General features: G+C 43.1%; 5 protein-coding genes across 10 annotated transcripts in view; 3 read left to right on the top strand and 2 right to left on the bottom strand.

The window, feature by feature from the left end:
• Positions 1-25,693, bottom strand: part of klhl21 (kelch-like family member 21) — a 33,728-nt gene extending 8,035 nt beyond the window's left edge. Inside the window, exons 1-2 of one of the 3 annotated variants that reach the window (XM_080215062.1) lie at positions 25,585-25,693; positions 2,591-3,645 (exon numbers count right to left, since the gene is read on the bottom strand). In XM_080215062.1, the coding sequence (XP_080071188.1) occupies positions 2,591-3,617 (1,027 nt within the window). In that variant the 5' untranslated portion in view covers positions 3,618-3,645; positions 25,585-25,693. Of the gene's footprint in view, positions 1-2,590; positions 3,646-3,740; positions 5,827-24,689; positions 24,806-25,584 lie in introns of those variants that run through there. The other 2 variants (XM_080215064.1, XM_080215063.1) reach the window with 2 other exon arrangements.
• A 279-nt stretch (positions 25,694-25,972) lies between these two features.
• Positions 25,973-41,302, top strand: phf13 (PHD finger protein 13). Of its 2 annotated transcripts, none has more exons than XM_080215226.1 (5): positions 25,973-26,154; positions 26,821-26,858; positions 29,684-29,785; positions 34,820-35,510; positions 38,051-41,302. In XM_080215226.1, exons 1-5 carry the CDS (start codon positions 26,097-26,099, stop codon positions 38,275-38,277), a joined length of 1,116 nt encoding a protein of 371 aa, XP_080071352.1. In that variant the 5' UTR covers positions 25,973-26,096; the 3' UTR covers positions 38,278-41,302. The 2 variants fall into 2 exon arrangements, with proteins under 2 accessions (XP_080071352.1, XP_080071353.1); XM_080215227.1 differs by lacking the exon at positions 25,973-26,154 and adding an exon at positions 26,381-26,405.
• Positions 41,303-45,997: 4,695 nt separating this feature from the next.
• Positions 45,998-56,613, top strand: LOC145360222 (THAP domain-containing protein 3-like). 3 transcript variants are annotated; one of them, XM_080215271.1, is made up of 4 exons: positions 45,998-46,094; positions 50,016-50,208; positions 51,096-51,173; positions 54,581-56,613. In XM_080215271.1, the coding sequence occupies exons 1-4, from the start codon at positions 46,069-46,071 to the stop codon at positions 54,899-54,901; spliced, it is 618 nt and encodes a 205-aa protein (XP_080071397.1). In that variant the 5' UTR covers positions 45,998-46,068; the 3' UTR covers positions 54,902-56,613. The 3 variants fall into 3 exon arrangements, with proteins under 3 accessions (XP_080071397.1, XP_080071396.1, XP_080071398.1); XM_080215270.1 differs by lacking the exon at positions 45,998-46,094 and adding an exon at positions 46,103-46,354; XM_080215272.1 differs by lacking the exon at positions 45,998-46,094 and adding an exon at positions 46,316-46,396.
• Positions 56,614-73,371: 16,758 nt separating this feature from the next.
• On the top strand, positions 73,372-83,171 carry LOC145360026 (uncharacterized). The gene is made up of 3 exons (XM_080214924.1): positions 73,372-73,552; positions 74,934-75,040; positions 82,980-83,171. Exons 1-3 carry the CDS (start codon positions 73,372-73,374, stop codon positions 83,169-83,171), a joined length of 480 nt encoding a protein of 159 aa, XP_080071050.1.
• A 7,553-nt stretch (positions 83,172-90,724) lies between these two features.
• LOC145360101 (dnaJ homolog subfamily C member 11) lies at positions 90,725-135,092 on the bottom strand. The gene is made up of 16 exons (XM_080215060.1): positions 134,968-135,092; positions 114,168-114,297; positions 112,665-112,738; positions 111,094-111,195; positions 109,708-109,833; positions 108,260-108,382; positions 106,837-106,910; positions 104,877-105,066; positions 102,912-102,997; positions 101,959-102,075; positions 99,879-100,034; positions 98,129-98,198; positions 95,371-95,428; positions 94,375-94,517; positions 92,144-92,273; positions 90,725-91,133 (listed from the first exon to the last, which is right to left on the bottom strand). The coding sequence occupies exons 1-16, from the start codon at positions 135,037-135,039 to the stop codon at positions 91,108-91,110; spliced, it is 1,677 nt and encodes a 558-aa protein (XP_080071186.1). The 5' UTR covers positions 135,040-135,092; the 3' UTR covers positions 90,725-91,107.
• Between the last annotated feature and the right edge of the window lie 9,087 nt (positions 135,093-144,179).

Genomic DNA, 144,179 nt, shown 5'->3' with positions numbered 1-144,179 from the left:
TATAAAATGCCCTCAACCTCGACCATCTTGTTTATAAAACGCAACAAGAACTGCAGGCATTGGGTCTGAAAGATAACTGGCAGCAGAAACTCTGGCCGAGACCAGGCCAGCCAACTCAGCAGAGAGCTCGAACCTACTCAGGGCCAGGTATGCTCCTCTGGCAAGCTCCAGCAATAGAACATTGCACTTGCTCCTCAGAGAGCAGCAATTCTCCACATGGGGTCTGTTTACTAGAGTGGAGCTGCATCCCAAGCCCAGGGTGGCCAAGACTAGACACAACAGAGGATCGGTCCCTCAAGGATCGTAGCATCCTCAGGAGCCAGTACTAAAAACAGACCCAGACTGGGATTCTAGCCCACTAAACCCCAAAATAGACCCAAGCTGGGGTGCATAGCCCACTAAAGCCCCAATACAATTACAATCATGGAGAGATTTTTTAAACCTCGAAAATATCACTGACATACAGTCCCACTGTAGCTGCTGGTTAAAAATAAATTCTCAATAACAAGGATTTCACGCAGTAAAAATAACCGCGTGTCCAGAGCATGTTGACATGATCTATATGGAGAGTGAGCATGGAGACAGCAAGGACAGAAATAGGACAGCATTTCCCAATGTCATCATGCGTCAAGGTTCTATGATTTGAGAGCAAAATCTGGGACAGTCCAAACTTCCTCAGAGCCATTCTGAGCTATACTGTTGGTTGAGCTATACTGTCAGTTGGTGAACTTAAAACCCATGTGCAAGTGTTCTGCCTAACTATCTCATATACCCAGAAAAAATATATATTTTTAATGTTGTAGTCCAGTTAGTTCATCACCCATGTTGGGCAAGTTGTCCTTAGAGGAAATTTTAAAACAAAACAAGATCAACATGTTGATCTCCACATAACAACTCAATGGAAATCAACATGGGGTTTGGTTTGGCTGTGGCTGCACGCGGTTGTGAACCTAAAGCTCTCTCTCACGACGAGCAGTTTAACTGCTAAGGGCAAGGAATGGGCAATGGGCAATAAATGCTAGCAACACCCACACTCTTACCCTTAAAAATTACTGTAGATTTTTTAAAAATTTTATTTTTATTTCAAATCACGTTTTGTGTTCACAGTTATGTTCACTTCATTTGCTCTGTGAAGTTTAGATGCAAGTCTTTATTTAAATCAAAGAGATATCAGTGACAGTTAACATTCCAACAAGGGAAGTAATAGAGGCATCTTTCAGGCCAATGGAGCAAAGTGTTGTGAGAACATCTTTTATACAATGCCTAGCTTTGCGTTGTATGAAAAACTTAATTATTAGCAATAATTGCTTTGCAAACAAGTTGCACGTATAAACTGTTAATCTTCAATATCTTGGCCTATGGATGAATGGACTAGAATGCTTTGAACATGCAAATTTTCAAGAATACTTGCATGTATTTGTCTTTTTTAACAGATTGACTCATGGACCAGCTGTTCCTCAATGGGTAGCACTTTTGTCTCAGAGTCAAAAGGCCCAATCCAAGGCCTTGAACATACACTTCAATGCTAGTGGATCAGTTTTCAGATGAAAGATCAAATTGAACCGATTGCCTTTGCAGAGATTTCCCATCAGTTTGTAAGAAGAGTGGAGAGTCCTTTCTTGTTTTGTATTCTCTTGAATGAGAAGCGATCCGATCGAAATATTTAGAATGATCAAGGGATTCTATAGGGTAGATAGAGACAGTCAATTTCCTACTGTGACGGAATCCAGGGGAACCTTCAACATCTTACAGCAGAGGACGACGACATGGGCCCATTTCTGACTTTTTGGAAGACCTACTGAATATCCCACTTCCCTGATCCCCATTTAAAAAGAGATGGCACTACCTGGGAGGGGATTTTCACAGTAAAATAATTGCAGTGTTAACATAAGCCTACTTGTGACACTATAAATAAACTTTAAATTAGTGGGGTGGAGGGGGAAGGAGGACCCCCCACCCCCCATAAGCCTATTCCTGTCCAAGTTGACCATTAACAGATTCAGGCAGCGAGTTGTCTGGCCTGGCTGTCTGTCCTTCTAACTGCAACTATTTATGCATCCAGGCAGCGTTCACTGGCATGCTTCAGGTCTTCAGTGAGCAGCAGACTCTGCGGGAGCTAGGTAAATCACAAATAAATACAATATCCCTTTTTTTTTAACCTCCTTTTAAAATATAGAGATACCATGGCTGCAATGGGTTGAAGAGCCTTCTCTGTGCACGATCTTTGTTGGAGCAGCATGGTGGCACAGTGATTAGCACTGCTGCTTCAGAGCATCAGGGACCTGGGTTCCAGTCCTGCGAGTTTCCTCCAGGTGCTCCGGTTTCCCCTCAGTCCGAAAGAAGTGTTGGTCGTGCTAAATTTTCCCTCAGTGTACCCGAACTGGCACCAGAGTGTGGTGACTAGGGGATTTCCACAGTAAGTTCATTGCAGTGTTAATGTTGGCTACTTGTGACACGGATAAATAAATCTATTGGACTTTAACCCTGGTGTGGTGAGACTTATTACCGTGCCCAATCCAGTCCAAAATCGGCATCTCCACGTCAATAATGAATATAACAATTCATAACTAATAAATAGTAACCTTCTTACCGGTGACATAGATGTCGTTGCCGAAGGCGGTGATGCTGTAGCCTCCGGCCAGCTGCTCGGGGAACTCGGCCAGGTAGCGCCACTGGCCGCTCTGCGGGTTGAAGCAGTCCACGGTGACCAGCTCGTCGCAGTCCTTGTCGCAGCCGCCCACCACCACCAGGATCTCGGCCAGGCCGGTGGAGGGCCGGGCCCGCATCCGCTCGCACGGGTAGTCGTGGCGGTCGTACTCGGAGGACTGGAAGGCGCGGGCCTGGTGGATGAGCTGGCGGCAGCGGGGGAAGTAGGACACCAGCGGCTCGCTCTCCACGTAGGCCAGCAGGTAGAAGCGGCGGATGAAGGGCAGGCGGATGTGCTCGAAGAGCTCGGGCCAGAGGCGGAGGCGCCGCTTGGGGTCGGCCTTGACCCAGCGCAGCGCCAGCTGGTAGGCCGCCTCCTCCTTGTCGACGTGCAGCCGGTCGTCGGACAGGTACTCGAGCAGCCGGCGCTGCGGCAGCGCCTCGAAGTCCTCGTGGGCGGACAGCTCGACGATGTGGCGCAGGACGAAGCGCTTGGCCTTCTCGGCCAGGCCGCGGCAGGCGTAGGCCTCGGCGAACTCCTGGATATCCAGGCAGTTGGCCACGTCCAGCTGCCGCTCCAGGTAGGCGCAGCACGCCTCCTTGACCGAGGGGAACTGGAAGAGGTCGGCGGCGCGGGCCAGCGGCTCCACGTTGGCCTGGGTGACCGTCACCTGGCCGCTGTAGCAGAAGTCCAGCAGCAGGCCCAGGATGGCGGGCCGCACCCCGTGCAGCTCCACCCGCTCAGCCTGGCTCTCCCGCAGCCGGCCCGCGAACATGGCCCTGAAGTAATGGCTGGCGGCCGCCAGCACAGTCCGGTGGCACGGAAAGTCCTGCCCGCCCGCCGACAGCGTCATGTCGAAGAACTTGCCCTCCGCCCGCAGCTCGCTGATGCCCTGCAGGATGTGCAGAGCGTGGCCGGGGTCGGAGAAAGGCAGCACCGAGGCTTGGGTCAGCGTGCTAGGCCTGTCCATTCCTTCAGAGCGCTGGAGATCAAACCATCTGCAAGCAGAAAGTGTCAGAGATTATTACAGGCATGAGGGGGCCACTCCGGCAGCTTTTATAACCCAGTCATCCACCCAGCAGGTTATATTTACCAGCAGCTGCAGCACGCAAATCATCCTCTTGACAACTGCCTTGAATGGATTAAAACTTGGCTGGCTGCAACCTCTCAACAACCCAATACTCTCAGCTCAGTCATGCAGACACAGTCACAGCACCAACCTATGCCCTTTTCCTCACCAGAACCACCAACCAGTATGGACCCTTAAGGACTGAATGGCCGCTTGCTGTCCTGTCAAAATCCGTGTTACTTCCCCCCCCCATCTCCCTACTTTTGTTAAAAGTGCCACCCTGGCATCACACCCTTGCTATCAGACTGGTGGAGTTCCATCCCACTCCAGAAACTCAAGTACATAATTAAGGCTGACAGTACCAAGGTTATCTGTTTTAAAATTTATTTACCAGTGGACTTGCATTAAAACTGTAACGAAATTGTGAAAATTCCCTAGTCACCACATATTTATGCACCTAATTCCAACATGCCTACAGGTCAGTAAATGTTAAAAGTGGCATTTTGTTTCTTGGGAAAGCAAGGGAGCAGTGGGATAACACACATCACGAAGCAAGTGGGATGGAGCCTGTGCACTGAGGTAGCACTTTCCACCTCCAATTAACCTTCAAAATCATCCTTCTAGACCAGTGGCCTTACCTTGGTTTCAGTTAAAAAAAATAACAATTTTGTTTCCATCAGAGGCTGAAACTATTTGTGTTGGAAACACTGTTTTAAAAAAAGTCAGAATTTTTCTCCCAGAGTTGATAGCCGTAATTTTACCACCCCATTCACCACAGGAATCAAAGCAGGCAAGGGATGAACTATGGAAAGGTCTGTTGACCTCAGGCATGATTGTACGGTTTTGGGACGAGCAAGGCTGTAAAATCCCTCCCCAAATACTAGGGGCCATGCACTTGGGGTAAAAAGGGGAAAATTCAAAGGAGATGTGAGGAGCAAGTTTTTTTTTGTACAGACTGGTAGATGTTGGAATGAGATGCTAGGAATGGTGGTGCAGGCAGGTACAATAAGGGGTTTTAGATAAGCATATGAATATGCATGAAATAGAGGGATATGGACCAAGGGCAGGCAGAAGGGATTAGTTTAATTTAGTGTTGTGTTTGGCACGACACTGTGGGCCGATGGGCCTGTTCCTGTGTTGTCCTGTTCTATGCTCTATACTCCAGGACCTGTTTGTGTACACTGAGGGAGAATTTAGCACGGCCAATGCATCAATAGCACATCTTTTGGACAGTGGGAGGGATGGGCGATTTTTCAAACAATTGATTAAACCAAGGCTTCATTTGCTCTCAACTGGATTTAAAACATCTCATGTCAATGTTTCGAAGTAGAGCAGGGAAATAAACCCCTTTGGCTATAAGAGTAGGTCAGAGGCTGAGATTTCTGTGATAAGTAACTCACCTCTAGAGTCTGCAAAGCCTGTCCACTATCTACAAGACACAAACCAGAAGTGTGATGGAATACTGTCCACTTTTCTGGATGAGTGCAGCTCCAACAACAAAGCTCAACACTGTCCAGGACAAAGCAGCCCGCTTGATCAACAACCCCATCCTTAAAGCACTTACGCTCTACCACAAACGTACAGTGGCAGCAGTGTGCACTACATCAAAAGGTGCAGTGCAGCAACTCACCAAGCTTCCTTCAACAACAGCTTGCAAACTTGCAGCCTCTGCCACCTAAAAGGGCAAGGGCAGCAGACACATGGGAACATAAGCACCTGCAAATTCCCTTCCAAGCCACACACCATCCTAAGGAATTATATTGCTGTTCCTTCACTGCCAATGGGCAGTGAACTCCCAATGGGCAGTGAACTCCCTAACAGAACCATGCACCTGTACCACATGGATTGCAGTGGTTCAGGAAGGCGTCTCACTGCAATCACCTTCTTAAGGGCTATAAGGGATGGAGCAACAAATTCTGGCCAGTGACCATCATCTTGTGAAAAAAATAAAATGTCTTGATCAATATTTAACCATCAATAAACATTACCAAAACAAATTTTCTGGTCATCATCATTACATAACTTCGATGCTGGCATTCACACATTACAACAGCTTCACTCAAAGGGTGGTGAATCTCTGGAATTCTCTGCCCGTTGAGGTGGTGGAGGCTGCCTCGCTAAATATTTTTAAGACGCGGGTTGATGGGTTTTTGATAAGCGAGGGGATTAAGGGTTATGGGGAGAGGGCGGGAATGTGGAACTGAGCCACGACAGATCAGCCATGATCTTACTGAATGGCGGAGCAGGCTCGAAGGGCTGGATGGCCTACTCCTGCTCCTATTTCTTATGTTCATTGCTTGTAAAGCATTTTGGGATGTTCCAAGATCATGAAAGATGGTATACAAATGCAAATCTTTCTTTTGTGTAAATAATGTTCTTATTGGAGATGGAACAAAGGCAACAAACACTCGCATTGCAAGCACCAGCATAGGCAGCTCAATCTGACAGTCACCATATAAGCACATGCCACCTCCTTAATCTCCACCTTCCATGCCCAAGACCAGGATGCTAGGAGAACTTGGATAGAGGCACACAATCTTTTGAAGCCTATCTACTGCAAAAAGAAGGCAGAGACTTGGTTTCAAAGCTTATCCCAAAAGATGGCACTTCCAACAATGCATCACTTGGATTGCTCCAGAGAGTTCACCAGATTGTGTGTCCAAATCTTGAGGGTGGAGCACAAATAGAAAACATTCCAAGCCAGAAATGAGTATTACCACAGAGCAAAGTTACCTCCACAGAAGTGTAGAAATTTACCTCTCAGAGCATAATCACTCTCCCCAAAAGGCTCTATAAAACAGACTGCTCCAAGAAACTGTCCTGCATACAACATGAATTAATTTTCCAGGCTACTTTTGTCAATTTGATTTGTCCAATCTACATGTAGATAACAGTCATCTATAATTATTGTGGTACTTTTTAAAAAGTCCCATTATTTGTATACCCTGTCCTATAATGTAACGACTGTTAGGGCCTATAATCTAGTCCCACAAGTTACCTCTTAGCTTTCCTGTTTCTTACCTTTATCCAAACTGATTCAACATCTTGCTCTTTCAAGCCAAGGGCATCTCTCACTAGTGCATCAATGACATCCTTAAATAACAGAGCTGTCCCCCTACCTTTCCAAAATGTCAAATAACCTTCAAAGTTCAGGCCCCAGTCTGGTCATTCTGCAATTGTGTTTCTGTAATGGCTATCAGGTCATATAAATGTATTTTTCTCTGTACCAATAATTGATCCATTTTGCTACGAATGCTTTGCACATTGAGATACAGAATCTTTAACTCTCTTTACAATTTTTGCAAAGTCTGGCCTTATCTGCCACTGTTAAGCTTGTACATTTTGTCCCTTTCTTCACAGTCTGGTTATTGCTTAAAAAAAGACATGCTGTCAAAGCTTTTTATATTTCATTCATCAGGACAATTTGCAAGGATACCAAATTGTAAAGGAAACAGTTTACACTGCACAAGAGTTATTGATTGGCACATGGACCCTAATTGATAGGGGCACAGCCATGAAGAATGCACCAGTTAACTAACAATTGACAGCTAACCGCCAAACTTTGTTTAAAGTCAGATCAAAAAGGTTGACTTTAATTGGTCAAGGCATTTATCGTGCGCTAATTAATTAAATATTTAATTAATAGACGTTGAAGACATGAGTTTTATTATTTTTAGTAAATCTTACTACTACTAATGAAACTTTACAACAACTGATACATTTCAAGAGTTTTGAAAGATAGAAGAGCCAAATACCCACCAACCACTTAACCTTTTCCCTGCCTCCCTTGCTCATCAAATTCCTAATTTCACACTCTGTGACTAGTTGCACTCAGTGATAAGCTGCTGTCTTCCCGTTTGCTTATTATATTTTCTATGTGCTGTCTCTGGTCTCAGTATCCATTTACTTTGGGGTGCTGAGGATTACACTCCACAGTCTAGCATTGTATAAATTTAGGTGTAATATTGGACCATTGGCACTCAATGTAAAATATCCAATTACACTTCTTTTTGGAAAGTAGTCTCACAACAGCAGGTTAAAGTCCAATAGGTTTATTTGGTAGCACCAGCTTTCAGAGTGCTCCATAAGCTCCTGATACCAAATAAACCTGTTGGACTTTAACCTGCTGTTGTGACTCTACTTACTGTGTCTACTTCAGTCCAACACGGCAATTCCACATTTTTTTTTTAGAAAACAGTTGCCTTGGTTGCATTTTATCAGTTTCTCCAATGAACAAAGAACAAAAAATTACAGCATAGGAACAACCTATGGCCCTCCAAGCCTGCACTGACCATGCTGCCCGTCCGAACTAAAACCCCCTACTCATATGGGACTATAGCCCTCTATTCTCATTCTATTCATGTATTTGTCCACATGTCCCTTAAAGTCACCATATCTGCCTCCGCTACCTCCCTCAGCAGTGAGTTCCAAGTACCCACCACCTCTGTGTAACAAAAAAACTTGCACCAGAGTGATTGATTGGTAAATGGACTCCAATTGGTAAAGGCACAGCCATGAAGAATGCACCTCTATGAAGAACGTACCTCTGATCCCTGCACAGCCGACTATTTAAGGTTTTGATCCCTGTTCTGCACTAAATTAGCTGATCCGAGTATCCAAGCTCACCAAGGTTGCAGAATTTGATTATGTAAACCTTGTGTCTCTCTACCATGAGGCAGAAAATAATCAACTGCAAGATGGCAGCCAATCTCCAGCCAAGGGAGAGATGCTCAAAGAGAGAACAGATCGGAAATTAAACTTTGCAGTAACATGCACTCGTGCCTTGTGTTATTTCATCACAAAGCAGAATTTCTGGGCCAACAAGTGATTGCAGAAGCATTATGTGGATTCAAAATGCCACCAGGTTAGGCGAATTGGCCATGCTAAATTCTCCCTCAGTATGCACGAACAGTGTGGCAACTAGAGGATTTTTACAGTAACTTCATTGCAGTGTTAATGTAAGCCATTTGTGACTAATAAATAAACTTTGACTTTACAGATGCTACCAGAGTAGCTGAGTTTTTCCAGCACTTTGTTTTTATTTCATATTACAAATGATTAATTTATTTTGCTGAGTATTATCAATGGCCCTTCAGTGTTGTTCCTCTGATCCATACAGTCAATTATTCAAGGTTTTGATTCCTATTCTGGCCTAAATTAGCTGTTCTGAGTCAGAATAACAGTGGGTAGGAGGGGAGATACAACTAGCCTCAGCACCTATCTGCCAGAGTAAATTCTAAAACTTCAGCCAAAGTTGCTGTACCTGATCACTCTGCAGTGCCCCTGGGGACACTGGATGAGGATAGGATCGGATTCACAGGCAATGGTCTGTTCCCAAAGACAAATCATTTAGATTTACACACAATGAATGGTTGCTTGTGTGACGGGCTAAAAGTTGATTGGTACCAAGGAACCATACTTGAGCAAAGCGTTAAGACTAGGGAGTGGAGAAGAAAACGGCAGAAAGAGTGCAACAAACTTGTCATTTTGCCAAATCTAAAAGTTGGATCCTTCATTAAACAAGCTGGCAACTGGTATTTAAAAACCTTCACCAGTGTGATAGTGAAAAATTTAAAAGTAAAATGGCAACCCTCCCATTCCCTCTTTAAAATGGGTTTTGAGCTTACTCAGATCTTACATAGACCTCAGCTATGAGTCATTCTGATGTCACCAGGGATATGGTTTCAGAGAGAAAAACTAAACATTTGTAATCACCAACACTCCAAAGCTATAACAAATCTGACGACTCACCATAGGACTCACTGACAGGAATAACCTACTTAGCTTCTGCGAAGGGAGTGCTACGAGTATAAATTTGACACCAGGCCACACAGGGAGACATGTGACCAAAAGCTTGAAACAAAGAGTTTAAAGGGGAGCCTTAAAGTAGGAGAGAGAGAGGCAGAGAGCTTCAAGGAGGACATTCTGAAGCACCCAGTTCAGACAACTGAAGGCTCTGTTGTCCAATGGTGGAGAAATAAAAACAAGGGATTTGCATGAAGCCAGAACTGGAAGAACACAGGGATTGCAGAGCATTGTTCAAGGTTACAACGATAGGGAGGGGTAAGGGATGGACTGGATCATGACAGAAATGGGTAAATTCATCACCTTGTGTGGGGCAGAACTGTGCAGACCAAGAGATCTTTAATTTGACTGTTAGTTGGTGCTGAGTTAACCCAAGTTACCCTGGGCAGCTGTTGGGATATTGTCATTGTTCTGAATGCCCCTGTGCTTGTTGGGTTTGGGGGGGCGGGGGATGGTTAAAAGTCATCCAGAGTTCCCTCTCAATCATTGTCTAGTGACTCAACTTTAGCAGAGGGTATGGTGGGGCATATCTGTGAAGATCTCCAATATCCACCAGCACTTGGAATATAAACAGTTTGTTTACTCTTGCCAGCATCTTTCAGATCCTCAGGACATCCTAAAGCATTTACAGTCAATGATGTACTCGTGAACTGTAGTCCCTATTGCAAAAAAGTAGCAAAGGACTGAGATAACCCCAGCATATGTCAGTGCCTTCATGTCGAAAGGGAATAAAAAAAATCAAAAATATTCCACACATGCAATGAAACGTAGCTGCTGAACTAGATGGGTGGGAACATAGCGGAATTCTAAATGATGGTTCCAGCCTGGACTCTTAGTGATGTAAATGCCACAAAAATGTTGCAAGTTGGCATGCATATCAGGGAGGTTCTCCAAAAAGGGAGCCCAACAGCAGCAGAGGGAATGAAACAGAAGTGAGAAGTTATTAAAAGACAACAAGTCATTTTTCAGATTGTAATTGCTGCACCATTGACAAGCATGGTCTCATTTGCCTAGATCCCAAGATCTGGAATTCTCTTCTTAAAACACTTCCTTTCCCCTCCAATTTCTTTGCTCAATCTTTTGGCAGCTGTCCGATGTTTCTGTGAAGTGCCTTGCCCTCTTACCTCTACGATAGAGATGCTACATACATTGATGTATGTTCATTGTGTTTTCAAGCGAGTTTATATAAATGGCACAAGCACAAAAAGTGAAAAAATCCTCACTTATCCCACTTAATGTTCTTGCTCCAGACGGACAGAGAATGTTCTTCAGAAATCTGTGTAGTTGCCGTGTAAATTCCTGTCGCTAGGCGGCGCCAGACATTGCAGTACCGCATACTAGCCACTTGATGGCACCACACGCGGCTACACAGCGTCATCTACTGGCTGACGTCTCGTGCTCAATGTGCCTTTCAGTTGCTTATTCCGCCTGTACAGAATGGCTCACACTACAAAATAATTTATTGTGTTTATAAAAAGCCAGCCACACAGAATGGCAGCATGCGTTCATTTGGCCCATCGTGTCTGCACTAGCCCTCCAAACAATAATGACTTGGTGCCATTTCCTCATATCCCTGCACATTGCTTCTCTTCAAATAATCATCTAATGCCCTCACAGCACCTAGCTGCGTGTCGTCTGCAAACTTGGAAATGTTACATTTTGATCCGCACATCCAAATCATTGCTATATATTGTGAACAGCTGGGACCCAGGTACTGACCCTTGTGGTACCCCACTAGTCACAGTCAGCCAGTGAAAATAATGCTTTTACTCTGCTGGTTAACCAATCCTTAATCCATGTCAGTACATTACCTCCTATCCCATGTGCTTCACTTTTGCTAACCAACTCCAGGAGACTTTATCAAAAGCCTTCTGAAAATCCAAATATAATATATCCACCAACTCTCCTTTATCAATTCAGTTTTTGATATCTGCAAAAAACTCCAACAGGTTCACCAAATATGATGTCATAAATTCATGTTGATTCTGTCCAATCAGGTCATTATTATCCAAGTGCCCATTTAGCATATATTTTATTTTTCCTAAAAATGATTAGTTCCCCATTTTCTCTTTCCCTCCATTTCAAATAATGGAATGACATTTGCTACCTTCCAATCTTAGGAACTATTCCAGAATCAATAGAATTTTGGAAGATGATCAATATATCCACTATCTCCAAAGCTACCTCTTTCAACACTATGGGGTGTAGTATATCAGATCTTGGGGGCTTATCAGTTTCCAATCTTATTAATTTCTCCAAATATAACCTTCTTAACAATACTAAATTTAAGAACATAAGAACATAAGAAATAGGAGCAGGAGTAGGCCATCTAGCCCTTCGAGCCTGCCCCGCCATTCAATAAGATCATGGCTGATCTGTTGTGGCTCAGTTCCACTTTCCTGCCCTCTCCCCATAACCCTTAATCCCCTCTCTTATCAAGAACCCATCAACCCGCTTCTTAAAAATATTTAGCGAGGCAGCCTCCACCACTTCAACGGGCAGAGAATTCCAGAGATTCACCACCCTTTGAGTGAAGAAGTTCCTCCTCAACTCCGTTCTAAACCGCCTCCCCTTTATCTTGAGGCTGTGCCCCCTAGTCCTACTGTCTTTTTTGAGCGGGAAGAGTCTCTCCACCTCTATCCTATCCATCCCATTTTCCCTATTCCCTTGGATCTCTAATTCTGGAAGACTTCTTGCATCTTCTAAAGTTAGAGATTAGAGATCATGTCCTTTGTGAAAACATTCACAAAGTAATTATTTAGCCTCTCGGCCATTTAAGAAATGTACTTATACCATGTTTCTTGTGAGGGGTAGGCTTAAAATTCAGTGCTGTTTTATATAGTGCCAATTTGACTGAAAAACAGGCAGCTCACATGCCAAGAATGCAGGCTAATGTTTGATTTTAGCTAGGGATGCTTTTTCTAAAAAAAAAATTTAAAAGTGTCACAAGTAGGCTTACATTAACACTGCAATGACATTACTGTGAAAATCCCCTAGCCGGCACAATCCAGCACCCGTTCGGATATGTTGAGGGAGAATTTAGCACAGTCATTGCACCTAACCAGCATGTCTTTCAGACTGTGGAAGGAAGCTGGAGCACCTGGAAGAAATCCACGCAGACGTGGGGAGAACATACAGACTCTGCACAGTGACCTGAGGCCAGAATTGTACCTGGGTCCTTGATGCTGTGAGGCAGCAGTGCTAACCACTGTGACACCATACTGCTTTTAAATCTGAGGCAATGCACTTGTTCATTTGGTTTTTCCCCAGAGTTTTCGGAGTATGGTTTTGATTAGGTTGATTGACAGGGTCATGTGCTTAAGGGGAGGAGCTAGGCTCACAGGGAAGAGGCAGTAGTTCCTGCTGGGTTCTGAAATACGCAAGGGGTATCACTCTCTCTCTCTCTCTAATATATATATATGGCTGCTGTTTGGGATCTGCTAGGAGAAGTGGGCCCTTTTCACTGTCTCTCTCCAGAGGTATTCCGAAAGCTCGAGGACTGGCAGCTCAAGCATATAGCCTGTGTGTTGCTAACTGATTTGGAAGAGGAGTTTAAAGAGGAATATTACTGGAATTAGAACTAAGAGATAGATTAACAGTTAAGAATTGTATCCTATCATGCTTATGTATTTCAGTTTAATAAAGTTTAATTTGTTACAGTTAAACAGTTAAATAAAGTTTGTTTTGATAAAAGCTTCCTTGTGTGTCAATAGAATCACACCTGGAGTGAAAAACCTTATCCTGACACTAATGCCAAAATTGAAAAACTGTTGGGGTTTAGTTAGCTTCATTACATGTTTTGAGGTTTCTGATCTAATATCTTACATTCCCCATTATAATATCTCTTGACTGCCTGTAATGGACCCATGTTTATCTTAGCCAAAATGTTTCCTTTTTAGCATGTCAATAGAAGCTTTTACAATTCATTTATATAACTTTTGCTATTTTACATTCCTATTCCATTCTTTCTTGGTCCTTTGTTGTATTCTAAAATGCTCTCAATCGTCATGTTCACTACTATTTCTGGCAATCTTAAACAATCTTTAATTTCCCTTTTACTCACAGTTGACTACTTCTTTTTAGGTTTTTGTGCCTTGAAGGAATGGGTAGTTGCTATAAACAATGTAATAATTATTTAAAGACTATCCAATGTCTTTGTATAGTCGTATTTTTAATGCATTTTCCTAAGTTAGCCAATTTGCTCCTTAATAATTTATTTTGTTTAAATTTGACTTCAAACTACCTTACTTTCACACATTTACCTTTATATTGTATAAAATAATTATATAAAAATCATTCACCTTCTTGTAGATTCCAGCCAATGCAGCTGGTGACACTTTTTGCAGTTGTGTTTGCCTAGGACATACAGTGTACCCATGACTTCCTACGTACTGCAGGATGTACATTCCACTTGACCATGACTTAATACTTACTTATTACAATTAGAATAAGTGTAATAACTTAGCAGTTATTTAACAATCAGCTTCTTCCTTGTACAGAAGAGCCAATTGCTGGAGGCTGAAAAAGGTAAAAGGAGCACCTCACTCACAGAACACCCAGCTTGACACTTTATACACTCAAAGCTGCACTCAGTGCAGACCAAGCAGTGTCAAGGGCATCCCTGTTTTTAAACTTCCAGATGCATCAGCTGTCAGCGCAGGTCCATTCTCCATTTGCTCCTCACTAGCTTGTCCCCTTGTGCTGTCCCAGTGTCCTTTATCTTCATTTTCTGCAGTGTTCATTAGTTCATGTACATCTATGAGGAGTCTTCTTATTAATCCACTTTCAAGGCTATATAGCTCTTACCACAAAGGGGTGATATCTAAAGCTTTTACTCTCAGTACCCTACACAATCTGTAGAAATTGCCTGCACAGAGCGAGATGTACTTGGAAACACATTATTGGAGGAGAGAAGAGTTGTACAAAGTAACTTGGCTGATCCATATTGAATTAATATTGTTCGGTTGGCTCCTAACTTGCTTGGTCCTAACCATTAGTTGATATAGGGTCAAAAGAAACAACAGTACAATGTAAACCCCTTCACTGTATTATCCATTATGTGCAAGCACCATTGTAAGGACAAACTGGGTCTGACAAATCATAGCTAACTTCTGCATAGCAAAAATGACCTCCACACAGACCTTCTACATAAGATAATGGCTGGGATTCTCTGATCTCATTCACTCTGCACTGCTGCCAGCAAGAAAGGAGAATTTGGTGTGCAGGCAAAATTCCATTCACTGCAGCAGGACTAGAGAATCCTAGCCCTGGGCATGGTTGAAGAATTCTACCCAACATCTCTAGTTTGGATGCGAGAAATTCGTCTTTCACTGTGTTCTACATAAATTGGGTCCACCATACGAACTGAACCCCAAGTGGCAAACATTCATGATATTCCAGAATTTTATTTCTTAATCTACTCTTAGAATGTGAGCATTGATTGTATTTATTGCACATCTTTAGTCTTCCTGGAAGGTTTGACATAATTGTCCACTTTAGATTTAGGAGTCTTACAGGCAGACTGGTAAAGATGGCACCTTTCCTAAAGAATAATAGTGAACCCATTGAGGATTTATGTCAATCTGGCAGTTTCATGTCAATTCTACAGAGACCAATTGTTTTATTTGTAGATGTTAAAGATTGAATTCAATTTCTCATGTGCCATGGTGGGATCTGAACTCACGTTCCCTTAATTGCTAGTTCATGACTCTGGTTTGCTCGGTGACTGACATAAACACAACACTACCATATTGCTACAGTTCCTGATTTCAGGTGTGACATGAAGGAAAACACAATGATAAATACCCCTATTCCCAACTCTTAATGCATCTCCCAGCAGCTGGTTATAATTCAGTTGGTACAGTGAGAATGCATGCGGGCACGAAGACAGATACATCAAATAAAGAGGACAAGAAGCAAATGCCAGAAATACATACCGTCAGTATCTGTGAAGGGTGCGTACTTGTCACAAATGTCACAACATGTCTTTTTTTAAAATCACTGATCCTGCGTGTGCTCCCATTAACTTGTTTTTGTAACAGGGCTGGTGTCAGCTTGACTCAATGGATATTTTCACCTCTGGATCAGGTTACAGGGTTAGATAACCCCCATCCTCATACCCTCAGGCTCATAGTCCTTTGACAATCTGCCACTCCTGTGATGACACAGTGCCTTTAGGAAATGTATTTTAATTATGTTCCTGTCCAGGATGTTTCTAGCAGGCCCCAGAAATTGACAGCACTGTGATATCTGGGACTGGTGTCCTTTGTTGCTGCTGAGGCAGTACAATTGATATCATGTTGATTTTAATCTGGCCTAATGCAGTGTTCTGGGGTTTTATGGTCCTTTGGGGATTGGTGAGTGGAGCTTGATTGACAAGTCAGTTGATGCTCCCAGGGTCAGTACCTTTCCCCCCGCAACAGAAAATTACAAGTTTTAGTTTCATTTTCTCAGTTGCTGTTAGAAGTTGGTGGAACAAGACAGTGTGTCTGCTTCTCTCTCTTCTCCTGAGGCTTTCTGAAAGATCTGGAACCAGGAAACCTCAGAGAATTGATCCAACATTCAAAAGACCAATTCACAACAAGTGTTAAAAATCTGAAAACCCGGCATCATGTGAGCATACTTGTTTCTGTGCCAAGTCTGAAGAGAAGTGTGTGTCTGTAGTATGGTGTTTGACTTTGAACAATAAAGATGCTAGCTGTTATGGTTTATATTGTGTTATGTTTAAATCTTGTAATTGGTAAAAGTTACGCTCATTCTTTTTTTTATTATATTTTAACAGTGTTCTTAAACAAACTTTGTTTGATAAAAGCTTCCAATGCCAAAAATCAAAATGTGAGATTTAGGTTTTAGTCTAACTTCAAAGCACACCTTGGAGTTTCTCGCCTGGGTCTTAACATTCCTCAGTGTTGCAGAGATGCTGAGACATTAAACATTAAATCTTTTTTGACATGGATGTTCAAGATTGGTGATCTTGTAAATTTGCTATTAACAGAGGGGCTTGGGCTGAGTGACATGGAGGTGTGGGGAAGGATAGTTAGCTCGCAGCTGAATGTTTTGGGTTAATGACCATTTAACTAGTGTCATCTATTGACTCAGGATGGAAATGATACTCCTACAAATGCAGTCCCCATCAGATGCTGCTGATTCCCAACCATTAGATCAGAGCCTGGTGCAGCATTCTTCTTTCTCTCCAGTGTCTTGGCCACATTTTGCCCTCAATCACCATAACAACAGATTAGACATTCATTGCTGTTGGTGGGTGCGTGTTGGCACAGAACTAACATTTACCTATACAAGTCACCATGTTCCAAAAAGTGATTAATTCTGATACAAATGCGGGCAGAGTTTATGCCAGTGGTGAAATGAACAGAATGCACAGAACATCGTTCTGCTGCTCCAGGAGGTGCTTGCTGAAATATCTCGCAAACTCATCAGCCTAAACCTGAACATAAAATCTCCCACGATTCTACGCAACCAAGCAGCATGATCGATCACAATCAATTGATGAGAGAATCATAGCAACACTCCAACATCACCAGGGACTGGGATTGCCAAGAAATGGGCCATCCTTCAACTGACTGGTTTAATGCTCTTCTTAAATGGGCTTGAACCAACCACTTTGATCGGCCCTTAGTTTACAATACCTGTGACCAATGGTAAACGGAATGACACAGGCACATCCTGCTGTGTTGTCATTGATGAAATTTAGCCCAATTTAAACTGAGTTTAAAGAAGTAACAGCAGCAGAATTGAGTGGGTTAGTTGTCTGTGATTCAAGTTATCACAGGTGCCACACAGCCGAGAATCTGGGCTCAATTTGTAGAAACATGCTATTTCAATTACGACGTGGACAGTTTCAGGGAAGTGGATGGACTTTTGAACCAATGTGAAACATCTTGGATACTCCAGTGCAAAACATGCAACTCATTTAAGCTCAATGCAGCACAGTCTTTATTTAATTCTGCCCAGAATGTTATCTGGGAAGAAGTCATACAGAAACTTGACCCCTTGAAGTATTTATTTCCTACTTAACTCATGCTGTGTGACTGCAGCTACACCAAGCACTGAACTAATGGTTGGAAATCAGCAGCATCTGATGGGGACTGCATTTGTAGGAGTATCATTTCCATCCTCTGAGTCAATAGATGACACTAGTTAAATGGTCATTAACCCAAAACATTCAGCTGCGAGCTAACTGTCCTTCCCCACCCCTCCATGTCACTCAGCCCAAGCCCCTCTGTTAACGACAAACTTACAAAGGGGCTCTGAACACCAGCACACAAAAAAACTCTCAAGATCACAGCCTATTGCTAGGAGACTGGTGTATAACACCAGACAAAGAATTTACTGCGCCACATGGTGTCAGTCACAGAGTGACTGGCTTCAGTCTAAAACCTAAACCCTTCACCCCCACAATTCTTTTATTGACAAAGCTTCCCCTGATCCCTCTTCTTTCTAATTTCAATCCCTCCACCCACCACCACATTCTACAACTTCTTCTTTGCATTCTTGCTATATTAAAATCAGCATTTGTCACATTTTTCTTCTCTAACTCATTGTTTCCTGGGACTTCAGAACTGCAGACCTCCTCACTTCCCTTAGTCTCTTTAAGCTTTAAATGCTCAGCACCACAGTCACTGCTCAGTTTACTTTCCCAACTTGCTGCAGTCCTGGGCTTCAACCTTGACCCAAGATTCTCAATATTAAAATAGTTTATCAAGCAATGCAAGATACATGCCTGCCTTGTGGTTGGTTCCAGTGCAAAGATCCACAGGATTGATTCAGGAAGGAGCAAACAGGGAATTGACTGTAAATGCAGAACCGCTTTCAAACAAGAATTGTAGTTGACAGAGTTTCTGACTGAGAACAGCCTGTCAGGTTTACATAGATAGCCACTGTAAAGCAAAAAGACAGCGTTGGTGTGCACATTTAATCCAAGCACATGAGGAAGTGACAGCTTCTGACATCCAGTGTCACTGGCGGATGTGGTTTACATTACCCCAAAGCTGAAACTGCAACACACATCACATCAGCCCTTTACTCTGAATCAATAATTCCTACGAAAACCTTTGGGGCATTTAGTTGCGCTGAAGGCCTTACAGAAATTCAAGTTGTTGTTGCATTTCCAAACGTAGAAAGGAAGCAAAATAAACGAACCAAGGAACACATTAACACCTGTGCACAAGTACCTTATTCATTCCCTTTGGGTATATTTGAAAGAGGCTTTTCTGAGACTCATCTGGTTCTGCATTGCCATGATGTGGAGATGCTGGTGTTGGACTGGGGTAAACAAAGTAAGAAGTCTCACAACACCAGGTTAAAGTCTAACAGGTTTATTTGGTAATAAAAGCCACTAGCTTTCTGGCTAGTGGACAAACCCCAAAAGCTAGTAGCTTTTACTACCAAATAAACCTGTTGGACTTTAACCTGGTGTTGTGAGACTTCTTACTCAGCATTGCCAAGCACAGAAGGAAGGTCTTCCTCTACGCTGAGTTAGTATTATAACAGTAGTTCAGCACTCCTGGGTTAAGGGGAGGAAATCAGACATGGCTCCTACGCACTACGTAGTGACCCCAGTTGCATAGTGTTTTTAATATATCAGGTGAAGACAAGATCAAGATCCTCGAATACTCACACACCATGATGGAACAGCTCTACTCACACTCAGAGTAAGGTGCAAAATAATGAACAGTAACTGAAATCATACCCCAGTGTTAAATACACACGTAATAACATGCCCACCTGTTAGAACACACAGCAAGGCACTCAGATGTATGCAGTAACACATGCACAGAGATAGATAGATATACACAGATAAACAGGCAGATAAATGTGTGTGTTATTTTATATACAGAGTATGATACCAAATGTGTTTTACACAGGACTAACTGAATTATATAGACTTGGGTTGTGATCGCTAACTTTCTATCTCTTTAAGACCAATTCCAAATAGGCATCACCAGGAAATCATAAGCATTGTGGTGTGCCAAGGTCAGAGGACACCTGCAGTTCCTTATAGATTTCAGGCAGCAAAATATTGTAGAAAATGGTTTTATTAGTCAGGCATGTTGAATACCAGGTACAAGACTGAAATATCATACATGGTGCCACAATGGTTAGCAGTGCTGCCTTACAACACCAGGGACCCAGGTTCGATTCCCGGCTTGGATCATTGTCTGTGTAGAGTCTGCATGGGTTTTCTCTGGGTGCTCCAGTTTCCTCCCACACGCCAAAGATGTGTGGGTTATGTTGATTGGCCATGCTAAATTGCCTCTTAGTGTCAGGGGAACTAGCTACAGTAGCTGTGTGGGGTTATGGGATTATGGCCTGGGTGGGATTGTGGTCGATGCAGACATGATGGGCCGAATGGCCTCTTCTGCACGGAAGGATTCTATGATTTGAATAACTCTGTCACTCAAAACAATTAGAAATTGAAACCCTGTCGACCATTTGATCCTTGGTCTTGCATCATAGGTTCATTGAATATTGTGCTGCTTGGTACCATTACGGGAGTGGTGAGCTGTCAGCTGGGATTTCTTCTATCCCTGTTTTCTGATGTTTGCAGTTGAAGCTGCCAAGAGATAGATGCACTTGGAGCTTTGCAAATTGGTTGTTCAGCAATTTTCAGCCAAGGCACAGAGATTTTCATCACCTCAGGGTTGTCAGCCATGCTTGTAAGTGCCTTGGCCTGAAGCTCTCAAATTCCTTGCTAAACATTTCTGCCTCATTTTCTTTTAAGACACTATTTCTTTGACTACTGGTATTTGCCTTCATATCAGATTTTATCTGATAATTGCCCTGAGACACTTTGCTAAGTTAAAGGCACTATATAAACACAAGTTGTGGTTATATTGGCTGGCCATTTGGTCACAAGTGGCATCACAGCCAACAATCCTGACCTCACCCAGCAGTGCCCCTCCCAGATACTCGCCTGATAGTCAGAAGGTGCAGAAATGCAAACTGATTTTCCTGCCCCTTAAAATAAGGGTATTGAGGCCAATTATTGCCCACCCCACCAACTACTGCCCCAAATTAGAGCACTTAAATACAGCAGACTGGGTGCCAAACCTAGAATTTTCTGGGTGGAATTTATTGTAGGTGATGTGGGTTCAGCCCACCGGTGAGAACTCATGTCACTTCTCCAAGGGCTTCCAATTGGTATACATGTACTATCAGGCATTTAAGTGGACAGTGTCAAGCCTCCCACAGAATTAACTCCCCAAAAGCTGCCAGCCAATCAGACATCTCCAGCAGGGACCATTGCTGGATCCCTGGAGACAGGTGAGTGTTGACTGGTCGGAGGTTGCGGGGGGGGCGGGGGGGGGGGGGGGAGGTGTTTCATTAAAGAATGGGGTTGGTTCTCCTCTTCCCAATATGGAGTTCCTTGATTGGATGCTAAGTGCCTTTGAAGCCCCCCCATGCCAAGAGGCAGCTGGTAGAACTAACAGAATTTTCTGGGCAGCTTTCTGAAGGCACTACTTGTGTTTGTCAGAATCTCAGAGACACCACTAATTCCTGCTGAGCTAAGGGATAATGGCCTTGAAGTGGCTCAATAATGAACTTGATTAGCCAGCAGACAGGTTTGCCACATTTCCTGCTGACTAACTGGGGATTGCTTTCCCCTGGCAGGAAAGGGCTGGAAGGCTCACCCCTGATTATGTGGCTCCATCCAGCCTGTTCTGGTGGGCTCCATAAAATCCAGCCCTGGTCTTTTGAAAAACAAATTAAATCTGAGGATCTGGGTGTTATTGACAAGGCTAGAATGTCTTGCCTTCCCTTGACAAGTGGGTGATTGGGTTTCTTCTTGAACTGCTGTAATATTGCTCAGTACCAAATCCCCATCATGCAATTACCCACTGTGCCATCAGTGAAACTGACAGCTTGCGCTTTTCATTGAGCAACCACTGGTGAAGGTCACTAACCCAAGAGACAATATATAAATAAATAACCAAATATATTCTCATTGACTGAAGGGTTGTGTGTGGGTCCATCATTACAAAATTAATAACAGCATATCTCATCTGATTTGCATAACACACACATCTGTGAGAAACTCTCTTTGGAGTGAAGGAAGGGCAAAGACCAGGCTCAGAATTGCAAACAGATTTGCTCTCCAACTGCAACAGAAACACTTTTCTGCTTTTAGGGTGCCTAGTTATTACCATTTAATGCATTTCTTTTTGTGCCTGTTCTAACAGACTGACTGGAAGCAACGACTGTACTGCATCACCACTCAGACAATGCAGTCATTAGCTTCCGGTTGCAGGAAGTGTGTGCATGTAGATGCAGCTCAAGGTAGATCATTAAACATTTATAGTATACATTAGCTGATCTCCCGTGGCATTGTTCATAGGGATGTTAGATGCCTGGTGGAGGGCCAAATCTTTTCTTTTGACTTCCAAGGAGCTACAAAATACCAAAGCCAACAGTTTTTTTAGCTGCTCCTCCAAACATCAACCAATCTTGCCTGCTGGTTATGCTCCAACTGAATTCACAGAAGGAACTCAAGCCAAAGAAACCCACTGAGCACCATCCATCTCCATGGCAACATGACAGACATGGTCTGTTCCCAGATGGAAATGCAAATGAACTCTCTTTTAATTCCAAAGACTATTCCTAATTCCCGATGTATCCTATAATTAAAAAGTTAAACCTAGGAAACTGTGTACACACTGCATAGAGGGCACTTGTCACTGGCTATCTCCTTTCCTCAGCTATGTCTACACCAGGGTACCCAAGGACAGTGTCTGCTGCTATATTCGAAGCCTTCCTTGATTGGTGAGGCCAAAGTGTGACAAACTCCAAATAATCTAATGATTTAACTTGATAGTTTTCCTTCATTTTTAAAAAAATTAATATTTTGATTTTATAGTTTATGTTCTTTGAAAAACGGAATACTTTTTGTTAATTTGATTAAATGACTTGTCATCCTCACCAACGATCCAAAAAGTGTAGCGGACACTTGCAACTTTGGAAGTTTCAGGTTAATTACCGTTGTAATATTATTGTAAAGAGGATTGTTCTTAAAAAACAACATTCTGCTAAAATACAACTATGTGCTTCTTTAAAACAGCACATGATGAAATGTTCACATTGGGTGAGTTTATGCAGAAGTTAATTTTGGAGACAGCAGATATTGTGGCTCCAGTTTTTTTTCCTGTTGCTAGGAGTGTATTTCTGTATATTCTAAATGAGTGATTTTATTGCATTAAGTTACATATCCCAAAGTAACAAAAATCTTTATTAGGCACTGAATGATAACCATCCAAGTTGCAGACCCGTGGAACATTTTTAAAAAAAATTATATAATATCTGCAGTGAAAGATTAACTTAATGTTGCAAATGTCTAGTTTATAATTTATGTTTTAGAATATGGCTTTCAATTTTAGCAATTAAAATTCTTAACTGCAGAAATCAAGCTCATCTGGTTGAGAAATGAATAAAAGCAACCCTGAATTAGATACAATTAAAATAAGCTTGGAGTTTATTACACTAAAGGTTGGGGCATGTTGACTTAAGAGGTCATAAGAACATAAGAAATAGGAGCAGGAGTAGGCCATCTAGCCCCTCGAGCCTGCCCTGCCATTCAATAAGATCATGGCTGATCTGTCGTGGCTCAGTTCCACTTTCCCGCCTTCTCCCCATAACCCTTAATCCCCTTGCCTATCAAAAACCTATCTACCCACGTCTTAAATATATTTAGCGAGGCAGCCTCCACTACTTCAACGGGCAGAGATTCACCACCCTTTGAGTGAAGAAGTTCCTCCTCAACTCTGTTGAGGTCAACAGCAAGATAGACAAGATCATGAACAGAAGGTGGGCTGATCTAACAAAGAACAGTAGTTTACAGTTTGTCCAGTAAAGGATAAGTCATTCATGTGGTTTCCCAGAATTAAGGATAGCTTTGGAATTAAAAGCCAGTTCATTTACATTTCTGCCTGGGAACAGGCCGCTGATGGGTGGAGTTCTTTGACTTTAGTTCTCTCTGTGAATTCAGTTAGAACATAACCAGCAGGCAAAGTTGGTTGATGTTTGGAAAAGCAGCTAAGGAACTGTGTTAGCTTTGGGTTGTATATAATTTGTAGCTCATTGGAAGTCAAGAGAAAAGGCCAGGCCCTACACCTGAAGTAGAGGAAATACTAAATCCATCATTCATGAGTGGAGCTAGTATTCAGTATGTTAAGGGGGAAAGAGTACAGGCAGATATGTTTAGTTGAAAGCTAAAGGAAGGAAGGAATCTACGGTTATACTCAATAAAAGGCAGTTGTAATCTTGTTGCATTTCTGGAAGTAATCAGCTTGCTTGTAGCTTAAAACCACAGAACTCTATTGGAGTAAAAAATGTTAAAATAAGTGTTAAGTCACTCCACAGAAGTCAGAGGGAGGCTCATGTTTGAACTTTGGAATCCAGAGGTCAGTAAATAAATTAGATTCTGTCAAAAAGTTAATGGAAGGACCCCCATGAAATCTTGTAACTTGGCAAATAGCTGGAACATGGAAGAAAGATCACAGTGAATTCCAGTGGGCTGTGATACATCTTTTAAATTGGTCCCAAGAAAAGGAAATGAACGTTAAAGGTTTTATAAAGATAATTATTGGGAGAGCTGGAACACAAGTCTTTGAGCTTTAGTGTTAATAGTGCTTAACTTGCCAACTTATTTTGATGTATAATAACGTACTTTTTTAACAAAAATTTAATCTTGTGGTGTAGTTATGTCAGTTAATTGCTGGTTGTTTGGATTTCTTCAATAAATGTTAACCTCCCCCAACCAGTTCATAACGTCAGATGAAAAATGGCAGAATCATTTTCATAATGAATGGCCCCAAGAATAAACTCATGAAAATGTGTAATGAAGGACAACCACAAAAGAAACTATAAAAGGTTACTGGCCAAAAGGCCATTCGGTCTGTCAATTTTTTTGGTAAAACAATTAAACTAAATTGAATCAACTGAGGGACAAAAACATTCTGTTAATCGTCCTGGCAAAACGATTAAACGAGGGATAAATCAGTAAATGTTGTTACTTGGCCTGTCAAATCTGTGCTGCAACATACGAAATCGATTCTATAATTCTAACTAATCCCGCTTTAAGCCCCCTCGGATACTCAACACCAGACATTTCTCGAGTTATCCACTAAAAGCGACATCTTTGCATTCAGTTAGTACCTTCAAACGTGGAAAATAGCTCAAGTTGCTTGAACGATGTCTGCCTCATAAAATGAAAGCTCAAAAGCATTCCATGTTCCAACAACCGTAAAGAAAATTTCCAACATCCTCCTCATTCACTTCAACGCGATAGATGGATACAAACCTACTAAATCCGTCGCTTAAATCTCAAGCCTGTATCACTTATTCTAGACACCAACTGGACACCTTGATTAGATTGCAGCCTGTAAACTGCCTGCTAGCTATCCGGTATTCTATATATAAACCCCACCAAAATTCCACGCAACCGTCGAATCGCGATAAGAACGATTTTGAAAAATAATAATCATTTGGTACGCCTAATTTCATTTGGGAAAAATGTTTTATACCTTACACGGTTATAAACAATCCGCACGGAGCGCTGTGGCGCCTAACCACAAAGCATCTACTTTCACAAAGATTTGGTTAATTAAAAGCCTAAAATAGTCCCCCGTTTGTTTGCGGGAGAGTGAAAACTGATGACGTGGTCCCCACACAGGCTGAAACTCCCTCTGCCAGTCTCCCCCCGCACGTGTAGTCTAGAGAGCAGGCCCACTGAAAACCCTTTGTCATTGCAAAGGGAGTGACCCTTTAGAGAAAGATATATAACACCGAGAACAAGCTCTCGTTATTAAGTAACAAGGGGGGAGAAACATGTAACAGAATCATACACTGAAATTCCCCAGTTAAGCCTCCGCTACGAAGCTGGAGGCGCTGGCTGGAGAGACGGTGCAACTGATATGGGTCTGTTTCCTGAAGCTGTCTTGTATCTGTCTCCCCTCCCCTCCCCTCCCCACCCCACCGGCCCTTGGAATAAGAGAGGGAGGGTCTGGGAGGGAGAGGGAAACAAACTTGCAACAGAATCAGCTACACTCACCGGGAAATCAACTTACAACAGCCACCCCTCCGACCTCGCCATCTCCCTCCGTGCACTTTCGAAGTGAATTTGGAAGATAAGGGTGGATAAAAAAACTTCTTGCAAATTCCTGCTTGCAACTATTTCAGGGGGTTGGGTTGGGCACAAACACACCCAGCGGGAGAGGTAGAGAGGACACTTTGGATTGATCTAAAACCATTAATTAGACAACAATAAAGAAGAGGGCATTTACAGGATGGCAAAAAACATATATTAATCATTACGTGTGTGTGTGCAAGTGAAGTTGTTCTTTGATAAAATGCTGTGTTAAGAAGATTAATCCATGTCCCACCCCCAAGGCTGCGAAGCTGATGGAAGGGACCTCATTTACATGAAGATTAAGGGTTGACATCAGGATTTTGTTACATTGTATCATTCGGCGGGGGAAAAGGGATCAATTTATTTTTTTAAAATTATTTCCTTTCTGAAAACCGATTGAAATCTGGAGGAATACCGTTACAGCCAAGCCTCGGATGTGGGAGAACCTTTTATCCCGAATGACAAATCGTGTCACCCGAGAATCTTTCCAAGGTGGGCTCCGGATCCCTGCATTTTCTCTCTTTCTCTCTCCCTCTGCTTTTTAAATGCTACGTTTAAACGATTGGTAACTTTCTTTCTCTTTCTTCGAAAGAGCATCAATTCGGATCAATTGCAGGCAAAGATCAGAATGAACGGGCGTGTTTTTTTTATTAATTGGGGAATTTTTTTCCCTTTTCACAATTAACTCGGCACCTTTCGTGTTAATTTTTCGGATGGAGAGAAAAAGAGGTGGCAACATCGGTGTGGAGTATTATTTCCAGGCGGGGAAACACTTTTTCCTCCCTCCTCTGTGTTGAAGCCGGGAGGTTTTTGCTTTACCATTCTTCTGCCTATCTCTCCCCCAACCCCCACTCTCTCCGCCAGTCTGGTCTCAGACTGATCAGCCTTGCCAAATAAACATTAAAAAGCTCCCAAACCGACTCCACTCCCGTCTCCCATCGAGGCCATCCTCGTACATTTACGGGGGGGAGAGAATTAAAAAGGAGGGTGGGGGGAGATATTTGGGGTAACTTCTAAGTTTGACCTGCCCTCTTTATTCTCCACGGTGATTTCCCCCGACCCCCTGAACTCCTCCACCTAGCCCTCGGCGTTTTCCCCCTCCCCCCAATCTCTTTGGGAGTGTAAAAACTCTAATGAATTTTCTCTTTTCCTTTATAGACATGGATTCTGCATCGCCTTCAACTTTAGACTCGGAGGTAATTCTATAATAATTTTGAACGGTGGGCTGGACCCAGGATTTGGGAATGATGTTTGATTTTTTTTGGGGGGTGGGGGGAGAAATCTGTCTTTAGAATGCTGGTTAATTTCATTCGACAGTCGTGTGGATTTCATGCCTACAGGTTTCATGCCTACAGCTCCGTTGCGCCATCTTGTCAATTTACTATATTAATAATATATTTAAAAACCCTTTATTATTATTATCTGAACAGATTAAGGTTTTTGTGTAAAGCTGTATCCCGCCTCCTTGCCGTGCTTCCATCTGAAGTTGTGGATTTATTGTTGGGGATTGGGGGGGCGGGGGGGGGGGGACATTTCCCTTTTAAATCAGAGCTGTCCTGTTTTATAAATTCCCTCCCCTCCAAGTGTCTGCTGCCTGTCTGTTCCTCCGAGATCGCCAATCCCGGTGTGTGTGTGTTTTTTAATGATGAATATTCGCCATCTTGCCTCTGACCCGTCCCTTTTTCCTCCTGTCCTTCCCTCCTTTTCTCAAAGTAATTCCATTCTCCTACTTTAATGGTCCCGCACCGTCCTGTCTCTGCCCCCACCCCCGGGCTCTGATCCCCCGCCTGGATTTTACTAATCCAAAAATGTCCCTCCTATTTAAAAAAAAACACCCAAGACAAATCTTCCTCCATTCGATGTGTGTGTGTCCCCTCTTCCCCTGAGGCGCCCTCTTAGTTTATGTCCAAATGAAAAGGTTCACCTGATAGTGAATTGTATTAAACATAATACAAGGAATGAATCGGTCCCTTTGTTAAGTGGTGTCATTTGTACAAATGTTGTGATTGTGGGTGGAGGGACTCCCCTGTTGGCATGTGGATTCCCTGCCAGAGAGGTAGAAAGCTCAGCATTATAACAGCAATGCCGCCCAGGTTTGGGGAGAAGTGTTGGATTAAGATTGATACAATCGGGAAGCCACAGCAGTCCTGGTGTAAATATATACATATATATGTTTTTTTCTCTGATCTGCAGGACTGTGTTTATTGTTGGGGTTGAGCTGTTTTAAAATACGTGACATTTTTCACATGGAGATATGCTTTGGAGTACAACTTGTCTGACCTGCTTCATTGCTGAGCTATGGGGGGAGGGGTTAGGTGGCAAGAGGTTAACTCTTCCATATCGTCCACCTTCAGAATTTTCCTGAATTTGTACCACCACCCCCCCCGCCACTTGCTTCAATGCCATCATGTGGGGCAGCATGGTGGCACAGTGGTTAGCACTGCTGTCTCACAGCTCCAGGAACCCGGGTTCAATTCCCAGCTTGGGTCACTGTGTGTATGGGGACTGCACGTTCTCCCCATGTCTGCGTGGGTTTCCTCCAGGTGCTCTGGTTTCCTCCCGTAGTCCAAAGATGTGCGGTTAGGTTGGTTGGCCATACTAAATTGCCCTTTAGTGTTCTGGGATGTGTAGGTCAGAGGGATTAGTGGGGTTACGGGGATAGGGCCTGGGTGGGATTGTTGGTGCAGACTTGATGGGCTGAATGGTCTCCTGCACTGTAGAGATTCTATGATTTCTAGCATGACTGCAGAGCAGTTTATTAGACACCCCAGGGTGATACATTAATAGAATGGAGTGTAATAATTATGGACAGTGGATGCCTGGAGTTTAATTGGGCTTTTGATCTTCCTGGGGACAGGTCCTGTAGTCTTGGGGGGGAGAGGTTCAGGCTGTTGTATGCCTCCTGTACCGCACTGTACATTTGAAGGCAAATCACAATGTCTTTTTTGTTTTGTATTATTTCACAAAAAATCATTGATTGTCAAATTAGTTTTTTTATAAGGTGTTGATGAAAGATGTTGTCCAGATCTTTGCAAACTTAAACTATATAACGTAATACGGATGCATATTATTCCAGTTCTCACTGTGATACCTGTGCTCTGCAATGTCAGTGCGTAAAGGGCAGGAAATATCATTAGTCTTAAGATATAAGTTGAGAGTCACTGCTTAAATTGCTGTCTCAGCATAAGTGACAGACCCCTGAATCCACAAGAACAGGATCCAGTATTAGACAGCAACAACTTGCATTTAACATAGTAAAGCAGCTTCGCAGGAGCATTTTCAGTTCACTTACAGTGACTGATAGTGTCCCACCAATACTGTATTCCTGTATTACTTAGCTGAAAACAACATAAAAATTTCACTCGCCATGGGGCAGCACGATGGTACAGTGGTTAGCACTGCTGCCTCACCGCACCAGAGGCCTGGATTCAATTCTCGGCTTAGGTCACTATCTGTGTGGAATCTGCATGTTCTCCCCATGTCTGCCTGGGTTTCCTCTGGGTGCTCCGGTTTCATCCAAAAGATGTGCTGGCTGTGCTAAATTTGCCCTCAGTGTACCCAAATAGGCACTGGACTGTGGTGACTCGGGGATTTTCACAGTAATTTCATTGCATTGTTAATGTAAGCCTACTTGCAACACCAATAATAAACTTTAATAAATAAATAAGGAAATCTTGGGAATGACACAAAACAAGAGTCCCTCCTCGCTTTCAGTCATACTATCCCAGTAAATCACTATTTTTATAGATAATGGCGGAAACCATAGCTGATTTTGGACAAGACTTCGTTCAGATGTTGGAAGTTTGACGTATTAGTGTTGTGAAGTAACTTAAGCAAAACATGTAGCCTCATACATAGGTATAATCTCATGCACTGTCCCCCTTCAGCGATTAAAGGAAGAAAACAAATGGAAAAATGTTATATAGTAGTGTTAACACACCTGACTGCCAATACAGAGCCAGTACTGATTGGACAGATTAATTTCTAACCTTGTATCTTTCTCTCTCTCCCTTCTTCCCAGGACTACACTCCAACAGATAAGAGGTGCAGGACAGTGGAAGATTTTAACAAATTCTGTACTTTTGTCTTGGTTTATGCTGGATACATCCCCTACCCTCAAGAAGTGAGTTGAGTTTTCTAAAGACACAGTCTCGATACTAGGGGTCAAATTGTCTCTTTCTGCGGGAAATGATTTTATTGAATTAGTTGACCTCAGCTGGGATGGGAATAGGGGCAGAGCAGTTGGCCTTAATGCCTTTGAGGTGGGGAGAATCTGGCTATGGTTCTTGCTCCTGATTACTGGAAGGTAACTAGATGCTGAATGGATGCTTTCCCGTGTGGGAAAGACTAGTCCGAGGGGACACAGTTTAAAAATAAAAGTCTCCCATCTAAGACAAATATGCGGAGAATTTTTTCTCCGAGGGTCATTAGTCTGTGGAATTCTCTTCCCCAAAGAGCAGTGAAGGCAGGGTTGTTGAATATTTTTAAGGCTGACTCAGGTAAATTCTGGATTGACAAGGGAGTCAGAGTGTAGGGAACAGACAGGAAAGTAGAAGCCATAATCTGATAAACCTTGATCTTGTCAAATGCCAGAGCAGGCTTGATGGGTCAAATAATCTACTCCTGCACCTACTATCACAGAATACTACAGTGCAGAAGACGCCCTTCAGCCCATCGAGTCTGCACCAACGTATGAAAGGCCCTGACCTGTCCACTTAATCCCACTTGCCAGCACTTGGCCAATAGCCTTGAACATTATGGCTTGCCAAGTACTCATCCAGGCACTATTTAAAGGATGTGAAGCATCCTGCCTCCACTACCCTCCCAGGCAGTGCATTCCAGACCGTCACCACCCTCTGGGTAATAAGGTTTTTCCTCAAATCCCCCTAAACCTTCCATCCCTCACTTTTTTAATTTCTGTCCTCTCGTAACTGACCCTTCAACTTAGGAGAACAGCTGCTCCCTATCCATACCCCTCATAATCTTGAACGCCTCAATCAGGTTGCCCCTCAGTCTTTTCTGCTCCAGAGAAAATATCTCCAAGCCTATCCAACCTCTCTTTATAACGTAAATGTTCTATCCCAGGCAACGTCCTGGTGAATTTCTTCTGCACCTCCTTCCGTGTGTTCACGTCCCTTTTATAAAGTAATGACCAGAACTGCACACACTACTCCAACTGTGACCTCACCAAAGTTCTACGCAATTCCATCATGGGCTCTCTGCTTTTGTAATCTATAGCCCAATTGATAAAGGTAAGTGTGCCATATGCCTTTTTCACCACCCTATTAACCTGCCTTTCCACCTTCAGAGATCTATAGACAAACACACCAAGGTTCCTTTGTTCTTCGGAATTTCTCAGTGTCAGACCTTTCATAGTATACATCCTAGTCAAATTACTCCTTCCAAAGTGCATCACCTCACACTTTTCAGGGATAAATTCCATCTGCCACTTACCCGCCCATTTGAGCATCTCATCTATATCTTCCTGTAACCCAAGACACTCAACCTCACTGTTAACCACCCGGCCAATCTTTGTGTCATCAGCAAATTTACTGATCCTACCCCTCACATAGTCACCTATGTCATTTAAATGAGGAACAATAGGGGGCCCAGCACAGATCTCTCTGGTACGCAACTGGTCAGTGGCCTCCAGTCACTATAGCAGCAGTCTGTCACCACCCTTTGTCTCCTACCGCTAAGCCAATTATGAATCCACCTCATGAAATCATCCTGTGTCCCACGTGCATTAGCCTTCTTAATAAGTTCCCTTTGTCAAAGGCTTTGCTGAAATCCATGTAAATTACATCAACTGCTCTACCCTTGTCCACACACTTGGTTACATGCTCAAAAAATTCAATCGAATTTGTTAGGCATGATCTCCCTCTGACAAAACCATGCTGACTATCCCTGATCAAACCTTGCCTCTCCAAATGGAGATAGTTTCTCTCCTTCAGAATCTTCTCCAGTAGTTTAGCACAGACATGATAGTCACTGCTTTGTAGTTCCCTTTCTTAAATAGTGGGACCATATTAGCTGTTCTCCAGTCTCTGGCACCTCCCCAGTGAATACAGTAAGAAGTCTCACAACACTAGATTAAAGTCTAACAGATTTATTTGGTAGCACAAGCCACAAGCTTTAGGAGTTCTGCTCCTTCAACAGGTAAGTGGAAGTTCTGTTCACAAACAGGGCATATAAAGACACAAACTCAATTTACAAAATAATGTATGGAATGCGAGTCTTTACAGATAATCAAGTCTTAAAGGCACAGATAATGTGAGTGGAGAGAGGGTTAAGCACAGGTTAAAGAGATGTGTATTGTCTCCAGCTAGTCAGTGAGATTTTGCAAGCCCAGGCAATTCGTGGGAGTTACTATCTGACTTGGTGTTGTGAGAACTTCTCACTGTGTTTACCCCAGTCCAACAGCAGCATTCCCACATCATGACCTCCCCTGTGGCCAGGGAGGAACTAAAAATTTGGATCAGAGCCCTTGCAATTTCCTCCCTTGCCTCCCACAATAGGCTGGGACACAATTCATCCAGACCTGAAGATTTGTACACTTTTAAACCTGCCAATATCTCCAATGCCTCCAATTTTCTCTCACAGTCTCTCTCCCCGAGTTCCATAACGAACTACTCATTCTCATGGGTGAAGACAAATGTGAAATATTCATTTAACACCCGACCAATGTCCTCTGCCTCCACCCACAGATTTCCTCCTTGGTCTGTAATGAGCCCTACTCTTTCCCTGATTATCCTCTTTCATTGATTATTCTTCTAGAATATTTTAGAATTTTCCCTACTTTTGCTAGTCAGAGCTTTCTCATGTACTCATATTTGCTTTACTAATTGATTTCTTAATCTCCATCCTGCATTTTCTGTGCTCCACTAATGCCTCTGCAGACTTACTCCCCTTATACTTGAGGCAGCACAGTGGTTAGCACTGCTGCCTCACAGTGCCTGGATTCAATGCCAGCCTCGGGTCACTCTGTGTGGAGTTTGCACATTCTCCCCGTGTCTGTGTGGATTTCCTCCCATAGTCCAAAGATGTTGACTGGTCATGCTAAATTGACCCTAATGTCAGGGTAAATATGTAGGGTTACGGGAATAGGATTTGGGTTGGATTGTGGTGGGTGCAGACTCGATGGGCCGAATGGCCTCCTTCTGCATTGCAGGGATTCTGTGATGCTTATTAAAAGCCTCTCTTTTCCTTCTCATTGTACCCTGAATGCCTCTGGTTATCCATGGTTCTCTGAGTTTGTCACACCTTCCTCTTCCCCTAGAGAGAACACGTTGAGCCTGTACCCTTCCCATTTCATCTTTGAACATCCCCCACTGCTCTGCTGTAGATTTCCCCACAGATAACTTTTTCCAGTCTACCCTGGCCAGATCCTGCCTAATTTTGTCGAAATCTCACCCCAATCCAAAATCTTCTTCCACGACATGTCAATTTGTCATACCATGTATGTATGTAACCATGCACTTCACATGAAGATGAAATAAGCTGACTGAGACTATATTCAGCTTTTTGTCAGTCACTGTCTGGAGATAAGGGCTGCTTGATTGAGATCATAGAATCCATATAATGCAGAAGGAGGCCATTCAGCTCATTCAACCTGTACCAACAACAATCCTACCCAGGCCCTATCCCTGTAACCCCACATATTTGCCCTCCAAATCCCCCTGACTCTAAGGGACAATTCAATTTAATGGTCAATCCACCTAACCTGCACATCTTTGGAGTGTGGAAGGAAACCGGAGCATCCAGAGGAAACCCACGCAGATACAGGGAGAATGTGCAGACTCCACTCAGACAATCACCTATGGCTGGAATTGAACCTGGTCTCTCGTGCTATGAGGCAGCAGTACTAATCACTGTGCCATCATGCTTCCCGATATCAGAGAGGAGTTGGTATTTACAAAATGCATGAGTCCAAGCCTACAAGAGAGAAAAGGATGCTGACAAAGGGACGAGAAGTCAGTATCCTTAAACATGAGCATAATAAATTGTTAAAAAACTTGACTGATTTTGTTGCAGCCTAGAGGAGATTGGTGCATAAGAGAATGATAACGTGGAGTGGGAGGAGGGGAGAGGATTCTGTGACTGTTGCCAGGTGAAAATGAACCTGGCCAGGAAGAAGCTGCAACTCTCAGCATCGGACTAGTAGCATGCAACCTGAAGTGACATCTCTGTAACAATATCCAACTGGGGGAAAATGGAGGGCTTTTAAAAGGAAGATCACTGCTTCCAAATTTGATAGGCAGACTTGTCACCTCCTCCCTCCATCCCTTCAATTTCTAGACATGTATTGCAATAATGTCACAGTGCTGAGATTTCTGTTCAGCAGCAGTTTCTCTTCAGTCAGCTCACAGGCTCAAACTGGAGACCTGCCCTCTCTCTATCCAGCCCCCAGCCCCTCCCCTTCCCACTCGTGGACATTGAGTGAATAGTTGAGTGTAATCTGTTTCTTATTTCAATCCCGTTTATGGGTAAAACTCTTTGTTTTGCTGTTGATGTTGTGGCATTCTGAGCATGTTGCTTGGAATGTGCCAATTCCCAAAGAAAATCAGGGACATTTGGCAAAAGAAGTGTTGTGTTTGACTCTGTAAAGCTAAGCTGCATCTCTGTCCTGAGGTGCTGATTTTCATGGGTTTTGCCAGTTGTGAGCAGCCACCCACCTGCTGGATAAGACTCTGCAGAGCACCAGGCAGATACATTCAAATACAGGGACAGACTTGCATTTCTATAGCACCTTTCACAACCTCTGGATGCTCAAAAATGCCTCGCAGTTTGTGCATAGCTAGGTTCCAGAAGCAATTACTTATAGTGCGGTTAATTGAGGGATAAACATTAGTCCAGGATGACAGGGAGAACTTCCCTGTTCCTCTTTGAAATAGTGTAATTGGATCTTTAATTTTCAGGGGAATGGGCAGATGAGACCTTGTCCCATCCAAAAATGGCACTTCTGAGAGTGTCGCATTCCCTCAGTACTGCCCAAAAGTATCGACTTAGATTATGTGCGTACGTCTCTTGTGTGGGACTTAACCCCAAGAATGCTGCCCTTTGAACCTCAGCTGACTCTTTATTATTATTCTCTGACATGAGGTGAGGTGAAACTGTGCAGCTGTTTATTGACTTGTTGTCTTTCTCCCTTTTTCAGGAGGTGCCTCTGCGGACGAGCTCCAGTCCCCCCAACAGCACAGGTAGCACTGCAGAGAGTGAACCCTGGGACCTCCCGCTCTCTGTCCCAGACACAAATAAAAGCAGAAAAACATTCACCAGCTTCAAACGAGCCAAACCATACTCATTTCTGAAACATCACAAATCGGGTAGCTTCATGCTGCCCCCCTTCAACCGCAGGAAGCCTGACAAAGTGAAGAGGAGGCGCGAGGTGAAAGCAAAGGAAGGCAGCCCAAGGATAGAGGAACCTCAGATTGAGGAGACAGTCAAGCAGGAGCCCCCTAACCCGGCCGCAGAAACCAATCCAGACTCTGCTGACCGTGAAGGCGAGGATGCAGCACCAGCACCTATTTCCCTGGAACCTCACCCCCAGCAGTCTCTTGCTCAGCAACCTCACCCCCAGCAATCCCACACTCAGCAGCCACTCATCTCAGAGCCCCTCACTCCAGAACCCCTTCCCCAGCAGCCACTCACCCAGGAGCCCCTCACAGACTCCCCAAGCACCGGCCAGGACAGTTCTTATCTGCTGGCCACTGCGACAGATGTGATGGATGAGACGATAAAATGTGAGAAAGTTGTGCGACAGAGGACCGTTTTCCGTCAGGGAAAGCAGGTTGTGTTCAGGGACGTGGACACGACTGGGAATGATGAGGACATCATGGTGGATTCTGGTAAGTGAGCATTTTAAACACCAAATAATTTTCTGCCACAAACTGCTGTACTTAGACAGCGTGGCTGTAGTGCAGAGTCAATCCCCTGTGTCTCAGTTGTTAAATTCCCTTTCCAACGAGGGACTGAATTGTGCGGGTAAGGAAAGTTGCAGGGCTAACTGTCCAGCTGTCAGTTGAGACAATGAAACTACTGTAACTAATGATAGACCAACACTAATGGGCATGACAATAGGCTGACTAATGGACAGGATCAGAAACAGCGCCATACAGGTGGCAAAAAAAAGACCTGTAACCAGCAAAAGTAGCGACAAACTACTAGGTAGTACTAGTATTGGGCTGTATGCATCATGTTTCTAACTGCCAGAACTAGTGATGGATGATAATCATTGATGCCATGACACACGTACCCACTAGGAATAGTGCCAGACAACCATGCAAGGGGCTGGTGATCTCCAGATCTTGGTTTGCGTGTCTTGAGTTTATGATTCCATTTTTCGTAGTTCAAGGATGCATTGTTTATAAATATCCCACACCTACACTTCATTGAAATCCTGGAGGCAGTACTCACTACTGTGTACATGTGCCTAATCACCATGGATGTGGGCCCAGGTCCGTCTCCCCCTGTCACAGCCTGTGCGGTCTCCCCGTGTCAGACACTCCACAATCATGCATGGGATAAACGGCTGTCTAACCATGTATTAACCCTGTTTCCTAGTGTCCACGTCAGTGAATTAAATAATTACTTTTGTAATATTTAAGATGATGCACCTTTCTATTCCAACATTTCCAAGGCTATTCCTCCCTTTACTTTTGAAATGCTGAATGTTGTTGAGGTTTGATTCTATTGCTCTCAGGTGGTTTTCAATAGATCCTGTCCATTGTCTTTTCTTCATGGTAATGCCACCCTATTTGTGGGGAACTACATCAAGCCTTTTATACGGCTGTTAAATTTACATTCACCTTCCAGAAGGGAACATTCTGCTTGATTTGGCCCTCCCTAGTTCAGAGGTACTGAGGCCAATTTTAGCTGCCCCTAAAGTTACTTTTGCTCAGGGCTGCGACAGCAACAAGGGACATTCATGATTTGTATGACTGCATTTGTAAACCAAGCTAATTTTTAAATGACTATAGACAGCTACGTGGGAGTCCTTTCCAACGTTGAAGAGATTATTACAGATTGAGAAATCCAAAAGGTTTCATGGACTCGACTTATTTCAAAGAGTATGGAGTGATTACATTGATGTGTTTAAGATGATGACTAATTATTTGATAATTTCTCGTTATCTGCCCTATTTGCTCTGTGGTGGTGAGTCCAGAACAAGGGCATAACCTTAAAATTAGAACATGGCCATTCAAGGAATATTATCAGGAAATACGTTTTCACTCAAAAGGATAATGCAACTCTGGAATACCCCCCTCTGAGATTGAGACTGGGGTCAATTGAAAATTTCAAATCTGAGATCAACAGTTCTTCTTGTGCGAAGGTATTAAGGGTAATAAACAGCTAATTAAATAGTAGAATATATTTGAAGGGCTGAATTGAGCCTCACTGTTCCTCTGTCTTCTTTCTCAGTGATATGACTTGAGTCCTGCTCAGTCCAGTTCCGACTCTTTTGAGTTTAAATAATTAAACAAATGAGGGATAAAGTAAAAAAGGAACTGCCCTATACAAAAACAAGAGCAGAACTCTACAGCAGTCAAGTGCCAATCTTGCTTAGAAAAATAGCAGATAGGCCAAATGATCAAACTTGGTGGCTTTTTTGTACTGGAGACTGAGAAATGTCAATATGTTTGCACACTAGTTAATAATTTTAAAATGAAGTTTGGGGCTCCTATTGACCCTGTAGGTATCTATCAAGCTTTGCCTTGTTCACATGTTCTTGGCTGTCGGTTATTTAATTATAAATGTTTCTTGTATTTCTCAAACCACCAATTTCCTTAGAAAACTTGGAATCTCCTGAAGCCTGAGATCTGCTTGGTACAACTTCTGGCCATCCTGCAGTACCTTATCCAAATGGTCACTCTTCCTATGTCAGCCTAGAGCCGCTGCTCAGTATATGGCACTGTTATCACTGAGCCAAAAAGTCTATGGGCTAATTTCCCGCTCCCAAGGACCTGAGCGCACAATCCATGCTGACACTACCGTTGTAGTACTAAGGAACGCTGCACCATCAGAGAGATACCCTTATTTGGCTGAGACATTTAAACCAAGGTTCCACTGGCCCTCTTGCGTGGTTATTTAAAAAGTACATGTCCTTTATTTCAAAGGAGATTCTCCCTCGTGTCCTGGTTAATAATTATCCATCAATCAACATCACTAAAATAGGTAATCTAGTGATGATCATGTTGCTGTTTGTGGGATCTCACATTGTGCACAAATGAGCTACTTCTATTCCCATGTTATAACAATGATTGCTCTCTGAAAGCACTCTATTGGATGTCAAGTGCTCTGGGACATCCAGAGCTTACAAAAGATACTATATAAATGCAAATTATTGTTGATCTGATATGTGATTTAATCTTTGGACCTTCTCCAACAGATGATGATTCCTGGGACCTGGTGACGTGTTACTGCATGAAGCCTTTTGCTGGCAGGCCAATGATTGAATGCAATGAATGTGGTACCTGGATCCATTTGTCCTGTGCCAAAATCCGCAAGTCCAATGTCCCGGAGGTGTATGTCTGTCAAAGGTGTCGAGACTCCAAATTCGACATTCGACGATCGAACCGATCTCGAACCGGATGCAGAAAGCACTTCCTCGACTGAGGGATTCAAGTCTTTCTTTCTTGGTTTTGTTTTGTTCCGGGGAAAGAAAGGAGAACTTTGAAATGGCAACGGGGGCAAACAAAAAAAAACTGCATTTAAAACAAAATAGATTGATGATGCACTTGTTTGGAGAGTTCCATCCACGTGCACAGGAGTTGCCTGCTTTTTGACTCTCTGTCTCTCCTTTCGTCCTCACAGTCCAAGAGATCAAGACAGGTTAAGTTTTTGTTTTCACACCCTGGCTAAACCAGCACAAGAGAGATTACCTTCTGTCCTTTGGCTCTTACTCCTCACCCATTGCATCTAAAAGGCCTTATCCCACCAAGGTCCCCAAGGATGACGGTAGTAGCCATGTCTGGTCTGTCATGCTTTCCTTTCTGTGCAATGCTTGCTGCTAATGGAGCTGCAAGCAGACAAACGGGGCCCTGTGCAATAGACAAAGGCTTCAAGCATTAACATTAGCAAAAGAAATGAGAAGGGGAAAAACTGATAATCAATACCTAGTGGCCTGCCATTTAATAATGTACAATAAAACCAAATAATGCTGGAACTACATCACAATCTGTCAATATCCAAATTATTAAAAATAAGTTTATTGTTCATGAGTTCTGACCAAGGGGGTACATGCCCCTGTCTTATCTCTTTATATGTGCTGACTAGCTTGTTGTGTACTGCCAGCATTTTCTGATTTTATTTCAGATTGCCAACATTTTCAGTTTTAACATGACAAAATTTACTTTGGTCAAAATGAGAGTAATTAATGCCTTTTGCTTCCACTGCACTTTTCTTAAACTTTGCACCAGTCAAATCCCAAGCGACTCCAAATATTTGTCCCTGAAGCTATAGGAGGTGAGTTGACAAAGGGTTAAAATCCTATGGGGCAAGCATGGTAACATTCTCAGTTAAATGGTTGGGTTTGACAATTGCTATTAGAAGGTTTGGGCTACACAAACAATTTATTCACCATTTTTCTTTGACTATTCCCTGAGGAGATCTTTACAATTGCTATGCCTAAAATTCAGTATTAAAACCAAACTTAGTACTGCAGTGAGAAGGAAACAAAATCTTTAAGTGCCAGGACTGTGGCTTTTAAATGATTAATTAATTAACTCTAAAGCTCTTCTATGCATCTGAACAGTTGTTTTATGAGCTGCAAGGGGAGGAGATGACAAACTCAACATTGTATCAATTTTTAAAAGGTCTGGACAGAGAATTCTGCTAAAAAGGCAGCAGTCCAGATTCTTTGGGGCGAGGGGGAAAGTAGAATCCTACCTGTTTAAGTTTATTTGGTCCAAACTTGGCACCATGTGCAATAAATTCAGGACAGTAATCAAAAGTTGGGTGAGGGGAGAAGGAAATCACCATTGTCCCCTCTGCCATCTTCTATCCCTTACTCTGCACATCATGATATATGAAGATATTGAGGACATATTGATAGCAAGGAACATGATTATGGTTCCCAAGATGTTGCCGCACCCATTCAACGGACCTGTTGTGTGGCAGGTTAAGTGTTCAGTGGTGATGTGATTTCGTTTAGACAACCTCTTGTGGGTGATCCGCGTGGTTCAGTCACAACCCGTGACTGAGCATTTGAATGGATAGACACTATAGCTTTGTGCATCATTAATCGAGAGACTTCATCCTTTTGAATCCTTCCATAAAATAAGTTGTGGGCGGAGAGATGAGGAGATATCCTTGTTCAACCTTCCATCATTGTATATTGTAAAATATATATTGTCACAAAAATATTGCTCATGTATTTTTACTAAATGTCTTATCCCATAAATATTTGCCAAGTTGGGTCTGCTCAATCTGATGTTTCCAGTGACAGGAAAGAACTCAGTACATGGAATAAGAAACCTTTCACTTGTCTCCCTTTCCACATTCTTTCCCCTTTAACCAAGGTTCCAGGTTACCTCAAACCAGCAATATAATACTTTCTTCTCTTCTGTAACAATTGGTTTTAGGTGACAACTTAAAGACATAGCGAGCACTTAAAAAGATGTCTGACAATCAACCAGCATCCCTGTCACCACCATCAAACACAAGAGCCAGAATCTTACCACCATTCACGCTGGCGGGATTATCCCATCCTGCTGCAGGGAACAGAGATTTGGCGGGGCGCCAAATTCTCCAACTTCGCTGCAGTGGGAATGTGGCATGAATGCCTGGTAAGATCGTGCCCGAAGAGTTAATTGGCCTTAGACCCAAATTCAAATAATAGAAATGTAATCTTGCTGTCGGGGAATGATTTTTCTCTGTTTTCTCTGGTGGCTTTCCTTTTGCTGATAAACAGTAATCCTTCAAACATCCTACATGGATGGAGGGGAGAAGGGAGAAAGACAGAAGCATGGGGTGGGCAAGATGGTTCCTGTACAGTAGCCTAGCTTGCATGTAAAGTTACCACTAGAAATCAGCCATTGACCCTTGGTCAATATCTGCTGGGAATATGTGCACACATGGACACTGGGTGAGGACAGAATCAGGTTCAACTTGTTAACCACGGTGAATTAGTTGGCTGACGCATACATGTCGAAGAACAATTGCTGGGATCAGCAAGTGAAGGGTGACTTTCTTGTGGAACTGGAGAGTTAACCCCTTCAGAAGAGGAGAGAATCTTTAGCCAGCATCAGTCAACCAAAACTCCAAAAGGCCCTGGATACCCATACTATGTAAAACACTAATTAAAACATTGGTGTAATCTGGTCTTCATTACGTGCTGAAAACTCTGTCTCTACCATATTCTCTTGACTTTTAACTTATTTTGTTGAAAATGAGGGTGAATGCTATTTTGCAAAGCAGCATTGTGATATTTCAAGCACTAGTGTTGCTCTTGCTCCTGATGGGAATATCTGCACAAGATTACCATGGACATGTAACAAGTCTTTGACTCTGAAACTGTGTCCAGTGATGTTGCCAGGAATGTCGGACTGTCTCCTTGGAAGAAACGTTAAGTGGAACAAAAAAAACCTTGTTTCTGTGAAACTTTGTACATATATATTGGAAGTTATTTTGTAAATAAAGATTTAACTATTGGTATTTTAAATAATAAACCTGTTGTAATTTACTTCCCCCTTGTCTTCTGCACCTTGCAAAGGAAATAGAAGATGTGGAAAAAGTGCAGAATGGGTTGATGCAGAGAGCTATCTTTCTCATCAAGGATCCAGATCAGGTATGGAACAACTTGATGTAGAAAAAAAGATAAGACTTAGTCAGCTCCAACCACAGAACAATTCCCTCTTGCTGTAGCACTGTGATATTTTCATAACCTGCCTAGCTGTGACTGAATAGTTTATATTGCTGTTCTTTATTGTTACCCAGTGATACCAGTTAATGGTCTCATTGCTCAAATTGCTCAACATTTAAACCCTAATTCATACAATGCTTCATACCGCAGAGAATAAATAGCATCATTAGAATGGAACAGATAGAATACAATTGATGGTAGGGCTGATAAACTGATTGAAGGAAAAAGTTCTTTGTTTATCTCAGTTGATAGGACTCCCACCTGAAGCAGATCGTTACGGGTTCAAGAGCCATTCTATCCTTGGGTTGATACTCCAGTGCAGGTGGAACACTGCACTGTTTGAGATGCTGTTGTTGGCAACTCAGTTAAGGTCTCACCCAATCTGTTGACTCAGGTGGACTTTTTTTTAAACATAGAAGAGCAAGGGAGTTCACCCCAGTGACCTGACCATTTTACTGAGGAGCCTTGGTCTCCGAAGTGACTAAAGCACTAGTATAAAGTGTAGAACGAGTGTTGTGGGTGGTGTCAAGTAGAGTTATAAAGCTGAAGATGAGTGGGTCAAATTTATGGAGATACTTAAAGATGAGGATATGGATCTTGAAATTGAAATTGTGGCAGGGGAAGCCAGTGACAGCCTGAGATGACCGTCTAGGCAAACAGATTCTCAATGAATACACTTGATAAAAGGTAGGAATGAAAGTAAGGGAGCAATAGAGAAACCCAATACAGGAACATAGGAATTGGGAGCAGAAATAGGCAAATTCAGCCCTTTAAACCTGCTCTGCCATTCAATCTGATCATGGCTGATCTCTCACTGGTCTCAAATCTACCTCCCTATCTGTCCCCCATATCCCTCTTTCCCTTTTCTTAATTACAAATATGCCTTTCTTCCTCTTGAAACCATTCAACAATTCAGACTCCAAGACACTATGGGGCAGCAAGTTCTGCAAATTCACCACCCTCTGAAAAGTAGTTCCTCCTCATGTCAGTTTTAAATCTACTGCCTCTCAACCTTTACCTGTGACCTCTTGTTCTAGGTTGCCCCATTAGAGGAAACATTTGGTCTACGTTTACTTTATCAATACCTTTTAAAATTTTATATACCTCGATCAGATCCCCTCTCATCCTTCTAAACTCCAGCGAGTACAAGCCTGAACTGTTTAATCTCTCCTCATATGTCAACTCTTTCATCCCTGGAAACAATCTAGTGAACTTTCTCTGAACTGCCTCCAATGCCATCACATCCTTCCTTAAATAAGGAGACCAAAATTGGACATGATACTCCAGATGGGGTCTCATCAATGCACTATACAATTACAACAACACTTCTCTACTTTTATATTCCAATCCTTTTGCAATAAATGCCAACATTCCATTTGTGTTTTGTTTTTACGTGCTGCACATGCATACTGACTTTCTGCGATTCATGAACACAAGACACCCAGATCCCTCTGCCCAGATGGATTTTGAATCTGCTTTCCATTTCCCTAATTTGCCTGCCTTTCTATTTTCTCTGCCAAAATGGATAACCTCACATTTACCCACATTGAACTCCATCTGCCAAATTCTGGCCCATTCTCTTTGTCTATCTATATATAAGAACATAAGAAATAGGAGCAGGAGTAGGCCATCTAGCCCTTCGAGCCTGCCCCGCCATTCAATAAGATCATGGCTGATCTGTCGTGGCTCAGTTCCACATTCCTGCCCTCTCCCCATAACCCTTAATCCCCTCGCTTATCAAAAACCCATCAACCCGCGTCTTAAAAATATTTAGCGAGGCAGCCTCCACCACCTCAACAGGCAGAGAATTCCAGAGATTCACCACCCTTTGAGTGAAGAAGTTCCTCCTCAACTCCGTTCTAAACCGCCCCCCCTTTATCTTGAAGCTGTGCCCCCCTAATCCTACTGTCCTTTCTGATGTTAGTAGAATCTTTACATTCTCTTCACTTCCTTTCTCACCTATTTTAGTATCATTCACAAATGTTGCTATGTTACACTCTGTCCCTGCTTGAAGAGCATTTATATAGATTGTAAACAGTTGCAGTCTGAGGACTTACCCCCACAGCATTCCACTACTTACATTTCGTTAGCCAAGGAAGGATCCATTTATCCAGACCCTCTGTTTTCATCAGTCTGCCAATCTTCAATTCAATCTTGTAGTTTACCCCCAATCCCCTGTGATCTCACCTTCTACATCAGTCTTTTATGTCGACAGGCTGGTGGACAGGGAAACAGTTGACATTTCAGGTGGACAACCTAGTGTCAGAACTGCAAATAAATTAGCGATGGTTACAAACAAAAATTGTGGAATTCAGTGTTCAGCCTGGAAGGTTGTAAAGTGCTTTACTGAATGATGAGGTGCTGTTCTTTGAACTTCCAGCAAGCTTCACTGGAATGGTGTAGGATGCCAAGAATGAAGAGGTCAGAATGGAAGTGGGACAAATAATTAAAATGGGAAGTTTGCTCAAGCTTGAGGAATGAATAACTTGTGGTCTTTGTCATGATCACCCAATTGTGTTTGGACTTTTCAACATAGTCTTCTAGGCAGCAAGGTGAGTAGGAAATAATTTCGTCATTGGCTATGCCTTAATTCAGGATGACATCGATGCAGGGTCATGGGGTTTCTGGCCTGTGACTGAACAGGCCAATTCTAAACCCACAGAACTTTGGGTACATTGGGCAGGAGGCTCCACGAGTCAGTGGGATCCAGCGAGGAGTAATTGCTTCCCTTTCTTTCCTTCTCTGTTGGCTGCTCTGCCTCATTGTGAAAATGTTGTGATACAAAGCATGATATAGTTTGATGGACACATTGTTGCCATTTTGAACAATTGGTAGCAAGTTTATCACAATCATTAATGTCAAAGCTGTCAAACTTAAAGTGGAACTTCAAAGTGCCTTTCCAGGGTTTTGTTTGTCCTCCCCTGGAATGTTGGCCATTTGAGAGTTAAAAAATACAGTAGCTGGTTGGTCAGAAACTTCTCAACCATCCAGACAGAATCCAGACCATCCAAACTTACCTTGTAGAAGTTTTGTCTGGTTGGCTTATGTGGAGCTGACTTCAAGAAGGAAAATAATGTATATTCAATTGGGTAGTGAGATAGATGGAGATGAGGGCTGGTGATGGAAATCAATCAACTGAAAAAGAAAATCTTCCATGAAAATGCACTTTGGTCATCTGACTCTCACCTATTTTGACCTTGGGTTCATATCACACTATTTGTCACTCCCATGACTTGCCTGGGCTTGTGCTGTCTGGAGACAAACCACATCTCTTTAACCTACGCTTAATGCTATCTCCACTCAATTGTCCGTACCTTTAAGACTTGATTAGCTGTAAAGACTCACATTTTAATCAGTATTCTTAAACTGTGTATGCCTTTATGTGCTTTGTTTGTGATCAGAACTCCCACTCACCTGATGAAGGGGCAAACCCCAAGAGCTAGTGGTGCCTACTACCAAATAAACTTGTTGGACTTGAACCTGGTGTTGTGAGACTTCTTACTATGTCTCACCTACTTTTACAGATATACGGATGTGATACATCCTTTTCAGATGTATCACAGCTTGATATGGCTCCTGTTCTGACCAACACTGCAAGAAACTACAAAGGGTTGTGAAAATAGTCCAATCCGTCATGCAAGCCAGCCTCACATCCATTGACTCCATCTACACTTCTTGCTGCCTTGGGAAAGCAGCCAGCATTATTAAGGACCCCATGTACCTTGGACATACTCTCTTCCACCTTCTTCCTTTGGGAAAAAGATACAAAAGTCTCAGATCACGTACCAATCCATTCAAGAACAGCTTCTTCCCTGTTGCCGTCAGACTTTTGAATGGACCTACCACTTATTAAGCTGATCTTTCCCTTCATGCTACCTGTAACTGCAACACCACGTTCTGCACACTCTCCTTCTCCCCTTGCAGCATGGTGGCGCAGTGGTTAGCACTGTTGCCTCACAATGCCAGGGACCTAGCTCCGATCCCTGGTTTGGGTCGCTGTGTAGAGTTTGCACGTTTTTCCCCGTATCTGCCTGGGTGTCCTCCGGGTTCGTCCCACAGTCCGAAAGACGTGCTGGTTAGGTGCATTGGCCATGTTAAATTCTCCCTTGGCGTACCCGAACAGGCGCTAGAACGTGGTGAACATGGGGAATTTTCACAGTAACTTCAACTTAACGTAAGCCTTACCTGTGACACCAATAAATAAACCTGAGCTTAAAAAGTTAATGTAACAATAGTAAACCAAATCAAATCAGCATTGTGCTATAGCAATGATAACCAACCCACAGTGAGGGCTGGTGATATAAAAAGAAAATCTCCCAAGAAAAAATACATTGGCCATTCAACTCTTGCCCAACTGCCAAAGTCATCTCTATCTGACGTCATCGCGCACGCTGAACACGTTTCCTTTACGCACGAATGCGTCATTATCTGTCTCCTCCTTCCCCCCCCCCCCGGTGGGGAAAAAAATCCCAGCAGCGTTTGCGGTAAAAGGGCTCGTGCCTGCGAGATTTTTTTATATATAAATATGTATATGTAGTCTGTACATGTGTGTAGAATTACATCTTCCTCCGTAAGTTAAACGCGCGAGGGGCTGGTTCGGGAGCAGTGTTGTGGGATTTTTTTTAAAACCCTCGGCTGGTCGGATGTGTTGGCCGTGCCGCCAAGCAACGGCGCCATTTTGCGGTGAGGGGTCGCGGTGGGCCGGCTGTTGCCGCCAGGCCGCCATTATTGTGGGGGGCAGAAGCGGGGCTGGGTCATGCCCAAGTCGTGCGCTGCCTATAACTGTACCAACAGGTACAGCAGCAAAAATAAGGAGCTCACCTTCCACAGGTAAATCAGCCCAGAGTCGCCGAATATCAATATATTGCTGAGGTGGGACAGTCATTTTACAAAACGAGAAGTTTTTTTTATATATACATTAATTTTGTGTGAAGAATTAGTTTGCACAAATATTGTTATAAGTGCCAGCTGCACATCAGGGCCAAGTAACTCAGCTCTCACAAGTGACTCCAACAGGGACCCAGAACACCAGTACTGTAACGTAAAATCAGACAGGGACCCAGAACACCAGTACTGTAACGTAAAATCAGATAGGGACCCAGAACACCAGTACTGTAACGTAAAATCAGATAGGGACCCAGAACACCAGTACTGTAACGTAAAATCAGACAGGGACCCGGAACATCAGTATTGTAACGTAAAATCAGACAGGGACCGAGAACATCAGTATTGTAACGTAAAATCAGACAGGGACCCAGAACATCAGTATTGTAACGTAAAATCAGACAGGGACCCAGAACATCAGTATTGTAACGTAAAATCAGACAGGGACCCGGAACACCAGTACTGTAATGTAAAATCAGACAGGGACCCGGAACACCAGTACTGTAACGTAAAATCAGACAGGGACCCGGAACATCAGTATTGTAACGTAAAATCAGACAGGGACCCGGAACATCAATATTGTAACGTAAAATCAGACAGGGACCCGGAACATCAGTATTGTAACGTAAAATCAGACAGGGACCCGGAACATCAGTACTGTAACGTAAAATCAGACAGGGACCCGGAACATCAGTACTGTAACGTAGAATGAGACAGGGACCCAGAACATCAGTATTGTAACGTAAAATCAGACAGGGACCCAGAACAACATTTCTGTAATGTAAACTCAGTCAGGGACCCAGAACATCACCAAAGTAACAGAAAATCAGACAGGGATCCAGAACATCAGTACTGTAATATAAAATCAGACAGGGACCCAGAACATCAGTATTGTAACGTAAAATGAGACAGGGACCCAGAACATCAGTACTGTAACGTAAAATCAGACAGAGACCCAGAACATCAGTATTGTAACGTAAAATGAGACAGGGACCCAGAACATCAGTACTGTAACGTAAAATGAGACAGGGACCCAGAACATCAGTACTGTAATGTAAAATGAGACAGGGACCCAGAACATCAGTACTGTAACGTAAAATCAGACAGGGACCCAGAACAACATTTCTGTAACATAAACTCAGTCAGGGACCCAGAACATCACCACAGTAACAGAAAATCAGACAGGGAGCCAGAACATCAGTACTATGTACATAGTACATCACACATCATAGTACTGTATTGATGTACAGGGCAGCACGGTAGCACAGTGGTTAGCACTGCTGCTTCACAGCTCCAGGATTCTGGGTTCGATTCCTGGCTCAGGTCACTGTCTGTGTGGAGCTTGCACATTTTCCTTGTGTCTGCGTGAGTTTCCTCCGGGTACTCCAATTTCCTCCCACAGTCCAAAGATGTGTGGGTTAGGTTGATTGGCCATGCTGAGAAATTGCACCTTAGTGTCTAGGGATGCATAGGTTAGAGGGATTAATGGGCATAATATGTAGCGATATGGGGGTAGGGCCTGGGTGGGATTGTGTTTGGTGCAGACTCGATGGGTCAAAGGGCCTCCTTCTGCACTGTAGGGTTCTATGATTCTTTGATACTGTAACATAAACTCAGACAGGGACCCAGAACGTCAGTACTGTAATATAAAATGAAACCAGAGTGCTGGAAAAACACAACAGATCTGACTGCATCTATGGAGAGAGAAACATGGTTAATGTTTTGAGTCCAATACCAACCTACTTCAAAAGAGGAGTCATATTGGACTTGAGCCTTTAACATTGTTTCTCTGTCCACAGAGGCTGCTAGATCTGCTGAGTTTTCCAATGCTTTGTCGTAATTTTAGATCTCCAGCATTTCCATTACTTTGCTGATATACTCTAATACATACATACTGAGAGATAAAGATCATTTCATACCAATAATTAATCAATGTGTTTAGAAAAATATCCTAACTACCAACAGGATATCAGGGACAAAACTCACCTGTTGCAGGTAAATCAGACAGGGAGCCTGAAAATTAACGTATGTGCTGAATAGTAATTTTTATAAAGACAAAATATCGTAGCTGCATGATGGTACAGTGGTTAACGTTGCTGCCTCACAGTGCCAGGGACTGGGGTTCAGTTGCCAGCTTGGGTTCACTGTCTGTGCGGAGTCTGCAAGTGTTCCTTGTGTCTGCATGGGTTTCATCTGGGTGCTCTGATTTCCCCTCTCAGTCCGAAAGACGTGCTGGTTAGGTGCATTGGCCATGTTAAATTCTCCCTCAGTGTACCCGAACAGGCGCTGGTGTGTGGCAACTAGGGGATTTTCACAGTAACTTCATTGAGTGTTAATGTAAGCATACTTGTGATAGTAATAAAAGATAAATTTAAACTTAGTTATATATAAATAATTAATGAATGAATGTGTTAAAGTAATGATATAAATCGCTAATAGCATATCAGGAACAATTTACTCATATCACTGAAAAATCAGCCAGTGGTCCTGAATATTAATAATCAGAATTTGTATATATTGAGTGTTTTATATAATTATTTTTATGCACAGTGTTATGATCTGGCATGCATGCTCTAAGAAGGGTTGGAAGCAGATTTAATTGTAATTTTCAAACGAAAATTGAATAATGCTCAACCAGGGAAAATTTGTGGGGCAGTAGGAATGAGCAAGAGAGTGTGACTAATTGGATAACTAATTCAAAGAGCAGGCATGGCCAGGATGGACCCAATGGCCTTTTTTGTGGGGTGGGGGTGATGTTGTATGATTCAATGAATTAATGACTAAAGTTAAAATATAGTTCCCCAACAGAATGAGTGACTTACCTGCCACAGGTAACAGGTTGAGACCAGAATTATTAGCTTTGAAACTGAGAAGGAGTAACCATTTATGTAAATACATAATGAATCAATTAATTATTAAAATACAAATTTATAACACATCAGAGACAAGGAGCCTACCTTCTACAGGTCAGTCAGCCTGAATTGTAAAATATTAATAATGTCTGTAGTGAGGGTGAGCAGCCACTGATGTAATTAATTAATTTGTAAACCATCAACATCAGGAAGTGGGAGTTAATCTTCCATAGGTCACTCAGCCAGGAGACAAAATAATGATTACTGTAGCTCCTGAGAGTTAATAGCGAGTTATATAATTAAAATAGGAGAGACTCCCTCGGAAATGATAAAAATAATATCTAATGAGTGGCTGTATAATATAACTATGTCTGTGTGACTGGACAACAACAGTTTGTGACTTTGACATATCAAAATCACCAAGGTTTCTCCACAGGATCCTGATAGTGGCAGGGACCGCAGATGCGTGGAGCAATGATCAGGAGGGAAGAAGAAATCTGGGGGATAACTCGGTGCAAATGTTGATTTGATTTGATTTGATTTATTATTTTCGCATGTATTAGTATACAGTCAAAAGTATTGTTTCTTGTGCACTGTATAGACAAGCAAACCATACATAGGGAAGGAAAGGAGAGAGTGCAAAATGGTAGGGAGAAGGGGGTAACCTGGGCTCCAGTTCATGGTAAGAGGAGGGTGAGACTTGCTGTTTAACATTGGACAGTTTATTTTATTGATGACCTTTCACTGTTGCTCAGGTTTCCCTTCAGCAAGCCGGACCTATTGAAACAGTGGATGAACAATGTTGGAAGAGCAGAATTTAAACCCAATCAACATACGGTCATTTGCTCGGAGCATTTCAAACCAGAGTGCTTCAACACTTGGGGCAACCGAAAAAATCTGAAGCATAATGCTGTACCCACAGTTTTCCGCTACTCAGAGATTGTGAAGGTAAAGTATGGATGTGGTTCTGGCCTTTAGTACTGTTTTCATTGCTCCACCATTGGCAGTTATGCCCTCAGCTGCTCAGGATGTAAGCTTTGGAATTCACTTTTTAAATCTGTCTGCTTCTCCACCTCTATTTCCTCCTTTAAGTGCTCCTTAAAACCTATTTCAACATCTATCCAAATATTATCAAATAGGTCAGTCTATAATCCAGTTTGACAATTTTCCCCTGCAGTACCCTGGGACGTTTTAGAGCATCAAAGATGTTGTACACATTCAAATTGTTGTTAAAGTAGAGAAGAGTGTGGAGGTCTGGGTGATGAGGGGTGTAAAAACTGGCCTTTCACCTCTGGGATCTTTATAACTTAAATTCATGAGGCAAAAGTTTCTGCTGGCTGCCAGGGTCATGCGGGAAATGAAATTGAATGTCTCACCCAGTCCCCAGAGGGCTTATTGCGAGGCTGTAGGATGGCAAACATGCAAAAGTGAGTGCTCCATTAAGGCTGGGGGGCTGAAGCAGTAGAAAAAGGGGAAGCTGAATTCTGTGTTGGCCGGTAGCCTAACCTTATCACTGAGAACTCAAATGAGAGGTTTTGCCATTTGTATATCTCAGTGTTCCGTGGAATGGTTGCCTCTTTTTGGGCTCGCACTCCTTTCAGTGACCTTTATAAGTGCATTGCATGGAGATAGACTCAAGCTTGGTAGCTGCCACAGTCAACAGCCTGCCAAAACTCACTACTCAGAATCTCCAGTGAAGAAGGTTTTACGAGGTGCCAGTGGAAGCCATATCTGAGGCAGTCATTACCTATGTAAGACTTTGCATTAAGATCGTTGTCTCTTTCTCCCTTGTTCTGGAGCAATGGTTCAAGGTGTGATCTTGTTTGTAATTGCAGCAGAGACATCGGGCAAGGAAAAAGTTGAAAATGGCCACAGATGTTACTCCTGAAATAACTGAGGAAAAGGTCGAGACGGTGAGTAATTGGTTTAGTTCAGTGTGTTTGACACTCGGAGGAGTCAAATATTTCTCCAGATTGAGAAACAGTACTCAAATTTGACTGTGGTCGGACTAGCAGTGAATAGCATAGAGTAGCACCTTGGAGCCAGAAAGTTATAGCTTTAAATCTCATTCCAAAGATTATATAATCCAAGCTGACTCCCCATTGCATCAGTGAGAGTGCTGCACTGTCGGAGGTGTAGACTCTTGGATCAGGTCCTTTTTGGGTAGTGTAAAGGATCTCACTTTCTGGGCCAATAATTGTCCCTCAACCATCATCGTTAAAAAGAAATATTCTGGTTACTGTCACATGACTCTTTGTGAGAATTGCAGTGTACATATTGACTGCCAGACTTCTAACTATTACAATAGTGATTACACTGAAGGACTGAGGTCTGGTGGGTATGAAAGGCAGTACGTAAATGAAAGCCTTCCTTTACTTGTTTTATCTCATGGGTGGCACACCATGGGTGCCTGCTGAAGATTGTCCACACACTGAACCAGTTATACCAGCTGTGCCTTTGAGGGAGATACAAGCCAGTTGTGGGAGGGAGAGGGATCTGAAAGTGTGGATCGCTATTGTTTGTTCTTGTGCTGGGCACAGCCACATATCAGGCAACTCGGTGCCATTTATACTTCAAATTCTTTGTGACTGAATATTGTGGGCTGTTTTTAGCTGTCACCTCACTGTTGGATAAATTCTGTTACACCTGATAGTGGGTGTGATCATGCGAACATGATTTGCCTGTGATATCCAGTGGTCGCCTTATTCCAACTCATTCCCACGCTTAGTGCTGCACAAAGTCAGGCTTCTGTCTGTTTCAATAGCTAGTAGTTCCTGGAATGGATCACTAGTCTAGCTTGAGGGGTGCCACTCCACATCCAGCCTGACTGATTAGGAGTCTCTCCCACCCTTACATCGGTCATTGGCATGTTTGAAAGGATTTGCAAGTTGACACTCTACCTGTTTGGCTGCGTTATGTACACACCTTCCTTGGCCATCAAATCCAGGGGTGGGACTTGAACCTGGAGCTTCTGGTTCAGAGGGATGCTACCCACTGCACCAGGAAACCCCCTGGTCACATTATTACAGTACTCTATAACACGCAAGTTATTCCTTTATCCACAGTTACGTAGAATTACACAGTAGAGTACAGAAACAAGGGAGTTCAGCGTAGCAGTGTTTATGCTTCACACGTCTCTCCTCCAACCTTCCCCCCCCCCCCCCACCCAGCCCCCACCTTTCATCTCACCCAGTCAGCATGTCCTTCTATTAGTCCCTCCTTACTTAACTTTCCCTTAAGTGTATCACTGTTACTCATTTTATTTTAGCTGGTCATATATAATGTATCTTCAGCAATCCACTGAGTGAAGCTGCTGAGTTAAAGTGGGAATTGTGTCAAATGTGCTTTTTGAATTCCTATCCACAGAGATGGTTTAGGACTATCAAAAGTAATTTCACTTTCAACAGCCAGAGCAGGGAACCTTTCATTCTACATGGCTAGGCTGGATTTAAACACAGCTTCCAAGGATGCAAAAGGCACTGTTCATTTTAGCTCTACTCTGTCCTGCAGCTTTGTTTAAACTGCAGTCATAGTTTAGTATAGAGTCAAATACCTCCCTTGCTGAGTAGGAACTTGAAGCCTTAAGTACGCAAAAGATAATCAAACATCATTGGAGACCGAAAATGTAATACTGTGGATGCTGGAGATCAGAAACTGGAAATACTCAGCAGGTCTGGCAACATCTAGAGAGAGAAGAACAGTTTTTAAAGTATCAGGTCAGTGATCTTTTGTCACAAGTTGTTATTTACATATTACTGACATATTGATTTAAATATTTAACAAGGTGCAAAATAGTGAACATGCTGTTTTCCCCAGAAACAAACAGTGCATTTAATTCACTACAATGACAATGATGTGATCGGCTAACTGTTGGCACTTTTAATCCAATAGAAGTGATGGGGATTGTCTGTGCCAATTAGTGTGATGTGTTAAGGGCCAAATCAGAAACTCCCACGCTTTATTGTGAAGTTAAACTAGACACCAGCTACATTTGATTTTGGCTTTAATCCAAGCATAACCTTCGGAACTCTATCACCTCTCCCAACACGGAATCGGAGTGGGAGAGGTCTTAAAATCCCATCCACTATGTTTCATTCCAGATGTGATTCTATTGACGCATTTGGAAGCTTTAATTAAGACAAACTTTATTCAACAATACAGTGTAACTGTAACAAAAATAATTAGCATAACTTTTCCCAATTGAAATTCTTAAACATGACAGGATATAATTCTTAACTGCTACCTATCACTGTTACTTCCAATTTAAGCAATATTCCTCATCGGTGTAAACTCTTCTTCAGAATCAGTTAGCTAAACACATAGGTTTATGTGTGTTGCTTCTTTTCCATCCTTTTAACACCTCTGCACAGAGATAATGAGAGACACCTGACTTCTGGCTCTCAGACAGTAGCCTCCAGAGAAAGACCTGTTTTCACACAGCAGAATTCCAGAGAAAGACCTATCTTCACGCAGTGGAATTCCAGGGAAAGACCTGTCTTCACACAGCAGAATTCCAGAGACCTGTCTTTATGCAGCAGAATCCCAGAGAAAGACTTGTCTTCACTCAGTGGAATTGCAGAGAGAGACCTGTCTTCAAACAGCAGAATCCCAGAGAAAGAGCTGTCTTCGAACAGCAGAATCCCAGAGAGAGAGAAAACACCTGTTGCCTTTTGCAGAACTCTAGAGAGAGAGACCTCCAATTTCAAGCGAAAGAGCTGCACATTTCAAATTCAAACAGCAACTGCCTGCTTGTTTCTCTGTAAGCCTAGCTCCCCCCATTCCCATGACTCTCTCTTCTTGTCAATCAACATTAGTAAACCCTACTCTGGGATCCCAGGGGACAATCTAAAATAAAATTGTATTAATTCAGATTGAAACAAACGCCTCATTAACCAGGGGCAATTATTCTTCTGCATGCCTCTTACAGACAATTGGCACTGTAACCAGAACTGAATTTTAAAACAGTCCCTTCCCGAGAAACGTGACACAGATACGTTTCTTAAAGGCACAGTATAATCACAAATGCGATACATGCTCCATTGGTGAACTTACAAGTTTTGTGACCATAATACAGCCCAGGAGTACACAGGGTTAGGTGCTCCTGGATTAAGGACACATTATTGATATCATCTGAATCATAATGCATCTCTGCAGGGGGTTAGTGGCCATGCATGTCTTCAAGGAACCATGTGGTCATGCACCTCTGCAAGGGTGTGAGCTGGTTGCCCGTGACTGCAGGAGGGTATGTGGTCATGCGTGTTAGCCAAGATGATGACAGTATTTTTTGCAATTGCTCAGTCTCGGATTTCTGTTCCCTCAGGTACCCCTGCCCCCTCCAAGCGCAGGAGAGGAAAACCCACTTCAGGCAAGTCTGGAGAAAGGTGCTCCCTCTGAGGGCAGCGCTGACCACACTTATGCTGCCACCAACCTGGGCATGATGAAGAAGAGGCTGTTCTCTGCCCTGGAGAAGAACGAGAAGTTGAGGAAACGGCTGAAAGTAAAGCAGGAGGAGATGAGGAGGATGATGAAGAAGTGGCAAGCGGTCAAGGATGAGCTGGAAGACTTGAGAGCCAAGAGTCTGTTGACGGCCAGTGGACTGAACCTTGCAGGCATAACTCAGCTACAGCGCTGTATGAACTAAGTCACTGATTGTTTGGAGGACAATGAGATGGTGAGTGAGGGGACAACTTAAAGTTACTGTGCAGTCCACAAGGTAAAACTGGCAATGCAAACAAACTGCAGCAAGTGGAGTTTGAACAGTTTAAAAGGGGAAGTGCAGACAGTCACTCTTAATCCAGAAATGATGTCCGGGATGTAAATCAAGCTGATCATGCTACAAGTTGTCTCCCCTCTCCATGGTTGCAACCTGCAATGTCGTCCTGATCCCAGGAAGTTTCTCAGCAGCCAGTCAAAAGGAATTCTCACTGTGGACTGTTACAGGCCGTTGTAAGTCAGGAGTGACCTGTGATGACAGCCAGCTTGCAATCACAAATTTCCTATCTTATTTGGACTGCGCTCTTGTCAATAAGAAGCCTTGACATTTAAATAGTGCCGTGCTTGCGTGCCAGATATCAGGCTTATTTTGTGTGAAATGCCTGATGCTCAAACTGTCAATTCCTTTGCTGCTCTTATATATTTATCTCCCAGTTTAATTCCTTCTACAAGCTCCTGTGCTGTTAATGTGTAGCAGCAAATCCCTCAGGCACTATCTGCTAGCAGTAAGGAAATCTGTGCATTATACATCTGTTCAAGGTACAGATACCAAGCAGTTTAGTTGCCCTATGGTTTTTAAATGCTATGTACTGTACTGTCGCTGGTACGAGTAGTGTTGGAACACAATTTGAATGCTGTCTAGTGCCATTCAAACTTAATGAAGAATAAACTCTCTCTATGTTGTCTTTACAAATGCTGCTGATAGGCAAGTGGGCTAGGCACTGGTCTTCCAACTCTGGACTTGGAGTCTTTCAGCCTATTAATCTGGGCTGGATTTGAATTCTCTGACTGTAGGCTTTAAGATCCCAGTAGCCTCCAGTTAGTTCACTTTGTACAGTGATCTATAGCACAAAGGTGCCCCCGACACAGCACAAGTTCACCCTAGGTTGATGTATTTACTGAGAAAGATTACAAGACAAAATAGCTATTGTATGAAATATCTCAGACTGGCACAATTGAGATTGTCTACCGGGTTACGTGCCCTGTATTTACCAGTGTACCAGGATACACACCCAGTGTACCAGGAACTACACCTTGCATGCAGCCAGCATACTGGAAGCTGCACTCTGGGTGCAGCTCACGGTACGCTAAGGAAATACAATGTACCATGAGCCGCACTCAGCATAACAGTGCACTGAAAACTTTATTCTGTATTTAACCTGTGTTCTATCCAACCTGGGAGTATTTTATGCTGACCCTCACACGGGGTGCACAAAACATGAAACTCTTTCATTTCCTGACACTAATGTCCCTCACCCTAAATACAAAGCAATACATCTCAAAACGGTAATTACCAAAGGAAACAGCTAAATAAATTGAACAGATTAACCATCAGTGAATAAATGCAGTCTGTGCTGTCATCTCGTAGTGGGCTGCAGGTTCAATTCCTTATTTAGACTGATTCAGCTTTGGGCGGCAGTAGACCCTCACTGCCGTGGAGGCTGCCATTAGCTGAGGGTGGGGGGGTTCGGTGAGAGTGCAATTCCATATCAGTATCCAGCTTGGAAATGGGTGTGACCATCCGAAACAGCATGATTGAGCAGTGTGTTGGTATTCACTGCCCAGGCTGATGGGGAAAGTTACTAGAGGGATTGCTCCTGACTTGAGTTGACACCTTCAGGAGATGAGGAGAGAAAAGTGGAAAAGAAAATAAAACAGCAATTATCATGAGCACTTTGAGGTAGTTGTTGTTAATCTCTGAGTAGCTCAATCACTCTCTTATGGTTTCAGCCTGAAGGTTTAGATCCCTTCCCAATAGAATGTGGCTCAGAGGAAGGAGATGTGGATGTGATTGCTTACTCTAGACAGATTCCTTGCGATTTATCACAACCTCCCACTGCCAGCACCCCATTGCTTTTTGTCATTGAACTCCATCTCCATAGCAGCCAACGCCAGGTGCAGCTGCAATGGCTGTTGACTGAGTAGCTGGGTGACTGGATGAAATCAGGGTGGGCTGCCTTTTCCAATATCTATCCAATTCCCTTTGCAGAGTTATTATTAGAATCTGCTTCCGTCACTCTTTCCAGATCGCAGCATTAACAGTGTCCTCGTCTTCCCTCTTATGTTGCCCAGTGGAAATGGACGCTCCTAATTTACTTGAACCTCTATTAAATATCTCCTCAATTTTTATGCTCTGAGGAGAACTATCCCAGTTTCTTTAGTCACTCCATATAGCTGAACATAAGAAATAGGAGCAGGAGTAGGCCATCTAGCCCTTCGAGCCTGCCCCGCCATTCAATAAGATCATGGCTGATCTGTCGTGGCTCAGTTCCACATTCCCGCCCTCTCCCCATAACCCTTAATCCCCTTGCCTATCAAAAACCTATCAACCCGCGTCTTAAAAATATTGAGTGAGGCAGCCTCCACCACTTCAACGGGCAGAGAATTCCTGAGATTCACCACCCTTTGAGTGAAGAAGTTCCTCCTCAACTCCGTTCTAAACCGCCCCCCCTTTATCCTGAGGCTGTGCCCTCTAGTCCTATTGTCCTTTCTGAGCGGGAAGAGCCTCTCCACCTCTATCCTATCCATCCCATTCAACATCTTATACGTCTCAATGAGATCTCCCCTCATTCTTCTAAACTCTAACGAGTACAAGCCTAGTTTATTCAGCCTCTCCTCATAGTTCAACCCCCTCAACTCCGGAATCAGCCTAGTAAACCTCCTCTGCACTCCCTCCAAGGCCAAAATATCCTTGCGTAAGTGCGGCGACCAAAACTGCACACAGTACTCCAGCTGCGGCCTCACCAGCGCTCTATGCAGCTGCAGCAAGACCTCCCTACTTTTGTATTCAATCCCCCTCGCTATGAAGGCCAGCATCCCATTCACCTTCCTGACCACCTGCTGCACCTGCAGGCTGGGTTTTTGCGACTCATGCACAAGGACCCCGAGGTCCCTCTGCACCGTCGCCGGCTGCAGTTTTTCGCCACGTAAGTAATGAAGTTCCCACACCCCTTGAAAATCTGCATTCTTCAAATATACCTGAGACCAATATTGGATATACACCTCGGATCGCAGCCTTCACACCTGCTGCCTGGCTGGCAGCCTCAGCATCACAGCCCAGGGAAAGCCTGAGGCCTCTGACCCCTGGCCCGGGGATCCAGTGTGACCCACCCCCTCGTCATGGGACCTAGTCTGAACCCGCTCTCTGGTGATCCAGTCTGAACCCCCACTCCCTCTCCCCAGGATATATGTATGACTTGTGCCCAGATCACTAATCTTGGTTTGGCAGCAGTTATGTTTACTTAAAAAAAAACTATTCCCTGATTAGAGAGTGACCACCTTCTGGTAAACCTGTGTGGTTGGTGGTCAAATGAGGGTAATATTAAGATAAGCTGTGATTCAAAGTTTACTTATTAATGTCACAAGTAGGCTTACATTAACACTGCAATGAATTTACTGTGAAAATCCCCTAGCCGCCACACTCCGGCGCCTGTTTGGGTATAGGGAGGCAAAATTTAGCTTGACAATGCACCTAATTTAGCATCCAATGCACCTAACCAGCATGCCTTTTGGACTGTGGGAGGAAACCAGAACATCTGGAAGAAACCCATGCAGATACGGGGAGAATGTGCAGACTGCACAGACAGTGAACTCAGCCGGGAATTGAACCCAGATCCCTGGCTCTGTGAAGCAGCAGTGTTAACCACTGTGTCACCCATACACCCTATGGAAGAGGTAGGTAGAATCGGTGACTGCAAAGGGAATGAAAGCCCATCTCATTTCCCAGAGCTGTGCAGAAGAAGCACGGAGAGTGGGACTAATTCGATGTGCCCGATGCACATTGGGCTGAATGGTCCTGCAGTATGATTCTATGATTCATTTACTGACAGACGTGTTATTAAATCTTCAATCATCGCAGCCAGGGTGTAGCCAGTGTTAGTGAAATATTCAGATCCAAATGAAGATGTATGTCTGTAATTGTGTTTTCCTGTTGATGAACTGGCTCGGTGTAAGTATAAAATCAGTGAAATAACATTTGAGGAATCAACTCCGTTTTGGCTGTTCTCCACTGGAGGGTGCTGTCCCCTTGCTGCAGATATCAAATTGAACACCAGATGGCGCGTGATCACTGCTTTCTATTACAGGATGTCATTAGCGTCAAATCTCATTTTAGCTTAAATAGAAATAACTGCTTTGGATGTTTATCATTCAAATAGACACAGCTTTGTAGGTAAATGCTGAGGGGCCGATATGAAATGACAGCAAAAAATGCTGAGTGGATGTGTTAAGATTTGAAGGTGAGAATGGATCAACGAATGTAAATGGAAAATACCATGGATGCTGGGGGTCTGAAATAAAAACAGAAAATGCAGGATAAACTCAGTAGTTCTGGCAGCATGTGTGCAGAGAGAAACAGAGTTAATGTTTCAAGTCCAATATAACTTCAGAACGAGAGGTAGAAATGTGATGGGTTTTATGCTGCTACATAAATGGGAGCGGGGAAGGTGGAGCAGAACATAAAATCAGGAATGGGTTGGAGGTCAGAATAGTTTAAATGACAATGATGTAATTGAACACAAGACAAAGGGTGCAGTAATTATAGTATTAAAGACCAAAGCTCTGGTTTAGGGTAGGTGTTAATAGCAGAATAAAGGTCAGCACTGCCTGAAAACAAATAGCAGAATTTGTTGATAATAGGGAAAGGTCTGCACTGTCCAAAAGCAAAAAAATGAGATCACAATACAGAATGGCACTGGGGAAATATTCAAATGGAAGGCAAAGTGCACGGTCTGGTTGTTGGAATAGAATCTGCTGTGCAGAAGGAGGCCACTTGACCCATGGAGCCTGCACTGACAACAATCCCACCCAGGCTCTATCCCCATAACTCCATATATTTACCCTCCTAATCCTCCTGACACTACGGGGCAATGTAACAAGGCTAATCACCTAACCTGCACATCTTTGGACTGCGGGAGGAACTGGAGCACCTGGAGGAAACCCACGCAGACATGGGGAGAACGTCCAAACCCCACACAGACAGTCACATGAAGCCAGAGTTGAACCTGGGTCCCTGGAACTGTGAGACAACAATGCTAATCACTGTGTCACTTTTGAACTTAATGTGGAGTCCAGAATCCTGTGAAGTGCCTGATCGGTGCTGTTCCTCCAACTTGCCTCGGAACACTAGGCCAAGGGCAGAAATGAGAGGAAGATGGTGAATTGAAATGCAAGCAACAGGATCATGCTTGTGGACTGAGAGATGGTGTTCTGCAAAGCAGTCACCCAGAATGCATTTAATGTAGAGGAGACCTCATTGGGAGCAGTGACGTCAGTCAAATAAATTGAAAGAAATGCAAGTGAATTGCTGTTTCATCTGGAAGGAATGTTTGGGGCTTTGGATGGTAAGGAGGGAGGAGGTAAAGGGGCAGATGTTACACCATGTGATTGCATGGGATGGTGCTGTGGGAAGGGGATGAGGAGCTGGGTACGATAGAAGAGTGGACCAGCCTGTCACAGAGGGAATGGTCCTTTTGGAATGCTAGGAGAGGAGGAGAAGATGCGTTTGGTGGTAGCATCATGCTGCAGTTGGTGAAAATAGCAGGAGTTAATCCTTTGAATATAGAGGCTGGTGGGTTGGAAAGTGAGGACAAGGGGTTACTGTCATGCTTCTGGGAGGGAGAGGAAGGGATAAATGCAGGAAATGGATCAGACACAGTTGAGGACCTTGCCAACCACAGTGGGTGGGGGAGGAGGTCCTTGGCTGAGGAAAAATAAAGACATTAGAAATGTAGCATCATCAGAACAGATTGGAAAAACTGGGAGAATGGGATAGGATCCTTAGAGGAAGCAGGCTGTGAGGAGGTGCGGTTATGGTAGCTATGGCAATTGTTGGGAATTGTTATTCATAGAATCAGAATCCCTACAGTGCAGAAGAAGCCATTTGGCCCATCAAGTCTGCACTGACTCTGACTGACAGAGTATCTTACCCACGCCTTCTCCTCTGTCCTATCCCCCTAACACCACACATTTCCCATGGCTAATCCATCTAACCTTCATGTCTTGGGACACTAAGGGACAACTTAACATGGCCAATCCACCCAACCTGCACATCTTTGGACTGTGGGAGAAAACCAGAGCACTTAGAGGAAAACCACGCAGACATGGGGAGAATGTGTAAACTCCACACAAACAGTGGAGACAGTCAGCCAAGCTGTAATTGAACCTGGAGCTGTGAGGCAGCAATACCTGACCATTGTGCCACCATGTCACCACTTTCAAGTGGTAGACATGGAGGTAGGTCAAGGAAGGGAAGGGAAGTGACAGAGATGAACCATGTGAAGGCAAAAGAGGGCTGCACGGTGGCACAATGGTCAGCACTGCTGCTTCTCAGTGCCAGCGCCCCAGGTTTAATCCCAGTTTGGGTCACTATCTGTGTGGAGTTTGTATGTTCTCCCTATGTCTGCGTGGGTTTCCTCCAGATGCCCCAGTTTCCTCCCCCCGTCTGAAAGATGTGCTGGTTAGGTGCATTGACCCAAACAGGTGCCAAACTGTGGCGACTAGGGGAATTTCACAGTAACTTCATTGCAGTGTTAATGTAAGCCTTTCTCGTGATACTAATAAATAAACTTAAAACTTCAGAGAGGGGTGGGAAATTGGAAGCTTTAGCTGAGAGCAGGAAACAACACTGATGTACTAGAAAATCAGTTGTAGGAGGGGGGCTGAGTAGGACTGGAACAGGGAATATTCCACACATCTCACAAAAAGATAGGCATAACCAGGACCATGCAGGTACCCGTAAATCAGTGGATACCTGTGTTGGTGACATTGGAAGAAGCAAGAAGATGCAGATTCAGAAAAGTGAAGAAAAATTTTATGTCGCACTTTTGACTGGAGTCATAGTGTCATAGAGGTTTACAGCATGGAAACAGCCCCTTCAGCCCAACTTGTCCATGCCGCCCTTCTTTTTTAAAACTCCTAAACTAATCCTAGTTGCTCACATTTGGCCCATATCCCTCCATATCCATCATACCCATGTAACTATGTAAATGCTTCTTAAAAGATAAACTTGTATCCACCTCTACTACTACTTCTGGCAGCTTGTTCCAGACACTCACCACCTTCTGTGTGAAAAAATTGCCCCTCTGGACACTTTTGTATCTCTCCCCTCTCACCTTAAACCTGTGCCCTCTAGTTTTAAACTCCCCTACATTTGTGAAAAGATATTGATTATCTACCTTGTTTATGCCCCTCATTATTTTATATACCTCTATAAGGTCACCCCTCAGCCTCTTACGCTCCAGAGAAAAAAGTCCCAGTCTATTCAGCCTCTCCTTATAAATCATCAAATCCCGGTGGCGTCCTAGTAAATCTTTTCTATACTCTTTCTAGTTTAATAATATCCTTTCTATAATAGGGTGACCAGAATTGCACACAGTATTCCAAGTGTGGTCTTATAAATGTCTTGTACAACTTCAACAAGACGAACCAACTCCTGTATTCAATGTTCTGACCGATGAACCCAAGCATGCCGACTGCCTTCTTCACCACTCTGTCTGCCTGTGACTCCACTTTCAAGGAGCTATGAATATGTACCTCTAGATCTCTTTGTTCTGTAACTCTCTCCAATGCCCTGCCATTAACTGAGTAAGTCCTGTCCTGGTTCAATCTACCAAAATGCATCACGTCACATTTGTCTAAATTAAACTCCATCTGCCATTCGTCAACACACTGGCCCAATTGATCAAGATTCCATTGCAATTGGAGATAACTTTCTTCACTGTCCACTATGTCACCAATCTTGGTGTCCTCTGCAAACTTACTAATCGTGCCCCCTATATTCTCATCCAAATCATTAATATAAATGACAAATAACAATAGGCCCAGCACTGATCCCTGAGGCACACCGCTGGTCACAGGCCTCCAGTTTGAAAAACAACTCTCTACAACCACCCTTTGCCTTCTGTCAAGAAGCCAATTTTGTATCCATTTAATACCTCACCCTGGATCCTGTGAGATTTAACCTTATGCAACAACCTACCATGCGGTACCTTGTCAAAGGCCTTGCTAAAGTCCATGTAGACAACATCAGATGCACTGCCCTCATCTACCTTCTTGGTTACCCCTTCAAAAAACTCAATTACCTTTGTGAGACATGATTTTCCACTCACAAAGCCATGCTGACTGTCCCTAATCAGTCTTTGCATCTCTAAATGCCTGTAGATCCTGTCTCTCAAAATACCTTCCAACAATTTACCCACTACAGATGTGAGGCTCACTGGTCTGTAGTTCCCAGGCTTTTCCCTGCAGTCCTTTTGAAACAAAGGCACAGCATTTGACACTCTCCAATCTTCAGGCACCTCACCCGTGACTATCGATGATTCAGATATCTCGGCTAGGGGACCCGCAATTTCCTCCCTAGCATCCCACAGCGTCCTGGGATATACTTCATCAGGTCCCAGGGATTTATCTACCTTGATGCGCTTTAAGACTTCTGTCACCTCCTTATGTACACTCCTCAAGATATCACTATTTATTTCCCCAAGTTCCCTAACATCCATGCTTTTCTCAACTGCAAATACTGATGAGAAATATTCATTAAGGATCTCACCCATCTCTTGTGGATCCGCACAGAGATGTCCTTGTTGATCCTTAAGAGGCCCTACTCTCTCCCTTGTTACTCTTTTGCCCTTCATGTATTTGTAGAAGCCCTTTGGATTCTCCTTTGCCTTACCTGCCAAAACAATTTTGTGTCTCCTTTCTGCCCTCCTGATTTCTCTCTCAGCTCTACTCCTACACCCCCTATACCCTTCAAGAGATTCACTTGATCCCAGTTGCCTATGCATGTCATGTACCTTTTTCTTCTTGACCAGGGCCTCAATATCTCAAGTCATCCAGGGTTCCCGACTTCTGCCAGCCTTGCCTTTCGCTCTAAGAGGAATATGTTTACCTTGAACCCTGGTTAAGTCACTTGTGAAAGCATGCCACTTACCAGACATCCCTTTGCTTTCCCACAGACTCCCCTAATTAACTTTTGAAAGTTCCTGCCTGATACCATCAAAATTGGCCTTGCCCCAATTTAGAAGTTTAACTTTTGGGAAGACCTACCTTTCTCCATAACTATCTTAAAACTAATGGAATTATGGTTACTGGTCCCAAAGTGATCCCTCATTAACACTTCTGTCACCTGCCTTTCTTTATTTCCCAAGAGGAGGTCAAGTTTTGCCCCCTCTCTAGTCAGGCTGTCCACATACAGAATGAGAAATTCCTCCTGAATACACTCAACAGATTTCTCTCCATCCAAGCCTCTAATACGACAGCTGTCCCAGTCAATGTTGGAAAAAGTAAAATCTCTGACTATTACCACTCTATTTTTCTTGGAGCTATCTGTAATCTCCTTACGTATTTGCTCCTCAATTTCCTGCTGACTATTTGGGGGCCTATAGTACAACCCTATCAAAGTGATTTCCCCCTTCTTATTTCTCAGTTCTACCCATATAGACTCCGTTGCCAAACCCTCCGATATACCCCTTCTCAGTACAGCCATGATGCTTTCCCTCATCAAAAGTGCAACTCCCCCTCCTCTCTTACCTCCTGTTCTATCTTTCCTATAGCATCTGTACCCTGGAACATTGAGCTGCCAGTCCTGTCCCTCCCTCAGCCATGTTTCAGTAATTGCTATAATACCCCAGTCCCACATACCCATCAATGCCCTGAGTTCACCTGCCTTGCCCATCAGGCCTCTTGCATTGAAATAAATGCAGTTTAATCTGGACTTCCCTTGCTCTCTGTCTTGCATTTGGCTGATCTGTCTGGTACTAGGATTACTGACACTGCCTTTACTAATTTATGTGCCCTCTTTAATTTCTGTGCTGTCCTCAAACTTCTCTTCTGTTTCCCTACTTCTTTGGATTTCACCCCCCTGCCAAACTAGTTTAAACCCTCCTGAGTGGCCCTAGCAAATCTCCCCACCAGGACGTTAGTCCCCCTCCAGTTCAAATGTAACCCATCCCTCTTGAACAGATCAGCCCTTCCCCAGAAAAGATCTAAATGATCCAAAAATCTAAATCACTGCCCCCTGCACCAGCTCTCAAGCCAGGCATTCATCTGCCTAATCCTCCTATTCCTATTCTCACTAGCATGCAGCATCGGTAGTAGTCCTGAAATTATTACCTTTGAGGTCTTGCACATTAGCCTTCTGCCTAACTCTCTATATTTCCATTTCAGGACCTCATCCCTTTTCCTACCTATGTCGTTGGTGATCAGTGAGTGGGGAGGGGGTGTCCGCTGCCACTCTGCCTGTGATCAGTGAGAGAGAAGAGGGGTTCCACTGCCCCTCTGCCTGAGATCAGTGAGGGGAAAGGGGAATGAGGTGATCTGCTGCCATTCTGCCTGTGATCAGTGAGAAGGAAGGGGAAGGGGTTCCACTGCCCCTCTGCCCATGATCAGTGAGGGGAAATTGGGACGAAAGGGTCTGCTGCCACTCTGCCTGTGACCAGTGAGGGGGAAGAGGAGTTCCAGTGCCACTTTGCCTGTGATCAATGAGGAGGAATTGGGAAGAGGGGGTCTGCTCTCACTCTGCCTGTGACCAGTGAGGGGGAAGAGGGGTTCCAGTGCCACTTTGCCTGTGATCAGTGAGAGGGAAGGGGGATGGAGGTGGTCCGCTGTCACTTTGCCTGTGATCTGTGAGGGGGAAAGGGGGGTTTGCCACTCTGCCTGAAATCAGTGGCAGTTGTGGCGGGGGGGGGGGGGGGGGGGGGGGCGCGGTTGCTGCGATCGGTCTGGGTGGGGCAGGGGCATGGGGGGGATAAGGGAATCAGTAATGTTGGGGGAGGTGGGGAAATGCCTGTGGGGCCAGGAGGAGGCATTATCCGGCCCAGGAGTGATATGGCAGAGGCGCCGCATTCTATCTCTTTTTTCTGCACATGCGCAGTTGGAGATGCTGATCAGCGCTGCAGGATTTCAGATGCATTAAACCCCTCCCACAGGCTTCTATAGCATGATTCAGAATCAGTGATTATTTTTCAGGTAGAGTGGATATGGGAGCACCTCCAAAAGGGTCTAAAAGTCAGACCTGAAACACCCAGTTTCGAATCCGTCCAGCACTTAGAATCAAAATGTTAAAATAGGGCCTTTAATCAACAACAAACATGTTATTTAACTAGAAACAACAAGTCACCATAATGGACTGCTGGTATGCAGTGCAAGTTGTCCACAACCCACCTTCAAAGCTGCAGACAGCTTGCAACAACAATAGACCAGCCAGTTTTTATATGAACGTTACCGATGGCTAATGGCATCCGTTAACCAATAACAAGCCAGTACTATATTACAGTAAGAAAGGGTTTGTTGTATAGAACAGACATCGCCGCCACAGTCTCATGGAACTTGGCAACACCCCGTCAGGGACCATCAATTAGCTCTCAATCGGGGCGTTCATATTCGAGCAGGCCAACCTCAATTGCCTGATTAAAGTTATCACATACAGGAAAAATAGCAGCTAATAAGCACACAGCAAACTCACAGCAAGGTGATAATGGAAAGATAGTGTGGAATTCTCCCATGGCTGTTTCAATGTTGGGCTGGGAGGGAGAATTTGGTGGGAGCACAAAAACCGATTTCCCGCTGGCATGAATTTACCGCAGTATTTTCCATTGGTGCCCACCATGGTGGATCAGGAAACCCGCTGGAGGCCGGCATGAAACTGATTTGCATCCTGCCAGTGGGATGCAGTTGGAGGTTTGACCGGAATCTTCCACCCAGTGGGAAAACACACCTGTCCAAAATAATCCAGAACAACGTGGCCTGCAGATGTCAGGACTCACCTGAACATAGCAACATATGAACATGGAAAATAGAAGCAGGAGTAGGCCATTCAGCCCTTCGAGCCTGCACCACCATTCATTTTGATCATGGATAATCATCAAAATCAACAACCTGATCCTGCTATCCCCCCAGTAGAATAAAGCCTGGGGCTGCCTCCAGAGTTTGGGGTGGACGCCACCACCAAACCTGGGTTCCAGAACACCAGAGCACTGGGAGAGAGAGGGCATTCAACGGGGGATCTCCCAGATTCATTATCATCAAGGCAGTCCATCTTCCAACCTCAGCCTGGAGATTAGTCTTCCTTCTCCAGAGGTCTATCATCTTTCTTCAATAGTGAGTCAATGATGTTGGGCGCCATTAAAACATGGCGCCTGGATATGATGGTAGACTATATGCCATCGGGTCTGCCCCATCAGAATATGGTGCGAAACACCCAGTTGCATCATTCATGAGGTTGGGATGGAAGAAATGGCGTGTTTTCCCGCCAGCCCCTGCAGCAGGAAGTGCTCCACATTCCACCCCACCATAGGACTTCATCCCAGGTGGGAAAATTCCACCCATAATGTTTTTACAATGTTGATTGAGTAATAAATATTGGCCAAGACATCAGGAAGAATGCCCATGCTCCTCTCTGAAATAATCCCATGGGGCCCTTTGCATCCATCTTAGAGGGCACATTGAGCCTTAGTTTAATGTCTTATCTGAAAAACAGCACCTGTGACTGTGAAACACTCCCTCAGTACTGTAGTGGAGTATGAGTCTAGATTCTGAATCTGGAGTGTGGCTTGAACCCATTACTTTTTGACCCAAAGACAAGACTGCTGTCAACTGAGACATGTTTGTGGGAATCTAGTCAAACTCTTTTGACTGCAGCGATTCACTTACCGCTACCAACACAGCTCGCCCCACCCTCGCCTTCCCCCACACATATTCAGAACCAAAGTAAAAACACCAAAACATATTTGTGAGGAATTACAGATGGTCTTGGGCTTGGTATTGGGAAAGTCCTCTCAAACCTGCACAAATCCTTTGACAGCTGTGATTGTAGTATTTTGAGCAGCAGCCATGGGAACCAGTTGGAAATTTCATGATTTACAGTGTGGTGCATTTTGCAAATGTGGTGCTCCTTGCCACTTGCATTTCTTATTTTGTCCCTCTGTATAGTTTCCTGGCAGTCAAAGTTCTGAGTCATTCTGCATCTTTCATAAGAGATGTGGTTTTCAAAAACAGCACAAAGTGCCAGTTAGTTAATCATATCTGCACCACAGAACCACATGGGCACCCGTGCCTGCAAGCTAACCTAAATACCATCAGAAGATTCCTAGCTGCCATGCATCTTGAGTTTTAAGTGTTTCTCATTGCTTGTTTTTCTGTTTTTGATGATCTTTGAAATCCTTCCAGCTGTTTTGTTTTTACATTTTTTGTACAATCATGGTGAATATAGAAAAAATCCAAGATTTTTCCAAAGATATTGGAAGAAGTGAGAATGGAAATTGCAGAGGCACTAGTCATAGTCTTTGAGTCTTCTCTCGACTCTGGGGAGGTGCCAGTGGACTGGTGAATTGCAAATGTTACTCCCTCGTTCAAAGAAGTTGTAAGGATAAGTCCAGCAATTACAGACGAGTTGGTTTAACATCAGTAGTGGCCAAGCTTCTAGAAACAATTATTTGGGATAGAATTAGTTGTCAGATGGAAAAATGTGGGCTGATTATGAAGAGCCAGCATGGATTTTTAACAGGAAATCATGTTCAACTAATTTACTAGCATTTTCTGAGGAGGTAACAGATAGGGTCGATGAGGCTAATGCTGTTGATATAGTGTGCATGGACTTTCAGAAGACATTTGATGCAGTGTCACGTAACAGACTCGTGAGAAAATTTATAACTCAGGGAATAAAAGGGGAAATAGCAACATGGTTGGCACAGTGGTTAGCACTGTTCTCTCACAGCTCAAGGGACCTGGGTTTGATTCCCAGCTTGGGTCACTATGTAGAGTTTGCACATTCTCCCTGTGTCTGTGTCAGTTTTCTCTGGGTGCTCCAGTTTCCTCCCACAGTCCAAAGGTTAGGTGCATTGGCCACACTAAATTCTCCCTCAGTATATCCAAACAGGCATCAGAGTGTGGTGACTAGGGAATTTTTACAGTAACTTCACTGCTGTGTTAATATAAGCCTACTTGTGACTAATAAATAAATAAACTTTGGATGAAAAATTGGCTAAATAATAAAAACCTAATAATGGTCAGTGAATATTTTTCAGGCTGGAGGAAGGTTTGTGGTGGTGTTCCCCAGGGGTTGGTATTGGGACTTTTGCCTTTACTGATGTTTATTAATGATTTAGATCTTGGTGTGCAGAGTACAGTTCCAAAATGTGTGTATTGTACAAAGCTTGGAAGTATTGTAAACTGTAAAGAAGACAGTGTGGAACTTGAAAAGACATAGACAACTTGGTGGAATGATGCAGTTTTGCATGGTCACAAGTTTACAGAGGGTTGAATGTGAGAGAGCAGCCAGGAGTGTGATGGAGAAGTCAAGTCTCAAAGTAATGAAGGCAGCAATGTGAAATTCAGCAGTAAAGGAGTTGAGACAAGTGAAAAGTCAGGAGATGTTACAGAGGTGAAAATAAGTACTCTCACTGATGGTGTGAAATTGTCTTCGGAAGTTCATCTCAATCACAAATGCGTCACCAAAGTAACAAATAGACTGGTCTAGTTCAGATTGTTATCAGGGTGGGAGGTGGAGTCAGTTGTGAGTGAACTGACTTTGAAGCGGGGATTAAAAACAATGATTTCATTTTTCCTGATATTTAGTTGGAAGAAACGTCTGCTTATCCAATACTGTATGTCAGATAAGCAATCCGGTAATTTAACACCAGGGGAGTCATCGAGATAGGTGGCCATGTAGAGCTCCGTGTCATTGGTGTACAAGTGAAAACTAACACCACAATGATGTTGCCAAGGACGGGGAGTAGAAGGGGGCCAAAGAGAGAACTTTGGGGAAACCAGAAGTAATGATGTGGGAGTAGGAAGGGAAACTGTTTAGTGATTCTCTGACTATGATTAAATGGATAAGAATGGGAATAGGTGAGAGGAGTTCTACACAGCAAACTACTGTGCTGGATGGTGTGGTCGTCTGTATCAAAGGCTGCAAACTGGTTGAGGAGAACATCACGGGAAAGCTTATCTTTGTCACAGTCATACAGAATGTCATTTGTTACTTTGATAAGAGCTGTTTTGGTACTGTGACAGGGGTGGGATTTGATTGGAGGGATTGAAACATGCGTGGGTACAATCTTACCATCATACCCTGTTGGTTGATGGACAAGGTGAGCAGGTAAGATCACGCAAGGGCTGAGAAATCAGGTTTGTGTCCGATTTCTTGCCTCTCACGCTCTTAACAGCATCAGATATCTGGCACAATCAGCCTCATGCCCATTTCTGCTGCAAGGCTAAGTAAATTATTTAAACTAAATTTAAATATAATTTGAATGAAATTAGCGAGCGTGGGACTGAATTGCCTGGGCTGACTTGCCTGTGTGGCCTCACCGGGGGAAGTTTTCTCCAGTGAAAATAACAAATGGACCCCAGCAAAGGGGACCAGTCATTGATGGCCTTGCCAGTGGAACCAGAAGTCATTGAAACCACCCTGGGAGGTTGAGGATGAGGGGCTGCTGCTTGGGCAGTGCCAGCCCAGCACTGCAAGCTTTCACCCTGGCCCTGACAGCCAAGCACATTGACAGTGCCAGCCTGGCACCCTGACACTGCCCAACAGGCACTGGGCAGTGGCAAGGGGGTAGGCCTGAAGGCGCGAGGCCTACTGGGGGACCAGACCAGGATGGGCCATGACTCACTCTGCACAGTGATTGGAGTGGGGGGGAGTGAAATGGATGGGATCACTGGCAGTGCATAGCAATCAGTGAGGGGTGTCCACTGCTGTTCTGCAGTTGTGATTATGAGGGACACCGCTGTCACTCTTCATAACAATTGGTGGGGGTGGGGGTAAATGGGTCTGACCGCTGGCATTGCATAGTGATCGCTGGAGGGTGTGCAATGCTATTCTGCAGTTGTGATTATGAGGGACGCTGCTACCACTCTGCATAATGTTCAGTGGAAGGAAGAGGGCATTGATTAGTCCAGCCGGGGCGGGTGGGGTGGGTTGCGGGGTTCGACTGATCCAGTCAGGGGCAAAGGGGTTGAGGTCTGCTTTAGGCCATGCAGACCAGCTGAAAGCAGCAGAGGCTGCGTGACAGATTTCACTGCTGCTCAGAGCAGAGCGACCTGCATATGCGCAATTGCACCCTCTACCACTTTCAGCCAGCTTTCTGGTGATTTAAGTCTGGCCCAACAGACAAGAAACGGTTTTCAGCATTTGACTTATGCACTGAGTGCATAAGACATCAGATTTGGACTCGCCAAAAGAATGGATCTGATGCTCACCTGTTTTCATGCTCGTCCTGTTAGAATTTATTTCATAAAATCGCCCCCTTGAAGTTAGTTCTGCAAAATTGGTAATGGATTTTGGAAACACCAACACACTTAAGGCCTCTGGGGAGAGGAAAAAATTTGAGCTGGGATGGTGGTTTACAAGGACAGTAGAGAGAGGTGAAGATGGCTGATTTACAGATAAAGCAGCTACACCTGGAGAGAACCATTAAGAATATGGGTTCATATGGGGTCCAGGAGGAAGCTTGGTGATTGTGTCTTATGGACATAAGATCAAAGGAACAGGAAGTGGGTCATAGATAAATATTACCGAACTGGTGGAGCAGCTGTACAAATGAAGATGAGACAATTGTGAATTATATTCCTACAATTTAGTTTTGATTCAAATAACGTTTTAAAAACTCAAATATATAATTTTTGACATAATGGACAAACAGTTGGGAAGTGGCGCTGAGGCACCTTGTGGAGGAATGTGTAATATTATAAAGGTTTTGTTTACTGCCAGAACACACACTCTTTTTCTCATCTCTCTATCTCACTGTTGAGAATTTAACATCACACCACAGTTAAACCAATGTGTAAGGTACCACTGAATAATACTTCCTGTGACTTTTGACTGACATCCTGTATGTAATATATAGGGACCTGCAGTCAAACAAGTGATTTCTGTTTGACGTGGAACAGTTCACAAACAGCTGGTATTACCTCAGGACAAGGTTAGCAAATATCCAAATTCAAATATTGCAATAAAACATTATAGTGAGCTTTAATAAATCTGTTCTCAGGGAGTGAGATACCCACACAGAATCTTCTGCTCAGTGCACAGGTAGGAAAATAGAAATTGGGAGAATCTCCAGGATCTGTCAGAACATCCTCTTTTCCCATATTGGAGAGTGTCTTCTTCCATTACATCCCATCACAGTGGTGAGTCATCCTGTAAACTCTTCCATGAGTTGTATTTATTCTGTTTTTCTCCCTCCCTCCCTTTCTCCATCTCCTCTTCACTCTCAGTTTATGTTGTGTTCTCTAAATTATCCCACTTTCTCCTCCATGCTCTCTGTGTCTCACAGTCTTTCCTGTTTTTCACCCAGACTATCTCTTTTCATTTCTCTCTCCTCCACCTGTATATCATCCCACTTTCTGTCTCTGTTAACTCTGTCGCTGTGCCACTGTGCCGCCCCCAATGTGACCTCCTTTTCCTTATTCTGAAATCTACCATCTAACACAGTCCTTCCTCCTCAGTATAAACTACACCCTCCAAATTAATGTCATCCACAAATTTTGAAACTGCATTCTTGATAAAGGAGTCTGAATTGTAGTGAATAACACTGGTCTCAGCAGCAACACCTGCATAACATCACTTCCACCATTTACCAATCCAAACAACTACATTTAATATGTAGTTCTAAGGTGGCACAGTGGTTAGCAGTGCTGCCTCACAGTGCCAGGGACCTGGGTTCGATTCTGGCCTTGGGTGTCTGTGCAGAGTCTACAGATTCTCCTCATGTCTTTGCGGATTTCCTTCAAGTGCTCTGGTTTCTTCCCACATTCTAACCATGTGCAGGCTAGGTGGATTGGTTATGCTAACTTGCTCTTTAGTGTCCAACGATACATTGATTAGGTGGATTGGCCATGCTAAATGTGTGGAGTTATGGGGAGAGCTAGGCCTGGATTAGGTGTTCTTTCGGAAAGTCATTGCAGATTTAATAGGCTGCATATATCCTTCAACCAACATCACAATGCTAAACAGCCTCCTTCTGCACTGTAGGGTTTCCATACTTCCCTGTTCCCTAGTTTATGGCCAGAATGCTGGCTATTCTAAATCTATGCGCTTTGAGCTTAGTTGTGAGTCTAAGATGCGGCACTTTTTGAAAGAGTTCGAAGGTCCAGATATATAAATAGACCGTATTACCCTGGTCTCATCTTTCAAAAAATTTATTCAAGAATGTCCTTCCCTATCGAAAGAGTGCTAATAACTCTCCATTATATTGATGATTACTTGATATTTTCTATAACATCAAAAGTAAAGATTTCAACATCCTTCCTGTCACTGATCTTGGTCTGTAGTTCCCTGAAGTTCCTGTCACGAGTTGGTCTGTAGTTTCCTGAATTTGTTCTCGCTGTCTTTTGAAGATAGGAAGATATAATCAATAATTAAATCTTGTCTTTTTTTTCATGAGTTACTCCTAGATCATAATGCCGGGTGTGGTGAGTGCTGATTTATTTGAACGAGTCATTCCTATGTTACCATTGCTTTCAACATTTGAGAGAAAAAAGCATTTTAAATGCAACACCTACTTAGAGAGGCTGGCACAGAACCTTCTGATAATTACCATGGTCTTTATAATGGTCCTCTTCGCCAATGATGTTTATGATGGTAAGAATTACATTTTGTTTTGAATTCTATCTTTTATCATTCATTGTTCTATTCCATGCCCCCCCCCCCCCGCCCGCCCCGCAACCCCACTCTACACTTAACCCTTTGAGGCTTTCCCCGGCACTCACTCCTATTCATGCAGAGTGAGTTGCTGCATCAGAAGGTGATGCCATACTGAGGATGGTGTGGGACTAGAAGTCAACGAGATTGTTCAAGTATTCACGATGAGGTGGAGGAGAGTGGTTTGAATAACTTGCAGTTAGCAGCAGGTTGATGTTTCTTCTCTGTTTCTTCCTCTGATTTCTCCTGGCTGTTTACCTCCTTGGAGCCACCATAATGTTTTGAAGCAGGAACCACACCAGTATAAAACAGCAACGAAAGAATTTGACTTTATATTCAACACGTGAGGGCATTCCATAAAGAAACTTTACAGCCAATAAGATAAATTTGAAGTGTAATCACTGCTGTAAAGTAGGAAACGTCATAGCCAATTTGCCAAACAGCATTGTAATCGTAACAGTTAATCCTTTTTGTGATGTTGGTTGAAGGATAGCAAGAAATCTCACAACACCAGGTTAAAGTCCAACAGGTTTATTTGGTAGCACAAGCCACTAACTTTCAGCACACTTGCTGCTTCTTCGTCAGGTGAGTGTGGATTGGCCAGGGGATGGGGAGGAGGGGAACCTCCTCTGCTTGCCTTCAAAATATTATAGATTCACAGAATCTCTACAGTGCAGAATGAGACCATTTGGTCCACCAACAATAATCCAACCCAAGCCCTATCCCCATAACCCTATGTATTTACTCTGCTGGTCACCCTGACACCTGACACTAAGCGGCAATTTGATATGGCCAATGACTCTAACCTTTAGACTGTGGGAGGAAACTGGAGCACCTGGAGGAAACCCACGCAGACACGGGGAGAACATGCAAACTCCACAAAAACAGAATTTTTGCCAGAATTGAACCTGGGTCCCTGGTGCTGTGAGAGCTGTGAAGTTTGAACACATAGAGTCAGCACTTGAGCAATGGTCCAACCAGCCTGACAAGTCTGCTCCGGAGAAGTACAGCACCTGCAGCATTTTGGATAAGCCCCCAATCCTATTATTCATCCCTCTGAGCCTGTTCTGTCACTCAATTAGATCAGGGCTGATCTGAATCTTAACTCCATCTAACCACCCATAATCAACCATAACAAATGCACGGCTCCAAGGTTGAAGTCAGCTAACAATGAGAATGAGGATCAAGCTTGGGATCAGTTTCTGTGTATGGCCCACAACAATATTGGGTAATAACTTGATCCAAAGAGCTTTTGGAAGCCTATGTTAATACTGAGAGAAAATTACTTCTAATTTGAATTATTTCCCCCTTTGTTTTACAGTTGGATATTATGTTCTGTGCTATGAAAACAATACAGTTGTTACAAAAAAGGACATCAACATTTGTGCAGAGAGCATGAAGCCATCGAATGAAACACAAGCCCCCGAGGTCAGAATCTGATATAAAGTTTAAAATCTTCCTTTCATTCTTCTTCCTTTTATATTTTCTGTTAAACATCCAATACAACATGTTTTTTCATTTACCCACTTTCTTCACTCCACCATTGGCAGCCACGTTTTGGCCCTGAGCTCCAGAATTCTTTCTCTGAATCTTTCCACTTCTTTCTCCTTTACCAATCTCCTTCATCAAGCTCCTGGGTCAGCTATCCTGATATTTCTTTATGTACTCGGTGCCTTGGTGTCCAATTATTTTCTGGTGATGCTCCTGTGAAGCATCTTGAGATGTTTTTTGATCATGGTGCTATATAAATGCAAATTGTTGATCCCTGCTCTGTTCTTATTGGCCCCATGGAATCACATGAAACCAATTCTTGGTGATTTCAGATACCTGTCACTTTGTGAAACCCAAGCACTGCAGGAATTTTTCAGTTTTGATTCAATATGGTGACATCAATGTTCACCATTGACTTTGCCTCCACTTTATCTTTTCCATTGATCTGCTCAATGGTAATGACCATGAGTAACATTGATCTGTTCAGTTGTTATGACTATGAGTAATATTGATCCACTCAATGGTAAGGACCATGAGTAACATTGATCCACTCAATGGTAATAAACATGAGTAACATTGATCCACTCAATGATAATGGCCATGAGTAACATTGATCCACTCAATGGTAATGAACATGAGTAACATTGATCCACTCAATGGTAATGAACATGAGTAACATTGATCCACTCAATGGTAATGAACATGAGTAACATTGATCCACTCAATGGTAATGACCATGAGTAACATTGATCCATTCAATTGTAATAAACATGAGTAACATTGATCCATTCAATTGTAATAAACATGAGTAACATTGATCCATTCAATTGTAATAAACATGAGTAACATTGATCCATTCAATGGTAATGAACATGAGTAACATTGATCCACTCAATGGTAATGAACATGAGTAACATTGATCCACTCAATGATAATGGCCATGAGTAACATTGATCCACTCAATGGTAATGACCATGAGTAACATTGATCCGCTCAATGGTAATGAACATGAGTAGCATTGATCCGCTCAATGGTAATGACCATGAGTAACATTGATCCATTCAATGGTAATAAACATGAGTAACATTGATCTGCTCAATGGTAATGACCATGAGTAACATTGATCCATTCAATGGTAATGACCATGAGTAACATTGATCCGCTCAATAGTAATGACCATGAGTAACATTGATCCATTCAATGGTAATGAACATGAGTAACATTGATCCATTCAATGGTAATGAACATGAGTAACATTGATCCACTTAATGGTAATGACCATGAGTAACATTGATCCACTCAATGATAAAGACCATGAGTAACATTGATCCGCTCAATGGTAATGAACATGAGTAGCATTGATCCGCTCAATGGTAATGACCATGAGTAACATTGATCCGCTCAATGGTAATGACTATGAGTAACATTGATCCACTCAATGGTAATGACCATGAGAAATATGTTGAGTAGTTCAGGAAAACCCAGAACACATTGGAAATTTACATCAAAGATTTACCCAAAACATCCAGGATATTGACCTGTCTGGCTTCCACTGCACCTAAATCATGTTTAGCTAATAATCTCTGGGTAAGTGAAGGTTTAGGGAAAATTATTATTAATAAGCAAAATGTATAAAACAGGGAGTTGATTAGAGGCAGGCATCTGGAGAAATGATGAGTTGCAAATTAGCCTATTAGTGGAAAGACAAATGTTTACATGTGTGACCAGAGAAAACAGTGGGGCTAGGGAAGATCATAGAATCCTACAGTGCAGAAGGAGACCATTTGTCCCATCGAGTTTGCACTGACCACAATCCCACCCAAGCCCTATCCCCATAACCCATGCATTCAACCTAGCTGGTCCGCTTGACACCAAGGGGAAATTTAGTATTACTAATCCACCTAAACTTCATGTATTTGGGCTGTGGGAGGAAACTGGAGCACCCAGAAGAAATCCATGCAGACATGGGGAGAATGTGCAGACTCCACATAGACAGTGACCCAAGCCGGGAATTGAACCCAGGTCCCTGCTGTTGTGAAGCAGCAGTGGTAACCATTGTACCACCGTGCCACCTTCAGGAAAGGGGTAAATTCAAAGTGGACTGATAAGGAAATTGCCATGTACCTCTCAAATGCCAACTCCACATGGTAGATAACATCAAAGGGAAAGAAATGGTGTAACTGTATAACACTAACTAACTAGGGGGAAAGAGAGACACAGGTAGAATAAGGACCATAGCAGTGGCAGATATAGTCACCTCAAAGATATAGCCATTTCTCATCTTTGCTGAACCTGAAGACTGTTACCCTGATCTGGCCACCTCAACTTGGGTGTGGTAATCATTTGCTGGATTCAGTTTATACAATGTTTTAATATTGGATACTGGTTTGGAAAAAGGATATCTCAAAGTTCGGATAACATAGCTTGTTTGGGACCAAGGGGTAGTTTCATGTAACATTATGTATGTACAGTAATCAGTGTACTTAAGAGCCGTAGTGTATTATCGTCCTTCTTGTCGGGCGTGCTTTGTGTTTTTCTTTTAAGTTAATAAATATGCTTTATCAATTGCTCACATAACAACTGGACAGTTCCTCATTGGGTTGTACATTGTTCCTCACATTATATACAAAAAAACACAGACACCTCTAAGAACCAAGTGTGGCGCCAAATTAAACTAATCCTTTCTGCCTGTCCTTGGTCCATATCCCTCTGTTCCTTGGATATTCAAGTGCTTATCTAAAAGCCCCTGTCTTTTCTGCCTGCACCACTGCCTCTGGCAGTGTGTTCCAGACACCTACCACTCTGTGTGAGAAAAACTTGAGCCTCACATCTCTTTTGAACTTTCCCCCTTGCACCTCAAGTGCATGCCCCCCTGTAGTAGACATTTCAACTCTGGGAAAAACAATCTGACTGTTAACCCTATCTATGCCTCTCATAATTTTATAGCTTTCTATCAGGTCTCCCCTCAGCCTCTGCAACTCCAGAGAAAACAACCCTTGTTGGTCCAGCCTCTCCCTATAGCTCATACCCTCTAATCCAGGCTGCATCCTGGTAAATCTCTACTGCAACCTCTCCAAAGCCTCCACATTCTTCTTGTAATGAGGTGATGAGAACTGAATGCAATACTCTAAGTGTGGCCTAACCAAAGCTTTATAAAACTGTGACATGACATCCTAACTCTTGTACTCAGTGCCCCGACCAATAAAAGCAAGCATGCCATATGCCTTCTTTACCACTCTATCTACTGTGAGGGTGTGTGGAGTGTCAGGGAGGGGTGGTACCTCCGGTGGGGGAATATGTTGTGTCCTTTTCAGGGCAGTTTGGCCACCTTTTGTCCCCACCTGGCACTCAGCTCTCACTTGTGGCTGCCCGTAGCTGTCTGCATGTGACAGTGGCCACACCCCAGGCAACGGCTTTGACAAGCCGGCTAAACCAGGTGAGGGTAACTGACGGGTCTCAACCCTCTGTGAGATAGGGAGATGTCTATGGGTTATGGGGATGGACAGACTCCGGCGGATTGAGTGGATGAGACCAATGGAAGGTCCAACAGTCAAGAAGGCGGTCTCTCCCTCACTTTAATCCAAATCAAGCGCTAGTTTCAACACCATCATCATGTGTCCTGTTCAACCCTTGAAGACCTGTGGTGATGGGCAAACGACGAAGCAGCAGATGTGGATACACTGGGAGCTGTAGTCACAGACCTGCACGCAGGCAGCTCAGGTCTAATGGTCATTTTCTGCTGACTGAAGCAGCAGTGGAACTTGGCGTCTACCTGGGCGGCTGAGCAGTCCTCTTCAGGAACACACTGCTCACCTCCATAGAATGAGGAAGGGGCTAGAAAAGGTGCCCTAAACATTGCCTGCTTCACCCACCGCGGCTGGCGGCGATCCCATCTTGGGGTTGAACAAACAATATAAAACACAAAGCTCACCGTAGGCACTTGGAACATGTGCATGCTTTTAGACAACCCTACAGCCGACAGACCAGAGAGAAGGACAGCCTTAGTTGCCAGAGAGCTTGCAAGATGCAACATTGACATTGCAGCCCTGAACGAAACTCGTCTTGCCAATGTAGGTCAGTTGACTGAAACCGGTGGTGGATACACTTTTTTCTGGAGCGATCGTGGCAGTGATGAGTGACGTGATGCTGGAGTTGGATTCACCGTCAGGGGTCACCTTGTTCGGAAACTTGATTGTCTACCCAAGGGTGTGAACAACTGGCTTATGACATTACAGCTTCTGTTACAGAACAGAAGTCAAGCCACCCTGATCAGCACCTATCCCCCACAATGAACAACCTGGATGAGATGAAAGACAAGTTCTACGAAGAACTAGACGCCCTATCAGCAGTGAGCAGTACCGACAAGCTGATCTTGCTTGGCGATTTCAATGCAAGAGTAGGGTGTGACTCTGCAATCTGGCAGGGAGTCATTGGGAGCATGGAGTGGGCAAGTGTAACAATAACGGCCTACTCTTACTGAAGACCTGCGCAGCACACGACCTCCTCATCACCAACACAACCTTCTGTCTGCCTACCCGTAACAAGACCTCCTGGATGCACCCCCGTTCTAAGCATTAGCATCTTATCGACTATGTCATTGTCAGGACAAAAGACAGGCAGGATATCAGAGTAACCAAGGCCACGTGTGGTGCTGACTGCTGGACAGATCACAAGCTCATTGTCTCCAAAATGAGACTCTGCATCAGACCCAAGAGGCGACAAGGAAGCAAGGTTATGAAAAGAATCAATGCAGCCAAACTAAAGAACCCTAGCATAACTTCAGCACTGGCTGAAGACTTAGAAATCAAGCCTGCTGACCTATACCTCGCAGGGAGCGCTGACGACGATTGGGAATGCTTCAGGGATGCTGTCCATTCATCTGCATTGAAGATGCTCAGGCCCTCTACCCGCAAGCAGCGTGATTGGTTTGATGAGAATGATGAAGAGATACAGGCTCTACTTGTTGAAAAGCACTGTCTTCACCGGGCCTGTCAGAACAACCCATCATCAGCTGCTAAGAAAAATGCTTTTACCAGTGCTCACAGGACAATCCAGAATAAACTGCGTAAAATGCAGGATGCCTGGCAGAGCGCCAAGGCAGACGAAATACAGGGATACACTGACAAAAATGACTTGAAATGGTTCTATGAAGCCCTCAACGCTCTCTATGGACATCAATCCCTCGGGAGATCCCTCCTCCTGAGTACAGATGGTACAACTCTCATTACAGAGAAGGCTCAGATCCTGCAGAGATGGGCTGAACACTTTGAAGCCGTCCTCAACCAACCGTCATCTATTTACGATGAGGCAATAGACAGGATTCCCCAGGTTGATATCAACAGCTCCATGGATGACCCACCGGTAGTAGCCAAAGTCACGAAAGCTGTCAGCCAGCTATCCAATGGCAAAGCCTCAGGGGCAGATGCCATACCCGCAGAGTTGTTCCAGTCCTTTTGGAAGCAAGGATCCATTCCTTAGGAACTTAAAGATGCTTCCATTGTACACCTCTACAAGAGGAAGGGCAATTGGCAAGTATGCGACAACCACTGAGGAATCTCGCTGCTCTCCCTCACAGGAAAAACCCTCGCAAGAGTCCTGCTAAATCGTCTGGTCGCTCACCTGGAGCTGGGCCTGCTTCCAGAGTCACAGTGTGGTTTCCGCAAAGGTCGTGGGACAACTGACGTAATTTTTGCTGCGCGTCAACTTCAGGAGAAGTGTCAGGAGCAGAATCACGAGCTCTACACAACCTTTGTTGACCTCGCGAAAGCCTTCGCTACTGTAAGCCGACAAGGCCTGTGGAGGATCATGTCAAAGTTCGGCTGTCCACCCAAGTTCATTCAGATGGTATGCCACTTCCATGATGGCCAGAGTACTGGATGGCGGAGAATCCTCTGAGGCATTCCCAGTCACCAATGGCATCAAACAGGGCTGTGTGCTCACACCCACACTGTTCAGCATGATGTTTACTGCCATGCTGAATGATGCCTTCCAGGACAGCGTTGCTGGAATCGGCCTCAAGTACAGAATGGATGGGAAGCTTTTCAATCTGAGGAGACTTCAAGCTATTACCAAAGTGAAGGAGACTGTTCTGAGAGATTTCCTCTTTGCCGATGACTGCGCCCTGTATGTTGGCTCAGAGCCAGAGATGCAAGTCAGTATGGACAAATTTTCCACAGCTTGTGACAACTTTGGACTCACCATTACCATTAAAAAGATCAAAGTCATGCACCAGCCTGCTCCTCATGCACCGTACACAGAACCCATAATCACAATCAAAGGGCAGAAACCACAGGCAGTGGACCAGTTCACTTATCTTGGCAGCACCCTCTCTCGAGCAGTGACTATTGATACAGAAGTTAACTGCAGAAAAGCAAAGGCAAGTTCTGCTTTTGGTAGACTGTGCTCCACTGTATGGGAACATCGAGGAATCAGCCCAGCAACAAAACCGAAGGTCTACAGCACCGTGGTGCTCACTACCCTCCTGAATGTCCGTGAAACGTACTGTGTATCGAAGGCATGTAAGACAGCTCAATCATTTCCACATGACTTGTCTTCGCAGAATATTACGCATCAGATGGCAAGACAAAGTATCAGACACTGAAGTTCTCTCTAGAGCAAGTCCACCATCAGTCCACACACTGCTGATGAGAGCGCAGACCCGGTGGGCAGGTCATGTCATCCATATACCGGACGAGCGCATAACCAAGCAGCTCCTTTTTGGGGAACTCTCTGCCGGAAGACACTTGCATGGAGGGCAGAAGAAATGCTACAAAGACATACTCAAGGTCTCCCTGAAGTTGCTTGACATTGACATGACCACCTGGGAAATGTTGGCATAAAACCACCCTACCTGGTGCTGCCTCATCCACAAGGGCTGTCAAGCTTACGAAGCAAGGTGCATTGCTGAAGTGCAACTTAAGTGCAAGCTGTGCAATGACTAATGGTGTCGAAATCCTCATCGACGACAATGGACAAACAACATACCTACTTTGTGTGGCCACTTTCAAGGAGTCCCAAGTTCCCTCTGTATATCAATACTGAACAGGGTCCTGCCATTAACTGTATACTTACCCTTAACATTTGATCTCCCAAAGTACAGCACCTCACATTTGCCCAGATTAAACTCATCTGCCTTTTCTCCGCCCATATCTGCCGTTGATCTATATCCCACTGTATCCTTTAAAAACCTTCTACACCATCCACAACTCCACTTATCTTTGTGTGTCATCTGTAATCTTATTAACCCACCTGTCCAAAGTTTCATCCAAGTCATTCAGATATATCATAAACAGCAGAGGTCCCAGTACGGATCTCTGGAACAGCACTAGTCACTGATCTCCAACCAGAAAAACACCTTCTATCACTACTCTCGGATTCTATGGGCAAACCAATTCTGAATCCAAGAGGCCAAGTCACCATGGATTCCATATATCTTAATCTTCTGGATGAACCTACCATGAGGTACCTTGTCAAGAGCCTTACTAAAATCCATGTACACAACATTTACTCTGTGTCCTCAGCGATCACCTTCGTCATCTGGTCAAAAATATCAATCAAGTTAGTAAGATATGACCTGACTTGCCATGCCAACTTTCTCTAATTAAGCTATGCTTTTCCAAATGCGCATAAATTCTATCCCTAAGAATCCTCTCCAATACCGTCCCAATCACTGATGTGAGACTCACCAATCTATAATTTCCTGGATTATCCCTTTTTCCTTTCTTGAATAGAGGAACAACATTTGCTATTTGCTTTTCTTCTGGGAACTCTCCAGTAGCTAGCGAGGATACAAAGATCTTTGTCCAGTTAACAATTGTCAAATGTTTCTGGAACCATATATCAGTCATTATAAAAATTTGATCAATTCTTTCTCCAGTTCCTGACATTGGTGATAGGACTATTCCTTGTGTACATGTTCCTCATCAACAGAGTCTGGGAATTTTACTTCCAAAATTGTATCCGTCCACATCTGGAGGAGGTGATCTTTGAGCTAAACGACAGTGTTTATCGGGCTATGGTGGTGAACATCAGTGAAAACACTCCTCAGCATGAAAACAGAAATAGGTAATAATTGATTATGGCTCTGAACAGTTTCTGGATATGATCTGTTGGTTATGAGAGGAATTTGTTTCTATATTCCTCCAGAATAAATTTTCTTGTAACTGTTTTTAGTGTTTTTAGTTCCATTTGTTTATGCAGACCTCCAGATTCTCTCTGAAGTCAACATTCCTCATGTGTGGGTCTAGGAATTGGGTGTTAGTGGTGATATTGGAGGACATCATAACCAAACGGAATCAGTGATTTGTTAAAGACCATTCTGTATCTGCAGGCCCCCTTTTCATTTTAATGCTTTAATCCTGTCCTGTTCTAAACTGGCTTCAAATCTGGCTGTCCTTTTATTAGTGCATTCCCTCAGGACAACTCAGGCAGGATCATGATAGATAGCACCAGCTGGAATGGTTCAATTGTGATGCAGTTACCGGAACAGTTACTGTCACTAACATGGATCTCTTTTCTTTCAACTTTAGGATTTACAAGAAGCCCTTGACACTGCATATCAAATCTATCTCCCCTGTGAACACCAACAAATCTATTGTGGTTTCACTTTGCTTCATCTTAAAGAATTTGTTTTATTGTAGTGTAGCATGTGGACTCATGGCCACTTCCATATCATTATTTAACAGTTATAAGGATGAAGTTAAAGAGTGCAAGATTGAGAACAGAAACCTTTTGTGCACCATCCCAGAATACCACACTTTGAAATATATTCAAATATTAGCTATTACTTGCAGTATCATTAGCATTTTAATCATTTTATTTTCTATGTTTTGGTCTTGCTGTTGTATCAATTCCTCCTGGAACTCATTTCTAGCTGTTTATAACAACAATATTATACCTAATTACAGTTATGAATCATTGGAATTTCAACACATTGGAATTTGTTTCATGGCCTGGGGTATAATCCTTCTCTATTTGAAAGAGAATGATTCCATGCTGATACATTATCGCTATTTGAACAGTTTGCACAGCATACATGAGCAAATCGATCATGGTGGAAATGGGCATCTTCTTTCAAACCAAAACGAGTTCCAGTTTCTGAAGGATATGAAACAACAAACTCTAATTGATGTGTTTGACAAAGATTTGCCTATCAGGGTATTATCTTAGTCTGTTTCAGACTCCCACTCTCAGAGTTCTATTTCCTCCTAAACTGAACTCTTGATTCCATTTCCTCTCCATCAAAGACTGTCTATTTCCATTTCCATAATGTCATCCACAGCCTACCTCAGCTCATCTATTGCTGAATCCTTCATCAATTTTGTTTACCTACCGTGTTCTCTATTGCCATGTGCTCCTGATTGGCCATTGATCTTACACCCTCCATAAATTTGATATTTAAAATTGCTTCCCGTGTTTACCTAACCTCAAGTACCATTCATCCATCAGCCCTGTGGTCACTATCTATATTGACTCATTGTACTGTGGACCACAACCTCAATTTTATATTCTTCCTTATCCTTGTGTTCAAATCCCTCCATGACCTCCGTCTCTCTAACCTCTCCAAGATCCAACATCCTCTCAAGGGCAATTAAGGACAGGCAACAAATGCTGGTCTACCTAGTGACATTCATATCCCATGAAGAAAAATCTTCAAGATCTCTGTGGAGCTCCAAATCTAGCCAATGCAGTCCCCACCCTCTTCCCTCTACAATTGGGAGTCAAGCCTTCAGTCGTCTAGATCTTAAGATCCTTAATTCTCTCCCGAAGCCTCTGATTCTCAGTTTTCCCCGAGATATTGCTTCAAATCTAATTTCTTCACCAAATATTTGGGCACTCATCTCAATGTCTCCCTCTTGGTGTCAAATTCTTCTGTAACTAAGTTCATGTGAAGAACCTGGAACGTTTACTGCTTTAAAGATATGATGCATATGCTTCTTGCTGTTGCTTGAAACATAGTTAACCATTCCTGGATCCTTGCTTTGTGCTGAGTCAGTTGAGCTCAACTGGGATGGTGTAACTCTTATCTACTGTGCCCAGGTCATACAGGAAGAAAATCCCAGTCTGACCCTGAGCCAGTAACTGCTCTTGGAGCTCCTTCTAAACAAAGTACTTTTATCGGCTTTCATTTTAGAATAATATTTTCCATAAAAGTATTAGACATTTAACAATGTGTTCAAATCTTCTCATGGTTACAGAAGATGTAAACTTCAGTCCTGGACCATCATTACAAGAGTTTCTCAAACTAATGTCCCAGGCCCAACTATCATCAATGCTTCAGAATGACCCTCCCTCCATCATAAGATCAAAAGCGGGGATGTTGGTAGAGGATTGCGTGATGCTCAGTGCCATTACAATTCCTCAAATACCAGAGCCGTCTGTACCCTCATGCAGCAAGATCTGACAACATTCAGGCTTGAAATGAGAAATGGCAAGTTCATCCAAGCAGGCAGTCTCCAACAAGAGAGAATCTGGTCATCTCTCTATGAAATTGTTGGATCCCAAACTACGCCACCCCTCCCACCTTATTAACATTCATTGACCAGAAACTTAACTAGATGAGTCACATAAATACTGTGGCTAAAAGAGCAGGTTAGCGACTGACTTATCTCCTTACTCCTCACTTACCATTTTCTGCAAGGTATAAGTCAGGAATGTGATGGACATTCTCTACCTATCTGGGTGAGTGCAGCGCCACCACTTGATACTGTAGCATAGTGCTTAGCACTAGTGGTTAGCTTTGCAGCTTCAAGGACCTGGGTTCGATTCCCAGCTTGTGTCATTGTCTGTGAGGAGTTTGCATGTTCTCCCTGGGTTTCCTCCCACAGTCCAAAGATGTGCGGGTTAGGTTGATAGGCCAAGCTAAATTGCCCCTTAGTGTCTTGGGATGTGGATGTTAGCAGGGTAAATGTGTAGGGATACAGGGATAAAGGCCTGGTGGAATTGTTGTTGGTGCAGACTTGATGGGCTGAATGGCTTCTTTCTGCACTGTAGGGTTTCTATGGTTTCACTCTAGTCATTACCAACGACAATTTGCAGCCCACATGATTAGCATCCTATCCATAACCTGAAACATCCACTCTCAACCCCATGAGTGTAACTGGGCTGCAGTGTGTGTCATTTACAGGATGCACAGCAGTAGCTAACTTGCCATGGTTTCTTTGATAGCACCTTCCAAGCTCAACCTCTTTCACCAACAAGGAAAGGGGAAACAGGCACATGTGAACAACCTGCACTTCCAAATTACACACTGTCCTAACTTGTAATATATTGGTGTCTCTTCACTGTTCCGGGTCTCAATTCTGAAACTGTCTACCTAACAGTACGTTGCAAGTGCCTGACCCAGTCAAGACTTCCCTTGGAGCATTCTGAAGAATGGAGGCATCCGTTCATTTTGATTGTCATACATTTTACAGAATGATTCAAAAGAATCTTGGGAAGTCAGAGGTGGGTAATGTGTGTAGACTTCAGATGAGGCAATAGGACAGCCGTTGGACTAAAGACAATGCAAGTGTTTGATGGGAGTCCTCTCAATGGAAGAAGAACAATTAGGAATAAAACTTTCTTAAAGTTTTGGAGGAAGCATTGATCATTAGAAAATTCTCAGAACTGGAATGATCAAGATAATATGAGTTTTATGATTATTATGTTTGATACTAATGTTTTATTCAATGTGTCACTCTTTAGTAAGTATAATCATTGCATTTTAGCTGTTTTTCTTCAGCTGCACTTTCTTTTATAAGTATAATAAACATTTATATGTTAGAACTAAGCTCCCTCTAGTCTCTTGAGTTTCAAAGATCCAATTTTACATTCTTCCAGTACTCAGTTTAGGTTCACACATGGAGAAGGGAGGTCTGGGAACAGTTGGTTATTCTGGAACTGACTGTAATGAAGAGGTAAATGATCAGGCCTGGAATAACAAAGTACCTGTTATTCAATGAGCAATTCACCCACACTGAAAGGGACTTTAGCTGCTAAGATCCACCTTCATTTTATGAATTTGTCACTCAGACAACCTTTTGCAGTCTTGCTCTTCCCTCCATTGTGTGTTGATGGGAGAGACGTCTATACCTGGTCTGTCTACCCACTGATGCAGGCTTCAGGTACTGACTAAAGATAGGAAATCCCCAATACAAAGAGAGACTCAGATTTTGGCTAAATGCTTTGCATAGAGATAAGGATGAATTTGTACCAAACTCACTGGTCCAGTAATTCTCATACAAACAACACATGGTAGCTAATCATCATCAACACATTACCCAGCAAGAAACCAACACCACCATCCCTGCAATTTCTGGCAGAATGGAAAAACAATCTAACTCAGCTAGTGTCTGCTTTGATTAACTCCAAAGACAGTTGTCCTTGCAATGTGCAAGGTACTCAGTGAGGCCAATAGGGGACTTGAAGCAGAAAATTACTCCCTCAGCACCTTAGTGTCCTGCCTTCTATATCAATGGACTATTCCTCATTGAATATCTTGTCTCTAATGACAGTAAACTTCTTAGTTTCTATCATTAACGCATTTGAAAACGTTTCTCTGTTGTCTCTCATCACAATCTGAACCAATATGGTGCATCTCCAACAATATTTAGGGGATAGTTTCAGAAGCATTGTACACAAATTTATCACCATGCCATTTAGTACCTGAAAATACTCACGTTCCTTCTGGCTGTGATGACTGAGGGAAGTAAGACCATTAATCAAGCCATTGTGTATTCTATTATATCATAGATCTACAGGTACTGAACACCTTGATTCCAAACAAGAAATTATCTGTGCCAGTGAGTTGCAGTTAACCTGACAGCCATAGTGATTTTAGATGGTGTACCTACAGTTTAACACTGGTCATCCACTGTAGCAGAAAACCACATTTAACATTAGCCCATGTGTTTTCACCTGGTGGATCTCAGTGGTGGCAGCCTCTCTCCAAGACAACAGGGATTTCTAGGATTTATCAACTGGGAGAAACATTAGGACCATTCTTCCAAGAGGCTAATTCCAAAGGTGTGCTATTCTAGTCTGGTCTGATGCAGGCTTATTGCTCAGCATCAAGAATAAGCTCCAAGCTTCAACTACCTTAGTATCTGTATATTCTAATACGAGTCGAGGTCTATGGGAACAGACAGGAAAGTGGAGCTGAGACCACAAGCAGATCAACTGATCTTAGTGAATGGTGGCAGACCAGGCTCAAAAGGCCAAATGACCTACTCCTATTCATATATTACTAGGACAGTACTGCCAAAATTTAACAGCTCATTCATGAATGGCTTCCAGATTTCTCTAAGCAATTACAATCCAAAGTGGTTCTTTATACTGTGACAATACTGGCCCTTAAAGAAAGGTATTTTAATAACATTTCTCTGCAGGATATTTTAGAGTCCCTGGTCTGCACTGTGTTGTCTGCAGCTTGTGTCCTTCATTGTTACTGAAGCAGTATAGTTGACATCATGGTTGTTTCAATATGAACTAATGCAGTGTTCAGATGTTTAAATATTCCCTTGGGATTGCAGAGTAGAACTGGATTTGGGATCATTGACAGGTCAGGTGATATGACTAGGAATAGCTATTCTTCACAGATCATCCCAGTCTTCGTTTCAGTTTTCAGAAGCTACTTGAAGCTGAGAGAAATGACAGTACTTACGCTCTGTGGAGGTGCAGCGTTTGCTGTTTAAGTGTTGCTGTGTTGGAAGCTGCTAAAGATTGGGTTTACATCTGAGGTTTTGCTATTTGGAGAATATATCCTTCCCTGAAAATTGCTGTCAGATTCACTGTCCAGAAGTCTTAAAAAGCTGAAAATTCAGCATCATGCTAACATACTTGCTTTTGTGCTAAGTAGAATCATAGAACCCTACAGTGCAGAAAGAGGCCCTTCAGCCCATCGAGTCTGCACCAAACACAATCCCACCCAGTCCCTACCCCCATATATTACACCCACTAATCCCTCTAACCTACACATCCCTAGACTCTAAGGAGCAATTTCTTAGGCATGGCCAATCAACCTAACCCGCACATCTTTGGACTGTGGGAGGAAACCGGAGCACCCGGAGGAAACCCACACAGAGATGAGGAGAATGTGCAAACTCCACACAGACAGTGACCTGAGCTGGGAATCGAACCCAGGACCCTGGAGCTGTGAAGCAGCAATGCTAACCACTGTGCTACTGTGCTGGAGAAGGGGCATATCTGTGGGATATTGCTTTACATTGGAACAACAGAGATAACTAGTTGTTAAGTGTTTTACTGTGTCATGTTTAAGTCTTGTAATTGGTAAAAGTTATGCCAACTCTTTGTTGTATTCTGTGTTTGATAAAAGCTTCCTAATGGTCATTTGAACCAAACTTGGAATGAAAAACTTTACGCTTACATGTGCCAAAATCAAATGTAAAATTTAGGGTCCAGGCTAAGTTCACAAAAGAACATGGAGTTTCTGGCCTGGGTCTTCACAGTATGAAACTATTGTTTCAAGAAACAAAGCTCCATATCAATGTAAGTAGTTCTTTATTTTTCTTCCTCCTGATGCACTGCTCATAAATTTCCTTAGAAGTAACTTCAGAAAGCAGTACATCCCATGGAGTATTTTGACTTCCAATTCCATTCCTAGCTAGAGATTTAAATACTCCTTACTCAGTGAATTTAGCCCGTGAAGCACAAGTGCTTTTCCTCAGGTGTCCCTCAAGCAAGTTTCACTCCAGGTTGATGAGTTCTCCACTTGTGTCCTCCAACTGCGGACTCGTAGTCCTCCTTGAACAGCCTGCAGGTCCCTTCCCAAATCATGCAATAGGCTGATACTCTGGAGACCTGGATCATGTCCCCTTGCTCAATGTTCATTTCTACACAGAAAACAAGTTCAGCACTGGGAACACAATAGTGCAGATTTAACGTAGAGTATTTCCAATGCAAAGGTCCAACAGAAAAAAATCTCATTAAGATAATTTGGGGTCGATTTTGAGTTGTTCAATGGTGGAAATGGGTGATGAAAAATTAGCTGTTTCACATCTGTTCTTGATTTTTCAATTAAAAAGTGAAAACTAGGCTATAACCTGATGTCACCTGTTTTAAATACTGCACAAGGTTGAGATCCACCCTTTTGTGCTCATATTGGCCCAGTAATAGAAAACCTATTCCAAAGCATGTAACATAAATGAACAAAGAACACTAGCATTAAGAGGAATTGAGATAGAGGGTACAGTGGCACAGTTGTTAACACTGCTGCCTCTCAGCACCAGGGACATTTGGTTTCCTTTGGGTGCTTCAGTTTCCTCCTGCAGTCCAAAAGATGTGCTGGTTAAATTCTCCCTCAGTGTACCCAGAGGGGCACCAGATTGTGGTGACTAGGGGATTTTCACAGTAACTTCATTGCAGTGCTAATGCAAGCCTACTTGTGACACTAATAAATAAACTTAAAACTTAGATGCCTTAGTTGCCCATTTCTGAAGTGAGAGAAAGGTCGTGAGGCAAAAGGTTTTACAGAGGAAATTCTGGAGTTTAGAGCACATGCACACAGAGATGCAGCTTGTGGGGTTGGTATCTGACGTCCAAGCTTTGGCTGGGATGGACAGCTTGAGGAATTTGCAGAAGTGGTATTGGGGTGCAGGAATAAGGACAAAGGCAGGAGGGGACTTCTATACAAGTGCAATGTCTATTATGGCAATTGTCTGTTTTTTTTTTAATTATACATCAAATAGACTCAATAAAATGGAATCTTCTTCCAGGGCCCAGGAATCACTGACAAAAGGTCTGGATCCTGTACTTCAGATTGTTACAGACTCCCATGACAAGTATGACATGGAGAAAACCACAACCGAATGTTGCTACTTAGTGATCTGTAAAAGCAGTTTTTAAATCTTTTATACATGGAAAAGAACCAAAAAAAACTCTACATACATAAAAATAATTATATATGTGCACTTTTTTTTTAAATTTATGGGACATAGAGAAGATTTTTAGCAGCTGGTCTCTCTTCGGATCCAACTTCTCCATCACTGTCTACACATCACTTCTCCTCAACCGTCTGTGTCAATCCTGTGCGCTGTGGAGGGAATCAGAGGGAACAGTGATCTCACAGTAGAAGATTGCACTATTTACAAAAATAGATTCAACTTCAAAACTTAAAAGCCGATGAACCAAAACTAATCTTCACTAAGATACAAAATTCAACTGAGGGGGCAGTGGGATATATGTTCCTATTAGCTCAAGTTGCAGAGACATCCAACATCTCCATCACCTATTTAAAGGGGAAAATATTGAAAATAAAATGCTAGTCTGCAGCAGTAACTTAAAAACTACTACATGGGCCACACATCTTGGTTGTAATGGATTTATTCTCCATGTGGAACTGGAGACACGGGAAATGCTGAGAAGTGCTGAATGATATGGCAAAGTTTGGTTTCCCATTTTAAGCCTGTTTCCAGCAATAGTGCTCACTATTTTATACATTGTAGTCCTGTATTGTAATTCCATATCTCAGTCATTAATACAGAGCCTATCCAGGAGCTTTCTGAATGCTCCTCTCCACAAGGTCATTAACATCTTTAGGGTAAAGGGAATATATGTACAATAAGCTAATTAAACATCAAGATAGTTGATCCTTTTCTTGAATTCCTGCTAACTGCCCTTTACACTCAAGTGTTTGCATACCATTGTCTTGCAAAATCACTTCAAATTATTTCCCTATAACTGACATTAAACTAACTGATCTGTAGAGTTCAATTCCACTCATCATTTTTCAAATAATGAAGTAGTCTGTGCCAATATGTGGTATAACTTGGACAATATTCAGATTGGGTTATGCATGGGAAGTAACATTTGCTTCAAGTGGAAAACACTGACCATCTCCAACAACTTTCTCTCAACAGTCAGTGTGGAGTAAATCAGCCAACAAGATTCATAACTCAAGACACATCCTTAAATCCCTTTTGCTTGTTGTACAATAATAATGATGTGCATTAACACAGTTAACATGGTCCAGCTTTGACCTCCTTTACTAACAAACTGATGGTCAACAGGGGTGGTACAAGGATCACTTTGAATATAACTCACATTGCTTTGGTATCCTAAGGGACTCATTGTCTGCTGTCATGACCTGGTGCAGAACCCCTCGAAACAGATAGATCACTTTCAGACTCTTTTCCTCTCCGACACATGGGTCATAGAATCCTGGTACGCCAGTCTGTGATAAAGACCATGGATCAGGAATTTTACAAACAAAAAACATACACAACTTGGCAGGAAGAATCTGGGAATGTTTACTGTACCAGGCTCCCAAGGAAGTTGCAATTGCACCCCCACCGCCCCACTCCAACCCAACGCTATGGGAGATTCATCTGTGATGAATCATAGTCAGGGTAGTAGTAAGGGAGCAGCAACATAAACTTGCTGGTAAGATGAGGAAAATGAGAATAAATCTTCCAAGGTCCCTGCTCCTGAATATTATGCAGGGATTCCTGCTGTGAAGGGCACAACTGCAAATCCTGGTTGTGATGAAATGCAAAATGGTAAATCGGCAGTCCTAGTTTAAGAATTACGGTTCCTGGTGGGTCTTGTGATTTCTGTGCATGCACTGGGGTGGGGAAATGGCTGCACATATGTAGCCATTGGTTTTACATTCTTTATGTCATAAACTGTTACTGCACGCTTGCACAGAAGAAGAAAAAATAGTTTACAATTTACAATGCAGGTCTGGTGACAGGAAGGTCCCAGGTACGGGACAGGAACAGAGATCAAAGGCAAGTCCTGTTGGGTAAAGTTGAGAGAAAGGAGTAGTTAAATAGGTCTGAGATAAAGAGACAGCTGCGGCAAACCAATTTGAAGTGATGCAGCACAGAGCAGCCCAGAGAGGTCAGCTCAAGGTTGGTGACTCTGTTGTGTGGACAGTAAGACAAATGTAGGATTGGTGTTCTGAAGACCTATAAGTGTGCATAGAAGTTTAGCGTGAGCATACTTGGAGATCCATGGTAAAGGAATCTTGGAAGGTGAGATTGAAATCCTGGAGATGGCTCCTTGTTAAAGCAGTTCAAGTGGGAGTGATACTGGGAGAGCATTTTCAGGGCGATTTCTTCAAAGTTGGAAACAGGAAACCCTTCTGAGAAAGAGTTTTAGTGAGACGAGTTGGTTCACTGTGACAAGTGTCTGGTTGGATTGTTGAGAAATCCAAGAAATCTACTTTGGTTGCACCTGTCATTTACTTTGGAGTATGTTGTTTGACCACAGTTCAGAGAGTAAAAGAGAGTTGAAATAAACTGGTAGTTTTCCAGATGGCAAGGTGTAACTAATGGTGTGTTACAACATGATGTAGAGATGCTGGTGTTGGACCGGGGTAAACACAGTAAGAAGTCTCACAACACCAGGTTTAAGTCCAACCAGTTTATTTGATAGTAATCCCACACGCTTTCCGAAATGGTGTTCCTTCGTCAGGTGTGTGGAAGGTTCTGATCAGAGAAAGGCATATAAAGACACACACAGTTTACAGAATACTGATTAGAATGCAAGTCTTTATAGCTAACCTGCTCTTCAAGTCTTAAAGAAGCACACAATGTGAGTGGAGATAGCATTAGCATAGGTTAAAGAGATGCGTATTGTCTCCAGATAGGAGTCCTGTTTTACCTCCCACGAATGAGTAAATACAAAAAAAGATTTTCATTCAAAGGATTAATAGAATTGTCTGCTTTTGAAGATGCTCAATCGATCGATATATTCCTGACTGAGATCCAAAGATTAGTGGTCACTAAGGAAACGAGGGATTTCGGGATAGAGCAGGAAAGTGGTGTTGACTTGGAAGTTCAGCCATGATCTCAATGAATGGTGAAGGAGGCTTGAACGGCTGCTTCAGCTCCTATTCCTCGTGTTCTGATGTCCTGGCCAATATTTATCCCTCAACCTACGTTGTGAAAGAGATTATCTTGTTGTCATCACATTGCTGTTTGTGCAAGTTGGCTGTTGTGTTTCCCATATTCCCACCAGTAATTGAAATTCTTCAAAACAAAAATTGTTTGTGAAATGCTTCAGGACACCATGGCTGTGGAAGATGTTATATTGATGCAGATCTTCATTTCCTTTATTTCCTAATCCAGACATGGATATTTGTGTGGAGCGAGCCAATGCAGGTCAGGGAAATCTCAGAGGAGGAAATGAAGAGTGGTGAGGAGGTGGGCAATGGTTTTGGGGGACCGAGAGGGTGAGGCGATAGGGAGGGAAAAAAAAGACCCCACAGACTGAGAGCAGTGTAAGCAATACAATGTTGGAGATCATATCAAAGAAACATTCAGCCTCACCTTACAGGCTTCTGTAAGAATTAGTTTTGACTCCTTCACCAGGCACTGAAGAGGAACAGTCACATCAATCACTTTCGCCCTCTCATTCTTCCCACTGCTGTCAGTCACAAATTTCCCATACCAGGCGTTGGTGATAATTAATCCTGAAGACGACAAGTGGACACTTACACATGTTCTAGCAATACCACTTCCACATCAGGCATGCCCAGTATTACAGCACAAGCCGGTGAAAGTCTAAATAAGAGATTCTCAAAATGACCTTGGAGAAGTTCTCAAAGGTCCTGAGGAGGGCATGGAGTCAGAGGATTCCTGTATATATAGTCTCTGGCACAGGGCTCATCTGCGGGGGGCGGGGGGGGGGGGGGGGGATTTTCCCATCCTGCCTGGCACAGGAATTTTAGCAGGCGGAAGGGGCAGACCATGCAAAGGTCCACTGACCTCAGGTGGGATTTTCTGGTTTTGGGGCGACCACAGCCAGAAAATACTGTCCATTGTGTTTTACAGCACAGAAAGAAGCCCTTTGGTCCATGAGGAAATGGACCAGAATTTCTCCCTAAAAGTACATCAAAACTAGCAGGAGATGTCCATGCAGGGGAGATTGGTAATGTGACTCTTATCATTCTCTTTTGAAACTATACACAGAATCCAAAGAAGCAGACTTTGGGAAATGTGATTTCCTTACAGGAAACATGCCAAAGAATTCTCCCACCCCTTCATAAACAACTTGGGCTGAAATTGGTTTACATTTTTCATAAATTACTTTCTGCTGTTGCATAACCATTTTTCTCAGCTTGAGATTACAAACATGAACTAATCTCTACTTTTTGCAATATTGCAGGGAAGAATTTCAACTTCAGTTATTGTGATTTTTAATCATGTTACAGCAATTCATCATACATGTGGCTGGGCTAAGGCAGCATTAATGAGCAAGAAAGAAAATGCAATGAAAGAAAAAAGACATTTAAAAACAAATATGCAACACAAACTAACTCTCACCTAGTTTAGACTCTTCTATTTCTATAATCCTCCTCACAGACTCTTGCATCAACCGAACCTAAAAAAAACATAAACAGTTACACAGATTCTCTGCCATAAACAGCAGAGAATGTACATGCATTAGATTAACTTTCTTACTTGATACAGTGGTAGGAACATTTGTGAACAATGCCCACTTATGTTAAGACTTTTTGTTTTTCTATACTAAAGGCGCTAAATAAATGCAAGTTGTTGCTAATAATGAAACATAGGAATTATAGGGTGAGAAAAGACCACAGTCCATCTGGTTGAGCTCCTCCATTCAGATTGACATAAGATACAAAAATAAGAGACTGGCTGACTAACTTTCAATAGACAATTGCCTAATTTTAAAGATATTTAAGGATTTTAAGGATATTATTAAACTAGAAAGAGTGCAGAAGAGATTTACTAAGATGCTACTGGGACTCAATGGATTGGGCTATAAGGAGAGACTGGTTAGACTGGGACATTTTCCTCTGGAGCGTAGAAGGCTGAGGGGTGATCTTATAGATGTCTATAAAATAATGAGGGGCACAGATCAGCTAGATAGTCAATATCTTTTCCCAAAGGTAGGGGAGTCGAAAACTAGGGGGCATAGATTAAAGATGAGAGGGGAGAGATACAAAGGCATCCAGAGGGGAAATTTTTTCACACAGAGGGTGGTGAGTGTTTGGAACAAGCTACCAGAGGTAGTAGTAGAGGCAGGTACAACTTTGTCTTTTAAAAAGTGTTTAGACAGTTACATTGGTACAATGGGTATAGAGGGATATGGGCCAAATACGGGCAATTAGGACTAGCTTAGGGCTTAAAAATAAAAGAGTGTTGGGCTGAAGTTGGCTGAAAGTTGGCCTGTTTCCATGCTATAAACCTCTATGACTCTAATTGCTCCACCTTTGGTGGCCATGCCTTCAACTGCTGAGACCCGCTTCTGTGAAGCATCTTAAGATGTTTCCTTGTGTTGAAGTCGCTATACAAATGCATGTTGTGTGCTGCTGAAGAAAATTCAAACTGAAGCCACAACATTAATGACAAACTTTCTTGCGTCAAGAGACCCAGCAGTGAAAACTGACTTTACTTTCTTAAAGTAGCAGGCTCAGTTATGAGTTACCCAGAAATCTCCAGAGAAATAATTCAGAAAATGCACAAGCTTTGGACTGTCAGTGTTCTCAAACCTCCCCACAGGTGCGTAACATTACCCACAATTTCTCACATTTCCGTGCCCTAATAGCTTACACTTATGCAGTGATTTTAACTTTAGGTGCATCCCAATGCATTTCACAAATTCAACACAGAGAAATGTAACATCAAGAGAGGCACTTGGGAGGGGCAGCTGAGAGCCTGGCTGAACACCTGACGTTTGGGGGAAGGTTTATTTATTAAAAGGTGAAAAGAAATTAAAAGCATGAATCTCAGAGAGTAGGGTTGTGGTGATTGAAGCTGCTATCAGAGGGATTGTGTGGCTGGAGTCAAAGGAGAATCAGAGGGAACTGCAGACAATTATATAAATCAGAAATTAAAAAAAAACTGAAATGTGCCAGCTGTGTTAAGAGAGCTTGCCAGTGTTCAGATCAAGTGCCCCAACTCGAATCATTATCCAGCTCTGCCCAATTTCGATCCTGCCAGACCTCATTCTGGGCTGGTGGAAAGCTCTATGTTTCCACGCAGTGGTAGAACTATGGTACTACGATACAATACTGAGAGATTGGATACAGACGTGCCTTTTACCTAGTTTCTTGTGTTAAAATATGGGTCAATTTCTAAGAATATGGTTTATGCTTCCACCTAATTCTCCAAGGTGCCTCACAATTTCCAACTTCAGAATTTGCGTCTTCACCGCAAGAGGAAAGCACTGCCACTTTACCTTTAAGCTAACTAATTGCTAAACTTGGGACTTCTCTGCACACTCACCCACATAAGAGCTTTTGCATTTCAGCAACACAGTGAGGAAATGATTTTTCCCATGGGGATATATCTTTCTTCCCTCTCAAATTGTTGCTGGGGCAGTTTCCAGGTACTCTTCATATTCTAGTTCTGGCTCAAATGACTATTTTTACTGCGCGAGTGTAGTAGATTAGATACCCAATCACAGCAGTTATCACTGCCCCCCACAACTGAGATCAGATCACTTAACACAGCCAGGATCAATTCTGGACCAGCCTGGGCTTTATTGTTTACAAGTAGCCATGGAAGGAGTGCAGCAGATTGACCAGAATATTATCAAGATTCAGGTGGAGAGAGATTACACAACCTCTGTCTAAATTTCCTGGAATATGGACAGTTACTAGATAGAAGACTTTTTATTATTTTGGAAAGCATTGATAGGATAAACAGAGGAAAGCTTCTGAGAGTCTGTGAGAGTGAAACATATCTAAAAATAAGAGCAAGGCAATTAAGGAGAGAAATTAGGAAGTGCCTTTTGAGTAAAGTAGTAATGGAAGTGTGAAATCTTCTCCCATAAACAATTAATACTTTTAGATTTATAGTTTTTTTTAAAAGCAAGCAATGGGTATTTAAAGATATGGAGCTATGATGGCTCGACAGAATTATACTACCAATCAGCCATGATACCACTGGGCAGTGGGATAAGTTCAAGGGATTGAATGGTCTCTTGTTTCTACCTTCCTATTGTACAAAGTGCTGCTTTTATTCCCTCACGAACTGCGTGAGAGATTTATACTATTATCAGTCCTAACTTTAGCTATAGCATACAGGGTCGTGCCTAAGGCACATCACTTACCGCTGCCTCAGCTTCCTGCTTCTTCAGTGCTACAGTACTCGATGAATTCTCTCTCTGTTTCTCTAATTCTCTGTCAGATAGACACACACAAAACAAATTGGCAAATTACCTCAGTAACTATCCAAAGCCTCAAAATTTTTATACCTTCAAAAAAGAGAAAAATGATATTATAGTGGATTGGTAACATAGTAGAAATTATAGACGGAATAACAGACAGCGGAGAGTGAGCTGCAGGCTGAATTCTAATGGAGGGGTTCACATAACTTATGGGAATAGAATTAAAACATTTCCAGTTGCTGACAGTGAATTGACAGATATGCTTCTCTGCAAGATTGTAGTGTAGTTTGGACAAGCACATCAGAAACTTGCTTCACAGAGCCATCCGGTGGCTAAAGCCTGTCACTATACTTATAGAATCCCATTGCAGGAGGCCGTTCGGCCCATCAAACATGCACCGACAACAATTCTACCCAGGTCCTATACCCATAATCCCATGCATTTACCCTAATAATTCCCCTGACACTAAGGGTGAATTTAGCATGGCCAATCAACCTAACCCGCACATCTTTGGAGCGTGGGAGGAAACTGGAGTAAACCCTCTCTGACACGGGGTGAACATGCAAACTCCACACAGTGTAATAGATACTAAGTGGAGCTACAGGCTAGAATCGAACACAGATTTGTATCGTTTGGACAAGTGACAAAGATTGAAGAACATGTTTCAGATTGGAATTTACCAGAGGGATCTGAAAGATTTAGAATTGAATAATGCATACTTCGGAGTCAGTTACAGGCTGGTGTCAAACCAAGGGTATCAGATAGTTATAAATAGAATAAGGCCTGTGAAAGTTAAAATGTTCAGATTTTAACAAAAGCTTGCCTTCCCCATAACAGCTTGTGAGAATGTTATTATTTTGCAGGCCTTCAAGGGAGCCTGTCAACTTCGAATTAATCTTTCCCTTGCCTAGATCTCAAAACATTCTGCTTTTCGACCTTCACCGGAGGTTGCAGGAGACCAGATTTTTTCATAACAAATACCAAAGACAAGATATGGGGATATGCTATGAAGTGAAGGATTAGGAGAAGTCAATTTTTCATCCTATGAGAAAGGGCAAAAGGCCGGGATTTAATTGGCAAATATATATGTCAATGCAAGATGTGAAAAATCTCATTCCTGACTATAACTGCTGAGCTGCTTTTCTGCAACCTCAGAACCACTCCAGCCATTTTGATGGAGGGAGGGGAGTTCCCTTGTGCATAAGTAATTAAAGATCTTGCATTGGTTGCATGGTGTCCGGCACTGCTTGTGTTAAGAGTCGCCTAAGGTTGTTGGTACCCAAAGAATTCTGACAGGTTCACATGCTGGGAATAGTGTCTGACTGTCGCCAGGATCCAATAAACAGCTTGTGAAAGCTGATGTGGTGCTGACATTCTCTTACTAGATTGTCCCAGTACATTTAGTAATTGCTGCAAGTTGCAAAGTGCACAAGGAATTTCAGAATCAAATGTTTGCTTTTCCCTTGGTCTATTTTCTCAGGGTACAGTTACTGAGGTACTCAGTGGTGTCGCAATTGAATAGGCATTATTTTCATATTCCTGGGGCTTACTGCTGCCTGGTTCAGCAGCATACGAGGCAGTACATTCTCTCTAACGAACAGTTGGATCTGATGCAATGGGAAGAATCTAAAACGTGGGAGATCCAGAAGGAAAAAAAAAAGACAGTTTGAAATCCCAAAAAAGGAGCACTCACTTTTCTTTCTGTAATTGGAGGTAGGGTTTGATGATGAGTCGGTGCATGGCAAAGTAGATGACCAGGGGTCCGACAGTAGCGTAGAAAATGGCACTGGGCAAGAGTTGATCTGTCAGATGAATAGGGAAGAAGTATGTCTGGCTGGCTCGATTTAACCTGCAGTGAAAGGAGTTTTTAAAAACGGAATTCAGAAGGGTAAAGTAAAATCCATGGATGAAGGTTATCCCACTGCTTAAGAGACTCCAGCTTGTTACACGATCTTCAGATATTATTCTGCAACCTATCATTTCCTTCTCTATAAATGGTATGCTTTGTCTCTAGAGCGCAAGAAATAATACTTTTCACTGTATGCTAATACATATGACAATAATAAATCAAATCAAGATTAACATAATAAAACACCTCAAGGAGCATTATAAAACAAAGCCTGATACTGAGTCACAGGAGAAGGTTTAGGTCAGAAAACCAAAAGCTTTGTCGAGGGGATTCTTAAGGACTGCCTTAGAGGAGGAAAGTGAAATGGAGAGATACAGGGAGGGTATCCTAGAGCTTGGGACTTGGGTAAATGAAGGAGTGGCCACAAATGGTGGAAAACAATTAAAACTGAGGGTACACAAGAGGCTAGAATGAGGGATGCAGATATCACAAGTCTGTTGTGGGGCTGGAGGACATTCCGGAGATTGGGAAGAACAAGATCATGGGTGGATTTGAAAACAAGAATGAGAAGTTTAAAATCAAGATATTGCTCGACTGGGAGCCAGTGTAGATCAGTCAGCACAGGGATGATAGGGAAACGGGAAATGCTGCGAGTTTAGACACGGGCAACAAATATTTGGATGACTTCATGTTTATGGAGAGTAGAAAGTGGGAAACAGCCAGGAGTGTAAGGAACCCCTAGTCTAGAAGCAACAAAGGCATGAATGAGGATTTCAGCAGCAGATGAGCTGAGACAAGGCAAAGATGGGTGATGTTTCAGAAATGGAAATACATGAACTTAGTGATGGCATGAAAGTGAGGGCAGAATCTCAACCTCAGGTTAAGTGTGACACTAAAGGTTATGACTGTTGCTAGGGAGAGGGATGGAGTCAGGTAGTTGCAGAATGGAGTTTGGAGTGAGGACTGAAAACAATGACTTCAATAAAGGCCCATTCTGAATATACAAAGAGTTTCAGATGGATTTGCTATTGCTAATGCTCCAGCTGAGATTCAGCTAAGTCAACACAGGCCAAGGACCTGGGCGATGCATGATGTAGAGAACTCATTGCGCTGTGCGTCAACACTTATTGTCACACCAGTCACTGGGCACAGCTTTAATTTGTTACATGTCACTGAGTTCTTGGCTTTGGACATGATGTTCTGGGAGACAATGAGAGATAGCAAGGTAGGAACAATATGTCAAGATTTAAAAACTGAACGCTTCTGTAAAGTGTTCCACTGCACTGAAAAATGGCTGCAATGATTCATGAGAACAGAATAAACCTATTCATTTCTTTGATCTCGTACCAACATTCACTTAGATCATGGTTGATCTGTACCTCAGCTCCATCTACTGCCTTGGATGTATAGCCCTCAATACCTGCACTGAATGAAAATCGTCAGAAGACAGATGCAACGATGAGACACTTGTCAGATGCCCGGTCTGGAATCGGGCAATACATGTTTTCCTAAAATTTACTTTGAATATAGTTTATTTTCCTGCAGTTGATACAATCAGGGGCAGGCAGACAATCCGCCCTCTGCCAGACAGTTTGTTAATGAGTTGCTGAATGCAGACTGAAGACAAAGAATTGGAGTCAACAGGCTGATTTTTTATTTATTTGCCCTTCCTTTGGAAAAGCCATCACAAATCTTGGCATTTCCCCATGGCTGCGCTGTCTGTTGCAGGCAAAGGTAGTGGGGTTGAAGCCACACTGTGCCACTCAGTTGCTCAGCAGCTGCACATATCCAGGACCCAGGTGGCCAGGAATGGAAAAGCTGCAACAAATCCCTCAAGTCAACAATTCTGGCTCCTTAACTTCACAAAAAAAAAGAATGGCCAATTAAAGAATTTTACACATGCAATACATTGTTCAATACATACTTAATTTTGAGGGACACTCCCTGAGGCACTCCAATACTGACTGTTGCTCCTAGGATGCTGTGTCTGGAGATTTTCCTCTCAGCACCATATTCGACCAGAGTACCAAAGAATCCTGTTCTGTAGGCAGAACAACATCAGTCTCCAAAAAACAGTCACTTTAGTACAGTTTTCATTCCTAGCTACCTATTATTAGATATTAGCCTGCTAGTCACTCCAGAGTACCCGTTATTCTATACATGAACCTCCCAATACCATGTAACTTACTTCCAGTTACGTGCTATTTCATACATACACCACCTGAACCTTCTGAAAACCCTGCAGTCTGGAATCCATTCCTGGATGTACTTTATATAGAAACACCCTGAATCTCTTGATCAGATTGCCAGCCTGTTAACTCTCTCCCACATATATATTCTGAGAATTACATGACCTGTCTACATCATTATCTTTCCATCAGTGTTACAGTGGCTTTGCTTTAATAAATAATATCTAATATTATCATTTTTTAAAATTCATTTGTGGGACATGGGTGTCACTGGTTGGCCAGCATTTATTGTCCATCCCTAGTTGTCAAGGGCAATTGAGAGTCAACCACATGGCTGTGATTCTGGAGTCACATGTAGGCCACGCCAGGTTAAGGTGGCAGATTTCCTTCCCTAAAAGGCATGAATGAACCAGATGGGTTTTTCTGAGAATCGACAATGGTTTCACAGTTATCCGTAGATTCTTAATTCCAGATATTTTTTTAATCGAATTCAAATGCCACCATCTGCTGTGGCGGGATTCAAACCTATGTCCCAAGAACATCAGTGGAGTTTCTGGATTAATAGTCTAGCAATAATGCCACTAGGCCATTGCCTCCCTATAATAATTCTAATACTGTGTATTACAAGTGTCTGCTCCTTATACAGCTGAAGTCACCATATATTGAAAATCACACCAAAGTATCTTACTTGATTGTCCCCTTTATTCTGGTTTGGTCGTCATCCTGGAACTTGTACTGATAGCTCATTAGCATAAACGAATTAGGAATTCCTAGCTGTAAACAAATCAGCATACATTATTTAAAATATGTACTTAAAAGGTTTCAATAACAGAGTAGGGACTGGGTGGTGCAAACGATTTACATCCTGGAATTTGGATTCAAACCCTGGCCAGTTGGTGGGATTATGGTCTCATCTACAGCCTGTGGGAGGCCAGTGTAAAATAGGTTTGGGCAGTTTCAATGCGATCTTGAGTGTCAAGCTGCTAATTTTAAGTCAGTCAGATATGAGTAGCTCCTCTTGTGGCCTAATGGTATGGTTAGCGAACTGGTAATCCACAAACTGAGGGCAATGCTCTGGAGCTTCAGGCTTGAATGCCACCAAGGTGGATGGTAAATTGTCTTGTGGCAGGCATGGGTGAGGTGAAAAATTTTAAAATGTAAAATCACGAGTACTGCTGTTGGGAGAGCTTAAAGGAAACTTTATTTCTAACTTATACTATACCTACCGTGGGTTTGATGGTAGTGTGGAGGGAGCATTTAAACTGTGCTGCGTGGAATATCTATCTTGGGAGTGTTTTTGATGGGGCAACATAGAGGGAGTTTTACTTTGTATAAAATTAGTGCTGTATCTGTCCTGAGCAAGTGTTTAGTGGGACTATGTAGACAGAACACTTAGTTTGTATATAGACCATGTTGTGTCTGGCTTGGGAGCATTTGATGTGGCAGTATAAAGGAAGCTTTAGAAAAACATAAGAAACAGGAACCATATGGTCCCTCGAGCCTGCTCCACTCTTTAATCTTCAGCTCCAACTCCACTTTATTGCCTGCTCTTGATATTCCTTTATATACTGAAAATCAAAGTTTTTTTTATTCTTTTATGGAATGTGGGCATCCTTGGCTAAGGCTAGCATGTACTATCCAGCCCTAATTGCTCGAGAAGGTGGTGATGAGCTACCTCCTAGAATCACTGCAGTCCATGTGGAGTAGGTAACACTCAGTGTTGAGAGGAAGGAAGTAACAGGATTTTGACCTAGTGACAGTGAAGGAACAATATAGTTCCAAAAATGGTGTGCGGCTTGGAGGGGAATTTGCAACTGGTAGTGCCCCCATGCATCTTCTGCCCCTTTCCTTTGAGGAGGTAGAGGTCGTGTGCTTTGAAGGTACTGTCGAAGGAGCCTTGGTGAGTTGTTGCAGTGCGTCTTGTAGATGGTAGACGCTGTTGTCATTGTATGTCAGTGGTGAAGGAAGTGAACATTTAAGGTGCTAAATAGGGTGCCAATTAAGTGGACTGCTTTGTCCCAGAGGGTGTCAAATTTCTTGAGTGTTGTTGGAGCTGCAGTCATCGAAGCAAGTGGAGAATATTCCATCACATTCCTGACTTGAGCCTTGTAGATGATGGACAGGCTTTGGGAAGTCAGGAAGCAAGTTACTCTCTGCAGAATTCCCAGCCTCTGACATGCTCATGTAACAATAGCATTTACATGGTTGGTCCAGTTCAATTTCTGGTCAATAGCCAACCCCTGGATTTTGACAGCAGGGGGATTCAGAGGTTGTATTGACATTGAATATTATGGGAGATGGTTAGATTCTCTCATGTTGGAGACAGTCATTGCCTGGCACTTAAGTGGCTTAAATGTTACTTGTCATTTATCAGCCCAGACCTGAATGTTGCCAGATATTGCCACATATGGACACAAATTGCTTCAGCCTATTTCACTCTGCAACTAACCACTGTTGTACCTGGCCTGGGAGTGTTTGATGGGTGGCTGAGATGTTCTAACCATCCACACCATTCAGGTTGACCATAATAAAAGTCACTAATTGCTGAGAGGAGGGCTGAAATGTTACAATCCAAAGTGAATAATAAGTAGAGAAATATTTGTGATCTAAAAGGCAATAGCGCCTATTTAAAAAATGTTTAAATCCCCCTTACCTGCAATGCTATTGTAAGGTGGCTGGTTTTAGTGTCCCTTACTACACTGGTATTCATGGCAGACTGACTGCCCCAGCGCCACTGCAGGTAACCCATTGTGTTCTTGTCCAGGTTTCGTGCTAGGACTGTGGTTAAGCCAGGACGGATTCCACGAGATGAAAACTGTAGTCCACAATGAGTGGTGATAAAACTACACAGGATCAGGGAGAACAGAGAACATTTGTTGGTGAAGGCAATGTCTTGTTTAAGTATCTTTCCTGATTTTCCTCCCTCTTAGATTACCCGCATAGATGTTCATTAGGGGAAAGCAGAAGCAATGAATGCTAATCAGCCAAATCTGATGTTGCTCTCCCTAATTTTCAAACCTAAGTACCTGCAGGCTATGAGTAGGGGAAATGGGCCATCAATGGAAGTGATTGGGTGTGGGAGCTCTGTCTGCTTTTAAGATGAAGTCTGTTTAAAATATTCTCAACTAATGAGGACATTTTCCCTACAGCAAAGTTGTGTTGCAGCATTTTGTATTTGCTAATTAACTGTTGCCCATGAACCAATTTTGGATCTAACAGGCCACATGGCCAGTGCTTTCAACTGGGAACTGGTGTTGATGGTGGAGGGAAGGGAATAGTCCTCATTGAGTTAGTTTCAATTGAATGTGAACTTAAAGGTTTGGGGTCCTCGTTTCAATAACAACTTCACGCATTCATCTCCTCCCCCACACACTCTGCCTTTAGAAATATAGGAATTGATGGACACAAGCCACAGCCTCGGTCCCTCCAGTTTACCTTCCTCCATCCTAGTAGATGTGGTACAATTATAACGAGTTAACTAATCAGAGTAAGTAATCTCTATTGAATAATCTGAACAATTTCAGAAATGACACTAGGAAAATTCTGAGCAGTGGAGAGTTCTGAGAACCATAAGCCCAATGTCATCTGTTTCTCCAGACCATGTCACACGCACTGAGCTAAGTGTCATTCATTCATTGAAACACTGTTTCCTCAGATTAGTTTTGCGTTTACTGCATTAGGAGTGCAGCTTCTGCAAAGTCAAATAGCTGATTATGTTCTATATTGTATATTCCATTTAAAATCTGGAACGTCAATTCATCTTTCAACCTTTCCTATGGCAATAAGAAGGTGCCCAATTAACCTCATAATCCAATCCCCGATCTCCACAATTATTGCTCTCTTCCACATCCCTGCAATAGCTGAATTATTATTTTTGTACTATGGTGATCGGAACTTTACGCAACAGTCTAAGTAAGGTCAGAGAAACAATTTACAAGTTGTAGGATGAGCTTACTGTTTCCATTCAATGCTGATCATTTAACTATCCAAGCATCTGTTTTGCTTTACTCACTGCCATTGGGCAATGTGGCTCAATTTGTCAATCAGGATCTCCAGGTTTGTTTCATTGCCCATACTTTAAAAAAAAACTTTTCCATACTGAAGATAGTTTCCTGGTAGAGAGCAAGTTGGTGAGTAGCTGATTTCTGGATTTTACTTCTGTTGTTTTGTGACCCCCTGCCAGATCTGGCAAGAAGCCAGACAGAAGTCCAAGCATTTCCCAACTAACCATCGTCTTGGAGTAACTATTATAAAGAGGAGCCAGTCGCAATAATTTCATACCAGCATTGGTGCATGTAGCACATTGGTAGCCATTTAATTTTATGGAGTGGTTTGCTTGAAGATCAGCAAAGATATACAGGGGTGCAGTGCAGATTTGCCAGACTGAGACCTGAGCTAAAAGGGACAAACTGTGAGGGTAAGTGCATAGACCTGGCTTGTAGACTGAGAAGTGATTGTGATATGAAAGGTGAATCAAGAGAAACTTTCCTCTGAATGTGAGCAGGACAAGTACTGCTGGCCATTGTACTTCCCAGTGAACACAGAACAAAACACCAGTAACAACAGTCATATCTATTTGGACATTAGTATTGGAACCTGCTCTTGTCACTTACCTTTGCGATGTGAGGTTCCTAAATATTTTTAAACCAAATAAAGGTCCTTGAATGTCTCCTGCCCCAAATTCTAACTGTGAAACACAAAATGAATATTTAAGAATTATTGGAACATTACAGGCTATGTACCAATGTATATGGCTGCTTTAATATCAAGATTCTATATTAATTTTGAATATTCCTCATGTTGCTAATATTCTTGCCTCCAAGTGAGTGGTTGCAGATTCAAACCCCACTTGAGACTTGAATATACAAGCTCGGCTGAAATGATATATTAGGATCTGTCTACTTGCTATGCATAAGCTGGCGAACGTTAAAGTTTCAGGACACTACGTGAAAAACAGGAAGTTCTCCCTGAGATCTGGACAATTCTCCACCTTTTAAAAGAGAACAAAAACTGCTCATTCATCTCATTTGCTGTTTGCGTTTGGTACAACTGTACAAAAGGCTGTGATATGCAGCTACACAGTCATCACTGTTGTTCAAATAAACTCACTGCTTCGAAATATTCTAGTGAAATGTAATAAGGAACCGTACAAATGCAAAGCTTTCAGCTGCAGAGTATTCCGCTGAGTGTTGGAGAGCACAAATCTCTAAAATTCTTTCCTAGTGATCAAATACCAGAGCCATTTTCAATGTGTTAATAATGATTATGATTGCATGCTACTTCACAACACAACCTGTTGCTGCATGACCCTGCATTGCAACTGATAACAGCAATGTGGCTGCACACATGAAGGTCCCTGCCAAGTAGCTGGGAGACACTGGCAGTGGAAATAGTTACTTGCTGCTACTGACTGATATGCATTATTTGTACAAAAGCTGCACAGTGCAAATCTTTATCAAATAGAGAGGTATGGGAATCAACCTCTATTGGGGAACGTAGCTGCAAATTCTCAAACTGACACAACCAGTCTGCCAATTAAGGATCAAAATATATTGGGAACATGTTATATATTTCAATTTGTGAAAGCAAGAGTTTGATAGCATGCCGTATGGACTGCAGAGATAAGTTGCCTCAGCCTCACATAAGCAAGCTAATATGTACTCTTCCATGAATCATAGTCTCGCAGAACATGCTGTATCTGAATTAAAAAACATAAGAAACACAAATTTAAAGGTTACGTCAAATAAATTCACACGTATTCCAAAAAATCTGGGTACAAGTGTAAAATTCCAATGGATCAAACCCTTTCCAATTCACTAGCGCTGCAGAATTGGGTTTGGAGTGATTGAAGGAGCAGTGGAGCAACCATTCGCAAACTGTCGATTTTATGCAACTTTTCCACATTCAAGTTCAAGCTCAACTCTTTTTAGCAAATTCATCCTAGATCGGGAGTGAGGTTCTGAACAATAATTGCAAATGAATTCCAGGAGTGGCAAGTTACACTGTTACTGTAAGGAGTAAAGTTTCAGCCCTTACCTCACCCCATCCCTTTGCAGAGGTTACCCGCCTCAACGCAATGTTGATCGAACCACCGCCATTGCCATTTTGTGTTGAGAGGCTCCCTGCCAGAATAGCTGTATCTGTTGTGGTTAATGGAGCCTGAATAAAAAAAAAATCAATTAAATTATATTTGACTTCACCTTTCTAACTTACACTCCTGAAGATGCTAACCCACAAAGTGGTGCAGAACCACAAGTAGTGGGCAGTCCTCCTGTATCTCATGTGGGACAGGACTAATTTTGTGCTAGCTGGATGGCAGGACTTAGCAAGGTGGATGGCATTACAGCCAAGTCCAAAATCATCCTCAACAAAACATCCACAAGCACGCTCCTTCCATTACTGGATAGTGATCAGCAGCAGGAATGACAACTACCTTTACTCCCTCCTCCTTACTAACCTACCAGTGTAGAATCAGCATCTCTTTCAACACAATGACAAGGACTGATGGAATATAGTATTAATTGTACCTTCAGATTACTTTCCATGAGAACAAAAATATAGCTACAGACCATATGTTCCTACCAGGCTGCTCTGTCATTCAATACCATAATGGTTGATCTTCTGTCTCAACTTCACTACAGTGCAAAAGGTCAGTCAGCCCATTAAGCATGCACTGACAACAATCCCACCCAGGACCCATCTTTGTAAACCCACATATTTACCCTGCTATTCTCCTGACGCTAAGGGGCAGTTTACCATGGCCAATCAGCCTAACTTGCACATCTTTGGAGCACCCAGGGGAAACCCACTCAAACACAAGACAAATGTGCAAACTCCACACAGCCAGTCACCTGAGGCCGGAATTCAACATGGGTCCCTGGCAGTGTGAGGCAGCAGTGCTAACCACTGTGCCACCATGCCGTCCCACTTACCTGCCCACTTCCTATCCCCCTTAGTTTTCTAAGAAAAATATTCTCAAAACAGTGACTTAAGGGTTGGTTTGCCTAAAGCAAAAATAGTTGGATTGTTTAGCACAGGACATTTGAAAAAATACTGTGGATTCAATGCACAGTGGTTACAATGCTCTCGGCAAATGCAGCCCCTCATTTTTGCCTCAGTCAAGGTCAGTTTATTTGGCACAAATGTCCTAGTCTAGAAGACTTCATACCCCACTAGGGGCAATATTTATTAAATCAATATCACGGCTTGTTACTCCAAAATCACAGCCAGGGTCTGGTGGTACCACTTTACCGCAAATAGTCCTTCAGGAGTAGAGAACATTGGTACGAACAGCAGCAGAAAGTGTTCAGTTTTTATTTCAGCTCTCTACATTTACATCCGGCATGGTTTATTCAATGAAACATCAGGAAAGTGTGACGGTGCAGCTTCAAAACAATTAATCTTTTTGCAAACTTTTATTAGAAATTCTGAAACAGTGCCCTCACAGCACATGGAAGGCACCAAATGATAAAGATGCCACCTACTTCAATAGATTGTGATATGTGCATTTTATTAATTTCGATTTGAGGAAATCGACTGCCTGGCTCTTCAAATTCCTCATCATAGCGATCAAACAGATCAGTGGCATCCACACCAACACTTATCGTACCCTGCAAGAAGATTAAGTAGGTTATTGCTGTTTCAATAGCATGTGCAATTCGAAAGTGACAGTGCAGCAAATGATGAATGCCGTTTCTGAAACTATTCAAAAGATCCTCAGTCCTTAAACTAAGATATGTACCTGCCCATTTCATGCCATGATGCACAAGAACTTAAAACCAGAGGAAATAGGGTCAGTGGGCAAATCTGTAGTTTGTGTTACCATTATAAGTTCCTATGTCCATATTTATAAGGAGAACAATGTACACTTGTCTCACAGTAATGTCACAGTAAGTTGTGGCATTGCAGCACCTCCAGTGGTAGGAGGTAGAAATTAGATTGTGACAAATTTATCAGGTACTTTACTTACGTGCACACAAAAGAACTTATAATAGAAAATGTTAACAGAATTCATACATTCTTACACATAGCTACGGATATGGACTCAGACACACATGCACATGTTGAAGTGCTTTCAATTTTTCACCTTCCTTACCTATTTGAAAATCAAGTCTATAGCAATACAGTGACTGTATTTCAAAAATACTTAATTGGCTATGAAATGTTTTAGGATATCTTGCATTGTATAAATACAAGTCTTCTTGACAGCTTAGGACACGGGGAGAACGTTATGGTGAACGTTGTCAATATTTTACAACCATGCAGGCAAAGGCTGGGTTGTATTGAATTGAAACAGTATATTGTACTCCATGTGATTAAAATCTAGAAAACTGTGCAAGAAATGTCTTACAAGTGAACAAAACCCATTGGAAATAACATATTTCACAAATTAACCCATTAACAATTAAGTTTTCAAGTCCAAAGCTGTCTTTGGACATAAAATAGTGGGCACAGTAATGTAAAAGTAGAGCTTAAGACAAAAAGGTTAAAATACAACCTTGTACAAAGCTTTGATAACACTTACAGAAAAAAAGCGTAGAACCCCCCCAATCCTTCAATTAAAAGTCATTTTAGAATCTATGGTACTAATGCTTTGCAGCTTAAATAATTTGGCCACTCTGTTCTATTTTTTCATCGCTATACCGATTTCCCCGTCCTTCCTGAGCGGATCAGCTGTTGCTCAGATCCCATTGCACAAGCAATGGCATATGTTCCAGTGTGGTAGCTATCACAGTCAATCCTGACCTTGATCTCTCCCATATGTCCCCTTCCTCTAGCTGAAACAGTAACCCTAGCTGATTGTCCCCTCCCTCCTCTTGGAAAGCTGTAGCTCATTCTGGCACCTTCTTTCCTAGCAGAACCTGCTGTACCTTGGGATTTGTTCTTTGTTGTAGTCGCCTCTCTTCCCTTTCTCGTTGTAGTCTTTCAAATTCTTCACGTATTTCAGACGCTGCTTTCTTCCTTTCTACTACCTATAAAATACACATGATTTCACAAACTGCAGAATTACAGTTTCTTTGTACATTACACGGCTTAATTGCAATTTTTTATGAGTCAAAAAATAACCCTGCATAACTTAATGCTCTCCCACTCAGAACTGATAAACTCCACTCCCTTCTGACTCAGGGGTTTGTGGCAGTGAGTGTTATCTGAGCCAGAGCAAAAAGGTCTCTGCACTCTGATGCGGAATTAGCTCTCAGCTGGTTGGAGGGGCCAACTTAATTGTGCAAAGCCTCAGTTGGGAGAGAAAAATCAGAAACTCATCAAGATGACTTTGAAAGAATCTTCCTACTTGGCAAACTTCACCATCAATAAGGACAAGTGAATTATCATCCTGACCTGAGCATATACTGCCATTCCTTCATCATTGTTGGGTTAATATCTTGTTACTCCCTAGCCAATACCTTTGTGGGAGCACCATCATCACAAGGACAGCAGCAATTTAAGGAGACGGCTGACCACTATCTTCTCAGCCATCTCCAGATGTTCAATAGCCAAAGCTTCGCCAGTATCAACCACATCCTATGGGCACATACTTTAAGCAGCAAAAGTTCTGTTTCAGATTGTGATCCAGTTAAAACTGATTGCAAGTGTGCATATGTGCAGACATCAATTAAACAATATTCATGTCAACACCCATACAAGTCATATTCATGTCAACACCCATATGAGTCAACACTCATACAAGAAGCAAGGTGGTACCATATTAATTGAATTATACAATACCAGCTCAGTTGCTTCAGAGATGAAGATTGGGAAAGGGAGAGAATCTCAACCAGGTGAAGTTTGACATAGATGTGAGATGGCACCTTTAAGAAGAGGGAAGGGCAGAGTTGAGAAATCTAAGAATCAAAGTTGATAAATCATATCTCAAGTCAGCTTGATGTGCATTTCCCTCACAGTGGTTACAGGGATCAGGGAACGTGGCTTCTGTGCAGTGAGTAATATCTTACAAAATGGAAAAAATCAAAACGAGATTGCTAGTTCCTCTCATAGTACTAGCTTCCTAAGTGAATTGTGTAAGATGATGTGCAAGAAAAAATAAAATTAAAACTATTCCAAACTTCTGGATCTTGTATGATTCCAACAGCAATTTGTACATCAGCATCAGGTTAATTAATCATTCTAGGAGCAATCTTTAAGCATCTGCAATATGCGTTTAAGACTGAACATTACTGCCACCAAGATGTGGATACCTTCTGCTGCACCTCTGACAAATTTTGCCAATTCTTCCACCAACAAATCTGTGAGGCTGTTAATTTACTGTTGGTTTAGCAAACAGTTTGGAATATGGCCTCATGGTCATCAGGAACAGGATTGAGAACACCCAAACTCCTTTTGTGCAATACTCTTGAAGCCAGTAAAGAAAGATCCTTCTCATTTCTGTCTAAATGTGAATCCAGCTTTTGGGGAAAAGTGCTGGGATAGAACATTGTCTTACCTCCCATCCTTCCATATCCAGGCCCTTTTTACCATAGATGTCATAGATGGCTCTGCTCTGAGGGTCACTAAGCACTGTCAAGAAAAACATGAAAAATAGCATGGACATAGAATGAACTGTTCTTTAAAAGCAAGACACAGGAAACATGATTATACAACCATGGAGAGTTAGTAATCTAAAATGCGGCATGAAAGTGTGTGACAGAGTGGAAGAGAGAAAGAAAGAGAGAGAAAGGAGTGAAAGCATGAGAAGAGAGATTAAATGAACATTTATCACAATAGAGTGAACAGAAGGGGAGCAGAGAAAAGGCTACAAGCAGAATTGAAGGTGGCAGCCTCTTAATTTCCTTTCTGTCTTCAGACAGGATTGATTATAGGAAAGATGGACAATTGACATGCCACAATCTGAACTGGTTCACAACCACCTGCACTACCAGAAAAAAGAAATGAGAATAATTTGAGATTATTTTCTATGTAATAGACCAATTGAGCAAAGGTAATGAGGAAAAGGGTGGTAGTGGGGATATGGAAAGAGAAACTTAAACTGCGTGTCCCACTTTTTTCTATCACCTGTAATGCTATTGTGCCTTCAAGTGTATTTTCAATCATGTTCTCTGTGGTTTATAAGCAACCCCATTGCTTATAAACTGTCTGAGTCAATGAGGTCTTTTTTTGTTTTATTTTTAATTTGGGCCTAATGCAATGTCCTGGAGTTTTATGACTCTTGAATTGGGGGGGAGACTATTTGAATAGGTCAGGAGCTTTTGGGCAGTTTTTTTTCCATTGTGTAATCCAGAGCTCTTTACTTTCAGTTTCAGTTAGAATCATAGAACCCTACAATGCAGAAAGAGGCCCTTTGGCCTCTTAGAAATTGTTGAGCCCTTCGACCTCTTGGAAACAGTTAGAAACTGTTGAGACCGCAGACTGTAAGCAGTATTTCTGTGCCTCTTCCTGATATTGGAAATTTGGCTCTTGATGGCTGGCCAGTTAGTAACTAGAGGCAAGGAGTGTCTCTGCCTCTTGAATTGGTTTGCTGGCTAAAAGCTAGAGACCAATGGTGACCCTATGTCTACCTTGAGGTGAGCTGGGAACTCCAGGACAGGGAAGTTAGAGTTTCAATTCTCAATCCAAAGGACAAAGGCACAATAGGTGTTGCAAAGCTGCAAGATCCAATATCACATGAACATACTTAATTTCTGTGCTAAACCAAAACCAGGGTGTTTGTTGGTAAAAAATGTTATGTTGGAACAGTATTTGTAGCTATGAAGGTTTATACAATATCATGTTTCTTTTGTTTGCAATTGGTAAAAACTATGGTTTTTCTTTTCCATGTGTCAACTTTGTTTGATGAAAGCTCCTTAGTAGAGCATTTTGAATAATACTTGGCGTGAAACATTTTATGCTCACCTGTGCCAAACTTCAAAGTGCAAAACTTATGGTCTAGGCTGACTTCATAACACTTTGGAGTTTCTAACTTGGATTATAACACACCCAAGGTACTTACCTTCATATGCCTGGTGCACAAGGTTAAAAAGAGACTCTGCCTGTTGTTTCAGTTCTGGGTCTCGGTGCTTGTCTGGGTGGTAGAGCATACACAACCGGCGATAGGCAGCCTTGAGCTCATCTTGTGTGGCCTGCAATCAACAGGTGAATCCGCAACATTAAGTACAAAAAGAAGCCCAAAGCAAAAGTTGTTTCAAAGTGACCTGCTACAGAGTCAAGATCTCAGCACTGTGGTGTGATCCAAGAGCTTAATTTAGTCCTCCAGATACATTTTATTGGAAGACATGTCACTCAGTTCTGTCTGCGTAACCTGTGTAAAGATCACTGGTGTTGATGGCAGGGCAAAAGACAAGGGCAGGTGGGCGGGGGGAGCTTTTCTGGCACTTTTTGCTTCCTTGAAAAGCTGAACACTGAATAAAAACTTCCTATTCATTCTCCAGAGTTCCTTGGATCAACGTAATACATTGTGCCCCATAGAAGGATTAAGCTTAGATAGGCCACTACTCTCGGCCAGCTGACACTCTCCAGTTCTCTCTCTCTCAACTATCTTCTGAAAGGGCGGTCAGGCCATTTATTTTTATGATGGATGTGACAAATCTATTCTTAGAACCATGGCGAGGTTCAGGCACATTATTAACATCTCTGAAGACCTGAAATTAAATGTAATGTCAGGACCTGTCTTCTCATACTTTTGTCAAGTTTTCTCTTGCCAATTTCATCTCTACCCCTTCTACAGTATTTCTCCTGGCTACTACTCCAGAGGAGACCAATAGAACATAAGAAGTAGGAGCAGGAGTAGGCCATCTAGCCCTTCGAGCCTGCCCCGCCATTCAATAAGATCATGGCTGATCTGAAGTGGCTCAGTTCCACTTTCTCCCCATAACCCTTAATTCCCTTGCCTACTAAAAACCTATCTACCCGTGACTTAAATATATTTAGCGAGGTAGCCTCCACCACATCAACGGGCAGAGAATTCCAGAGATTCACCATCCTTTGAGTGAAGAAGTTCCTCCTCAACTCTGTCCTAAACTGCACCACCCCCCCACCCCTTATCTTGAGGCTGTGCCCTCTAGTCCTACTGTCCTTTCTGAGCAGGAAGAATCTCTCTACCTCTACCCTATCCATCCCCTTCAATATCTTATATGTCTCTATAAGATCCCCCCTCATCCTTCTAAACTCCAACGAGTACAGACCCAGTCTATTTAGTTTCTCTTCATAGTCCAACCCCCTCATCTCCGGTATCAGCCTAGTGAACCTCCTCTGCTCACAATAAGTGGCCATTCTTTATGTAGAGAAGTCAATGACAGGTTATTCATGGGAATTGCTGGACAAAATAATAATAATATGATTGACTTCTACCGTCCTGCTAATGATGGAGTTGTAGGGAAGGAAATCTGCTGTCCTTACTTGGTCTGGCCTACACGTGATTCCAGAGCCACAGCAATGTGGTTGACTCCTCAGGCAATTAGGGATAGGCAATAAATGCTGGCCAGTCAGCAGTGCCCATGCCCCATGAATGAATAAAAAAAGTCACAATTATTAATGCCCAGTAATTAGTCTGCAACAAATGCAGAAATTAGTTGAGGAACATCCCCAGTGGAGGAGAGCTTTAAGAACCTTAGGTCCTAAGAACTAGTCACTGCTTTTCCTTAGTGTGTTACAATGACTACATTATGTCTCAAATAAGTCATATACAATGTCCAAAAATATCATGTTCCAAGAAAAATCAATCTAATTTACATTTGAATGAAGCGGATACCAACTGTTTCCTGAGGGAGTTTGTTTCATACATTTACATGGGAAGATGGTGAACTGGTGATAATGTTCTTGGACTGGTAATCCAGAGACCCAAGCTCATGCTCTAGGGACATGGGCTCAAATCCCAGCACAGCAGCTGGAGGAATTTAAAATAAATCTGGAATTGAAAGCTAATCTCAGTAATAGTGACAATAAAACAATCACATCATAAAAAACCATCTGGTTCACTAATGTCCTCTAGGGAAAGAAATCTGCTGTCCTGTCTGATCTGGCCTAGCCGTGACTCCAGATCCACAGCAACGTGGTTGATTCTGAGCGCCCCTGTCCAGCCCTGTTGGCCACTTAAAAAACTGATCCATCAATCTTTGGAATAGGGCTAGTGCAGATGTTATTCCAAAAGGAATGTAGCCCAATCCATCACGCAAATCAACCTTCCATCCATTGACTCTGTCTACACTTCCCGCTGCCTCGGCAAAGCAGGCAGCATAATCAAGGACCCCATGCACCCCGGACATTCTCTCTCCCACCTTCTCCCATCAGGAAAAAGATACAAAGGTCTGAGGTCACGTACGAACTGACACAAGAACAGCTTCTTCCCTGCTGCTGCTCAGACTTTTGAATGCATTAAGTTGATCTTTCTCTACACCCTATCTACGACTGTAACACTACATTCTGCACTCACTCTCATTTCCTTCTCTACAAACGGTATGCTCTGTCTATATATTGCGCAAGAAACACTACTTTTCACTTTGTGTTAATACATGTGCCAATAATAAATCAAATCAAAAAAGACAATCTTTTATAATTAAAAAGACCTTTATGAGGAACAATGGTAGAGATTCAACGGCTACATTCATCTATGAATATGCTTGTGAAAGATCAATCTCTGAATTTATGGCCACCTGATAACCCAGCAATCTTTCATTAAAGGAAACAGATACTGATTGATTGGTACATCACACTGGATTTATGCCTATTTTAAAATCACACTGAACAGTCAGTGGTTTCATAACAGATACCCTGGGGCAGCCAGGTTATCCATCGGAACCAGCTCTAACATGTTATCATGTCATACTAATTCTTTTTGACCTTGGGATGAATTACATATGGCATCACTCTTGCTTTGAGACTTTTTGACTGACTATTAGGTTTTATTGTGAGCTTCACTTGAACTCCCTTCTTTGAACTAAGTGTTTCTTTGAATGCACACACAAGGTGTGAATCAGGTGCCTTCCTGGCTTGGGTAGCTCAGCTTCCCACTCAATTAACCTAACAAGTCCTTAAAAAAGCTTGAAGACGGTTAAACATGCCAAAAGGCACCTAGGAAGACAACACTGACTAAAACGCGCTCCAAGGGATTCTGAGAAAAACTGCTCAACACAGTTAGTAACGTTTATTTTCTGCCGTTGGTCTGAGCTTTTTTTTGTACTCTTTTGCAACAAAGTTTCCCCTTTAACAGATTGGAGAATGTAACCTGTTGGTAGAATGAGTAATTTAAAACTCAGAAGCTCAAGAGATAAATTGTTCTTCTACCATTTCTCTCTAGGAGGAGTGCATCAGCGGAGTCACAGTAACTGTGTGAACACTGTTTCTTAATCCTCCACAGCAATAACCATAAAACCAGAGAATGTTTTTCTAAAATGTACCCCTTTTTCTGAGGAAACTGAATTTTGATAAGTTATGGCTTTGTTGGTTTCAGCAATCTCATCCAAGGTGAGATTGGATAGGGTCTGTGGGGTGCTAAAGTATGGAAGATTATCAGTCCTGGGCAATTCTGTTATAATCATCACTTAGCGCATTTATCCAGTGGGCAATCGAGAATACCTACTTCATGATCTTATTCAAGAACAATTGAACTGTGATTACTTAATAAAGTGACTACTTGTGACCTGCCTTGCCCTCAACTGTAAAGGTAAAGTCGCCATAGTCCCAGAGGACCATAGGTTCCGCTCAAAGGGGAGAGCCAACTGGAAGTGATTTAACCTGAGGATCACCTTACCTCAGGCAAAGGCTTACCTCAACTGCATCTCACAGCTGATCTACTGCCTCTGGGATTGAGCTGTGACACCAGCAAGGTGCAGTGCTGTTCTTTCTCTCTACTGCTTTCCAGTATCTGGTAACATTCCCGCCAAGGAATTTGAAACTGAGATGAGGGGGAACTGATTCCTGCAGAGGGTGGTGAATTTGTGGAACTCGCTGCCCCATAGCGCGTGGAGTCTGAATCATTAAGTGGTTTGAAGAAGGAGATAGGTATATTTCTGATATTAAAACAAAGGGTTAAAGGGATATGAGGAATAGGTGGGAAGGTGAATTTGAGATCTGATTGAATGGCGGAGCAGGCTCAAAGGGCTGTATTGCCTACTTCTGCTCCTAGTTCCTATGTTCCAAAGGAGCCGTAAGATCTGAAGTTTAAACCCCACTCCAGACAGCAATGACAAGTGTAGACCAGAACCAGTAGGTTCAAGTTTTGGCTAATGTCCAACAGGATAATCATACCAGGAGGGTGGTGTGAGTGCAGCCCCATCTTCACTCATTGTATGGATTGTGGGAGCCCATAAAATCCTCTCACTGTACAGAACAAATACCCTCCCAACTGGTATAAACATGGCAGTGGCCAAGGGAGAAGTTTTCATATTGTAGCCTGTCAGACTGCTTACAAACCTTTCCCTGCTTCACACTGTTCTGAAAGAGCAGTGTGAAGATATGTAAATAACAACATTGTCCTCTAGTAAAAATAAGCCAGCAGTCAAGGTTATCCAGCTTTTATGCAGCATGTTAGTTAGTGCTGGACACGTCCATGCCTTAAAAAAAAGATTTCTGTACATTTTTATCACCTTAAGCACATGTAGAAGCATGTACATGTCAAGAGACAGCAAGCCATTGGTGGAATCATTTCTTTTAATCAGAATCTTACAAAGTCTCTTTAGCAATTTCTGCTTTCAAATGTGAGTGCATGCAGGCTTGTCAGTCACTCCAAATGGTTTTTGCTCTGGTCAAATCCCAAAAGCAAAAAAGACACTTCACACTTTATCTACTTTGCATGTTGGAATAATAAATATTTAAAAACCTGAGCAACAATTCATTCTCCAAAGGCTACCTCCACCTTTGATGATACTGTGCTATTTTGATGCTTAAGGTGGGGTTACTTTAAAAGGAAATGGTTTGTTACAAGAGTTAATTTGTCTGGTAAACATGAAGCAGATGCTAAGAGTACAGGTTAATTTTAGCCAAGAATGTGTTAGTTTGTAGAGTTAATGGATCTATTTATTTAGGTTCTCCTTGGATTTCAGACTAGGTATGTAGAATCATGGGAGTCTTCATTGGATTGATTGACAGGGGCAGAATCATGTGATTAATGGGAGGTGCTAAGCTCACAAAAAGTACAATTTTCATTTTAAAAAATATAAGCAGTTGCTGTCTGGATCTGTGAGAAGAAACAGGTGTGTCTCTGCCTCACCAGAGGTTTTCTGAAAGTTCCAGGAATATTAACCTAGGCATTAGCAAGTATACCTGTGTCTAACTAATTTAAAGGGGGGTTCAAGTCTATAAGGGAAATTTTGTTTGCTTGGAACTCAGTGATAGGTTAGCAATTAAGAGTTGAATCTTATAATGTTTAAGTATTCAATTGTTAAAAGTTAAGGTAATCCATTTCTTATTAAATAATATTTGTTTTGATAAAAGCTCCCTGGTTTGTCAGTACCATCACACCTGGAGTGAAACATCCTATCCGCACATTAATGCCAAAACCGAAAATTGTTGGGGACTAGCCTGGCTTCACAATATATTTTGGGGTTTCTGATCTGGTACCCTAACACAACACAAAGAAGGATTATCTCAAGAGATACATCAGGCAACAATTAGAACCATAGAACAGTACAACACAAAAACAAGCCTTTTGGCCCTTCTTGACTGTGCTGAACCATTTTTCTGCATAGTCCCACTGACCTGCACCTGGATCATATCCCTCCACACCCCTCTCTTCCATGTACCTGTCCAAATTTTTCTTAAATGTTAAAAGTGAGCCTGCATTTACCACTTCATCTGGCAGCTCATTTCACACTCCCACCACTCTCTATGTGAAGAAGTCGCCCCTAATATTCCCTTTAAACTTTCCCCCCTTCACCCTTAACCCATGTCCTCTAGTTTTTTTCTCCCCTAGCCTCAGTGGAAAAAGCCTGCTTGCATTCACTCTATCTATACCCATCATAATTTTATAAACCTCTATCAAATCTCCCCTCGTTCTTCTATGCTCCAGGGAATAAAGTCCTAACCTATTCAACCTTTCTCTGTAACTCAGTTTCTCAAGTCCCAGCAACATCCTTGTAAACCTTCTCTGCACTCTTTCAACCTTATTAATTTCCTTCCTGTAATTAGGTTGACCATCGGCCTCACCAATGTCTTATACAACCTCACCATAACATTCCAACTCTTATACTCAATACTTTGATTTATAAAGGCCAATGTTCCAAAAGCACTCTTGACAATGCTATCTACTTGTGACGCCACTTTTAGGGAATTATGTATCTTATTTCCAGATCCCTGTGTTCTACTACACTCTTCAGTGTCCTATCTTGGTTTGTCCTTCCAAAGTGCAATACCTCACACTTGTCTGCATTAAACTCCATCTGCCATTTTTCAGCCCATTTTTCTAGCTGGTCCAAATCTAGTTTTGCAAGTTTTGAAAACCTTCCTCACTGTCCACTACACCTCCAATCTTTATATCATCAGCAAATTTGCTGATCCAATTTATCACATTATCATCCAGATCAATGATATAGATGACAAATAACAATGGACCCAGCACTGATCCCTGTGGCACACCACTAGTTACAGGCCTCCACCCAGAGAAGCAATCCTCCACTACCACTCTCTGGCTTCTTCCATTGAGCCAACGTCTAATCCAATTTGCTACCTCTCCACGTATACCTAGCGACTGAACCTTCCTAACTAACCTCCCATGCAGGACCTTGTCAAAGGCCTTACTGAAGTCCATGTTCACAACATTCACTGCCTTCCCCTCATCCACTTTCCTGGTAACCTCCTCGAAAAACTCTAATAGATTGGTTAAACATGACCTACCATGCACAAAGCCATGTTGACTCTCCCTATTAACTCCCTGTCCATCTAAATATTTGTAGATCCTATCTCTTAGTACTCCTTCCAATAATTTACCTACTACTGACGTCAAACTTACTGGCCTATAATTTCCAAGATTACTTTTTGAGCCTTTTTTAAGAACATAAGAAATAGGAGCAGGAGTAGGCCATCCAGCCCTTCGAGCCTGCCCCGCCATTCAATAAGATCATGGCTGATCTGTTGTGGCTCAGTTCCATATTCCCGCCCTCTCCCCATAACCCTTAATCCCCTTGCTTATCAAAAACCCATCAACCCGCGTCTTAAAAATATTTAGTGAGGCAGCCTCCACCACCTCAACAGGCAGAGAATTCCAGAGATTCACCACCCTTTGAGTGAAGAAGTTCCTCCTCAACTCCGTTCTAAACCGCCCCCCCCCCCCTTTATCTTGAGGCTGTGCCCCCTAGTCCTACTGTCCTTTCTGAGCGGGAAGAGTCTCTCCACCTCTATCCTATCCATCCCATTCATCATCTTATATGTCTCAATGAGATCTCCTCTCATTCTTCTAAACTCTAACAAGTACAAGCCTAGTTTATTCAGCCTCTCCTCATAGCTCAACCCCCTCAACTCTGGCATCAGCCTAGTAAACCTCCTCTGCACTCCCTCCAAGGCCAAAATATCCTTGCGTAAGTACGGCGACCAAACCTGCACACAGTACTCCAGCTGCGGCCTCACCAATGCCCTATACAACTGCAGCAAGACCTCCCTACTTTTATATTCAATCCCCCTCACTATGAAGGCCAGCATCCCATTAGCCTTCCTGACAACCTGCTGCACCTGCAAGCTGGGTTTTTGCGACTCTTGCACAAGGACCCCGAGGTCCCTCTGCACCGTCGCCTGCTGCAGTTTTTCGCCATGTAAGTAATAGTCCTTCCTACCATTATTCCTACCAAAGTGGACCACCTCGCACTTGCCAACATTAAATTCCATTTGCCATTTCCTGGCCCATTCGCCCAGCCTATCTAGATCCTTCTGCAGACTCTCCACACCCTCCGCGCAATTTGCCGTTCCACCAATCTTGGTGTCATCAGCAAATTTCGACACCATACACTCAGTTCTCTCCTCCAGATCATCTATATAAATGGTAAATAGCTGAGGCCCCAGCACCGACCCCTGGGGCACTCCACTAGTCACCAACCGCCAATCCGAATAGCACCTATTAACCCCCACTCTCTGCCTCCTATTTGACAACCAATCCTCTATCCACGCTAACACCCTACCCCCAACTCCATGCCCCCTTACCTTCTGCAATAACCTCTTGTGAGGTACCTTAAGTAACAGAATAACATAAGCTATCCTCCAATCATCCAGCACCTCACCTGTGGATACCGATATTTTAAATATATCTGCCAGGCCCCTGCAATTTCAACACTAGTCTCCTTCAATGTCCGAGGGAATACCCTGTCTGGTCCTGGGGATTTATCTACTCTGATTTGCCTCAAGACAGCAAGCACCTCCTCTCCTTTAATCTGTATAGGTTCCATGACCCCTGTACTTGTTTGCCTTATTTCCATAGACGCCATGCCAGTTTCCTTAGTAAATACGGATGCAAAAAACCCATTTAAATATCTCCCCCATTTCTTTTGGTTCCATACATAGCTGACCACTCTGATCTGACTATCCTTTTGCTCTTAATATAGCTGTAGAAGCTTTTAAGATTATCCTTCACCTTGACTGCCAAAGCAACCTCATATCTTCTTTTAGGCCTCCAGATTTCTTTCTTAAGCAGTTTCTTGCACTTTTTATACTCAAGCATCTTATTAGCTCCCTGTTGCCTATACATGCCATACATCTCCTCTTCTTTATCAGACTTCCTTATTCTTATTCACTTTGCCTTTAATCCTGACAGGAACATGCAAACTCTGCACTCTGAAAATTGCTCCTTTGAAGGCCTCCCACTTACCAATCACTTCCTTGCCAGAGAACAACCTGTCCCAATTGACGCTTTATAGATCCTTTCTCATTTCTTCAAATTTAGCCTTTTTCCAGTTTAGAACTTCAAGCCAAGGACTAGATCTATCTTTATCCATGATCAATTCAAAACTAAGGGCATTATGATCACTGGAACCAAAGTGTTCTCCTACACATACTTCCGTCACTCGTCCTAATTCATTTCCTAATAGATCTAATATTGCATCCTCTCTAGTTGGCGCCTCTATATATTGATTTAGAAAATTTGCCTCAACACATTTTACGAACTCTAACCCGCCTAGACCTTTAACAGTATGGAGGTCCCAATCTATATGTGGAAAATTAAAATCCCCTACTATCACAACTTTATGTTTCCTGCAGTTGCTTGCTATCTCTCTGCAGATTTGCTCCTCCAATGTTCGCTAACTATTGGGTGGTCTATAATACAACCCCATTAATGTGTTTAATTCTAGGGCTTTAACCACCTGTCTCCACATCGAATGTGAAGCTTCACTTATAAAACAGCTAGTGTATAGAATCATAGATAGTTACAGAACAGGAGGCCACTTGGGTCCATCATGTCTGTGCCAATTCTCAGCAAGAGCAACTGAGCAAGTCACACGTTTTCCTACCCTTTCACCATAGCCTATAAATCTTTAGTCTTCAGGTGCTTATCTAATGTCATTTTGAAAATCCCAATCTAATCTGTCCCCACCACACACACAGGCAGTACGTTCCAGATGCTAACCTCTTGTTATATAAAATCCTATCCCTATGTAGTCGCTGACTCTTGCCCCCTCCACCAATGAGAATAGTTTTTCCTATCTCTACTCTGTCTGAACCCCTCATGATTTTGTGGTGGTGAAGACTCCATTACTGAAATAAATACATTTGACTGTGAATGCAAGATATTATGTTCAATTCAAATGTAACAGGAGAACTGGCGAGTTGCATCTATGGAGCATCATTCCACGGTAAGAGGATAACTATTGGTCCTGTGTTACACCATCCTAGTCACTGCACAAATTAGGCAGCATGTTTTCTCACAGACATTAGAGATTTGCTTCCAGAAACTGCTTTCTTGTCATACACACGTTAAGAGTTGGGAAAAAGCCAGAACTTCAACAAATGATGAGCCTTTTAAAAATAGGAGTATTTAAATATTCACCCATAATTTTGCTTTCTTCCTGTCAGAAACAGCAGCATCTCCAGCTAATAATTGCCCACGACAACACAAATGAAAACAGGAACTCACTGCGTAGACACAGGTGCCGAATGTCCCGTGACACACCACAGTCCACTGCATTCCTCAGAATAACCCTTTGGTTCTCAACAGAAAGTTCTTCAGTAAAAGGTGTATCAAAGTACAAATAGGAACATTGTTGCAAAGCTTTTTGTTTGTAAAATTGATTTTGAACAAGCAGTTTACAATCAGACTACTTTCTGCATTGAATAGCAATTTCTTGTAAGAAAATAATTCATTAGAAACAGTAATTCATTGGAATCACACAGCAAATCAGCCAGCATTTGTAAATATTTTGGGTGTGTATCTTTCCAGTTCTAATGAAAGATACATATCTGGGGCACAGTGGTTAGCACTGCTGCCTCTACAGTGCCAGGGACCCAAGCAATTCCTGACTTGGGTCACTGTCTGTGTGGAGTTTGCACGTTCTCCCCATATCTGCGTGGGTTTCCTTCGGGTGCTCTGGTTTCCTCCCACATCTGAAAGATGTACAGGTTAGGTGCATTGATCATGCTAAATTCTCCCTCAGTGTACCTGAACAGGTGCCAAAGTGTGGCGACTAGGGGATTTTCACAGTAACTTTGTTGCAGTGTTAATGTAAGTCTTATTTGTGACAATAGTAAACAAAAGTTTAAAACATCCAAAATATATTCAATCTTTCTTCTCTACTGACGTTGAATGACCATCAGTTCTTTTTAAGAAAAAGATAAATCATTATTCGGAAAGGTTTGTCTCTCAAGATTTTTTCCTCTCCCACTCAACATCACAAGGCACATGAAATGAGTCTGGATCTGGGTCAACCCCGACATTCACCCTTAAGAATCACTACCTCTTGCTCACTAACCCTGTCAAAAAGATTGACAGGAGAAGTCACTGTGCAATATCAAGCCACACCATGGAAAACCAGCGTACAACACATCACCCCAGAGAAGATCTTGAAGAGAAATGTCAATATTAACGTTGCGATTAAACATGTCAATTAATTCTGACAGCACGGGAAAGAAAGTGGCCTCCACCATTTTACCTGCACCCATCAGGCGAGGGTTCATCCACAAAGTCCAAATGCACAAGAAATGTGACAGTTTTCATTAATGAGAATCAAAGACTGAAAGTAAAATATTGCATGAACATTTGATGTAGCCAATCACAGTATGCACAGTTATAAATATAAAATTAAATTAGAAGCGAAGATCCCTGAATAGGCAACATCACAAATGACCTTCTCTCTCTATTTGACAAATTGTTTAATAACCTATCGATTATGTGATATAAGTGAACAGTTTCATTTCTTGTGAATACTGAATTCATCGAGACAGCAGATTGAATCATCCATCACAGTTGAGTCCTTAAGGTCAGGTGTTCAATACCCGATGAATGATGACTCACGTCTGAAGTGGTTATAAAGTGCAAGGTACTGTTACCATTTAGCTCAATGGCAAGTTACATTAGTCAATCCCACATTCTCCGTGGTCTTTCAATCGAGTATAACGGAGTGCATGAGAAACTTTCTTTTCCCACTTGCTTCTTCTGCATATTTTCTGCTTTCTTCTAACTCCCACCTGGAGTCTGGCTGTGATTTGAGCCCAATGTTCAGCCAAGCAGTATATGTTCAAATCAACCTGTTGACTTGAAGGAGACATTGCAGCCCCAAGTTCTGCAGATACATACCAACAGGGATCACTGGATAGAAATTAGCAGTAGGAACCCTGGCCGATCTGTTCCTTCCTTGCCCAGCAGGAACAAAACTAACGGTGATATCCCGTCATATCGAGCCAACACAGACCAGGGATCTGTTTGATCCACAACAGGTGACAACACACTTATAACCTGGCTAAATCAGTGAGCTGAAGAACAAGCGGATAAGCTTTTACATATTGTAATTAAGCCACTTCAAATGGAGGGTGCACTACAGAGACTACAACAGTGGTTTCAGTGCCTCAATTTGTTGCATGTAGAAAATCACCAAGTATCAGGGCTCTTTGAGAAGCAGAGCCACTGGGTGGTGGCTGACAGTGGTCAAAAGCTTGAAAGATCAATGTTCATTGGAGTAAGGCTTCTTTAAAAATTTTAAAGATAAGAATTCCTACTGAGCATTTGATTTGGGATTCATTAAGTGACCCATCAGACCAGTCACAAGCTTAACCAACTTAATGTTTGGCAAAGAAGACAAACTTCAGTCTTGCAGACCCATGTTAATTGCATGTTTTGGTTTCCTTGAGAGGATGGAAGGACTTATTGATTTAAACCTTGCTTTACCTGACCTGGGAGTGTTTGCTGGGACAGTGTAGAGGTTTGATGGACCTAACTTGGGAATGTTCAATTCCCCTTATTGCACTTAGCATCTGAAATCTTCTATCTTTATAATAGCTATCATTCACAATTAAAATTTAAAACTTCAAAATGACGGACAAGACGTCAGGAGTAACTATGGTTTAAAAATCTCAACCTGAGGTTTGCATACAGAGTTGATCCATCAGTGAAGAACAGAAACAAACATTTAATGATAGATAGCAAAACTGAAATGGTTTTGACTATTTAAAGTAACATCACAAACGACAAGACAGTGCAGGAGATATCAAGCATAGGACATTCAGATATTTCAAACACACCACTACTATGGATTGGTACTGATGGGCCATGTCAATACTAGCTCTCGCAAATATGTTGTGTAATTCCCTTTATTCATCTCAAATTGCTCTTGCAGCCAAATTTCGCTCCAACTCCATTTTCAAATTTGCTGATGACACCACTGTAGTGGGTCGGATCTCAAACAATGATGAGACAGAGCACAAGAAAAAAATAAAGAGTCTGGTGAATTGGTGCGACGACAATGATCTTTCCCTCTCCCAACGTCAGTAAAATGAAGGAGACAGTCATCTACTTAAGGGAGCAAAGTGGAGGACATGCCTTTGTCTACACCAATACAGGTGAAGTGGAAATGATCGAGAGCTTCAAGTTTCTCGGTGCCCAGATCACTAAGAACCTGTCTTGGTCCCTCCATACCAATGCTATAATTAAGAAAGCCCACCAACGCCTCTATTTTCTCAGAAGGCTAAGGCAATTTGGCATGTCCACCTCAACTCTCACCAATTTTTACAGATGCACCATAGAAAGCATCTTTTCCAGAATGTATCACAGCTTGTTATGGCTCCTGCTCTGACCAAGACCGCAAGAAACTACAAAGGGCTGTGAATGTAGTCCAGTCTATCATGCAAATCAACTTCCCATCCACTGACTCCGTCCAAACTTACCACTGCCTCAGAAAAGCAGCCAACATAATCAAGGACTTCACGCACCCTGGATACATTGACTTCAACCTTCTTCCAGCAGGAAAAAGATACAAAATCAAAGACCACGTACCAACCAGCTGAAGAAGAGCTTCTTCCCTGCTGCCATCAGACTTTTGAATGGACCTACCTCATATTAAGCTGATCTTTGTCTGCATCCTAGCAATGTCTGCAACACTACATTCTGCACCGTCTCCTTTCCTTCGCCCTACATGCACTGTATGCTTTGTCTGTACAGCAAGAAACAATACTTTTGTAGAAACGATACTTCAGTACATGTGACAATAACAAATCAAGACTGCTTTCTCCTGTACTTTACTCCAGTTTATACAAATCAGAACTTTCCAGATATAGCTCACGTCAAATTCTTTCATTGTACTGCCAGATGCTTTCCAGTTTGGATGGACATACATAAACAGAAACATTTGATATCTAAAGCATTTAATTTTGCAGCGATCCCAGTGATTGCTTCAGGGACAGTTCAATCTCAAAGGCAAGGTCGGTAATTGTTTTCCAGAGCGTTTTGCATGTTTGAAATAGACACGTCACAAAATTATGAGGGATGCATGTCTTAGAGTAACAATTTTTCCAATCAAGAATCCATTGAGTATTTTATGTCTGCTAAACTCTGACAACCATCTGAAACTTATACAGCATATATATTTTACAATCCCATTTCTTAAAAAAAATTGAGCATTGGTTCTACTTCCTCATCCCGCCCTAACTCACGGCAAGTCCATCCACTCACTAAGGCTGTTTGCCAGCAGGTTTATTTCCAATGAGTGGGGAAATTCACTTGGCTCCTGTCACCGGGTTCTGTGCCCATTTAACAAATTGGGCACTGTTGATAACTACTGATTGGAACATGGTATAGATTGGCAACATTTTATTTATTATGTCGAAACAGTGCAACCTAAAGCAGAAGAATGCAACTTGGTGCATCAACATGACATTTCCATTCTGTGCACTCATCAATTCGCCAGTTTCCTGGCAAGTAATGCCCCCTGGATTGACACCCATTTGAAACTGAGTTCAGGTTAAACGATCTTGTCACGAATTATTTAATTTATTATTGTCACATGTATTTACAGTGAAAAGTATTGTTTCTTGCACACTGTACAGACAAAACATACCATTCATAGAGAAGAAAACATGAGTGCAGAATGTAGTGTTACAGTCATAGCTAGGATGGAGAGAAAGATCAACTTAGCGCAAGGTAAGTCCATTCAAAAATCTGACAGCACAGGGAAGAAGTTGTTCTTGAGTCGGTTGGTACGTGACCTCAGACTTTTGTACCTTTTCCCTGAAGGAAGAAGGTGGAAGGGAGAATGTCCAGGGCACATGGGGTCCTTAGATATGCTACTGCTTTGCGGCAGCAGCAAGAGGTGTAGACAGAGTCAGTGGCTGGGAGATTGGTTTGCGTGATGGATTGAATGGTAGGGTCACGAGGTGTCAGGTTTTACACTTGACCAAATTTTGAACAGAGTCTTCATTCCAAAAAGTTGCACCAGGAATTTCTAAAGCATGCTTAATAGGGGAACCCATTTCTTCCACTGTCCTATGATATGGAGGTTTTAATTATTAAGGCTATTGATTTTTTTTTGTGAGCAGCAAAGCAAATCGAGTCTTAAATCACTGCCCCATCCATTTTGGACTTGGCAAAGGCAATTACTCATGGGACTGTCAGTATATTTATTTAGTATGAACATTGATACCAATGCACTGTGGCAGCACACTTCTTGTACAATGCATTAATTCATTGCTACAAATCACAACCATCACCAGCAACAAAACTGAAACCTCAGTACTTCACTGAATTGGAATACAATCAAAAACAGTATCTTTACAGAGAGTTTATGAGTGCATGCCCATTTGAAACTGGGCTGAGCTCCACTCAGCATAAGTTTACATTACATACGTGCAGCTGTCAGAAGAGGCTCATTGATTCTACCGAGACAAAACAGTTAAAGGACAGATCCCTCAGGCATGGAGGCAATTTCACCACCATTTCCTTTAATTGAAAAATGAATAATCCAAATCACTAATGAATAAGATGCATTGGAAATTGAAAGCAAAGTTGGTGACCAATGACAGAGCATTTAAGATCAGGAAGGCACATGAGGCCAGAACAGGAGGAGCACAGAAATCCTGAAGGTTTGTAGAACTGAACAAGGTTTCACAGACAGGGAGAGAGAAGGCCACAAGGAGACTGGAACAGAAGGATGAGAATTTTAAAAGAGGCATTAACATACTGGCCGCTAATAAAAAGCATAGGAAAGATGAGTTAGCAGGGCTGGTTAGTAAATGGGCTGAAGAGTTTTGGGTGAGCAGAAGTTTATACAGGGTGTAATTGATTAGCTGGTGAGGTTTGGAAATAGACAAGTTTTAAAGTGGACGAGTCTGGAGTAAAAAAGGTATAGATTAGGGTTTCTGCAGCAGATAGTCTGAGGGCAAAGGCCGAGGTGGGTAATAACTTTTGGAAGGATGTGAAGGCATTGGAGAAAGCACTGAAAAGATTCATAAGAATAGCTCTAGCAATCAGGAATTTCAGTTATGAAGGTAGATTTTCATCTCCTTTCTCAGGAGACCAAGGAAATTTGGCATGTCGTCTCTCACCAATTCTTACAGACACACCATAGAAAGCATTCCTTCCAGGTGTATCATAGCCTGGTACGGTTCCTGCTCTGACCAAGACCACAAGAAACTTTAAAAGGGTTTTGAATGTAGCCCAGTCCATCATGCAAACCAGCCTCCCATTCATTGACTCTATCTACACCTGCCTCAAAAGAGCAGCCAGCATAGTCAAGGACTGCAGATATCCCAGACATACTCTCTTCCACCTTCTTCCGTTGGGATAAAGATACAAAAAACCTCAGATCATGTACCAACTAACCCTAGAATAACTTCTTCCCTGCTGCCATCAAACTTCTGAATGGACCTACCGTTTATTAAGCTGATCTTTCTCTACATCCTAACTATGACTCTGACACTATAATCTGCACCCTTTCCTTCTCCCCTATGTACTCTATTAATGGTATGTTTTGTCTGTATAGCATGCCAAAAAAAACAATACTTTTCACTGTATCTCAATACTTGTGACAATAATAAATCAAATCAAAATGGAGAAATTGGAACTATTTTGTTTGAATAAAAGAATGCAGTGTGGAAATTCAATAGAGATATTCATAAAATCCCTATAGTGCAGAAGCAGGCTCATTGAGTCTGCACCGATCACAATCCCACCCAGGCCCTATTCCCGTAGCCCCTCATCTTTACCTTGCTTATCCCCCTGACGGTAGGATTAATTTAGCATGGCCAATAAGCCTATCCTGCACATCTCTGGACTGTGGGAGGAAACCAGAGCACCTGGAGGAAGCCCATGCAGACATGGAAAGAACGTGCAAACTCCACACAGATAGTAACCCGAGGCCAGAATTGAACCCAAGTCCGTGGCGCAGTCAGAGGGGTCTGGACACGGTAGCAATGGAAAAATGATTCCCAATCATAAAAGGAGCGAGAACAAGATGGCACAGATTTAAAATAATTGGCAAAAGTAAAAACAATTGCTTCTGCAATTGCTGAAGGAAAGCATTTTTACATAGCGAATGGTTAAGTGACAAAGAACACGGTGGAGGCAGATTCAATCGAAGCTTTGAAAAGGGAATTAGACTGTTAGCTGAAAAAGAAAATATGCATAGTCATGGGGAGAAGACGGGAGAATGTCATCAGAGAATTCCTCATTCAGAGGGCCGGTGCTGACACAATGGGCCGAATAGCTTCTTTCTGCACTATAACAATTCTGTGATTTTACAGAGATCGAAGGCATTGAAGCTCAGCTCAGAATGCGCATTAAAGAGCTCTGACAAAGGGTTATCCCAAGTCAAAATGTTGTCCCTGTTCTCTCTCCCCAGAGATGCTATCAGACCTTCTCCAGCATCTTCTGTTTTTGTTTCAGATTCCAGCATCCATAGTATTTTGCCTTTGCCAACAGTCTGGTTCAGCCTCAGCGACCAGGGAGATGTGGGGGAAACACACACAGCCCAAAGTTGCACAAACTGTCCCAGATTTGGACAGCTGCCAGTCCTTGTTATAGTAAAAAGTCTGACAACACCAGGTTTAAGTCCAACCGATTTATTTGATACTACACTCACTAGCTTTCGGGTTAGTCCCTTCGGCAGGTGAATGGAGTGTTCTGGCCTCAGACAAAGCATATAAAGCACAGACAGTTTACAGATTACTGATTAGAATGCGAATCTTTACACCTAACGTGCTGTTCAAGTCTTAAAGCGGCTGACAATGTGAGTGGAAGGAGCACTGAGCACAGGTTAAAGACATGTATTGTCTCCAGACGGTACAGTAAGTGAGGTTTTGCAAACCCAGCCAAGTCACGGGGGTTACAACAGCGAACACAATGAGACAGCCGATGAACCAGAACAGCTGACAGAGAGGTCCACAGTGCAGCAACCTAAGAGGAAGGAGTCCACTTGGACACCTCCGGAAGGCCGCTGCCCTCGACTGGACTTGTATGCCCAAACCATCAGGAGGTGCGTTAACACCAGATTCATCAGCCGCACTCACAAGATAGCCCCGAACATCACCCAAGCACAACGCAACGCCATCCACGCTCTCAAGACCAACAGCAACATTGTCATCAAAGCAGCAGAATAAGGAGGGGCCATCGTCATGCCGAACAGAACGGATTACTGTAAAGAAGTGTACCGACAACAAAACAATGAGGAACACTACAGACAGTTACCCACAGATAAGAACATAAGAACATAAGAAATAGGAGCAGGAGTAGGCCATCTAGCCCTTCGAGCCTGCCCCGCCATTCAATAAGATCATGGCTGATCTGTCGTGGCTCAGTTCCACTTTCCCGCCCTCTCCCCATAACCCTTAATCCCCTCTCTTATCAAGAACCCATCAACCCGCTTCTTAAAAATATTTAGCGAGGCAGCCTCCACCACTTCAACGGGCAGAGAATTCCAGAGATTCACCACCCTTTGAGTGAAGAACACACTCGTCAACTCAACAATCTGATCAAGACCTTTGATCTGGACCTTCAGAGTACCTTCCGTGTTCTCATTCCATGTACTCCCTGCATTGGAGATCTCTACTGCCTCCCAAAGATACACAAGGCAAACACACCCGGCCGTCCCCATCGTATCAGGCAATGGGACTCTGTGTGAGAACCTCTCCGGCTACGTTGAGAGCATCCTGAAACCCATTGTACAAAGAACCCCCAGCTTTTGTCGCGACACTATGGACTTCCTACAGAAACTCAGCACACATGGAGCAGTTGAACCAGGGACACTCCTCGTCACAATGGATGTCTCGGCGCTGTACACCAACATCCCCCACAACGTTGGCATTGCTGCGACTGCCTCAGTACTCAATGCCGACAACTGCCAGTTTCCAGATGCAATTTTACAACTCATCTGCTTTATCCTGGACCACAATGTCTTCACCTTCAACAACTAGTTTTTCATCCAGACACACAGAACAGCCATGTGGACCAAATTCACACCTCAATATGCCAACATCTTCATGCACAGGTTCGAACAAGACTTCTTCACCACACAGAATCTTCAACCGATGCTATACACTAGATACATCGATGACATTTTCTTCCTTTGGCCTCATGGAGAACAATCACTGAAACAACTATATGAGGACATCAACAAGTTCCATCCCACCATCAGACTCACCATGGACTATTCCCCAGAATCAGGTGCATTCTTGGACACACGCATCTCCATCAAGGACGGTCACCTCAGCACCTCACTGTACCGCAAGCCCACAGACAACCTCACAATGCTCCACTTCTCCAGCTTCCACCCTAAACATGTTAAAGAAGCCATCCCCTATGGACAAGCCCTCCATATACACAGGATTTGCTCAGATGAGGAAGATCGTGACAGACACCTCCAGATGCTGAAAGGTGCCCTCATAAGAACAGGATATGGTGCTCGACTCATAGATCGACAGTTCCGATGCGCCACAGCAAAAAACCACACCGACCTCCTCAGAAGACAAACACGGGACACGGTGGACAGAGTACCCTATGTCGTCCTGTACTTCCCCGGAGCGGAGAAGCTACGACATCTTCTCCGGAGTCTTCAACATATCATTGATGAAGACAAACATCTCGCCAGGGCCATCCCCACACCCCCACTTCTTGCTTTCAGACAACCACTCAACCTCAAACTGACCATTGTTCGCAGCAAACTACCCAGCCTTCAGGAGAACAGTGACCACAATAACACACAACCCTGCCACAGCAACCTCTGCAAGACATGCCGGATCATCGACACAGATGACATCATCACACGTGAGAATACCATTCACTAGGTACGCGGTAAATACTCTTGCAACTGGGCCAACGTTGTCTACCTGATACGTTGCAAGAAAGGATGTCCCGAAGCATGCTACACTGGGGAGACCATGCAGACGCTACGACAACGGATGAATGAATATCGCTCGACAATCACCAGGCAAGACTGTTCCCTTCCTGTTGGCGAACACTTCAGTGGTCACGGGCATTCAGCCTCGGACCTTTGGGTAAGCATTCTCCAAGGCGGCCTTCACGACACACGACAGCGCAGAGTCGCTGAGCAGAGACTGATAGCCAAGTTCCGCACACATGAGGACGGTCTCAACAAGGATCTTGGGTTCATGTTGCACTATCTGTAACCCCCGTGACTTGCCTGGGTTTGCAAAACCTCACTTACTATACTGTCTGGAGACAATACACATCTTTTTAACCTGTGATCAGTGCTCCTTCCACTCACACTGTCAGCCACTTTAAAACTTGAACAGCAGGTTAGGTGTAAAGATTCGCATTCTAATCAGTAATCTGTAAACTGTCTGTGCTTTATATGCTCTGTCTGAGGCCAGAGCTCTCCATTCACCTGACGAAGGGACTAACCCGAAAGCTAGTGAGTGTACTATCAAATAAATCGGTTGGACTTAAACCTGGTGTTGTCAGACTTTTTACTGTGTTTACCCCAGTCCAACGCCGGCACATCCACATCAAGTCCTTGTTATGTCATCTCTTTGTAAGGACAAAAATCGACTCTAGTGTCGGCGTTTTCTCACAGAGCGTAAAAACTTCACACGCTCGGCGTTAAGACAATTGAAAATAGTGAAAACAGATCTCCATGTTGCTGGGTATAATAGGTTAAACAGTCTGACTAATGGGAACTGACTTATTAGATACTTATGGTCTAAAGCCTATGCATTAGACCATAGGCTTATTACACATAAAGGGGTCTCTGACCCACTGCACCATCAATCACACAGTGTTGGCCAGGCCTTGGCTCACGTTAACTGAAACCCGCCAGGCGCCTGCCGTCAATAACGGCAAAACGGCGGCTGATTGGAAACGGTGCCATCGCCTCATCGCCCCGCCCGTCCTTCTCCAAAACGGTCAGTAAACAGCCCGAGTGCGCCAACAGGAACCCCCTCACCTCCCTCCTGACGTTCAAAAGAGCGTAAAAGTCATCGTTATTAATCTCTTCATCCACCAAGGCCGCCGCCATTGTCACCTTTCACCCCCCCCCGCAGCGGGGCACCGGCCTCCAGCCAGCCCCCCGGCTACCAAGGAGGGCACAATTCACAAAGAGATTTCCCTCTCCCCAAGCTACCGCACCCCTCCGTTCAGTGCTGCGCTGGGAGGACCAGCGGCGAGAAATGGAAAAACTATGGTCTCTGCCCCCCGCCTCGCTCCTCCCCTCAGTGCTGCCCTGGAAGGCCCCAGCGGCGGGAGGTGGAAGAACCATTCTCTCCTCCTCGTCTCGAGCACTCCCACCACACTCTCAGTGCTGCTCTGGGAGGACCAGCGGCGGGAGGTGGAAGAACCATTCTCTTCCTCCACCTCGGCGCTGCCACCACACCCTCAGCGCTACCCTGGGAAGACCAGCGGCGGGAGGTGGAAAAATTCATTATTGTCCTCCCCTCCGAGTAAGAAAAATGTAATAACATCTTTATTTGCTGTAGCGCCTTTCAGCTCCTCGGCACATTCCAAATATCGTATTAAAAATACAGAAAATGCTGGAAATACTCAGCAGGTCACTGGAAAGGGAAGCAAGAGTCGAACAGGTGGAATTTTTGCTGATCGACTTAAGAACATAAGAAATAGGAACAGGAGTAGGCCATCTAGCCCTTCGAGCCTGCCCCGCCATTCAATAAGATCATGGCTGATCTGTCGTGGCTCAGTTCCACATTCCTGCCCTCTCCCCATAACCCTTAATCCCCTCTCTCATCAAAAACCCATCAACCCGCGTCTTAAAAATATTTAGCGAGGCAGCCTCCACCACCTCAACGGGCAGAGAATTCCAGAGATTCACCACCCTTTGAGTGAAGTTCCTCCTCAACTCCGTTCTAAACCGCCCCCCCCTTTATCTTGAGGCTGTGCCCCCTAGTCCTACTGTCCTTTCTGAGTGGGAAGAGTCTCTCCACCTCTATCCTATCTATCCCATTCATCATCTTATACGTCTCAATGAGATCTCCCCTCATTCTTCTAAACTCTAACAAGTACAAGCCTAGTTTATTCAGCCTCTCCTCATAGCTCAACCCCCTCAACTCCGGTATCAGCCTAGTAAACCTCCTCTGCACTCCCTCCAAGGCCAAAATATTCTTGCGTAAGTGCGGCGACCAAAACTGCACACAGTACTCCAGCTGCGGCCTCACCAATGCCCTATACAGCTGCGGCAAGACCTCCCTACTTTTATATTCAATCCCCCTCGCTATGAAGGCCAGCATCCCATTTGCCTTCCTGACCACCTGCTGCACCTGCAGGCTGGGTTTTTGCGACTCTTGCACAAGGACCCCGAGGCCCCTCTGCACCGTCGACTGCTGCAGTTTTTCGCCACGTAAGTAATAGTCCTTCCTACCATTATTCCTACCAAAGTGACCACCTCGCACTTGCCAACATTAAATTCCATTTGCCATTTCCTGGCCCGTTCGCCCAGCCTATCTAGATCCTTCTGCAGACTCTCCACACCCTCTGCACAATTTGCCATTCCACCAATCTTGGTGTCATCAGCAAATTTCGACACCATACACTCAGTTCCCTCCTCCAGATCATCTGTATAAATGGTAAATAGCTGAGGCCCCAGCACCGACCCCTGGGGCACTCCACTAGTCACCAACCGCCAATCCGAATAGCACCCATTGACCCCCACTCTCTGCCTCCTATTTGACAACCAATCCTCTATCCACGCTAACACCCTACCCTCAACTTCAGGCAGCAAAGCAGCTAACCGGCCCGGAGCCTGTAGCTCAGGTGTCTCAGTGGCGCCACCAGGAGTGGTGGTCACTCCTGAGACTGCAGGCTGCAGTAGCTGGGCCAAAGAAATAATGAAAAAACTACAAGAGGGGAGTTCCCCGAAGGAAATCGCCTTACACAATGACCCCCACTCTCCTCATGTGGTAGGGGTTCGATTTTGTCAGTGCCTCCATAAAATGGCCCTGAATTGGGTTATTATCCGCTTGTGGGCACTCTGTCTGACCCGGTTCCCGCCATCAGCAGATGGATTAAATTATTATCACGTGCATCACGATACAGTGAAAAATATTGTTTCGTGAGCACTATATGGACAAAACATACCGTTCATAGAGTACATAGGGAGGAGGAAAGGAGAGCGTGCAGAATACAGGGACAGATTTTCTCATTCCGACCACCGCGGGGAATCGTGAGCGCGGCCGCAAAATCCCACCCATAGCGTTGCAGTTGCCAATAGGGTGAGGACAGTGATCAGCTTAATATGTGATGGTTTGGGGAGCTGATGTTGATCAGGATCTGCCATACTTTTACGTGGACCTAGTAACTAATTCTTACTGGATATTATATCATTATTGTTTTACTAAAGTGAGGGGGGGGGGGAAGGGAGCAAATAGAATTCTCTCATATATTTTGGTTCTGTCCCAAAGATCTGTATAGCCAATTAATTATTTTTGAAGTACAGTGACTGTTTTTAATTAGGCAAGCACTGTAGCCAATTTCTCCCCAGATGACAACAATGAGATCAATGACTCATTTGTCTGTGCATTGCAGTTAAGGTTTGTATTTATTGCTCAGTCGCTCTGAGAAGGCAGTGGTGGACTTTCTTCTTGAACTACTGAGTAGCAGTAATAGGGATGGCACAGTGGACAGCACTGCTGCCTCACAGCTCCAGGGACCCGGGTTCGATTCCTGGCTTGGGCCACTGTCTGTGCGGAGTCTGCAGATTCTCCTCATGTCTGCGTGGGTTTCCTCCGGGTGCTCCGGTTTCGTCCCACAGTCCAAAAACTGTGCTGGTTAGGTGGATTGGCCATACTAAATTCTCACTCAGTGTACCTGAATAGACGCCAGAATGTGGTGACTAGGGAATTTTAACAGTAACTTCATTGTAGTGTTAATGTAAGCTTACTTGTGACACAAATAAATAAATAAAACACATATATACTATCTTGCCAATCAGGATTAATCATCTTGATTAACCATTGGAGTCACAAATAGGTGACATCAGAGAAAGGCAGGAGGTAATGTGGGTCAGTGAGATGGGGAAGGATGCAATTTACTGCAGCACAGATATGTGTTGCCGTTTTTGACAAATTAGAACTGCTGGATATTGGGGGTGGGGGGGGGGTGGATGTTAGAGTAGCCAAATCTTGAGTTGATGAAGGAATCCATAAGGGTTTCAGTGGTGGAGGGATGTTGTAGGAGAGGAGCTGGGCGATGTTGAGAAGGGAAAGTAAATCGCCCTGGCAATAAGCTGTTAGTTAGTGTCAAAGAGAATGCCAAGATTATAGTCGATCTGCTTCAGACTGAGAGAGTGGCTAGGAGGCCAATGAAGTCTATGGCAGGGAAACAATTTGTAATGGAGGCTCAGGAAAATGGTTTCAGTCTTCCCAGGATTGAGCTGGAGGAATTTATGACCCATGAAAGACTGATTTCACCTAGACAGTTGGACAATGAAAAGAAAGCAGAGGGGTCAAAATGGCTCTGGAGAAGGAAGGCTGGGTCTCATCAGTGTACATGTGAAAGATAGCCCCATGCGTTCAGATCATGTTGTTGAGCGGCAGAAAGTAGGTAAGGAAGTGGAGGATCTAAGGATAGATCCTTGTGGGATCTCTGAACTCATCCTCTGGAAGAAGAAAGAGAAGTTTTTGTGAAGATACACAGTGCATACTCTGATGTTAGAATGGAAGCACCTAACGGCAATGTGGAAGTATCTTCATCACACAGACTGTACTGGTTCAAGAACGCAGCTCATCATCACCTTCTTGAGGGCCATTAGCAATGGATAATAAATCTGCCCTTGCCAGAAATGCCCACATCCTATGAATGAATAAATTAAAAATTGCGAGAGCAACAGAGAGGATGGTGTTTCAAATATCAATTGTTTTGAAGTTGAGGAGAGTGGTGGTGGTGGTATGGGGAGGGGGGAGCACTCCAATCATAGACAATACCATTTATGAGGTGGCCATGGCAGTTTCAGTACTTTATAAAAGGATGAAGATGAAGATCAGCAGCAGCACTACTGACCGAGCTGGTTGGATCCTCAAGGATACAATTGCTAGACTGGGTCTGCAGCAAGTGGTGAAGGAACCAACAAGAGGAAATAACATACTTGACCTCATTCTTATTAATCTGCCAGCTGCAAATGCATCTGTCCATGACAGCATCAGTAAATCCTTGTGGAGACAAAGTCTCGCCTTCACATTGACAATAACCTCCATCATATTGTGTGGCACTATTACCGTGCCAAATGGGACAGACTTCGAACTGATCTAGCAACTCAAGACTGGGCATCCATGAGGCGCTGTGGGCCATCAACAGTAGTGGAATTGTACTCCAGCACAATCTGCAACCTCATGGTCCAGCATATCCCCCACTCAAACATACCATCAAGCCAGGGGATCAACCCTGATTCAATGAAGAGTGGAGGAGGGCATGCCAGGAGCATAGCTAAAATTGAGGTGCCAACCTAGTGAAGCTACCAAATAGGACTACTTGCATGGCAAATGTCAAAAACAGCAAGTGATAGACAGAGCTAAGCAATCCCACAACCAGCAGATCAGATCTAAGCTCTGCAGTCCTTCGACATCCAGTCGAGAATGGTGGTGGAATTAAACAACTCACTGGAGGAGGAGGCTCCACAGATATCCCCATCCTCAACGATGGAGGAGCCCAGCACATCAGTGCAAAAGATAAGGCTGAAGTATTTGCAGCAATCTTCAGCCAGAACTGCCAAGTGGATGATCCATCTTGGCCTCCTCCAGTGATCCCCAGCATCTCAGATGCCAGTCTCCAGCCAATTCGATTCATTCCATGTGATATCAAGAAACAGTTGGAGGCACTGGATACTGCAAAAGCAATGGGCTGTGATAACATTCTGGCAATAGTACTGAAGACTTGTACTCCAGAATTTGCTACTCCCTTAGCCAAGCTTTTCCGGTATAGCTACAACACTGGCATCTACCCAACAATGTGGAAACTTGCCCAGGTATATCCTGTAAGCAAAAAGCAGGACAAATCCAACCCAGCCATTTACCGTCCAATCAATCTACTTTCGATCATCAGTAAAGTGATGGAAGGGGTCATCAACAATGCTATCAAGCAGCACGTGCTCAACAATAACCTGCTCAGTGATGCCCAGTTTGGGTTTCACCAGAGTCACTCAGCTTCTGACCTCATTACAGCCGTGGTTCAAACATGGATGAAAGAGCTGAATTCCAGAGGTGAGAGTGACAGCCCCTTGACATCAAGGCCGCGTTAAACAGAGTGTGACATACATTCCTGGTGCATAGGAAGATGGTTGTAGTTGTGGAGGATCAGTTATCTCAGCTCCAAGACATCTCTGCAGGAGCCCCTCAGGGTAGTGTCCTAGGTCCAACAATCTTCAGCTGCTTCATCAATGATTTTCCTTCCCTAGTAAGGTTAGAAGTGAGGATGTTCGCCAATGATTGCACAATGTTCAGCACCATTTGTGACTCCTCAGATACTGAAGCAGTCCATATTCAAATGGACAATATCCAGGCGTGGACTGACAAGTGGCAAGTAACATATGTGCCATACAAATGCCATCACCAATAAGAGACACTCTAACCACCGCCCCTCGACATTCAAGGGGTAACCATCACTGAATCCTGCACTGTCAACATCCTTGGGGTTATCATTGAACAGAAACTCAACTGGATTCATCACATAAACACAGTGGCTATAAGACCAGATCAGAGGCTAGGAATACTGTGGCAAGTAATTCACCTCCTGACTCCCCATAGCCTGTCCACCATCTACAAGGCACAAGTCAGGAGTGTGATGGAATACTCCCACTTGCCTGGATGGGTGCAGCTCCAACAATACCCAAGAAGCTTGACACCATCCAGGACAAAGCACATCTACAACCATTCAATCCCTCCAGCATCTACGCTCAGTAGTAGCAGCAGTGTGTACTATCCACAAGAGGCACTGCAGAAATTCACCAAAGATTCTTAGACAGCGCCTTTCAAACCCAAGCTTCCATCTAGAAGGACAAGGGCAGCAGATACATGGGAACACCACCCCATACAAGTTCCCCTCCAAGCCACTCATCATCCTGACTTGGAAATATATCACTGTTCCTTTGCAGTCACTGGGTCAAAATCCTGGAATTCCCTTCCTAAAGGTAGGTCAACCCACTGAACATGAACTGTAGTGATTCAGGAAGGCAGCTCACCAACACCTTCTCAAGGGCAACAAAGGTGGGGCAATAAATGCTGGCCAGCCAGCGATGCCCATGTCCCACGAATGAATATAATTCCCGTTATTAGTAGATTGTTCCATCGGTGAGTGTTGCAGTGTAGTATCAGTAGGAGCTATGTGATAGCATTAATGTTCTATGTGCAGCACGGTGGCACAGTGATTAGCTCTGCTGTCTCACAGCGCCAGACACCCGAGTTTGATTCCCACTTGAGTCAGTGTCTGTGGCGAGTCTGCACATTCTCCCGTTTCTGCGTGGGTTTCCGCCGGGTGCGCTGGTTTCCTTCCACAGCCCAAAGATGCGCAGGTTGATTGCCCATGTTAAATTGCCCCTTAGAGTGAGGGGGACTAGCTAGAGTAAGTGTATGGGGTTATGGGGATAGGGCCTGGGTGGGATTGTGGTTGGCGTAGACCCAATGGGCCAAATGGCTTCCTTCTGCATTGTAGGATTCTGTGATTAATGGCCATGACAGTACGGCACTGGAGGGTTTCATGGTAAAATTTGGGGAGTTAAAGAATATAATGCAGGTGTTGTGTTAGTGTTCAAGGTTGTTATGGTATGGAGCTGATAAGTATTATAGGAAGGTGTTACTGGTGTTATGATAGTATGTTGATTTCAAATGCCTCTGTGGCCTCACTTGTCCCTATCTCTGTGATCTCCAGTTCTAATTCCCTCCAAGGTCTTTGTGCTCCTCCTCCTGGCCTTGAGCACATTCAGGATTTTAATTGCTTCACCGTTGTAACTGTGCCATCAGCTGCCTGGGTCTAAAGTTTGAGAATTCCTGATCCAAATCTCTCTGCCACTCTGTCCCTTCCTTAAAACCTACCACTTCAACATTGGTCACCTGTTCTAATATCTCTGTATGAGGCATAGTATCAGATTATATTCAGTATAGCTCCTGGAAAGCACTTTGCATTATCTTACTGTGCTAAAAGTGCTACATAAATGCAGATTGTTGTTGTATTGAACTGTTGCAGGAGTGGTTCACATTGGTCAATGTTTTGTGAAGGAGTTGTCTGATCCTGTTATATCAGCTGAACATGCACAGAAATATTGCATTATGTAAAAAGTTACACTGGGAAAAATGGCAGGCCATCTAAAAAGCAGTAAAAAAAAGAGAAGGGATATGATGATCTCTCAGCTGGGACATGGAGTTTAATGTCATTCGGCAGCCCTGAAATCTCATGATCTTTTATAACAAAGTCATCATTTTTTAATGACTGACTGGAGGTTGGTGCTGCTGGATTAATGCAAGTCATGTAACTCTTCTATAAATTACATTCGTCAGCAGGTCCCAGACGAACAACTTGCAAAAAAAATGCTTTGGCTTGTCTCCATAGAAACTTAACATTCTGCGAGGAGCCCGTCAGATAAAATGAATACAGACAGCACTATGATCTGCTAAAAATGTCGTTTATTTTTAACTTTCTTTTAGCACCGTGTGAATCTTGTTCTTATTAAGGTAAGGAATGTCTGCATTTAGGAATGGAGCACTTTCATTTTGGGTTCCAAGCATGAAGGATCAGGTATAGTGTAGAGACTGACTTAAACAGTCTCTCCCAGCCTTGCATCATTCACCACCAGGAACAACAAGGACAGCGGTATTAGGGGATACAATCGCTCTGAAATTCCCCTGCAATCCATTCGCCATCCTGATTTGAATAGATTGCTGTTGCTGGATTAAAATCTTGGAATTCCGTGACAGCATTAGGGCAGCACGATAATTGCACAGACTCCAAGAGATCAAGTAGAAGGTCCACCATCACCACCTTAGTGGTGGACCATCAATGCAGCCTTGTCAGAATCACCCAAATCCCAAAACGAACTCTGCTCCAACAAGGCATCTCAGCCTGAATCCAGGAACCCTGCTGCAGATGTGTGATGATTTCCATTGCTCTGGCTATCCTGTTGCTTCTGTGGATCAGGCTATTAGTGAGACATTAACTGTTGTTGAACTAGAGACAAATTTGCACAGAGTTTTGTATGGATATCTTTCTCATTCTGAGGCTGCCCCACAGCACCTTAATCTTCTGAAATGTAATCATTCATGTAGGCATACTCAACGATCACTCTGAGAACAGCAAGTACTCACAAAAAGCAACGAGATAAATGGCCAGATATATGTTTTGGTGGAGTTTTCTGAATAATAAGAGAAGCCAATTCTGTGCTGTGGGCTCAAGGTATTGGTATGATACTGTTCAGATTCAGGTGGAGTCCCTACAACTAGCAGAAAAACCCATTAACTGGATTTAATTTTAACCCAAATTTCAGCATCAAAAGGATAAAATCTAATGTGCTGTAGTATCCAGAGCCAAGAAATATGTAACAAAAACAGATAATGCTGGAAATACTCAGCAGGATACTATCTCTCCACAAATGCTGTGTGACCTGCTGAGTGTTGCACTCCTCTTTTTGTTTCAGATTTCCTAATCTGCAGATTTTATTTTTATTGCAAGTAATATGCATTTCCTGAATAAATGATAATGAACATGACCGAGTGCAATGGAAACTGGTTTAATGTTGAGCTAGCTGAGCTTTGGGAGTCATAAGCGAGGCCTCACTAGATATACATTTTAACATCTTTTATACAGTATTCAACTTTCACCCCTGGTGCACCAACTCACATTGCATTTGGTATCCATCGTGTCACCAGTCCTCCATTATCAATTCAGAGTGACTATTCTTGTGGTTGAGTTTAGGCAGTGAATACTGATTGGCAGTTGGATCCTAAGTTACACTGATGTTGAGATTCCTATCACCTATCTGCACTATCACTAAAGGGAGCTATTTCTACCCCAGTTCGTTGCTTGACTTGCCCTTGCCTCGGCATACTGAAAGCTTCATCCATGCCTTCATTACCTCTGGACTTGACTGTTCCAGAGCAATCCTAGCTGGCTTTCCACATCATAGTTTCTGTAAACTTGTGGTCCTTCAAAACCCTGAATCCTGTGTCA

The sequence above is a fragment of the Carcharhinus amblyrhynchos genome, chromosome 30 (assembly GCF_965287045.1).
Source record: "Carcharhinus amblyrhynchos chromosome 30, sCarAmb.v2.hapA, whole genome shotgun sequence".
Lineage (NCBI taxonomy): Eukaryota > Metazoa > Chordata > Chondrichthyes > Carcharhiniformes > Carcharhinidae > Carcharhinus > Carcharhinus amblyrhynchos.
This window is presented reverse-complemented; position numbering and strand designations above follow the sequence as displayed.

Excerpts from the sequence above, each read along its gene's own strand:
- phf13 (XM_080215226.1), top strand. The coding sequence starts at position 26,097 with ATGTGGGAGAACCTTTTATCCCGAATGACAAATCGTGTCACCCGAGAA. Across the intron at positions 26,155-26,820 it reads CACCCGAGAATCTTTCCAAG|ACATGGATTCTGCATCGCCT; the intron begins GTGGGCTCCGGA and ends TTTCCTTTATAG. Across the intron at positions 29,786-34,819 it reads ACATCCCCTACCCTCAAGAA|GAGGTGCCTCTGCGGACGAG; the intron begins GTGAGTTGAGTT and ends TCCCTTTTTCAG.
- LOC145360222 (XM_080215270.1), top strand. The coding sequence starts at position 46,281 with ATGCCCAAGTCGTGCGCTGCCTATAACTGTACCAACAGGTACAGCAGC. Across the intron at positions 46,355-50,015 it reads AAGGAGCTCACCTTCCACAG|GTTTCCCTTCAGCAAGCCGG; the intron begins GTAAATCAGCCC and ends ACTGTTGCTCAG. Across the intron at positions 51,174-54,580 it reads CTGAGGAAAAGGTCGAGACG|GTACCCCTGCCCCCTCCAAG; the intron begins GTGAGTAATTGG and ends CTGTTCCCTCAG.
- LOC145360026 (XM_080214924.1), top strand. The coding sequence starts at position 73,372 with ATGCCGGGTGTGGTGAGTGCTGATTTATTTGAACGAGTCATTCCTATG. Across the intron at positions 73,553-74,933 it reads CGCCAATGATGTTTATGATG|TTGGATATTATGTTCTGTGC; the intron begins GTAAGAATTACA and ends TTTGTTTTACAG. Across the intron at positions 75,041-82,979 it reads ATGAAACACAAGCCCCCGAG|TTCCTGACATTGGTGATAGG; the intron begins GTCAGAATCTGA and ends TTCTTTCTCCAG.
- LOC145360101 (XM_080215060.1), bottom strand. The coding sequence starts at position 135,039 with ATGGCGGCGGCCTTGGTGGATGAAGAGATTAATAACGATGACTTTTAC. Across the intron at positions 114,298-134,967 it reads TTTTGAACGTCAGGAGGGAG|GCCACACAAGATGAGCTCAA; the intron begins GTGAGGGGGTTC and ends TGTTGATTGCAG. Across the intron at positions 112,739-114,167 it reads TGTGCACCAGGCATATGAAG|TGCTTAGTGACCCTCAGAGC; the intron begins GTAAGTACCTTG and ends TTTTCTTGACAG.